Source organism: Salvia hispanica, chromosome 3 (genome assembly GCF_029641045.1).
Source record: "Salvia hispanica isolate PSC_SH4W2 chromosome 3, Shi_PSC_v1, whole genome shotgun sequence".
In the NCBI taxonomy this organism is placed as follows: Eukaryota; Viridiplantae; Streptophyta; class Magnoliopsida; order Lamiales; family Lamiaceae; genus Salvia; species Salvia hispanica.
The window spans coordinates 4,502,630-4,617,158 of record NC_142694.1 but is presented as its reverse complement, the minus strand read 5'-3'; the positions used below and the strand labels follow the sequence as shown (position 1 = coordinate 4,617,158).

Sequence of the window (114,529 nt, the reverse complement as noted above, 5' to 3'; positions counted from 1 at the left end):
AGTTAGTTTTAGTTTCATACTAGTATAAGGTGGGCTTTTGAGTGGGTGAGTTGGGGGCCCGTAATTATCTGGGGAAGATTTTGGAGTGGCCCTGATGGGCCTTCACGACGTGATCGTGGGCCTGGCTGGGCCCTTTTTTTTTTGGTGTACACCTGGCGAATTTGGTTCCGAGGGCGATGACCAGGGGCGGAGGGAGGGTGAGGCCAAGGGGGGGCGGCCATGGTCCCCTACTAATTTTTTTAAGAACCTAGGGGTATTTTAGTAATTTCACATTAATTATAATTATAATATATAAAATTAAAGATAGATTTTAGCAAAATTATACTTTATAAATCGTTTCCTTTTAATTAGTGTTCTCCTTCTGTTGCAGTTCTACTCCTTCTGCAGCGTAATCTGAAATCTAGTTATCTAAAAGTAGGTATATTTTAAAACTCAAATATAATTCAATTGATTTTTTTATATATGTTGTTTTTTTATTTGGCTGCAATATTTATATAAATTGAGACCTAAATAATCATATTCAAGCTCTAAATTGGTACACATAAAATTCAAATGGGGAGAAAGAAGATAGCTTATGTAATTCAATGGCTACGGCGGGTGTTGGAATTCTTTAACTCCTATTCTTAATTTGATGTGTATGTGTTAATAGTTTTACACTATTTGATTTGTGACAGCAACATTTTAGATTTGAGCATATTGTATATTTTGTTTACTCTTTATTCTTTTAGTTGTGAAGCATAAGATGAACTTTATCCTTTTTTGTGTATGATTTATATTTTGCAAACTTAATCAGTGTTGACTATTTTTGTAGGTATATGAATCGTTATTTTAAGAAACTTTCTTCTTTTGATTCTTCATCAGTGGAATGGTTGCTTACTTCCTTATATGAAAATGATGTGTTTGTTAAAGTTACCAATGAAACTATTATGCAGCGATTTCAAAAGAGGAAGAATAGAAGACAAATGTTTTGATGTGATTGCATTTAACTTTTATGTTTTGAATCTTATAATTTAATTTATGTAAAAAAATTTTAAGTTTAAATTTAGATCCACCATGATGAAATTTCTGGCTCCGCCAATGGCTATGACAAATCATAGATGGTACTCCATTTGAATAAATTTGGTTGGGATCATCCTACTAATAAGAAAGCTATCATCCCATTTATTTACTGACGTTTTTTAAATTTTGACTCGGTCTTGACGTATTATACTGGTGTGTTGTTTTTCTTTTTGTATTTGCATTTAATTTGTGATCTTTGACACTTTCTATTATATCGTACATATTCCGGACTTTAACATGGGAATCATGTTATGTTGAGCCGTGGTCTTTGGGCCATGACCGAGAATATTACGTTATAGTAGTACTCCGTATTACTTACTACATATAGTTATATGTTCACATAATTAATTAAAGTGTAGTATAATATACTTATGAATTTATGACATCATACTATTATATTTATTTTAAAATAAAGATGTTTTTAGAAGAATTTAATATAAAGATATTTTTAGAAGAAGGGACCTCTGATATATTATAGTAGTATATATTTATTAAATCTAATGATATACCAAACTATCAAATTTTTGTTCTCGTACCCAACTAGATATTTTTGTGCGAGTATATACAATATTGAGATCTCATGCAATAAAAAACACTCCCAATTCGCATACATTTATAGCCAGCGCAGTCTTTTTTTATTATGAGCTGCCAAACCTAACTAGTCTATATGACTAAGTTAAAACACTTCTGCTTACTATAAACACTTTTTCTTTGGAAAATTCATTGCATTCTCTTGTAAACTCCCACAATTGAAACACATACAATAAAAGATGTTACAAGCAACCGGTTTACATCTTCCAAAATTTCCAAAATCATTGCACTTACCATCTCCAATCAAACAAAATAATTTGCAACCAAAAATCACTTCATCAATATATTCATATGATCAAAAATCTAATACAAAGGTGGTTGTAAAAATCCAAGAAAAGAAGCAACAATCTCTTCTCACCACAATCCTTTACTCATTGGATGATTTCATCTCCAACTTCTTAGACTCACCTCTCCCTCCATCAATCGATCCCCACCACCTCCTCTCCGGTAACTTCGCCCCGGTGGAGGAGCTTCCCCCGACCGCCTGCGAGGTCGTGGAGGGCTCCCTCCCGGCCTCCCTCGACGGCGCCTACATCCGCAATGGCCCAAACCCTCACTTCTTCCCCCGCGGCCCTTACCACCCCTTCGACGGCGACGGCATGCTCCACTCCGTCACCATCTCCGGCGGCCGCGCCACTTTCTGCAGCCGCTACGTCAAAACCTACAAATTCAAAACCGAGGCCGAAATCGGCCGCGCCTTCTTCCCCAGCCCCTTCTCCTCCTGCCACGGCGGCCTCGCCACCGCCGCGCGCTTCCTCCTCACCGCAGCGCGCGGCGCTCTCGGCCAATTCGACCCCTCCGCTAACGGATTCGGAACCGCCAACACGAGCTTGGCGTGTTTTAATGGAAATTTATACGCGCTATGCGAATCAGATCTGCCCTACCAAATTCATCTCGCGGAGGACGGCGACGTCGTCACATTAGGCCGCAGCGATTTCGGCGGCGGCCGCGGTATGACGGAGAGGATGACCGCGCATCCGCATTCCGATCCGGAATCCGGCGAAGTGTTCGCGTTCAAATGCAACGTTTTCGCGCCGTTTCTGGCGTTTTTCAAAATTGATTCGGGCGGGAAAAGGGGATCGGATCTGGCGATCTCGTCGATGAAGAGGATGGCGTGCGTACATGATTTCGGGCTGACGGAGAGATTCATCGTGTTTCAGGATGTGCAGATCGAGATGGATCCGGCGGAGGTGGTGAGGGGGCGGCCGCCGCTGGTGTGCCGCCGCGATAAGGTGCCGCGCGTCGGGGTTTTGGCGCGGGAGGCGGCGGACGACGGCGGATTGGTGTGGATCGAGACGCCGGGGTTGAATCTGCTCCATGTTACTAATGCTTGGGAGGGAGAGTGCGGCGGAAGGATTGTGATCGTGGCGCCGAATTTCCTCGCGGCGGATCGGGGATTTCTCGACACGAATTTGATGCATTCGCGGTTTGAAATGATCGAATTGGATATTAATGAGAAGAAGGTGGTTTCGAGATATTTATTGAGCGGGAAGAACATGGAATTTGGAGTTATTAATCAAGCTTATGCTGGAAAGAAGAACAGGTAAATTATACTAGTATTGGTTTACATATTTTCTAATTTTGGATTAAGCGCCTTTGAATAGGATAAGGACGATTTCGTCTCAAGGGCGTTTAATTACCCGAAAATATCTCATCGAAATAAATTGTCCTTGCAAAAAATTCAGACGATAGGAATATTGACATGACAGGACGTCGATTGGGTAATTGATGTGTAAATTTTATGTTAATATTCTGATTGACAAGAAATTTTTTGGAGGACATTTTATTTTTGAAAAATGAAACGATGGATGCTAAATATAATTATCTAAATGAAGGGACAAAATCGATCATTTAACCTGATGAACTTTTTTGTTTTGGGTGAAGATATATTTACGCAGCGGTTATAGCTGAAATGCCGAAGTCGGGTGGGGTTGTGAAGATTGACTTGTCGAAAGTTGGGGCGGAGGGGAGCGATTGCACGGTGGCGATGCGGGAGTTTGGGGAGGGATGTTGCGGCGGGGAGCCGTATTTCGTGGCGAGGGAGGGGGCGGAGGAAGAGGATGATGGATATTTAGTAACATATGTGCATAAGGAGAGTAGCGAGGAGTCTTGGTTTTGGGTGATGGATGCCAAATCCCCAACACTTGAGATTGTTGCTAGGGTTAGGTTGCCGGGTAGGGTTCCTTATGGCTACCATGGCCTATATGTTCCAAAAAAACACCTAAAACTCTTGTAATTAATTCTATACTTTATTATAAATATTAATAATTTGTGTGTACAAGTATACTGCTATAATTAAGTGTGATTAATTCGGAGGCAAAGGGAGAAGGAAGGCCGAGAATGAGTAGTTTCGTTAATTATCTTTTACTTAGTTCAATAATAAAATAAGAAGATAAGTATTTAAAAAGAAGTAAAAGAATAACACGAGTAAACCCTAGATAGGGGTATCTTGCCATGTTGTGATTTTGGTAGATTTTATATTCTACCACTATTGCACTTTTTATGTACTACTTACGATCGCACTTTTAATCTCTCTACTAATCACATTGTACTATAAAAGAATGAAATTAATCCAAATTAATAAATAAATACAACTCCTCTAATTCTTGAATCTAAGGAAGCAGGAATCATTCTAATCCCAGATAATTAATAATAACCAATTCTATGTATATCCAACTGCTTAGATTTACATATCAAATTTGGTAGGCGAATCAGCAGCAGCATTTATAAGCTTTAATTTCCATGGGTGTATATATACCCTTGTCGAGATGGCCTGGTTTATTTCCTCTCTTTAATTTTCTCATTTTTCCTTCATTTTAAACAAAAAGAAAATTAATCCTTTCTTATTCCAGGCTTTTATTATTATCATGATCAATTAGTATGATAAAATATTTTTCCTTGAATTTGATGTTTTGTCACTGTCGTGATAAATTAAAATGGGTTAATTTGTTGAAAATATATGGATTGTCCACATATTTTGGTTTTAACCAATTATATTTCTTCTTTCGTCGGAAATCAAGAACTCTTTTTTTCGGAATTTTGTCATAAACCATATGACCGAAAATTATGAACTTTTTTACTTTTGGAATTTGACACAAACCAAATTTTGTTAGCTAGCCAATAACTGGAATTCGACGTTAAATTCAAATGTATCATTAGAACACTTTAGATGTCAATTTCTAATGGTAACCAAAATATTGAAAATTTGTCTAAATTTGAATTACATTAGAAATTTCGTTATGAGCCTTCCAAATGTATATTCAAATTTAGCATCAAACTCCAAAAATTCGAATTATTGGCTAATGAAACTCTCATGCCAAATTTCCAAAAATAAATAATGTTAGTTAAAAAGCAAAATTTAGGTATATTTCGTATATTTACAAACAATTACTAGTTTGTAAAAATAGGACATTAAAATTTCTTTAAATTGCTAGTTTAAATTCTTCAAACCTCGTTGAGGAAATTGGGAAAGAGATCCCTGTCCACACTCCAAAGCCTAACTAGAATTTTCAATATAGTACTCCTTCCATCCCTTCCCTCCATACCTCTGTAAAGACATTTTTTTTTGCCATTGGATTTAAAAAAAATTGTTTCAAATGAGTTGAATAAAAGGAGAATAAAGTAGAAAGGAAAAACGTAGAGAGATGAAGAGAGAGTAAAGTACTAAAAAAAAGAAATAACTCAACTACAATGGGACAACCCAAAATGGAATACGACTCAGCTACAGAGGGACGGAGGGAATAATTTTTATGGAATGTGGACCAGCAAGCATAGTAATGCGTTCGAATGCCACATGTTCCTAAATCAATTGATAGATATAGTACATACACATGTTGAGTATAATTTTCAAGTTGAAACAGGCTAGTAAAATAAATTCATATTCAGGTAAAACTGTAGACAGAAAAAGTGAGCACATTCAGTTCGAAAGAATGTTACATTGCACTTACACATAGTACAATATACATATCCCGAAAATTGTGGTTTCCATGCAATGGAACATCCATCAAAAGGAAAACCTATAATGGTATCATAATTTTAAGCTAATCCACAATCTTTGGTATAGAAGTCGACGATCCGGAGAACATGTTACCTAGCTGGTAGGAGATCTTGTTGATTGGTAAATCCCGGTCAACATGGGCCTCAGGTGACCAAGGTGCATGAGGAGAACTTACCAGGGATACCTGTCTTTCTCTGTAGGATGCCCAGGTTACCGAATAAAGCCCAGCTATAATCAGAAATCCTCCCAAAATGCTGTTTTGAAAGACAGAATAACAGCTTAGCCACATACTGACCGTATGGTTAAATTAGAAAAATGTCGTGCAATACTCAGAGACAAGAATTATGGAAAGGTACTGGGGTATAACCTTCCTAAGTAAATCGGGCTTCCAAGGAACATTCTTGACAGAAAAGCAGAGGCTGCAGGTTGAAGCGGATTGTACAGTGCAACCATGGCCGGACCAAGGGTTTTATTTGACCATGTCAAAAGTCCATAGTTCAATGCAGATGCTATGATTCCCTACAGAAACCAAGTTCTTACTTCTTAAGGAACAAAAGAAACATGAAAATAAATATGTTGTTTTAAACTAACTTTATACCAAAAGATCTAAGTGATGCAGTTACAAATATAAAACCAGAAGGATCTCTGTCATTTTTAATCTGTCCAAGTATTTAATATAATCTTAAGCGTAAGTTGAACTGAGGTTCACTCTTCTCACACATACGAACATTAGTAACATGTATCACCAGATTAGTTGTTATTTGCTGATATGACCAATTCTCGATCGTTTAGAACAATAGTCAGACCCTCCTGCGGCAACTAAACTGCTTCAGAAACTATAGTTAATGTTCTACTGGTGTATACCATGCTGTTGTGGCCCAATGGTTATGAACATAAATTTTATGCATTGTTAATGAGTATAGAAGAACCAAGTAATAAGGTCACCAAGTGCAATTTTCATAACAGCACAGGGAAAAATAAATGAAAAGCCAAACCATGAAAATACTTACAGCATATAATACAGCAAAAGCTTCAGATCGTGTTAGACTCCAGTCTGTTGATTCATTTGTCACAAAAAAGGCAGTCATTACCATAAACAGAGCACCAAAAAAGTAGGAATATGCTGTCACTGATATACTTGCAGGATACTTGGCTAAAAGTGGAGCCTGTGCAGAAAATACAAGTGAAACGCCATAAACATCTTGTTTGATTATTGAAGCCGTGCAGATAGACCAACAATTTCAGAAGAAACCGAAGAGTAATGTTATGCGTAGAAACAAACTGCTTGATAAACATAAGCTTACAAGAAAATTACATTTTAAGAAAATGAAAATGTTAATATTGGGGATATAGATGGATTATTGGTTGATACTTGATAGCATTTCTCTTGATCTCTTCATAACAATTTCTAATACCAATGCTATAGAACTGGCAAATGAATCATACATACACATGCGCTAAGGAAAACAGCTTGTAGCTTAAAGTTTTTGAATGATTCAACAAAAACACTCAACTTTAACGTCCGCACAGGTCAGATAAATAAATTAAACATCAGAACATAAACATAATGCCAATCATCAAGATACAACCAAGTAAGGGAACAGTGAGTTTAGTCAAATTTAATCCAATTAAATCCCGAGAAATGAGGAGAGTACAATTGTCAGAATACTTAGTTTTCGGTGGGGGAATGTTTGATAAAATGATTTTAGCGTATGGCTTATGGGTGAAGAAAAATCGGTGAATTGGAGTAGATTCAGATATAATATTAGATATAAATCATGGTGCCCACTACCTGAATTGCCAGATAAGTAGCCATACACATGCAGTTCCCAATTAAGCATAAAACTCCCAGGTGCCAATTATCGAACCCCAAATCAATAAAAGTAGACATTATCCAGCCAGCTGGTTCTGGCTGACCCTTGGCACTTATTTCACTATGTGCAGCAAAATCTAATTCCTTGTATCCAAACACAGCTGGGCCGCGGAACATAGCCATAAGAATTGCCCCAGATACACAAACAAGAGTTCCTCCCAACTTTGCTTGGCCTTCAGTCTTCTGTAAATTCAGAGTTTCTGTACTGCAAATATAGCTGCATGTAAGAATGGCATTCGACAAGTCTGGTTTCAAGTGAACAAAAGGACTAGATATAGATGTTTTTCTTCATCCTTCATTCATTTATGCATTTTCCTTGTGTGCTCAATGCTGTGTGGTGTTTTACGAAGAGAAAGAGAGAGAGAGACGGAGCAATGGTAATAGCTTGAAGATCTTAGTGACTGACCCCATCATTAGAGCCAATATGAATGTGAAGACTGGAATAGCAGGCTGTATAGCTGCAGCATAGCTTGGATTCGTGTAGCCAAGACCAACAAGAAACAGTAGTTGGTTCCCAAAAATACTAATCCAATAGCAAAATGACACTATTAGTAAGTAAACTAAGACAGTTCTAAAGGGCAAGCTCAGAAAAAAAATGAAGATATCCACTCACCCAGTCAAACCAAGAAAGAAGAAGGTCACTATAAGGCGTCTATTAAGTGGCAGTCTTATCCTTCTGCAAAAACAAGAAACATATCATTTGGAATTTGCAAGCGCATTCAACCATGGCCTACGAACAAAAGAAAAGGGAAACAATTAACTGACTTAAAAAAGCAATTGAGAATTAGAAAATCATGTATTCTGTTATCCCTAAACAATATATGAATATCACCTAAACTGTGATGAAGCATATGGATCACCGCCCCATCAATCATTAGATCCTTCATAGTATAATAAAAATACCTTTAGCATTACTTCCACATTTGGCAGAATGATACTGTAACACATAAATCTCCCAACAACATTCACTTAAAACTCAGTAAACACAAAACTATGCACAAATCAAACTTCTAAAAAACAGACGGAAAGTGCAGTAATAGTCCTAATAATCATGAAGACACCAAACAGCCCAATCACAAACTATCCAATTCAACCAATGAGCAATAAATAACTCACTCATACATCTCCCCTCCAATTCCCAATCCCATTCACACAAACAATGAGAAAGAGTTGGATCGAGAAGTAGCAGCAATCGAGCAGTAACGGCGAAGTCAATGATCCAATTCAAACAAAACACACAATCACAAACACAAGGAAAAAGGAAAAGCACTGACTTCTCACGGGCGTAAGCGATTGGGGCGAGGATGGAGAGCGCGAGGAGGTCTCGGTAGACGCAGAAAACGAGCTGATTGACGCCGACGTTGAGCGCAACCTTGGTGATGACGTGGTAGCCGCCGTTGAAGAGCTGGACCAAGGCCATGGCCATGTGCGCCCTCCGGATGTCGCCGCCATTAGCCATCGCCGACGCTATCGCCTTCATTGCAGCACAAATGTCATTCCAAAACCACCACCCCTACTCTCCTCGCACACAACGCAGAGATTTGGATTTGCGTGAAGCGAATGTGAGGGTGGCGAGAATTGGATCACTTCGCGAGGGGTTAATCAATGGTGGATTTGGGAAGATTCAAAGGATCAAGGAATTGAGTTGAGTTGAATTGAATTGAATTGAATTGAATTGAATTGAGAAGTGGGAGTGGAGTGAGAATTGGCTTTAGTATAAAGAAATATTCAAGAGCAGCCCATCGACGGCCCAGATTTTCTGTAATTCTTTTTGTCCAATTACGTGTCATCTCCTCGCCTTTTTTTATTTCTTTTTTAATATTTAATATTATCAGGATTCAGCTACACAAGTGAAATGTCTGTTTAGACCCCATACCTTGTTTGGCAACGTAGACCCCATAACCCTTGTTTGGCCGGCCTAATTTGGCATGTTAGGAATCGATCAAATCCACCCTCGCTCTATGTCGCTGAAACTTTTCATTATTCTGAGTGGCGGCAATGACTTGCTCGAGTTTTAAGAAATGCGGATCAAGGTTCGTGTAAAAATTAGTGATATGAGTTAATGAAATCTAAGATACACAGAACTCTAATATACCTTAAGTCGACGACAGTTTCACAAAATGTCCTAAAATATGGAGTACTAACTTTTATCCTAGTCAAAAATTCGATTGACACGATTGCATGCATGTCGATAAAATAAAAAGGAACAACTAATGCACTTTGGTAATACATAGTTTGGCGTCCATCCAAACATAACCACCGTCATTAGTAGTATTCAATAATTAATTTGTTAATTTATCGATCCAACAAAAAGGGTTTGAGACAATAGATCAATAGTCATCGCAAATCACAATTAGTAAAACTCAATTCATTGAGGTATAACTAAGCTTACAGAAATTTCAGTAATTGAGTATACAAAATCTTGGAAACATCGACAAAGAAAAGAGTGTAACTATATAATGAGAGGCATGATCAGCAGCTTCAAATCCCCAAAATGGTTCGTATTTGATCGGGAGGATGCCTCGCGAGCGACCTTGGATCTGGATACCCGTTTTTCGGGTCCATAATTCCCTTGTAGATGACTTCATATGCTTCAGCAAGTGATCTAGACAGCTGAGAGCAAGCTTCTGAACGCAGACTCGGAGCCTGTATCTGCTCAAACTCAGGCAATGAGCTTTCACTTCCCAAAACGAGCCCAAAGAAGGCCTTTAGACAGTCCGAAAGGGCAGCAGGCATCATGTCTTCCATCTCAGCCAGTGGCTGGCTGGGAATGGAGTCTGCACCTGCGTCGTTCAAAGAATTGTGGAAATGAGACATCTTGTTTGACAAACCACATTGTCGCAAGACTGTGTCGACTTCCTTTTCTACAAGGCTGTGAAGGTGGTTTTCTATCAGTGCTCCGAGCTTCTTCACGTATTCAGAAGCAACATCATGTCCTAGCAATGGTTGCCGGATGGCGCATAAGCAGTTGATCAGGAATATCCTTGAAGGTGCTTCGCGGGTCTGCATAACAAAATATCATGTCCGGAGAGAGCACCAGTCGTCATTTTTCAAACTAAAGATGCATCATCTTGAAGAAGTACATTCATATATAAACCAGACTATAAATTCTAGAAAAGTTTCACAAATATATTTCCATGCCAAAACGGATATGATACCAGTTTAGAAATGCATCCTTATGCAAGGAGGTGTACAGCTGAGATAAACACAGTGATAAATGAATAAATGATAACTTACTAATATATATAGCCATTTTTATGCTAGAAAAATGGAGAGGGAAAACATTTGAAATTTAAACAGTCAATAAATACCTGAGATGAAAGGACAGAATTGCTGTTATCCAGAAGAGCATCTATAGATGATCTGCGGGGTTGAGCTGGATGGTCTGTACCGACTCTACTACTTCTCCTTGATGGCTGAATCCCCTTCGACTTGTGTGCCTCAGCTGCTTGTTCACACATCTGAAATAACAGCCAAGATAAAAATATGGCACTCGGTCAAATCAAATCTTTGACCAAGGCTCCATCACTAACTATAATATCAAAATCACTCCAAGACAAGAAATTTCCTAACGGGTAAGGTGGTATCTAAAATACAAATTTTGAACATGACACTACAAGTGACAGATTCAATTCTAGCCTTACAAGATCTTAGTGGAGCAACTGGAGTTCAACCCTACTATAAAAACTTTCACATGCATATGGCCAAAAGACATATAAGACATGAATATGCTGCCACTCAAATCAAGTGCAGCATGACGTTGGATATTGAATTAGCATGAGTATAAACTGTGGAATCAACTTAGATAGATTTAGAAGTACTAACATGATTCTGTGTTTCCAGTTCATACTAAAAGACAGACATGCAGAGAAACAGATGCCATCAAATACCCATGGAACAGACCTGAATAATAGGATCTAACAAAGCAGATATGACAGGTTCAAATGCAGGATCTTTTCCTGACATGGGAACCATCATACTATCATATGTCTCAATTATTTCCAGAAGCAGTGAAACTCCTTCTCTCAGTGCCTGAGGTGGAGAAAGATCAACAGAAACTAAGGGAGGATAACGTAACAGCTTCTCTCCTCGAGCTTTTAGTATGTCGAAGACAGTTTTCTGAGCAGCGTCCTTAAGAGCCCAAAGAGTATTGCACAGAGCTGTTTCTCTCCCCAGCAGATCTGATATCTGCAGATAACAAGTTGAGTTAAAGAACAGAGAATGGAAATGAAGAAATTGAATATATACTTGTATAACATTGTTGAAGTGGAATATACTCACAGTATGGCTGTAAAACTCCAGTGTATTATTGAGCTTATATGAAACTATAAGGTTTGGTTGAGACTGCAAAACTTGTTCAACTCTCACTTTAAATGGACGACAGACTCCCTCAAAGATTCTGTCCAGAACAAATGTCAAGTCTGTATCTGTTTCTGTCTTTCCGACATCACTATCATTGGAAAATCTCTGAGCAATTGATCCAGTATCTACAGTTGAATCAGGATAAAGCAATGCAAGAACAAGTTCTCTTTCAGATGCCAAGGCCTGTCACACAGCCATTATGAAGAATAAGTTCCTAACTAGAAAAACAAAATCACCATTTTGACCCAAATGAATACAGACGTATACCTGATGCAACCATCCCAGCATATCTCCTACATATCTTAAAGGGTCATGAGCATGAACTTCAATTGGCCTAGGTAGTCCACCAGGTCCTCCACGAGTGAGGGCACTAATAAATCTTCTGAAGAGTGCATTATGCCTCATATTTGCTACCTATACACCAAATTATGTGTAACAAATAAATGTAGGAAATGCATTCCTAATGGGTTTCTGTAATGTGTGATTTAATGGATCAATAAACAATTACCTCTTCTGCACAGTACTTGAAAAGAACTGGCCTTGCTTTAAGGCATCTGACAGCAGTTTTTAGGAGCTCACCAACTTCAGGATTGTCAACATCCCCAAGTCTCCTACACTCAGCTTGGACCCACCTAGATAGAAGAACAGATGATATGTCCTTAATTTTTGCCCAGGAAACAGTCTAGTAAACATGCAATTATTGCATGATTTGCATTATCATATTCTGGTGATAAAAAGAGTGAAAGACAAACGTATTTTTTACTCATTCCATCATAGTTATACATCTCATTATAGTATAAAATGCTGATACAGATATATTTTGCTCAATTATCAGCCTACAGGACTGACTACAAGTCAGATGACTCAGATTATAGGAAGACTAGCCTTCTTTAGTCGTCAAGACTATAAAAGGCTGAAAGAACCTATCAGCTTTATAGATACATTATTATGTAGTAAAAGGGAGGTGATAGGAGTAAAGGCCGGGTTCCAACTCAACCAATAGAACACTATGACTAAGGAAATAAGAACTCAATTTATTGATAGAAGGACCGAAAGAAAGAAGCAAAATAGAAGAACAATCCTCACGTAGGAGGCCACGATAATCCTCCGCAGAGGCCTACGGCTACTGCCGTCCCTAATTCTGATCTCTCCAAAAGATGTCAGCTACTCCTACTGACCCACCTTATATAGGTAGCCAGATAAATCTACAATAATTCAAATAACAATAAAATCTGAACTAACTAGATAATCTTGGGATTTCCCCACTAACTGCTTCCCTATTATTGTGGCAACTACTCCCCTCCAACCAACCAACATCCGTATCAGGAGGGGTGCATAAAGTTCTAAAAAAGGAAAAGTTGGACAAATATTTTCTCTGCAGGATACCCTCTGGAGGTCAATATTGTACACCACGGGGTGTAATGCCTCTAAAAAGGAAAACAAAAAAATGTTGATGACGGACATCAGTACAAAGTGAAAATTTGTGTCAACATCTAAGTGAATTGCCAAAGCATTAAAAGAGCGGAGAGGAAATTATTTTGCTTAAACCCCAAGGAACAAATTTTACAAAAAGAATTAAATTTTTTTTACTTTTATGTTGTCTCCAAAACTAGTCCATCATGGAAGACTCCAACTATTATGCAATTTTCTGACAACAATATGATTGTGCAATCTATAATGCATGTCAATGTTCTAGCATATCTCAAACATCCCAGATTCCCAAGCATGAATTTTTTTTGTTCTTTTTAATTTTTCATTCATGGTCACCCTCAAACTGACATTAAATTTACCTGCATAATCGTTCATATGCTCCTTCTTGGTAGACAGCCATCATATCCATAAGCTCAAGACCTGCTCGCTGCAAATAGTTTTCAAATTAGTTCAGGATTATAAAAACATGCATTGAGATTTTTGAGAATGCAACAGAGAAAATGAAAATATGAAGATTTCAGGTGATGAGAATCACTAGAGAAGGAAACGGTCTTATGCCAGTTTCATTGTTCCTTCTTCCTGTTCTAAGAGGACTTGCTTCTGAGCTACAACTTTTGCGAGCCAAATGATTCAGAAAGCACTTTGTTTCATATATATTCATATCAAAAATAACCTGGCACACTATTAGTATAATACTATGTTCATTTTTGTTCACTGTTCAATTCTTGTCTAAACATCCAGACAAATCAAAATGAACCTATAATGCTAGGATGGAATGATGGAAAGAGCTGAATTAATTAACTCATGAAGGATTATGACTGCTGAGGTCAAATCTCTACTGCTGTTGGTAGTTAAAAATGGAAAAGAAGTCATTAAAAAAACCAAATATAAGAAATGAGTGATCCAGAACCAGTTATTCATCAGGTCTTATGGTTCATTTCCTCAAACAGGTTATAGTGCGAGGATAGCTCCCATCAAATTTCATATGCTTTAGCAAATGATGAGCATAAAATCAAGAAAGATTAATTAGTTTTGAAATGTCAACATCATTACCTAAGTAAGACTAGAAGGTAAACAAAGAGATGCAGGAAAACACAAGTGAACAAATAAAAATATGGTGTTACTTCTTCATACTTAAGATAAAAGTAAATGTGCGATGTGTTAGTGTATGTGTGTGTCTTGATATACAAGAGTGTCAGGCAGAAGGAGGAGAAGATAAGAAGCAGAGAGGTATTGATGATGAACCTGATGGTGAGTTCGTAGCAGCACTTTGCAGTTGGCATGGATTTCATGAACATGAGCAAGTGCTTTAAAAAAGTTTTCAGTCAGGTCCTCCTCACGTAGTGCATTTATCTAGAGAAAGGAAAAGCAACAAACAAAAAATCTTGATATGTCAGTGAAACATGACTAAAATGGACTTCAAAATTAAGGCTAGAACAAATACGATTCAGACAATACCTCATCATTAGAGAGCTGATAATCACGAAGAAAGCATGATGCTATCTCTTGCCTCTGTGTAGTATTTTCAAGCTCCTGTTTGAGCCTCTCCGTTGTACTGATTATATCACCAGTTGTAGCATTACAGTTGCCTAAAGCCTTTGCAATCCTACAATAAGAAGAAATAATAAAGTCACACAGATACCAATTTTGATCCTTCTTTCATATGTGAATTGCAAGAGAGTCATGCATCACATTCAAAGTCAAAAACTTTTCATAAAGCTCAAATACTATAGGCAATACTAAAGGAAATAATAAAATCAGCTCATAACAAACATAAGCAACTGAAACATATTGAATCAATTGCGAAACTCAGCACAGTGGGTCCAAGTGATGACCCCCATGATACATAACAAATTTCGATCACATCTATGTGTTATTACTAATTCTTTACCTTTCAAGATTAAAAAGCACACTCAAAGTAGCATACTTACTAAATTATGACAAAGCACATTGAAGGGATAGTATTTTACTTGATTATGTATAACTTACATGCTGTAGGGATAGGCAAAGAGATAGTTAATATTACTATACGTTTTAAGAGATTTTATATCAGAACATTTTTATGGGGAAAGTACTATGTCTGGCAAGCAACAAGTAGGATATTCAACTGAATACACTTTTCATATTTGTGAAGCTACACATTAAAAGATGATAAACACAAAGAAACCAGCATATAGGATAAACAAGAAAGAATGCATACTTATCGCAACATTCAGCCAGGGCATTCACCTCTTCCTCGACACGATCCAAGGCCTAAAAACTCAATGAAACACACTGTAATTATTTTTCAACTCAAAAGAGTGGACACCACAATAAAGGGGAGAGGGAGCGAAATATATACATAATAAATCAGTTTCACTTATTCTATGGAGAGTACCAAGGTATAACAACTGACATAGTGCACAACAATCGATATCATAATAAAGGTTTTTCTAAACAATTGTATTGTTATTATTATCAGTTCATTTTTGGTGAGAATTACAAAGCTACAGCCGAAATGAAATCTTTGTAAAGGGTAGCCATGCAATTTGAAGAATGAGCTCCAAATATCAGTAGGACATCAGATAAAAAACCTCACTGTGTTCCAAACAAAATTCAATCAAACTATACTCATGCTGATTTTAGTTAGTTATCCATAAAACAAAAGGCATTCTGTTTATAAACGAGTGATTAGCAAATGAACATCGATCAAGCTCTGAACAACAGCAATATGATTGAACAGGATGGTTTGCATATGCAGCCCTACAAAATAAGGTATAAACAACAATGCGCGTAGTACAATTGAGCAGATCGCACAGTAATGATAGAAGAAATTGATCAGATCGAACAAGAGAATTGAGGAGCAAATAGCAATAGGTTGTCCGTAGGGCTCAGGCAGAGTGTACCTCTTGGGCGGAGGAGGAGGCTTCCAGGAACTCCTCGTTAATAGAGAGGCCGCGCTTCTCGATGGTGGATCGGAGATTCCGGCGGGCGTGAGGAGTGTTCTCGGAATAAAATGTGGAGATTGTGTTGAGTGAGGCGAGCAGATCGGGACTATCAGTGCGAGTCTCTAGCACCTTCTTCAGCTTCCGTGACAGCCCCGGCGCTAACGCGGTGGCGGTCCCCATTCTCTCTCCTCTCTCTATGATTCCGGCGACTTACAAATACATGAAATGTGAGCCTATAACTGTGTTGCACATTTCGAATTGAATAATTCCTTGCAAAATCCTAAAACCTTTATCGCTCTGGTTTGCTTTGCGATTTAAGATCTGAAGCTGAAGCTGGCTTCAACGAAGACTGGAGTTTGATGGCTAAGCTGGAACAAATGTACAACATCTCAAAAACAATGTACAATACGTTTCGTGAACCCAAACTCGGAAACACGAAATCTTACATGCCGGCCCAGTAATTAATCATTAGAATTGGGCTTTCAACCCACACTCAAACCCAACTTATTAGCCCAAATTTGATCCGCCCACATTCAAAGCACAACTTGTTAGCCCAATTCTGATACAAAATTATAAATTGGAAACTCACCAAAACCAATCAAAGAATAATACTATAATCATAACGCTCGTCTCATATTGAGTCTCTATCAAAGTAAACTCGAACTCGAGACATTTGGCCTCGTACCAATACACCACACTATATTTGGTTATTATTTGTATTTAATTTGATGCATCTAAGGTTTGCCTTTGATTGCTTATGAAGAGATGTATACTCTTTCTCATCTTTCAATCTCCTAGTTTATTTTTTCCATTTTTATGGTCAAGTAAGTTTTCTTCCATTATAAATTCATATCCCTTATACAAGTCAATAAACATGATTAGGGAGTACTCCATACTAAGAAAATTGCCGTAAAGTCGGGAGTACTTCTTCCATCTCCAAACAATAGTCTTCCTTTTTTTTTATTTTAGTTTGTGACCACAAAGTTAGTTCATTTTTTCTTTTGGTAATTTTTTCTTTAATCATTTTTTCTTTCTATTTATGTCTTATTTTATTAACTTTTTATTAAAACTCAGTATTATTTTCAAATTTCTACATGAGACGAGAGAATATATAAATAGTGAGAGAGAGAGAATAGGTTTAGGAAGATTTATGCGCGTGCTCTTTAAGCATATTTAAACAGGAAAATGTTCCCTATGATTTTTCTAGACACACAATCATGCAAATTATAATATTTTCTTCCACTCCCAACAACCTAAGAGCTGGATTTTAGGTCCTAGCTAGTATGTTGCCCCCTCTCTCTCTCTTGGGTTTCCCATTTATAGCTCATTAATAATAGACTCCGTATATAATCATTAGTATGTTTACCAATCATTATTGCATATCATTGCAAATAATTCCTCAAGATTTCATTTTTGTATCATTGCATCAATAATACCACCCAACGGTTATGCCCCATATCCTTTGTGAATTATCACCAAATCCTCTAATTCTAACGTACCAATATAAAACAAGAAGCCACAAATTTATTTGTTAAAGATTATTTCACTAGAAAAGAAATCATGAGAATTATACTAGACCTAAATGTATTTGGAGAAGGAATCGAATATGTACATATAAGTATATAACATACTCTCTCCATTCTATAAAAATATGGGCGATTGATATGAATTCAGACAAAATTGGTAAAGTAAGTAAGAGATAGAAAAAAATAGTTAAAATAGTGTTAGTGGATAGTGGGACTCACTTTATTAGTACTAGTGTTTAATGGTGTAACGGATGAAAATGAAAAGTGCATATATTTTTTTGGGAGGAAGGGAATATAAGATTTGAAGAATCATTGGTGGGCATGCTCTACACACACAAAACACACTCTTGTTTCTCACATTGTGATTGTGTGGAGTGACGTGGCGTAATATATAGTTTAATTATTTATAAATAATTTTCTTGGTGCAAGTGGTGGTACAACTAGCTAGGGCAACACCAACAAAAACCAAAAATAAAAAAATAACGCACACGCGTGGGATTATGTTGGGTTTTGTTGTCTACTGCAAAATCTTGAAACAAGCCTATTGTATTTGCTTATTGCTTGAGTGCTCATCACCCCACTCACCACTAGCGACATTTTTATTGTATATAGTTTTATGTTTCAATATTTATATATATACATGCAAATATGCAATGGTACGGTAGTAGCATGCATATCTTTGATATGTAATGTCTTTTTGCATAAGGCTCGTCATGAGATTTACTATTTGAATAGTGGCATGTTTTATAGGCTGGAAAATGTACTTAATCGAAGTCTTACACCTTACACTGGTCGAGTCTGTCGTAATATATTGAGTTAATCGATCATGACTTACTTTTTGTATGTGATTTGTCGACTATTGCACGTGAGTTGGGTATACACCCATGCACACCTCAGATAGCGACGATAGACTATTTATACTACATCCCTTTATTAACTACAAATAAACTAATTTCGCAACTTCATGCCTTTTTATATTGTGACTATAGTCATTCGATTTGGGGGTTATCGGGGGGTCTTTGTTTGTTATGCTTGATTAGTGTGACTTGTTTATATGAACTAGTATAGTATATATCCTATAAAACTATACCTGTGAAATTATAAATTTGATTTAGAGGATCTTTTATGTTTTCAGAGATGTAGTGTTTTTGAAAATGTATATATATCAATCAAGTACTTATAAGCTAGGCACTATCTCCCAAGCTCAAGCCCACTAAGAGGAAAAGTAAATATATTCATGTACTATATTATTATTACCAAATATCTCTATATGGAAAATTGTAAACAAACATCAATGTTCTATATATAGATTGTATTGATATTAACTAGACATGGTTATTTTCCTTTTCTCTTAGTGGACTTTCCCCACTACATGGGTTTTTAACTTTTTATCTTTTCAAGATCTTAAATCAATGAGGTACTCGATCCAATTCGTTTAGGTGTCAATTGTCATTTTGTTACACTGTAAGGTTAATTTATTTATTTTTTGTAGATTTTTATTTAGGTTATACAACGAATTAACCGTGATAATTAGGTAGGTACTAACTATAGATCTAGCTAGATGCCATGGACACGATGTAGATGTATAAATGAAGTTTTCTTTTATTTTATGATTGGTGTCTAATCATCGAAATGAATTCCATTTCCAATAAAACAATTATTTATTGCTAAATGAGGAGGCATTCCACTTGTCTATACGTTTCGAAATTCTATTCGCCCATCTCTTCTAATCAACTGAAATTTAATGCTAATATATTCTTCCCACGTCTCCGAATAAATGCCTTAGGCCAAAAACGATTTTTACTAAAATGGGGGATGAATTTATTTTAGCCCTATTAATTGTGGAGATGAAGAGCTTGCAAAGTCATACTAATATTGGAAAATTGTATAAAGACAAGTTTGATTGTTTGACATCAGTTTTGCAAGGAATTGTCTGGAATCGAACACTTGTTTGGAGACAATACATTCTAAATGGAAGTATACTTAATCGAAATTTGGGAGAAAGAATATACTCTATCCGTGATCAGCATTGACGAGTTTTAATGCCGATTTAGAAAGTAAAAGAAATAAAATCAGAAAATATAAAAAATAGGTTAAAATATTATTAATGAAAAATTATCTACTAATGTTAATAGAAGAGAAATATAAAACTATTATTCTAAAATAGATGATGACTAATGAAAAAATATGACTATATATTAGTTGGTGACTTACAATATCAAATCGCTATCAAAATGAATAAATAGAGTTTAATAGGAGAACTAAAGATCTAATCTCCATTAATGACTGCTTTTAAAAAGTTGATAAGACCGATTGGGGATTAATTTCTCCTAATTCTTTTGTGAGTTTGGTTAATTAAGTAATTTAACTAAAAAAAACATATATAGTTTAATTATAGTAATCCCTATTTTGTAGGAGTAATATAGTAGTGTACCTGAATTTTATCAAGGAGTAGTACTTTTTTGGGGGAACAAACACTTTTACACAATATACCGAGTAATTGAATAAACTCACATTAATATATTAAGTTCAATTAATGTTAACGAATCATGTATAGTCGAAGGTGAATATATAGAATAAATGAATTTCTCTAAAACAGTGGAACTATATTTTTAAAGTTAACTATTTGATATAACAATTGAAATTTTAGTTTGTGCAAATTCACGTGATCATGCCTTATGATATATTGATATATACATTGCATATAACGCATTAATTGATATTTTAACACGTACACTTGAAAATTTGAGCTACAAATATGACTTTGAGGTTTTCAACAAAGAATTTGGAATTTTTAGAAAGTTAAGACCTGTGACCATTATTAAGTCACCAATCACCATTGTAAACTCGAACGATTTTTAAAAACATATTAAAATTAGTATAAGATATTATCCCTTGAATTTTGATGAATTTTACAAAAATATCATACTAGGACGAAGAAGAGAACCAACAAAACAAATTAAGCTAATCTTTGATTTTATTCTATTTTTTCCAAATTTGTCATTGGATATCAAGAGTCCGGTATTTAATTTTGACTTGGCACACATTTACAAGAGTAATTTTTTTAATAAATTGTTGGACGGTCCAAATTTAATTACATATCTTAGTGATCATGAATATTTATGATGAGTGTCATCATTTAAATCATAGATTATTAGCATTGTAGTGGGCACATTTCCTATATCCTAACTTGTTGGCTCGATCAGACAAGATTGCCTAAGTTTAAAGGGCGACTTATTGGATGTTTCTCTGATTGATTTGACGTTTCGTGCTCACCATCACATATTATATCAGCATATTTGAATCTTTGTTTTATTTGCTTTATATTGACTATTGACTTGAGTATTGTACGTCATTCCATTGACACTATCACTGGTTATTGATTAATTTCAAATGGTTAATGTTCAATATTGGAGGTGCCGGCGTGCCCGGTGTCTCTTTCGTAATATCGTATCTATCCCCGACATGTAAGAATCTAATCTAAGATATTGGGGGAAAGTCCATGATTGATTAGAAATTTAGAACCATAATCTTGCACTATGTAGGGGACGCAGCATTTCTTTTAAGTCTATATAACCTAGAAGCCTTGCATATAATTGAGTACAAAAGTTCTTTGACAAATTGAAGTATTTATTATTTTTATAAAGATATAAATTCAGTATTGTTTCTCAGATTGAGCTATTCATGTAAAAATGAGTGTAGTTACTTTAATTTTGTACTTATTTTAAATAATTTTTAGGATATAAAATAAGCAAATTAAATAAAATGGCCTCCTTGCTGCCTTTTTTTGTTTTTTCTCGAGGGGCAATTGACAAGTAGTAATGAACAACTAGTGTAGTGTGTAGCATTATGATAAAGTTCTAAAAAATGTGAAGATAAACTCAATCATCACGATTATTATAATTCATCAAATCATGTGCCTTTTTTTCATTATCTCGTGACGGTACGTGTTGCACTTGCAGTAATTAAAAAGATTATATTAACTACTTAATGTCACTTAACAAGATTATACTAACTACTTAAATGCCACTTAACAATATATTAGTATTAATTTGGAGTTATAATTTTTCAATAAATACTACTCCCATGATATTTCATTGGGCTAAATGACGCGAGTGCTGACCAAACAAAGTTATGACATCAACTATGACGACCTCAAATATAAAAACAAATTTTGAATGGTAAAATTATTTATTATGCAAATGTATTTATACAAGCCAAATATTGAATTCAACTCATATGTGCGTGCGATCAAGGCAATTTAACATTTTTATGCCAATATAAGAAGCTCAAATTAAAGCCAAAAATTGCAAACAAGAAATTCATCAAACGAGATAGATCTTTTAGAAAGTGTCACATACACAAAATCATGATAAAGCGGACAATATCTATGAACTTGAGTTCTCGTGTGTATTAATGAACTCTCACATTACTTATCTAAAAAAAATTTGATATCCTAATAAATGATCACAATAGTACTAATTCTCCTCATATGCGCATGGGAGGACTTTTCCATTAAGTTTGCAATTAAAAAAATTGATAAGAAAATAAAAGCTCAAATAGATGAAGCAAAAATCGAATCAACACATTGACACTTAAGGAGAGAAAAAATTAGGAATTGTAAGCTTGAAACAAACACCTAATTCAAAGCACAAAAATTTTGGTAACGTGGGAACAATCGACACGTATAAAACAAAATTTTATTGGCAGCTAGCTAATAGTATAATTAACCACATCAAATCATCGTTACTAACTAAACGAGTCAATGACCAACGTCATTATTTGATTTGCTCTTTACCCAAAAGAAAATTCTAACTATTTGAGGTCAAGTTGAATGGTTTGAGGAATTACTAGTATTTCTCAATTATCATCACCATTTAAATAAGAGTTGTCCCTAATCAGCTGGCGGTCCACACAAGCTTTTTTAGATTTTAAACTAATAAATTATAAACTAGTATTTGAATATTAGTTAAAATTACTCCATCCATCCCAAATAATTTGTTCATTTTTCCATTTCGGTCTATTCCACATAATTTGTTCCATTTCACTTTTTATATTTTTGGTAGTGGATCTCATATTCTACTAATTAATTCTTACTCACATTTTATTATAAAACTAATATATAAAAATAGGACGTATATTTCACTAACTTTTTCAACTCATTTTTCATTACATTTCTTAAAACTCATGCCCGGTCAAAGTAAGACGAATTATCTGGGACAGATGATGTACTACTAATTTTTGTGTATTCACTAAAAAATCTTTTTGTGGGTGAAAGAAAAATGAGAAGGTTTTTATTTGGGATTGAGATTTGAGAGTTTAGAGCGCCTTACGACACACTCGTGTTCAAAAAAAATTTGTAAACGACTCATCTCATATTAAATATGTTCATCTAATTTTATGTTTTGTAAATATCGAAAATTATACTAATATGTAAATCCTGATTAATAGCTAGTATTTATTTTTATAGATTGAAGTTTACAATTATTATGATAATTCTACAGTTGATTCTCGTTAGTAATTAATTACCAATTAATAAAAGTAAAGTTTATTTTTAAAAATAAATTGTTGAAAATGATTGTGTGTATAAAAAAATGGCTAAGACAATCTTTCAATTAAGGGCGCTAATGGTTTCTATAATTTGAACTCAAATAGTTGCGCGGCGATTGGTGAGTAATGGTTTTGAGTGAATTATGATTTTATCTAAATTCTTAAACTGGTTTTGGCCTTTGGGTGATAATATTATGATTTTATAATTTGTGTTATTTAGTGGAATTTTTAGTTTGTCACGTCAAATTACAACGTCATTTGATTCGTTCGACAAAAGTCAGCCCAATAAAACTTGCCCGTACAATTAATTTATTAGCAATTTTAATATTTTATCAATATCAAAAGCGCACTTTATTTTAAATATGTGAGCTAAGAACTTAAAAGCGTTGTCATTTAAAATTATAACCTATTATGTTTGTCACACGATTCTCATCTTTAATTACATATACAATAAATTTATGATATTCAAAAATAAATAAAATATTTTTATTTTTAATCCAATTGAACTGTTGGGCTAATCCAAAATCCAAACATTTAAGAAGGTCCAAATTTTCTAATCCGATTAGTTTACACCTTAGAACAAAGCTGAGCAAAAGTCCAATAAAGGTGGCTTGATTGACATTTCAAACTCATATACTTAAATTATACTATTAACAACTTGTAAAGGTGAACATATCGTGTGAATTTATACCAGAAATAAAAAAGCATATCTCAATGAGCTAAGCCTAAACTTGAACCTTTAATTTAAGGCCAGAAGCATATCACATAATCTTATCTGTGCTTAAAGAAGGTTAATCTTAAGTGACAACAATTAGGCCAAATTATATGCATTGAAAACTCACCAAAATATGGTATAAAATCGTGAAAAAAGGAGGTGGAAAATCAATAGCAAGTGATTAAATAATGCAGCAGATAATGAGTGAGCAAGACAGCCCACAATCCACCAATATTGATTTCCCACACTGGTAATAATATTGTGAAATATTAAACCCACCATATATATAAATACCTCCACTAGACACAAGGAGTGCTTGCCACGTGTCGACTTCCTAACTCCATTACATAACTCCAAAACGACAAATATTTTTATTTTTAATTTGCATATTGCCCCCGTCATCTTCTTCAAATCTCATATGACCCCTAGTTAAGATTAATTTACTATACTAACTACAATAAAGAAATATAAACTTTCGAGTTAATGCATTCCATGCACCTTTCAATTGATATATGAACTTTTGTTTTAAGGAGATCTATATAACCTCTTTTCTCCACATATATTTTATGTATATTTCAATTTGTGTCACAAACAAATAAAATAATAAAAAAATTGGAATTGAAACACCTAAAAATGCATTGAAAGGGTAATTATTAAGATGGAGGAATAAAAAGGAATAAAACAAAATTAAGTGGGGCAATAATGTGCAAGTCATGGATAGTGCTTTTTGATAGGAATAATAGAGAGCAAAAAAATAGAGAGCAAAAAATAAATAAAAAGAAATAGAAGTGGAGTGGCCATGGGATGAAAGTTATTTCCCTTTCTTTGAAAGGGATTGTATTTCATTGGGAAGTCTCCATAGTGGAGACGAGATCAGAGGCAATTTAGTCCATTTGGTGTAACATTATCATATTTCTCCTTAGTTACTCGAGTAAGTTGTCATTAGGTTCATACTTATTTCAATCTGGAATTAATGGTTACTAATAACACATTGACTATTAATTTATATGAAAAAATGGCACCAAGGTATGGAAGTTAAAATTTGACACCCAATACGAGCATTGTTTTGGTAACATAAGTGGGTTATGCCCGAGGAAGAAAGTACACTAGCAAAAGTAAGAAACATCTATTCTATCATGAAGCAGGCAACTACTCAAACTCCTCCGCGGAGCCTCTAGAACATGGACTCCTAAAGGAAAATTATAAGCAAAATGCAAAAAAAAAAGCAACAAAATTACCTTCTATGTGCACGTGTTGAATCACAATAGAATCAATATCTTTGAATATGTCGCACTACCTCCGTACTAAAGGCCGACAGTTGATTATTGAGATATCAAAATGACCCATAATCATCGACACACCAACAAAACTATCACACTCTACCTCCAGTTTGCAATCGATATTCTCTCCTTATCCAATTATAGCTAATATGAGAATTTTAGTATTAAGTCAATGACATATGGAGTACAAAAGTTTTTAACATAGTAGTATAACAAAGAAATAGAAAAATACTCATTTAAGAGCATCAATACGATGCGAGTCGTCATGATAAGAAGTAATTATATCGAAGATACCTGATATTATAATATCATATGTGTTTGCTTGATAGAAATGTTCTCGTAAGAGTCCACCTCCAACAAATATTATATGGAGTACAAGTATTTTGAATTTGGACTTTTAATTGTAAGCACAATAATTTAAATTGATTTATGACCAAAAAGGGGTAACTAGTTAGACAAATTTTCGACCCTAACCTAGCCAAAGATATTCACATTTGAATGGTGTTTAAATATTGTAAATTCATGGGGAAAGTTGATAAAATAATATTTAAAAAGAGAAGGGCATTTATATTTCTAGTGTGATTTTCATTGGGGTTTGAATATTTGCTCCCTCTGCCCACTCGAGATGTTAAATCATTATATGGTCTAATTCTTTGACTAGTTTGATTCTAGATCCACTATGATTTAATTCTAAACCTAATGAGTAGTTTCACTACACCTTGCCAATAATAGCAAGTTAAATCATTAATCAATCAAATAGGGTAAATAAAGTTGCTCACATATATTTTCCTTGAATTTTGTTGACCGATTATTATGCCATCCTATAATTTTTTTTTATGTCTTGTTTTATTATATACGGTTAAGAAATCGTAAATCATGAATATAATTAATACTTATCTCATAATTAATTAATATAATTAATATTTAATTTTAAAATAAATGCATGCCATGGGAAACGACCACCATGGGGACCTAATGCATTAATCCCCAAAATTATGGATGATAATTGAATTGTCAATGCTAGAGTATAATTAATACTTCTTCCATTCATTGTTAATTGATGTGTGTTTTTTAGGCACGAAAATTAAGAATAATGTGTTAAGTTGATGGTGAATAAAATAAGAGATATTAATAGACAATAAAGTAAGAGACGAAGAAACAATAAAGTAAGAATGGTTACTTTTTGCCAATATAGAAATGACTCAACTAATTTGGAATTTTTCAAAATAATAAAATGGCTCAATTAACATGGAGCGGGCCAATAATCTTTTTCTACATACAAATATTCTGATACTCACAGGCGATTCCTTCGTTCTCGGGTAGTCCATGCCCCGGCATGACAGAGTAGCGAAGGAGGTAAATCATGGTAAATCCCAGTAGGTTTCTCAAGGAACGGTCATGTATCCGATGCGCACAAAGAGTCACTACAATGGATGAAACTCCTACATTGACGATGTCGGGATTTGAACGTGACTCATTTAATCTCGACACTATTTGCACCTTCTTTTTTCTTTTTGTGACGAAAGAAAAACGCAACAAATCGTATACTCCATTGTAAAATAATTGGGTGATAATAAAATACACGTGACAATATTATGATACAAATTCCACTTATAATTGTCTGTGAAATTCAAACTTTAAATCTTTAGGTGATAAAATACACTACACTATAAGCGACAATATTGTGATACAAATTCCACTTATAATTGCCATGGAAATTCGAACTTTTAAATCTTTGATCACACAAAAACAAACCCCACAACTAGGCAAGTACCCAAAGGATACTATGCTATACCATTTGCAATTTTGCGTGATTTATTTACTAGATAAGTGGGCTACATATCAAAACATTCTTTATGTTTTTTGATATAAACTGAAAGATTTTGTTGATTTAGCAGATTTAATTTGCAGATTATACAAATAATATTATAGTCCGTTTTTAAATACCAAACGACTTTTAAAATTTCATAACCTAACAATTACAACAATTACAATAATAACTATCGAAGATATATTAAATGCGATAAGAAGTTATGCATCATTAATCACCGTATATGAGATTTTTAATTAGTCAACCATATCTCTATTGCTATATTAAAATCCACAAATCTTTATTTAAAGTCTACTTATTCTTATCTCTGTGGCAAAGGGAAAATTCTTCGAGATCAATTTTTTCATTTTTAGGGCTAGGAACTATGATCAAGAATCTTAGCAAGATTGACTAATAATTAAAATAAGAGAATAATTAAACAAATTGAGTAGATAAGAGTAAGACAGTTATTATTCAAGGCGATCGACAAGAGGTCTCAGATTCACTGATATTGTTCTAGGTGAATAATTCCCCAAGATAAATTATTTTTAAGGATAAAATTAATACGATTTTTAAGATTCTGTTTGGATGCTGTGATCAGATAAGGAAATATTAGTCGGGGGAGAATATATTAATCTGGAGCATCTCATCATCTCATGCAAATTTATTCTCAGTACTATTTTGTTTTCTATATTTTAATATTATTTTCTCTATACAAAAGCTAGTATTTAATTTGTCGAACTAGTGAACATATGAGGATTATTTATGGGAAATATAGAATAATATTTATTTCAAAATGAGAAGGAAGAATGTATGTGTGAGCATTCTGATTTTATTCTCATTCGATTCATATATACCAGCCATTACCTTAATTATACGATAATTAGTTTTATATTTTCACACGAACGGAGAATAAATTAGATAATTTTTGTTAGTAAAATACAATCTTAATATATACTCCCTTTTGATAAAGTGAAAGGAGGTAAAAGGAGAATCCATGAAATATGAGGCTACACAAAATCAAAGGAATATTGTGTGAATAAAGAAGGTGAAAGGTGAGGTTACAATTCTTATACAAGTGGTCAAATTGTTCCCATCCAAGAATTTATGTCCAAATAAACAATTAAGTTGGTAAAATGAGGATGTCAAAAGCAATCACTTTAAGTGCAAAAGCAATCAACCTCATCAATCCCGAAGATCAAGAACATGAAACTAGATCCAGTGAAGAAAATCGTCGCTAACATTAAAAGATAAAGACAGTGTGGCGGTCATCACTGATCATGAATGTCTGACCAAGAATAGAAATGCACCACATGACCTCGAAGGGTCGGAGTGGAGTTGTTGCATGTAAGACCAAATTTAACGAAGTTTTCCGACCATCATGGGCTGGCAATAGGGTCAATCGATTCCAACCCCACATGAACTTTTCTGCTTAGAGCGTCGTCGATTTTACTCTATTGGTATTTTTGAAACACATATTCTGTCATACTTCATTAATATACTATAAATATGACAAAAATTTCAATGCGAGCATGAGTGATCGGTACATACCTATTTTTCACGATTAGATTAAATTTTACGAGGAAAAAAATTGAAACAAAATCTTTAGATTTATAATATCGGTAAAAGAGTAAATATGTGAATATTTATATTGGAAAATAAAAAAGTCATATTCTTTTATTTTTAATAATAAGACAATATATAAATATATACAAATTTTCAAAAAATAAAGGGTGGAGGGGCTTATTTGCCTCCTGACAAAGTGAGGCTAACTAGATTGAGTTTGTCACCATCTAATGAAAACAGTAATAATATTGAAAGTTAAGTTGATAATTAGTCTCGAAGTATGAGCTCTTAGGGGTCCAGTCAATCGGAATAACAATAATCAATAACTTTAGTAATTAATTATGTCTCCTCTTTTATCAATCTATAATGATTCGTATCTTTCATGTTAGACTCACTACCATAGCTCCATAGCCATAGACCATAGTCATAGGTTAAGTTTTTACTTTTGAGGGATTAATTAGATTCGCTAATCTCGGTTATATTTAATTCACATTACCATTTTTTATACATTTATTAATTTATTGTGGTTTTAGTACATCAAAATTAATAAAATTTACAAACTACATTCACTTTTGCTACTAACATTGTGTAAAAAGAACAAATTGAACTTTAATTTTGTATTTGTAATATTTAATACTCCTATGTCTTGTCAACTAAAAGAGTAAGTTTTGATATGGAGTATATTAGAATAAAAATAGATGTATAAAACACATGAATAAATCGAACATTGCTTTCATGTAAATTGAAAGATCTCAACAATACTTTGTAAAATATTAGTACAATATAGAATTAAATTAATATAAAAATATTATAATAAAAACAATACTCCTATTAATGAAATTATTAGGGCAATTCTATACATCACCAAATGGATTATAGAAAAGTTAATGGTCTCCCACACGGGTCGTGGCTCAAACCTTCTTTTTGGCGAATCGGCCGTCGGGTGTTGTTTTGCTCTTTTCAGTCCGGCCAATCCGTTGTCTGCCCACTTTACGTAGTGACAAACCTTCTCTCGAGCTTTTATGAACTTCGAATGTTTCTTATCCTCATGTTCTCTTAAAGAATACTATTGTTACTGTTCGAGTCGTTCCTATTTTCTGACTCTATATTGCTGTGAATCTCTTAAATCTCTTTTCACTTGCAAGCCTTTTAAATCTATTCTTTTACACAAAATGCACAATCACATATATAGTGGCGAGCTAAAAGTACAAGTCAAAACTCAAAGAGAAAAAAATACTCCAAGAACACAAAAGTCTCACAAAAATTACATGCGAAAAACAAGAAACACCAAGTAACCAACCAAAGAACAAAAAAAAATTACTCAAACAATCAAAGACTCATCTCATCAAACTAATTAAGAGTAATTCAATTTCTAAAAAAATAGCTAATTGAGAGTGATTAACAAATCTTAATTAATGTTTGATTATTAATAAGGGTCGACACCTGCATGGCCCCATGACTGGTAAAACCTCAGTGGTCTCTGCAAAAAGTATTGCTTAAAAATTATGTGCTGGAATTGGAATCCCATTGATGGCTTCCATCTTTAATCATTCTTCTTCATGCAGTCCAAAGATGAAGAGCAAATTTTACTAATGGGGGGCAAATTAAAGGACTTTATGTTTAGCATCTAACTTCTATCTCTATTTCTTTATTTTCACCTTTTCCCTAATCAAATTTATCACATGCAATCATGCATTGTCAGATCTGATTTTCGGCGATACGAATGTTGAATATTATTTAACTCTAGATTTTTTAATTTATCAAAAAGAAAAGAAGATGGAATATAAGAATCATTTGGCTTTACAAAGAAAAGAACCATTAGTGTCGACTTTTCAATTAATTAATCTTGTCGTAGACTTTGTTTTTGGCTTTCTGTCATTAAGTTTAGATGCCCCTTTTTTTTCCTTTTCCTACTTTCTGTGGATTGTTGTTTATAGTACTGTGCAGGTCGGAAAGGGCATCGATGCTACTCTATTCGTCCCCAAAAATTAGTTTTTGTTTGTCATTTTGATTTGTCCACTTTTTTTTGGTAGCTTTTTCACCACACGTTATTTCACTATTAATGATGTGAGTCTTACCATCGGTTTTTTTCTTATTCAACTGACATATCAATTTCAAATTAAAAATATATCATCCCTGTTAAATTCTAATATCTTGTCCCACATCGGCTTGGTGTGATGATCCTATCTCTTCTATATAAGGATGGATAACCCTCCCCTTACGATGCCTTTTAAGGGGTGAGTGGCTCATTTCTAATAATCCCTAAAGTTTTTACATTAGGGAGTGTAATTGTAAGTTTGAACTACTTATCAACATTTAATTCCTTGTTTTCAGTTAATAAGCTTATTCTACAATTTTTTATCAGTCAAATACAATCTATTCTATATATGTCGACATATGTTCTTCTTTGCTTCTAGAGAGGAATAGAGTTACATCAACAGATACTTTGAAAGTTTCAAATTGATAACATCAGAATTTTGAGAAAATATTTCTGGATTCTCTCTTGACAAATGTAACTCTACACCGATATTCGTGAACGTTGTACTTCATTTTATAGCACGTGCCTTTGTGTGTGTTGATACTACTTTACATAATTACATCAATAGCAAAAGCTCATAATCAATGAAATATAAGAAGAGATTAATACAGAGTCTAAGAAACCTTCTTCAACTCTTCTTTTTCATTGATGTAATGAATCTGCATAACTGATTATTACAGCAATATTTAATGTACAGTTCCAGCAGAATCCAGAAACAGCTCGAGTCCGTTTCCGACAATGGAGATGTTAACTTTTTTCTGGCCATGAGATCCACTCCTCCATCTTCAGAGATTTGCCATCAGCAAAGTGGGAAAAGAAGCAATATATTACCGTATAAAAACAAAATAGAGAAGTGGTGCAGGACAAGAACTGACATGCATATAATGTAAGAATCCATTTGTAGGAAACCATAAACAAATCCAAACTAATCAAGATATGTAGTTAAAGTGAAAGGTGGGAAGCACTACAATTGTCTATCAAAAAAAAAGAAGACGTCGAGTCTTCTTGTTTACACGATCCACCAAAAATATAATAACCGAAATGGCTTAAAGTAGCACGTTGTCTTCAATCCTAGATATAGGCAATTTTTCCTCCTAATTGTCACAACCATTATATGGACAAATAATGTGTATTTTCATGAAGCAGAATAAGGCTACAGAAAATGATACTGTACATAAGAGGGGTATCTCTCGTTTCTCACGAAAAACATGCAAACTGCATGATGAAGCAAGGAGAATTAGTGGTAAGAGAGGGAGAATGGTATAAGAAGAACAAAGAATAAGATGATGAGAGAGAGTTATGGGATGCTATAGTGATGAGAAATGTACAGTAATCCAGAGGAGATTAACATAAATAACTGATTTAGACAAGTGTAAAAGATCAATAATAAAAAGAGGTGGGATCCCACCAAAGAGGTAAGGCCTACATCATGAACACTTTAATTCATGAGAGATCCTTGTTCCAAGTCTTTGCTTATATATCTGTATCAACCACTTCATTTGCAGCCATAAGTTCAAAAGCAGCATTTTAGAGTCTCTATTCTCCCCCAGCTTACCACACTACTATTTCAGTTTCAGCTTCAGCTTCACTTAGATTTCGCCATGCCCCTCTGTTCCGTTGCACCAAAACCGGAAAACGATGGCACTCAGCTTGCCACAGGTCTTCCAACCAGGCCGGAAGGTTGTGATACAGTTTATCCATCTTTCCCTTCGCAGCCCTTTCTTCAACGGGTATCACACCCCATCACTCTAAAGGTGATCTCTCTCTCTCTGTACGCACACACAAATCTTTCACATAGTGGGATAGAAGCTAGCACAAACATTCATGTTCGTAATACCCTCTGATAGGTAGGTAGCTTACATGTTTAAAGATGCATTGGATTATGGAACTTAAACTAGCAGTGCTAACTTAAAAAGATTACTAGTGGTCCGGACAAGATGAAGATTATAATTTAGAAAAGCACTTCTGCAATAGATAACAAATGAACAGTCCTAATTATGTTCTTATGTTTCAGTTTGAAGAGGTTGTTTACAAAGTAAACTTGGAAAGAAAAGGCACTTGTTATGGAGGAACATCAAGCGCCAAAGAGAAGACGATACTCAATGGAGTGACAGGCATGGTTTCTCCGGGAGAGATACTGGCCATGCTTGGTCCATCGGGCAGTGGAAAAACCACCCTCCTTACAGCTCTCGGAGGCCGCCTCTCCGGGAGCTTATCAGGAAAGATCACATATAACGGTCAGCCATTTTCAGGTTCTATCAAACGACGAACTGGATTTGTTGCGCAGGATGACGTTCTATATCCTCATCTTACTGTGTTTGAAACTCTTTTCTTCACTGCACTACTAAGACTTCCTAAAAGCTTGACCAAAGAAGAGATAATACAGCATGTGGAGCATGTTATCACAGAACTGGGTTTATCCAGGTGTCGGAACAGTATGATAGGAGGGCCACTGTTCAGAGGAATATCAGGAGGTGAGAAGAAACGGGTGAGCATAGGTCAAGAAATGCTAATCAACCCGAGTCTGATTTTATTAGATGAGCCCACATCAGGTCTTGACTCAACCACTGCTCAACGGATCTTGAACACAGTAAAAGGGCTAGCTAGTGGAGGTCGAACAGTAATAACCACCATTCATCAGCCTTCTAGCCGGCTCTACCATATGTTCGACAAGGTAGTATTGCTCTCCGAAGGCTGCCCAATCTACTACGGCCAAGCATCAACTGCCATGGAATATTTCTCTTCCATTGGCTTCTCAACATCCATCACTGTCAATCCTGCTGATCTTTTGCTCGATCTTGCCAATGGTAATCATAAGTCTTTACTTTCTTTAGGCCACCATAATTTTTTTCTACATGGCAGTCAATAAGCTTATTAAAACTTATCTTATGTCCTTTCTCGGACAAAAGATAAATATCACTTAGAGCACTTGTGTTAGTTATCATTGAAATTTTAATGGAGTTTAAATGGCCCCACCCGTATAATAATCCGCATTCATTAATAAGGATCACTTAGATCTTATATTAATCCATTACTGCTCCATGGAACTTGACACCTGCTAAGAAGGACATTTTTCTTACTGTAAGCCCAAAGTAATCATTTGAGACTATTAACAAGATGAACTATTTGTTCATGTCGAATGATAATTAATGACATTTTATATTAAATCCAGGGATTGGACCTGATTTCCAGCATGCTACTGAGCACAATAACTGCACCCAGCAAGACCCTACATCTGTGAGAGAACTTCTCATCTCTGCCTATGACAAGAACATTTCTACAAGGCTAAAAACTGAGCTTTTCAGTTCAGATGTGAGTAGCTACAGTAACACAAAGGAAACCTCCATAAGTAAGTCTACGAAGTCTCCTCCCTCTTACTAATACAGCTTTTACCTTTACCAATCTTGAGAGTCAGAAAACAATCTGCTCCAGATTGCTAAATGCATCTTTACTGTCTTGCTGATCAAGAACATATTGTGATTTTCCATATGGTCCAGGGAATGTGAAATCACAGAAATGGTGCACAACTTGGTGGCATCAGTTTAAGATATTGCTCTTACGGGGACTGCGGGAACGAAGGTTTGAAGCCTTCAACAAGTTAAGAATCTTTCAGGTCCTAAGTGTGGCAGTACTTGGCGGGCTCCTATGGTGGCGCACCCCATCATCTCATATAGATGACCGTGTAAGACTTTTTTCCTATGTCATTACATGAGTTGTACTATTAGTTAAGCTTGACTGACATCTCTAATGGGTTGAGATATTTTGAATTGTGCAGACTGCAATGCTGTTCTTTTTCTCAGTGTTCTGGGGCTTCTACCCACTTTACAATGCTGTTTTCACTTTCCCTCAAGAAAGAAGAATGCTAATCAAAGAAAGGTCGTCTGGCATGTACCGGCTATCTTCCTACTTTGCAGCCAGAACAGTGGGAGACCTTCCTCTGGAGCTCGCACTACCAACAGCATTCACGTTTATCTTTTATTGGATGGGTGGCCTAAGCCCGGACCCAGTTACCTTTATCCTCTCTCTGCTGGTTGTCCTTTTCAGTGTCCTTGTTTCTCAAGGCCTTGGCTTGGCATTTGGTGCCATACTAATGGACGTCAAACAAGCAGCAACTTTAGCATCAGTAACAACAATGGTGTTCCTAATCGCTGGAGGATACTATGTTAGACACATCCCACCCTTCATAGCATGGTTAAAATATCTCAGCTACAGCTACTATTGTTACAAACTTCTTCTCGGGATTCAGTACAATGAGAACGACTACTATGAGTGTGCAAAGGGAGTTTACTGCCGAGTTGGAGATTATCCTCCCATAAAAGCAGTAGGTTTCGACCATTTGTGGTTGGATGCCTTTATCATGATGCTGATGCTGGTGGGTTATCGGCTTCTTGCTTACCTAGCTCTACAACGGGTGCAGTGAAGGATTTCTAACCGGCGGAGGGTGAAACAACTTTTTTCACATCATTCAACCGAGCAATAATGTTAGTTTAGGTCAATACCATTGCCAGGTTTTTGATCATAGATATTTACATATTTAAAATAGTACTACTACTCTCTGGCAGTGGTTCGCATAAATCTGATCATGCAAAACTCTTAATATCTTGTTCTAAAAATTTCAAGCATCAACAACAAGAGATATCACAAGAAAATATGCCATATAAAAGAAGATAACAAGTGGAACTAACCTCATACCAACCAGCATTTGCCAACAGAATGTGGATCTATGTGGGGCATATGAATCCTCTAATTGCTTTAGATTTACAACTTCCTGCAAAATACATTATCCACAAAAAGAAAGCACCTCTTGGGAAACTGAATAATCCAAGATGCGTGTGATAGTGAACCCCAGCAAAGGTATAAATGTCTAATCAATTCTAGTCCACTCTTTTTCCTTTTCCTCTATATCAGTTATAATTTCAGTTAATCACAGTGAGTCTTCTGATTAAATCTCCTCAGCAGTATAAAGACACAACCCTCCCCATATGATAACTTTTGCAGCACAACGACGATGAGTATTCACTAAAAGACTGTCCCATACATCCTACACTATGTATTCAAAAAAATATAGCATGAATCTCGAAGAAAAAATCAAACAATAATGCCTCATCAAGCATCACTTATTCAGAGAAAACCAGAAAACTAACATGCACAACTTGCAACCTAATTTCACAACAGGACAAACACAAAGAACAAATCAGAATTCGACAACAACGAAGCTTGGTGTTATGGAAAAGGAGGGGTCAGAGATCAAGACAGATAACCAATTTTAACAGACTAATACATGCTTAGATCAAACTAACTCTCTGACAAATTGAGTAAAATAATTGGAGAAGGGCCACTCTATCTATGAGTGGATTCTTGAATATAACAAATCCTTGTCATTTTCTACTTGATGTAGTGCAGTGCCCACCATTCAGCACACACTTTTTGCAATTTGCAAACAGTAGAAAGAGACAACCACATGTACAATACCGTCATTTTCATCGTCTGATGATAGACCGCGGTGATCCATTGACACTGGCTGTATCTTTGCAGAGATTGACCCCTATTTTTTAATAGAAGAAAACAATCAATTCTTTGAGGTGGCTGATTCAAAAAAGCATATACATTATACATACATCGCACCGGTAGATTTGAATTGGACCGTTCATCATGGAGAATCAGCTCTCAACATCTCATTCAAATAGAAATGCCACACTGTGGAACACTGAAACAAGTTAATAATGCCTCTCAACATCTGATATTGGGAGAAATTAAATATAGAGAATTCTTAGCGTAGGAATCAAACCATGCCAGGAAAAGTTGTTGGGGGTTGAGAATCGAAATAGATCGAGTAAACGTCTACTGATTTAGCGGATTCATGCTTTGTTTTGAGAGTGAGGGCTCAGAATCGCAATGGGGAATTCCAGTAAACGGTAAATTGAGGGAAAATTTCTCCATTGATTCTGATTTTAACATTGAATTGGTGTTAAACATGAACCAATTGATATATGGAATAGTTTCCATTGCCTTTGTGCTTCGCGCGCAAAACATGAAAGCCTGTGCGTGGGTCCGGGTCGGTTGAAAACGACTGAGTTGAGCTCAATAATTGTAGGCAGAATAAATTGGGCCGGCTCGATAAATGGGCCTGACTGATCCACCTTATGAATAGACAAAAACTTATCCAATTAAAATTAGTAGTATTATTTCAAAAATAGAAAGTAGACCAAATAGCCACGTGTCAGTGCGAAGAAATATCTATAAGAACACGTCATGGACGCGTATAAGCAACGCGGAGAATCGAATTTAATTTACCATCAAATTCGAAAGGTTGTTATTTCCTTGCTATAAACATCCGCAAATCTGCGCACATCCGTTCTTCTTCTCACATTCAATTCTACCGCACGCTTTTTGTGATATTTTGAAGGTGATCTCTCAATCTCTATATATATAGCTTTACTATTTTTTTTTTGTACCGTGTTTCTGTGTAATACGTGAAAGGTTTGTATATGGATCCGATTTGCTGCGGTTGTGATCAGTTTGTGCAATTTATACGTTTGTTTTGTTTGGTTGATCTATTGATATTGATTGTTATTTTGGTAGAAATTCATGCATTTTTTTGTGAATTTTATGATTTCGTAAAATTGGTTAACTGACTAAAATCTTTTTAAATTAAGAGAAATCGAATGAAACTGTTTTTTGATTCAGAAATTCAGCAGTTTTGCAGTGCATGTTGTTCCTTTTTTTCATATTTAAATATTAGTATGTTTGATTTTGTTTGTGGAAACTGGAAATGTTGTTAGTTTATGAGGAATCATTGACTATGCTTTATTATATTCATAAAGCGCTTGAGGTTAGGAGATTGATTTTAGTTGAGATGTAGGTATCCTTGTTTTAGAAGCATTACCTTGTGCCTTTTAGTTGCATTCGTGAGTTATATATACTATTAAATGTAGTACTCCATCTTATAAATATAATAATCTATAACACATGCTCAGTTGCTCATCATCCTATTTTAATTTATTTCAGTTGATTGCAACAAGTAAGATTAGACAAAATGGGAGGTGGAAAGGACAAACATGATGAATCTGACTCATCTGACAAAGGGCTCTTCTCTGGTCACGGCCATTATCCGCCTGGATACCCACCGGGGCAGTACCCACCCGCACCTGGAGGCTACCCTCCACAGGGCGGCTATCCTCCAGCAGGATATCCTCCACACCAAGGTTATCCCCCGGCTGGATACCCCCCTCAACAAGGCTACCCGCCAGCTGGATACCCCCCTCAAGGCTACCCGCCAGCGGGTTATCCTGGTCAACATCACTCAGGTGCTGTACCTCGATTTTTGTATCCCAATGCCTGTGTTGTGCTGAATGACAGAGTGGTTGAGCATCTTATGTATTGTATTGTGTTCATTTAGAGGGTGGCATAGGTGCATCTTCACGTGATAACTGTGGTTACCTTGTTTCATAAATAGTCTCGTTTCGTCTTCTGGTTTAACGGATGTGACCAGGGTTGAGCTTGGAAGCTCTTAGTTTTGTGAAATCTAAATGTTTGATAACTGTCGGGTTGAAATTGAATATGATATGCACATTTGAGACGGACATTGCACCCAAAATTGGGTATGCTATCACCATATTTGTGGAATGATTATCTTTTTAGAATGCCAATCTCACTAGTCCTTTATTCCATCTGAACTGCATTCAACCATCCGACTTTGTGTTCTCCATATAAGTTCTATGTGCTATATCGATATAGATTCAGTATGTAGAGGAATCTCACAAAGGTTTCCCCTTTCAGGAGGAGTTGGAGGACTGATAGCCGGAGGTGCTGCTGCTGCCGCTGCTGCCTACGGTGCCTCTCATATGGCACATGGAGCACACGGACATGGAGGCTATGGAGCTTATGGTCATGGCATGATGGGTGGTGGTCATTATGGCCATGGGAAGATGAAGCATGGCAAGTTCAAGCATGGTAAGTTCGGGAAGCACGGGAAGCACAAGGGCAAAGGCATGTTCAAGAAGTGGAAGTAATCATCCCTCCTTGACATTGAAACTATGATATATATACATATGAATCAGCCGTAATGACTCTGTAATTTCCTTTTTCTTTTTTATCAACCTATAGCTAGCTCGGCCTGATGGCATTAGAGCTAGTGCTCCTATTTCTTAATATTTAGTGTGACTTTACCTCCAAACTTGTTGCTTGATCTAATACGGATACCACTCATGTTTCTAACCACGGTGGGTATTTGATTGTTTATGATATGAGTATGATGTGGTATCTTAAAGTCAGATGTTTTGGTGATATATTGTTGGTGGAATGTTGGAAGTTTTGTTTTTTAACTTCTTTTCGTTCAAAGATGTTGCTGTGTGTTCCTTTCTTCTCTTCTTGAAATCATGATTTCATTGTTTTTTTTTTTCAAATTGTTATGCAATAACATATAGTACGACTGTCTTTTATCTTTGGTTAAAGCAACTTAGAATTGCTGACAGTTAATTGTGGACGCTGTGTATAAGCTGGACATTTAATCAATTACTCACAAGTCACAACCATACTACTCACAAGCCAAACATTTTGGCATAATACGAAACACCCACGACCCATTTATCACAGATGAGGCCACACTTCAGTCACATCACTTATTTTTAATTCATTATTTAACTATATAAATATTAAAAAATTATGATATCTATGAAATTAAATTAAATTACTGCAAAGTAAACAATTACTGTGCATCATAAAAAATTTCAAACCTGCATAATTAAAATTTGAGAATTACTGAGAATTACTACATGATTTAAATTCAAAAATACATCATTAAAATTGGAATTGAAATAAAATGCTACTACTACTTACACAATTAAAGTACTAAAAGTGAAAAAGATCTTCATTGTTTGAAGGGATGTGTTCACATCTCTTCGATGAGATCGAATTGGAGTTTGTCATTTCTACTCGTCGACTTCGATATGTGGGAATTCATCTAGAGCATCAGATGTCGAGCTAGAGTCGGCCTCGTCATCTATGACGCTAGTTGCCTCTTCTCTTCATATTGGATTACATCGGATATGTTTGATTTATAATGTGTACAAGCAAAACCTTCATGATCTTTAAACGTGTGCATTCACCCTTTTGCTTAGCCTCCCACTTTGAGCAAAATAATTTTTTCATTTTCAATGCATGTAATGGATGTTTTTTTTATCATTTCTAAGAATTTGTGACCCCTCTTACATATATTCATCAAATGCTGTGTGTCTTTGTCCCGTCAACATTCTCAGGTATGAATCGCAGAATGTTTCGATGACCTTGTGACTAAACCATTTTAGCCACTCTCATCGCGTTTGTATTTGTGATTTGCATGTTTACCTTGAATTGTTTTGGATGTCACTGTGATCATTATATTGTCACTGTACTATATCGTTAAAACCCCTCTCGCTGATGAATTACTATCGGAGAAATGTGATTTGCGGATTCAAAATCACTTAGAAAATACATGTGCACCTCATCATGCTTGCCGGAGAAATATTGTTCAACTCGCCGTCTTGGGATAGTTTCAAGCTCTTTCGTGCACATATATGTTAGGTATACGGAGTTCGGCTGATATTGGATGTTGACTTTTTGGATAATGGTATTGGACTTTCAAAATTTTAGAATTTTGGAGTAATATTTTAATGCAATTTCAGATTTCCAGATTGGATCAGATTCATTTCTCATTAAATTAGACTGGTCAAAAAATTAAATCAAAAACACGAATGTTCTCCCCACATTTGTTCGAGGCCAAAGCCTCCACGTTGCTGAGTGTTCTTACAAAAGACCGTCAATTTTTGTAGTAAATTTTTAAAAGGTGAATAATTTTGCTATTCGGTTATCATGGGTTGTATTAACCCCTATTAATTACGTTACCCCCATTTGTTACGTTTACATTGTGTTAATTAATATACTCCTATACAAGGACAACTATAAATTACCAAAGGTCAATGATTTATTCAAGTGTGATTATTATTACTATCAGTATCACACCCCGTGCACCGGTTCAATTGATTTTCGATTTGCATTAATTTAAAACTGCGAATTCACATATACAGAATGAAAAAACAATATTATTATTTCAAGTTCTAAAATCACAAATTTATACAATAGCAATTTATTGTATAAATAAAAACTCATATAATCAAATAAGTTTATAAACTAAAAATTACACACAAATCACAAACACATATCAATAAAAATTCGACACTTCACAATAATAGTACATGAAGAAAAGGAGAAAAAAATCACACAATTAAGCTCGGCACTTCAAAACGTACATCATTGCCACCATAAGGACCTGCAAGGAAAACAACATAAACAACCATTGATGATCAACCATTAAGAGTAGCAGTATTAAAAGAAAAAGCTCTTTATAATTTACGACTATATAAATCCCAAAGTTAATAGGTTAGTGGAAAAATGTCAATGAATGTCATTAGTGGATAGTTAATCATTTAGGTTATATAACACGTATTAAAATTTAATAATATAATAAATATATTATAAAAATCTTTTTTATATTAATAACGACATTCATATAATTATTCCCAAAATATAGTAAGTTTATTATAAAAATTATTTTATATTAATAATGATTCATGTAATTATTCTCAAAACTTTCCAATTATATATAGATAGATTAAAAAGCATTTGGTTTATAGTTGAAATTAGTAGCAAATTAAAATAAAGTGAATAAGTCGAAAAATAAAAAAAGAGTACTAAAAGAGAAATCCTTTCTTTTGTTTATTCCCTCTTTGGAACCCTAGCACCGCTTATCTTTCTTCTGCGTGTGTCTTCCAACAGCCATCCTCTCTCTCTCCCGAATCTCGCAGCCAGGTGATGCCTTTACTTTTTCCTATGCCAACTCATTCACGCATACGCATCTGTATAATATCTTCCGATCAACTGAATTGAATCAAGCTTAAATTTCTCTTGATTTTGATTTGTTAGAGAGAGATGTCGGATCAGAAATTGACGCGTATCGCTATTGTGAGCTCCGACAAGTGCAAGCCTAAGAAATGTCGCCAGGAGTGCAAAAAAAGTTGCCCTGTTGTCAAAACAGGTAAAACCCCCTAATTCCTGGATACTATCTTCTTCGGCATGATTATATGGCACTGGTTCTAATTGTTTCAGCTTAATTTGTTAATTTTGTGATCTGAATTGGTATTTATGTCATATGGTTAATTTTCGAGCGGTGGATGCTAATTGCATTTGAGAATTTGCATCTGAAGTATTAATTGGTCATAAGATGATAACCCTAAACCCTAAGTGATGTACTTTTTGCGTTCTTATCTGAGAGGTAGGCGTGAATTGGGGCTTTTTATAATAAGAACTTGTTCACTGCTCAGTTCAATCAAACACGTTCTGAAAATTTGGATGAAGTATGGTTGTGAATCATAATACTTGATTACGGCATGGCTTAGTCTTACCATGGAACCAATTTGCACCATTTTTTGTTAATAATATCAGCAACGAATGAATTTCTTGTTCCCACTTGTAGAGTCAAATGCTAAAACATTATATTTAGCCTTTCATGGATCCTGTTTACCAAACTGAGCTACGTTCTATATTGATTTACTGATGATCCCATCATATTGATTTTTAATTTATTTTGTGTTTGGGATTTTGTAAATTTTTATATATGCTGCTGTGTCCATCCAGGTAAACTTTGCATAGAAGTGACTCCTGCATCCAAGATAGCTTTCATCTCAGAGGAGTTGTGTATTGGATGTGGTATTTGTGTGAAGGTTTGTCAAGCAGGATAGAAATGAAATACAAGTTTGTTTGTTGAATTGGATGTAGAGTTGTCACCTTACTTGTTCTGCATGCTCTTCCAGAAATGTCCATTTGAAGCAATCCAGATTATTAACCTACCAAAAGACTTGGACAAGGATACAACCCATCGTTATGGTCCTAACACCTTTAAGTTGCATAGGTTGGTTCAAGAGCAGTTTCATAAGCAACTTACTTGTTCTGTTACTTTCTAACTTTGCGAACATTATTGCAGATTACCTGTACCGAGACCCGGGCAAGTTCTGGGCCTGGTGGGAACTAATGGCATTGGAAAATCTACTGCGCTTAAAGTTTTGGCTGGGAAGTTGAAACCTAACTTGGGACGCTTTAAAGTAACTTTCTCTAGCAATTCAACTACCTTTGAATTTTCTTTTGGATATGAACATGACATTTTCTCTCCCACTCTATATTTTTTGCAGAATCCTCCTGATTGGCAGGAAATATTGACTTATTTTAGAGGATCTGAGCTGCAAAATTACTTCACCCGAATTCTTGAAGATAATTTAAAGGTGTTAGCTTTGATTAAAGATGTTTCTAGAATGCTTGAATAGTTTCGGCTTCTTAATTCGTATTCGTTCTTGCAATTCATATACTTAGTGTTCAATGTTAGGATATATATACATTGACTAGGGTTCTTCTGAGTGTTGGAGGTTTTTTATGTGTTATATAGGATTTGGTCTAGAGGGAAGCACTTTTGTTATCATATGCTTGTATATGAAATTATATTAATCTTCATTTTTTTTCAACAATTGCTATTTTCAATGTCTTTTAGTTTGTTCTAGTTAATTGATCTGTCTCATCTCATCTTGCTGTGATGCATTTAATCTCAGGCAATCATCAAGCCCCAGTACGTCGATCACATCCCTAAAGCTGTTCAAGGCAACGTTGGACAAGTTCTTTCTCAGAAAGATGAGAGAGATATGAAACAAGAACTTGCTGCTGACCTTGAGTTGATTCAGGTTATGGACCGCAATGTGGGAGATTTATCTGGTGGAGAGCTTCAGAGGTTTGCCATAGCTGTTGTTGCTGTGCAGAATGCAGAAATTTATATGTTTGATGAACCATCAAGTTATCTTGATGTTAAACAAAGACTCAAAGCTGCCCAAGTTGTCAGATCCCTGCTTCGACCTAATAGGTCAGTGGTATTCATTTTTTCTGTTAACTGTATGAAATTTATATGCATGGTTATGACTTATCTTCTTTGTTTTCAGCTATGTGATTGTGGTAGAGCATGATCTTAGTGTGCTCGATTATTTGTCGGACTTCATATGCTGTCTTTATGGGAGACCTGGTGTATATGGGGTGGTTACTCTTCCATTCTCTGTTAGAGAAGGAATTAATATTTTCCTAGCTGGATTTGTGCCAACTGAAAATCTTAGGTTTAGAGATGAATCTCTTACATTTAAGGTAATTCCTATTTTATTGCTTCTAACATGTTTTTGGGCAACTCAGACGCCAATTTCCATAAAACGTACTTCTCCTTGCAGGTTGCAGAGACTCCACAAGAAAGTGCTGAAGAAATTGAAACGTATGCAAGATACAAGTATCCAACCATGACTAAGACTCAGGGAAACTTCAGGCTCAAGGTTGTGGAGGGTGAATTCACTGATTCACAAATTATTGTGATGCTTGGAGAAAATGGAACAGGAAAGACAACCTTCATACGGATGCTGGTACATTTGTTGTATAGTTTTTTTACTTTAAAAAAACATGTTAATTTTGTTTGTATATGCTGAAACTGTTGTCCTCCCAAATGTTAGGCTGGCCTTCTGAAACCTGATTCTGTAGAAGGATCTGATGTGGAAATTCCTGAGTTCAATGTCTCTTACAAGCCACAGAAAATCAGTCCTAAATTTCAGAATACTGTGAGAATGCTGTTGCATTCAAAAATTCGTGATTCATACATGCATCCACAGTTTGTATCAGACGTGATGAAACCTCTATTGATTGAACAATTGATGGATCAAGAGGTTGTGAATCTTTCTGGTGGAGAATTACAGAGAGTCGCCCTCACTCTTTGTCTTGGAAAGGTGAGGTCCCTTCATATGATTGTCATCCATATTCTTGTTATGTATTGCTTGAGACCTAAATTTGTTCTTTATCATCATTTTATAAGTTCGGTTTTTTTGGTGGTGGCTTCAGTTTCAACTTTGGAATTTCACTTTTTTCCCATGATTATTTTCTCGAACCGGGGAGTTCATTGTGCATATGTTCCTATGTTGGATGAATGAATTTGGCTCTCCCCTTGTGGTTGGTGCTTTTTTATCTCATAGCAATGATTTCTTGAAAAGGATTTGGATTGTTGCTTAATGATTTTTACCACACAATTGTGTTCACACTTACGATAAGATAGAAATCAATAATGCTAAAATGGTAATATACATTAATAATTTGTTGGTTTTCCCTTTGAATATTCGATGTATCCTTTTTTGGTGTTTTGCTTCTCATTTATACTTCTTTGTTTTGGTGTGTGGCTGCAGCCAGCCGATATATATTTGATAGATGAACCAAGTGCATATCTCGACTCAGAGCAGCGTATTGTTGCTTCAAAAGTCATAAAGAGATTCATACTCCATGCGAAGAAGACTGCATTTGTAGTGGAGCATGATTTCATCATGGCAACATACCTTGCTGATAGGGTGATTGTGTATGAAGGAAAGCCATCCATTGATTGTGTTGCCAATTCACCTCAATCACTTTTGACTGGAATGAACCTGTTCTTATCTGTAAGCCATGTCTATTTTTTCAATTTTTCTTCAATAATGGTTAACCGCTCATCTGCATTAACCATTTTTTATGTGTAGCACCTGGATATAACGTTCAGAAGAGACCCCACGAATTTCCGGCCTAGAATCAACAAACTGGAGTCGACTAAGGATCGGGAGCAGAAGGCCGCTGGATCTTATTATTATTTGGATGACTAACTTGCAGCCATATGCTCCCCGGTTACCACATTTCCTTGCACCTGGATGTCAACAGAATGTTGTGGTTCTCAAAGCTGAAGATGAGTATGGTGCATCTTGTGGTTCTCAAAGTTGATGAGGTCGGAGGTTGTTTTTGCAGTGACGTGATCGAATGCTTATTGGACAACAGTGCTGGCTGGGTCCCCAGCTAGTTTTTTTTTTTGTTCAAAAGTTTCAGATTATGAGAGAGTTGTAACTGAGTATTTGCCTTCTGTTTTTTTTTTTGGTGTTAAGCACACATCGACCAATATATCTGTACCCTATTTACTCATTTTTGTTTTATGGACGAAAATTATTGGTTACAAGTTACTCTTCATTAAGAATGACACCGGTTAGTTTCTTGATCTGTATATCATGTATCACACCCCTCAGCTCCCTGCACGCCTGCAGTGTTGCCTTCCTAGCGTCTTGATGAAATGATGAGTCTCACAGAGCTTCCCGGACTTCCCGAGCATATCCACAACACACATGGTGCCCGACTGCTGGTGCCGATAACAAAGCAACGACAATGATGATGCCAACTCTCTCATTACTTTCTGAACAAAATACGCAATGTAATACTATACATATAGGGAGGGTTCGGTTCGCAAGATTGTATCCCGGATTAAATATGTAGTGTGTTTGGTTCAAGAGATTTAATCTCACAATTCAATCATAGATGGATAATCATGGGATAATTAGTCATAGCTAACCCCCTATGACTAAAAATCTAAAATAATCTCGCAACTCAATCCTAGATTGTATCTTGGTAGTATTATTTTATCTAGGAAACCGAACACAACCATAGTACTTTCTAGTTGATAATGCATTAATGCAAAACTTCCATAAACCCCCTCATTACTTTCCTAAGAAAATACATGTAATTACACTTAGTGGCTGATTAGTGATAATGCATTAACTTAAAACTTCATAAAACTGGCTGACAATGCATAAACTTAAAAAAACTTCATAAAACTTCTCTTTCTCTGCAACAACTCTCTCTTCATCAAAAGTCAAAACTAACAAAAAATACAATGACATGTCCGCTTGAGCTCCCAATTATTTGCATAGCTACATTTTAGCCCAACAATTTTCTGAATAAAATAATATAGTTGTTCTAAGATACAGGTTACAGAAAGAGCTTAACACTAACCCGGGAAGAGGAGAAAACAAGAAAGAGAAGAACAAAAGGAAAAGGAAACCCGTGTCATCTCTATGTATAGATTTTCATAGCTGTGTATATGCATACCCCATCAAACCTTGAATGATTGGGGATTGCAACATTCAGATGCTTTCTTCTTTTCCCCAAATTTGCAATATAATATTACAAAAATGACAAGCCTCAAAGTGGGGGGTGATCCTCTTCTGGAGTCTGGGGAGGTTTTGCCTTCCAACCAGGCTTTTCATCCCAATACGCGTCGTAGTATATGTGGCCCGGACTGTGATCTCCCACACAACACCAAATGCCTGTGTACCGCTTCATACGCCTCCTGAATCTTTCTTCCGTCTCCTGTTCGAACGAAATATGAGTTTCGGTGTCCATGCAAGAATGACAAGTAATAGAAAATAGGTTGAGAGGAATGGCATGCCTTGTCACTGAATCCTACGAAGGCTTCATGCATTGATGAGAACTGAATGACTTTGATATCCTTCAATGGTGAAAATATGGTCTTGAACTGTAGGTAGGAACAAAGTAAAATTTTAAACTTTGGTACAAGTAACAAGATGGAGTGGGAGTTCAATGGCAGAAAAAAGTTAAATATTAAATTGTACTAATAATATGAATATTTTCAAGTAGGTTCCCAAAACTAATCCCAATGCTTCAAAATGTAGAAATGGTACAAAGCTGATATTCCAATCATGCCATTTGAGCACCTACATGATGGGAATATTAAGGAAACAAGATCGATATAAATGAGACTAGTCAAAATCCGAGTTACCGTTTCCTCTGTACTTCGCTTAGGGAACTTGAGGATTCCAGCTGGATTTGTGCTGTTTGAAACACTACAACCAGGCGATCCTTCTTGACAGAGATGCACATCAAGCCATGAATCTTTCACCTGTATAAAAGATGGGGATGTCAGTAAAGCACAGAGTGTACATTGTTCTGTTCTAAGTTGGAAGCATTAACCTCTTGCGGCATATATGGATTTTCTAAGAAAGAATACTCTCTAATATTAATATCCGGTCCAAATTCCTCCACTGGGAGGTCTTTTAACATTATATTAACCTGCATTAAAAATTCAAGGAAATTGTTTCATCAGGCACATGATATAATTCATTAACAGACTACTCTAAATCACTAAGGTATATTGCATTAATAGACATTGTTTTTCTAACAAAATATATACTATATGCTTCCCTATTAGAAAGAAGAACATGCATTATTTTACTAATATCTTGGTTGCATATCATTGTTAACAGCATAAAATTGGAGAGAGGTGACCAGTAATACCTCAAACACATGGTCCAAAGGACAAATGAATGGTTGCCTAGTCAAGGTGCCTGGCAAAATCCCTGGATGTCCAAACCACAGCCTATCCAACCTGCACCATAGTGGAGGCATTACCTAAAATCAAAATAAGAACAAAGATCACAAGATGAACTCCGAAACATGTGCGAGTAAACTGATGTAACATATGCTATCCAGATAGATATATCGGTTACTACTGAAGGTCATTACTACTGCAGTCACAGTAAAAATGAGGAATCCTATGTCAGTTCTGTTACTAATATGGAAGTCCTTAAGTTTTGAATGACCAGTCAAAATAATACGATATGAGTATAAAACAAAAGATAATGGTGGGCAGTGGTTAAAAAATTCAGTAGACCACGTTCTTACCAATGTGCGACCCAACAATGAAGCAATGGCAAGAGCAGTTCGTATCTGCTTTATCTGAAAGTCAGGGACAACTGTAGTAAATACAGGCGCAAAATCCTACTATAATTGACAGTTAAAAATAATACTACTAATGAACTGAAAATTCTATGAGCACTTACTTGGTAATTGACAAGAGCAAAGTGAGAGTCAATGTTATGCTCTCCATCTAACATCAAGTTCTTTGGAATTTGAGGTTTAAATGTCAAAAATCCTCCTGCAATGATGTCCAAAGAATCAGAAATAGATTATGCTGGGTAAGCTAAAAGCTGCTCAATGTTGCCAGTACTCCTGCATCCTAATATTTTAATATTCCCCTTCCCTTATTTATCGTTCCCCTCTCCAGGACACCAAAAGTTACAACTAATGTTTAAGTTATACCTTTTGGGGGCCAAAACAGGTAGGTCAAAGTATAATGACAAAAATGGGAAGGGAATGAAAAGAATAATAACCTGGGGTATCATAATACTCCGGTGGATCATAGAAAACCTTAGCTTCACGTAACCGATGGCGTTTTCCTTCAGTACCACCATACTGGAATGTGGTGTGCACAGCATATGGCTCTAGTCTAAGTTGTTCATATAGGGCCTGACAAGTATAGGAAAATCCATTAGAATGCCATACATGTAGAATTTTCACCGCCAGACTTGCAAAATCATTTCTCTGCAGGACTTTCTTATCTCTTTTTACTGTTAAGTCAGACTAATTAAAGTTTGATTTGTAACTAAGCATACAAACTAAGCCACCTGGACGAAGTAAGTATGTCCACTACAAAATATACTTGCTGGAAGAAGGCCTAGCTTAAGCTCTCCATCGTAAGCATATACAAGTCCACTATCTTCATCAACAGATGGGCCCAGCTGCTTGCGAACAATCTCATTGAAACCGTTTTGATCCCATATCTTATCATCTGCTATAAGCATTTCCTTCCATTCTTTTGCTAACTTTTTCGAGGAAGGAGTTGGCCTCCAGTGAAAAATTCCTATGTTGTAGGCTGCCCCAGCTGTTCGCAGGAAAAGTAAAAAATAACAAAAAACAAATATCGTGTGAGGGTTCACGGAAGAGTAAATTTGAAATGTATTTAAACACATCTAAGATGAAGGAATTTTGTAGATTAAGCCCATTGACTGGCGAAGAATTCTATCTGTTTTCAGAAGCTATCTTATGATTCTTGAACAACCAAATCGTACAAAGTAATCAATCCTCTATTCAGTAAAGGTCCTATTTTTCCCCCAAGATTCCAATAAGTTTTTCGATGACTGTCACAACATTCTTTATAAAACAGGGGAAACATAATATTAAAACAAAGTTGGCCCAGTATAATTTTAAAAAAGACTAACCAAACACCTCAATCGATAAAAAGTAGAATATACATAATTGTATTGGCACAATGTTCTGACTGATGTCGAGGAAGAAGTTCTATTCACTTTAAAAAAGAGAAAGCAGTAAGCGACACAAAATTCATACTTGGACGTGTTACCTAGTCTCCAGTCATCCAATCGATCATCTACTACTGTTGGTGCAACTTGATCAGTAGAAGTCAGCACGTCTGCTTCAGGAAAACGCGCAAGATAAGGAAGCGGGTTCTGTTCAAAACAATTTATAGTTGTTAAAAGATATGAAGACAGCAACTTTATTCCTCTACTTTGTTTGCAATGAGTAGCTTAAATAAAAAGGGGGACTTGTAAGGGGAATTAGAACGAAAAAAATTTGAGTAAGCTCCATATTTGAATTCAATGTTTATCTAGAAAAATAATTTGACTTATCAACTTGATATATATTTTGAGGACACCTAAAGATTCAATTTTTAAAACCTCAACCGCTAGTGGCATGAGCACCGAGTCATGCATACAAAACATAGCTATGCCTAGCACCCATGCAAACATATATATGACAGATGTAAGCATATTCACCCTGTGCCTCTGCCCATTTGGATACAAACAGAACGACAGTTCTCTTCAAAACCCAAAGAAGTATCCACAGCAGAAGAATGTGACAAAAAGGATTATAGGAACAAACAGAAAGACATTTACCGATAGGTGTTTAAGAATTACCTTTAACCAGACCATGTCAGTATCGCACATCAGTAACTCAAAGCCGAAAGGTAAGAAAGAATCTATCAGAATAACCTTCTCTCTACCCATCTTATGAAATGTTGGAGAGCCCCATCCAACATCAACTGTGCTCATATGACTACCCATATCAAAAACTGGAACACCCTTCCAGTAAAGAGCCTCCAACAATTTTATGTCCATTGCCCCTGACAAAAGGTTATCACTTGATTATTTTATTATATCAATTGAGTGGCACAATGTAATGTTTCTCCATCCATAGCATACGTACCAACAAGAAGGTTGTCGACCCCCATATCTGATAAGGATTTAACCCAACTCAGAATGAAATCCATGAATGCGAAATTACCAAATGTCACAATTATAACATTATCCTTCACCCTTTTCCCGACCAGTTCCTTGGTCAATTTAAAAGTCTCCAAAGGTGGCATTTTTGAACCAGGAGCAGGAACCTTCCAAATAGGCTGCAGAGATTCTTTTCTATGTTCAGAGGTGTTATTCAGAGTCACACCAGCCACTACGTGAATGGAAGAATCAGATACCGGGTGTAAGGATATTGAATGTGATTCTGCCATGCAGGGAGGGAAATTAACATTTGTTAATACACCAGTTACATATGATACCACCAAGATAAAATATTGAAGCTTGTCATAAAATAGCAATTAAGAGGGTACTAATTAGTTATGCACTTAGCCTTGTTATCATGACAGGAAAAAAAGTCGTTATTCCTCTATTATTTCCAGGGTTATCATGACAGGAAAAAAAGTCGTTATTCCTCTATTATTTCCAGGGAGAAAAGGAACATGATTATCAAATAAGAGTATGACTGAAGGTAGTCCAATAAGCAGGATCATTCTAAAAATTCTCATTTAGGCCAGGTGAAAAGATGAAGAGGTCACAGTTACACACAATTTGGAAACTTGTGGATATAGGAACAATGAAATTGGTAAAAGGAGAACACAATTCTATGTTTAGAACATCCAATGAATCGAGCAGTCGTTAACTTAAGCCTAATTTTCCATGAACTTGATGTCACTTATCATTTTAGTGCACTCTGCACATTAAAATCAATCACATCCAACGACACTGATTATAAAATTAATCTAGAAGAGTCATGCCTAGATTGAGATCGTAGTCGAGCTTAATGAGTAGTACAATGGAAGGAGCGCTGATTTTAAGATCAATCTTAAACATATCATCCAAAATACATTCAGCCATAGAGAAGTGCTTTTTACCTAACTTATAGTCAACTGAATTGTTAGTTGTTAACTAAATAAACTAAGAAACCATTACCAAAGTGTATGTGCTTCCCCAGGCAGATGCAGCAAGAGGTCAAACATTCAATTATCGAGTAAAACATACTAAACGTAAAAACAAAGACTCATTAAATCAAAATCTCCGAAAATCAACAACATCCAAACTAAACTCCAAGCTACATTAAATTATACAGAGAAACCACACAAGCCTCCAACTGAGCTACGTACGTTTAACTACGAAAACACAGATTTTTTGGTTACACATTTAAAAAAAAAAAAAAAACTGAGAAAGTAGACTGACCAGTGGCGTTGTCGCCGGACACAATCCAGGAGGAGGAAGATATGGAGTTGGAGCCGGAGAAAACTGCGGAGAAGACATAAAATGAAGAAACTAATAATCCGATAATGACGGTGGCGTAGATCGTGAGGAACAATGGCCTGGAAGTCGCCACCTCCTTAAATGGATTGCTCCAACCCATTCAATCCCTCCGGTATAAAACAAATTACGAAGAAATTGGAAGTCTAGGCATCAATGGAATCGCATTTCAAGTTACTTTTCCGTTTCGATCATGCTTCTCAACTGAATCTGATCACCCAATTCCAAACGTCAGTTGAATTTTCAACCTTCAGCAGGAAAGAGAGAGAGAGAGAGGTTTTAGCTGTGATTTGCAGATTGCAATATCATTTTATACATTTTTTTTAATTAAAAGTGCAAAATCGAGATTAGTATTTTTTTAGTACTAGTTTTTTTATTTTAAAATAATTAGTATATGGTCTGATTAAACAACAAACTCGTAATTATTAGTGTAAATTCAACTCAAACCTAACATATTGAAAATTAAATAAATATATATGGAGTATATAGTAAAATAGACTATTGAATCTAAAATCATTAGTAGGGAACAGAATCTGAATTAATGCGTAAAGTCAATAAGACAGGGCTAAAATCGTCCCAACTGCAAAACATTGCCTGGCCCACTAAAAGTCAACAGCCACCGTAATGTCCAAGTCTGTCAATTAAAATTGCCTAATTAAATTAATTGATTTGTTACAAGTAATTTAAAAAATAAGTAATACTAGTAGTCGGACGTGGAAATGGACCAAGTCATTAGGTGATTTAGATTTTTATTAGCATTGTGCAGGACGGATAAATAATTGTGGATAGGTATATGTGTTAAATAATATTTAAAATCGGATCTGACCATTGGGATCTCGAATTATGAATAATTTTTTATATAAATATCTTACAAATATGGATTTTGAGTAATATGACTCGTAGATGCGTAGCACTATTTGTTTTCACTTCAAATTTGAATTATATGCTTCCTATAGTTGAGAAAAGTACATTGAAATTAGAGAGTGGATTAGATGAACCATGTGATGTAGGTCATTGAAAAGAATCACTAAATTTTAATCTTCTCCATTAGTTCTTGTCTTCTTCATTAGTCGACCTATAGATGGAAGCACGTTCTTAAATATTTTAATAATACACTTTATTTTCTTCTAATTTACATTGTTTTTTTCTTTTGGTTGAGCTCAATTTAATGAAAATGATATTCCTTAGTTTATGTCAATAACTGAATTCTTGTGACTCTTGATCACAAGATAGTTAGTAAATACTAGTACTAACGTGCTTGTTGGCTTGTCGAGATAACCCAAGATTATATTCTAATACGTAGCTCGGTTCGTAACTAAAATGCAACCCAACATTTTATTTAATCTTTATCTAGGCATTCACTTTTTTTAACACTGTTTCCTTATAGTTTAGGCGTATAATACTCACTATTTACAAAAAAACACCACCTTAAGTTCTTAACTTTCTACTTGTATCATTTTATTAAATTTTATTGAACACTTTTTTGGGAGTGTTGTTTGATTCTCTTTTGCTACTTGGTACTGTCACAAAACTTAAATATATGTTGGCCTAAGAGTAAGCTGGGCTGAAATAGTTTGAGACATTGTTCATCATTATGACAATACTGAAATTTTACTACTAATAGAAATTATGATTATATGTCTCAGCATCACATCATATCAAGCGGGCTAGCCCGCTTGATATCTAGCCAGTTTTATTGAGCTTTTTCGGGCTTGGTCTATAAATATTCGATCACAACTCTCTTTATCGATCTATTAAGGTCAACTCATTTACTTCTAGTTGGATTAACATTTGAGTGATTCCATCTGAATTAGATCAAGAATGCAAAATTATATCTTTCTATATTTAGTAATAAGGTAATTTCACAGCACCTTCCTCACATTAATTAAACTTTAATGGGCCTTACTCAAATTTCAGTTCCGCAGCCTGGCGTCAGAAGCCCACAAATATATAATGCTAGCATAAATATTTTGCGTTGGGCTTGAGCAATAAAGCTTGATCGATTAAATAGATTTCAATTTACATTACATTTGACACCTTCAATGTAGAACGTTTTTTATTATTTAATCATCCTTCAATTTTTTTTGAACATTTAGTTATAACTCAATATATTTTAAACAGTAATCAATCAATCCAAATACAACACCAAATAATTTAAATAATCCGATCCTACTTTATCCACACATATTATTTTTTATTTATGCCATCCACCAAAATCAAACGCGGCCTAGTATTAAGCTCAATAAGAAATATTGTGGGCACAAGTTCGTGTAGACTAATTAATATGTTGACATTATTCATATAGAACAACTTTTCGACATAAATTGACAAGAAATATTGCTATATAAAATGTCCAACCATGCAATGGTATCATGGACTATTGGCGGAATTCAAAATTGTTTATAGTACATCGATCGACTCAATAAATTAAGTCAGAGTTATAAAAAATGTTGAAGTTATAATATAAATAAACTATGGGTGTCCACCATCCTATATACTCGAAAACTACATATTATGTTCCTATTTAAGCAATAACAGTACTTAATTCATATAGTAATGGTTTTAGGCTTTTAGGATAAGACTGCTAGAATAATTGCTAAACCAAATGAGATCAACTTGATCTTACAGTAATTAATTAATATTGAACTTTATATAGGGGATTAACTAGGCTGTTGGCAATGGCATAAGATATCGAATAGTATATTTGTAAATTTTTATAGATCTACTTGTGCCACTTGCAGAAATTCACATTTGATGGGTCTAGCTAGTCTACTAACTATAACTAATCAATACATTGACTTCATCCCCAGTCAATTTTAATAGTAGCCCATTTGACTCAGAAATTAAATTATAGTCTTATTCCATTTCCTGGGTCGGGATTGGACTTGAGTTTGAAATTTGTCATAATTGAATTGCGTTTCCAACCAATGAATTTAGCTTAACTTAACTAAATTTCCTCAACTTTACTTTAGCAGTGCTCTATAGCATAACTTAACTAAATTTCCTCAACTTTACTTTCATCATTATTTAGTGAATTGCGGTAAAAAAAAAAAAAATAATAATCAGTGGAAGTAGTTAAGTTAATTAGGAATTAAATGACTTTAACTTTCTTTAAATAAGAAATGACTCAAGATAGTTGGGACATGAGAAATGGTAATTTCTCAAATTTAAATCTTTCGTGCATGTGCACATAACTTGTCGCCGCCATCAGTAAGTTTTGTCGTCGAACAATATAATTCAAACTATTGAGGAGCTTCAGGTCTTCAAGCGTAAATGCTGACCAAGTTATTTAGGTATAAGATACTGAAAAACAAAATTGATAATATGGGAGTATAAGACGGTTGATATGTGTAAAAGTATTTGAACATTGGAATTTAGTGTATTACTCTTTCTATCCCCTTAACATCATCAGACATCCTATAAAAAACTTTTTATTGCCATATTTCAAAATGTTATCTTATTAATTATGGAATAATGATACATTTACTCCTCAAATCCTTGTTAAACAAATTATCTGCCAACAGATTACTCTACTTTAACCCCAAAAAGTTTCAGAAATTTGTCTTATATACTGTCTAGCCCTTAATTAGGAGTATAATTTTAAAACACACAACAACTTTGCATGTTGATCCAAATTTAAACACGAGATTATAAATAATAGTACTCCTACATTTTATATTCATTTACACCCCTTTGATCTGGGAATGGGACATTCATAGTTGGATCCTAATAATTTATTCGTACGATGTGCTATATATATACTCCAAAATTTAAATAAAATTTTACTCCAAAATTGATATAAACAACAACAGCAGCAGCAGTGTCATGTCACAGATTAATTAATCGCTAATCACGCCAACTGGCTTTGATTAATTTAATTAATCACATCTTAACTCCTGCTGCCTCGGTTCAATGCTCCTCCATGCCATTATTTTAATTAATTATTTATTCTTTCTTTACAAAAGGCACCAAAAAATAATAAAATAATCACTTTCCACGTCAGCAGCATTTCTGGTATGTACGTATAACGTACATGCACGCGTACGTTAGTTCATGCACGTGTCTAAAGTTCCATAGATTCTGCCTATTTTGTTTTATTATATACACTAATTAATTACTGTTAATCACAGAGGTTAATTAAAGTGGTAATTTTTAATTAATTGAGATTGCAATCTGTAAAGTCGAAAAATGACTTGGAATGAAAGCGACCCTTACTACTTAAGAGAAAGAAGATGGGATTATACTATACATTTGGTTTTCCGATAATTAGGAAAGGGAATAAGCCAAAAATGGAAATGGGGTTTCCCTAATTATGATATTTGAAGAGTCAAGATCTTTTTGGTAATTTGGTGATTAGTGATTAATTAATTAAGGGAACAAGTTGTCGCTACGTAGCAAATTAAATAGTGGTCTTATCCCAAAAACTAAAAACAACTCTTGCGGCTAATCTATGGACAGGTTTCTAATTAAACTCAATTATGAAACATATAATATTCAACACTTGTCATTGGATTTGATCACATCATCACAAAGTGGTTTTGGAGTGGCTTCCACCCCACAACTTGCAACAAACTTATAATATAATTAATTTAATTAGGAAATTGATTGTGAGGTGGGAAGGATTTTCACTTGTATATTCATTCAAAATTAACCACTCATTTTTGCCTCTTCTGATGCCACCAAATATATATTCTTTTTGTCTTTGCCTCATTAAAATTAGATGTATGTTGGAAGCTTGTTCAAACGATAGTAGATAAACATTGTATACTTAACTTTTTTAAAATCGGGATGAGCTAAAAATAGTGGTTTAAAGTGTATATATGGAGTCGGAGTTACTATTAGGAATAGGTTAATAAATGTGTATATCATATTTATTACTATTAATTAATGAACATTCATCGATCAAGTTCATTCGGGATTTTATCACTAAATGTAAAAGTTATGCGCAAAAATGATGAGCTACAATAGCCAATACTCATGACCACTAGTCCGCATCTGTTGATGCAATGTGCTGAGACCGGGTCTAAGTTTGTATCTATTTTATTGTCAAAACTCTGTCTTCGCTTCTTTAAGTTCATCGGACCTCGTTTTAATTATCTGTCGTGCTACTATATATAAGACGAAATCATTTTAACTTCTAAGATGACAACCGATATCGTATCTCATCTTGAGGAAAGTGGTCTTCCGTGATTCAACAGTTTATTACGTTTTGTTTTCATGCATTCCTTTTTTTTTTGGTCTTGAGTTGTGTTACGTCTGACAAGTTCTTGCATCCGAAGCTAAAAATGTCTAGACTTTTCCAACTAAGCTTTAGCAAAAATGATCCTCTTTTACTTAATTTTTTGGTATAAATCATGATAATGTGCATAACTATTGGTCAAATTCATGATAGTGTTAATTTTCTTCTATTTGTCCATCCTTTCATGTCCCCCTCCAATGACCGGATTATCATTATTATTATGAAATTCAGGTACAATATACTTACCCATACTGTTCACCAAATATCTCTCTTTAAATATTGATATAATTTTATCATTAAAAAATAAAGGGAGAAGGCAAACTATATCAAAAAAGGGGGTTTAATTCTTGCCTGGTTTTGTAGGGGACCTGGTTTTGGGTCGCACATAGTATTAGTATTATACATGATGTGTTGTATATATAATAAGCATGTCAATTAATGCTTTAAATGTAGATCGACAATTAATCTATATAATGCGACTTTTTCGTTTGTAGGTCTCATCTAAATATATATATAAGCAACCATAGTTTGACTTCGACATGATCACCTTATTTTTTCATTTTTTCTTCTTCTTTTAATTGCTTGAATTTGGTCATTAATTTTCATTTCGTACACATGCATGTTTTGACTTTATATGAAATATGGTATATAAAAGATAGTACTCCTTTAAAAGGAAATACACACATCAAATGATTTTTCATGTGAATGTAATTGAAGGTCCAAATTGGGAGTATATTAAGATAAAATAAAGAATAATGTAGTGGTATTATATAAACTACTTCTTGCTCGTTCGTTTGGTTTGAATAAAAAAATACCAAAAACAAAGAGAAAATTGCTATTTTTTACATTTTTGTTAGTTTGTAGCCCATCTTCTCCACCAAAAAGATTTGCCAAAACAAATACCAGCCTGAAATCCAGAACCTAATTAATTAAAGAAGCAAGTAGTTTTAGTGGAACATTACTTATATTTCTATACATCTAATTTTGAATTTAAAATTCGATAAACATAAATGGGTTCGTGCGTAACGTTTTTGGACTTTTCTTGATATCCAATTCATAATCGCCATATACTTGAAAAAGTGTTTATTAGTCTGTATTTGCGATCCAAAAATATGGCAAAAAAAGTGTAATCTTTAATAGATCGCTCAATAAATTTATTATTTATTTGGTGATCAAATTAAATAGACGTGTCAATAGTATAGTGGTCATAACCAATTCTATAATAACGACCAACAAAAAAAAATTAAAGTGAGATTTATAAATTAATAGTAGTACTTTTTTCAATAATATGCAAGTCTATTTCATGGTGATAGCTCCCTCTATCAGGTAATAGCTGTAATCAAGTATGGGATAAAAGCTTGTGCTTAATAATTTTTTTAATTATAAAAGATTTGCAGTGGTATGCCTCAATATATTGTGCTAATAGATGGAGAGGTTTCATTTGTTGGTTGGATTTAGTTGTTTTGTTAGTTAATATTTTCTTGATTGCATATATCATAGTCGTTTTAAATACTAATGTTTATTGGTGTATAATACATATAGTAGGTCAAGTGCAAATATTTTTTACCGCCCTTTGTATATTATATATGTATATAATCAAATACTTTTTTGGTAAATATACTTTTTTAGGAAAACGTAATACTCAACTAAATGCTCTTTAATTAGATAATATTTTTCAAAGAATTTATGTACTTTATTTTCACCAAATTTGGACGGTGAAACTCTTTATTGGGAACCATTTTTTTTTATAATGCTGTGGTATACTTATAGTAGTAGTACTTATATGGGGAATTCTTCGAGAGAAATTTGTAGAAAATATTAAAATGTTTCATTTTGTTTTTAAAAAAAATTATAGTTTATCTAATTAAACGTATTTTAAGAGCTTGTAAACTGTGAAAATGGTTGACTGGAAAAAAAATGGAAGATAGATAAAACTAAAAGTCAATTTATTAAATAATAAATTATAAATAGTTATTTTGATAAAATGATTGTCACTTATAAGATTTTGAAATATTTACTGAGATTGATGATGAGTTTATGTTTTGGGAATTTTATAAGATATCTACAAACCCTATGATAGCTGTGGAACATAAATTAATACCCCATACCACAAAATAAATCTATGGCATCTCAATCTCGATTCTCCTATAAATGTCATCCGCCATTTAACTAACAACAGATAACCAAATCAACTTTATTCTCTAATAAAAAGCTATACTTAACTAGTCAAATACTACAACCAAATCTGATTTTAATGCTTAAGTGGATAGTCTGAAATTATCCTTATATTTAACTAGGAGTAGTTTTTACTTTAATGTAATCTGCATGTGAATTTTATGTTCTAATCTCAAACAGACTATACTACATACAGGGACGGATCTAGAAAATGTTCATTGAAGGGGCAAAAATACATGTGGGGATATTTGAAGTATTTGAAGAGGGGCATTTAAAGAAGAAACTAATATTATATTTTTTCTACAATAGATTCTATACATAGATATGAAATTTTGAGGGAGGGCATTTGCCTCTCTTGCTTACCAATCAGATCCGTCCCTGACTACATATATTTCTTTACTATCCTTAAGGATATTATATTTATAATAATAATAATGGAAAAACTAATTTTATAAAAAAAATACTTGTATAACGGGTATAATGTCACTTAATTACCTATAGGTTGAATTAATTGAAAATATACTTGAAAAAACTTAAACTCTAATGAGGCTCTATATGCATATAGGCTCATGGATTTGCAATCATGTAATTATAGATAGTTGACATGTAGGAGTATAAAATTATAAAGCATATATAGACAGACCCCCACTTTTGGTATTTAAGTCTGACAACTATAATCTTAAACTCATTCGATCAAACGACGACAAAATCAAATAATGTTCCAGCCACTTGGAGAAAAATTCAATTCCTTTGGCACTTTCAACTGAATTCACTTATACTATCTTATTGGAGAGTATAACTAAAAAGTAATCATCAAGACTTTTTATTTATTTATCATATATATTGACAATGGATAAACATAGATGAACATAATCATTGATAGGTTGTAAATCAACAATAACAATGAGATCGTGATTTTAAGAAGTGATGTAATTTCAGCAGTAAATGCCAACGACACCAAAATGTTCTCCGTGTCGGAATGATTTAAAATTCGTATAGTGCGGATTTCAAATCATTCTAACACGTAAAATGTTTTCAGCATCGTCAACGTCTCCTGCTGAAACTACATCAAGAAGTCAAAATTAAATAATGTATATATAAAAACAAGTAGTTATTTTTATTATGTTAAAAAAAAGTTAATATCTCTCTTATAATTAAATGTAAGTCGCCCCCTCCCTAGCTAGAAATTTGTAAATCAAAATAGCTATTAATTTAATCAATACCTTAATTAAATTTATATAATGGTAGTAATATAGATGTCACTAGAAGGAGAAAGACTAAAAATATAGTGTAGAAAGCGTGTGTGATACAATAATGGATGATATTCAACTTTGGGTATTTAATTTGGGCATGGTTTCTTGTTGTAGGAAGGTGACACACAAAATCGTCCCATCTTATTAAAAATTATGGACCTACCATTCTTTAATATGTAAATCTATTTTGATGTTTCATCCAAAAACAAGACTCCATTTATTTTCTTACACTTTTTTTTAGTGGCTAGGAATTATTTTCTTCAATTATTGAAATTGGTACTTGATGTACCTCTTTCTTGTTGTCTCGATCGTCCGAATCAAGTCGTTTTCATTGCAGACTGAATTCCATTTAGCAACACTGAATTAAGAAAACAATTATAGGGAAAATGGGACATTTCACAATGGTAATGTGACATTTTTTTTCATTTGAATAGGAGAAATGGCATTGTTATTTGAGATATAAGAGGCATTCATTAGGACCACAACCCTTCTACACTAGTTCTTGATTACAACATTATTTCCATAACTATTGAATATTAAATTTTTTGGCATTACACTATTTTAATATTTCTCATTTTTAGTATAACTATTTATAAAATTAATTTATGAATAAATGAAAATTACCAATTAAAAATACTACATAATTAAAATAAAAAATTAAAAGATACATAATTTAAATAAAAATATAATTTGAGAGAGAAATCAAAATAAAGAGGCATATTGAACAGAAATTGGATAGCGAATAAAAGGTCCAAATTATAAACTTAATTTCATTTTTTAATAATTTTCACCTTTTATTCGTCATTCAATTCATGTTCAACTTCTCTCTATATTATATGTTCATGTTCTGATTTTGTATTTTGTGTTTTTTTATCATGTTTGTTGTCGAACAATAGCCCGCCGCAGCTGCAGGCTCGAGCATTTCTCTTATTGAAAAAAAATTAAATAAGAAGAGTCAAAATTGGATGACGTCCACGTGGCGTGTTATGATCGACTGCTTAATTTGTTGATTACGTCAACCTGCTCGTGTGCATGGCCAATCATTTAAGTACCCGATTGCTCATGAATCCGTCACGGCGTGCATGTGTGCTTAAGGAAATTGAGCACTCTTACATGAAATTAGTACCAAAATCAAATAAATGGTAAAACAAGTGATACACTCGAATCCTAAAGTTTTTGTTAAAGGAGAGGAGAAACCTTAGCTTATACTTTGAGGTGGTTGTATTTCATACACTCTAGAACTAAAAATATACATTCTGCATAAAGCAATTCATAAGGAGTTAGTTAGTCACGACAGATTGAAATCGAAGTTACCTAAATGTTTGGGAAAAACCCAATTCTAAATGGATAATGTCTCTGTACGTATACAAGGATGTGAAATCTCTAATTCCTTCCTACATTTAGGCACTTGAGTAGGTGAGCAGGTTGGTTAACATCAATGACGGATTTAAGTGGAGACAATCGGCCTCACATCCGAAAAACTCTATTAAATTTGATATATGGAGTTGTCGTCGTTCCAATGGTGCATTAGTTCCACCCTAACTCTCTGAGGTTGGGAGTCACTTCCGTTCTTTGTTCACAAAGATTCATGCAATAATTGATGATTTGGCGATTAAATCAATTGTATTATTCTATCATAATAAGCACAAGAATAAAGATTCATGCAATAATTGATGATTTGGCGATTAAATCAATTGTATTATTCTATCATAATAAGCCCAAGAATTTAGAGTCTCTACGTATGTGTAGTGATATAGTCAGATAGTATTTAATAAATTTTTTAAAACATTATTTTTTTATAATTTTTTTTATATTAATTTCAAAATAAATAAGAATGTCAAAGAAAGATAAATGAATTAGTTATAGGGTTGATAACTTAATATTCATCACGCACAAATTTCAAATTCTTAAATTTAGACAATTATATACGATAATAATATAGTAGTTTACAAGTTTTTATTTTATTACAATTTAAATAAAGTTATTAAAATATCTCTAGTAAATTTCAAAATTATGGGTGGGCTTGTGGGCCTATATCTTCATATTAGAATATGAACCATTTTTATTTCGTCTATATGTACCATTTTTAAATAATTAAGTATACATTTATTATATTACCGAACATTAGTTCGAATATGTTACTACTTCTTTCTCATGATTCGGGCAAATTCGAGTCTTAATTAAGTTCTAAATAAAATAATAAAAGATTAATAAATTTTATTTTAGATAACAAATGAATTTACGAATCTCCTTTAAAATTCCAATAGATATGCTTCATGGAAAGATGGCCGTACCGACTTTATATGTATAATAATTACTACTAATACTTTGCTGCTCTGAATACCTCTGTTTTTTTTGTTAGCAGTATCACATTTTTTTGCAGCATTTTTTATGTCTTCCTTACTCGACCAGAAAAAACAGAAAATAAAATTTTGTTTAATAGTAGCATTTTTCAATTATGCAAAAGAATATAAATTTTGTGAGCATGTCTCCCACTCATACAACATGTTTCACAGTTTAAAACAATTTGACCAAGAAACAAAGAAATCGCTTCTGATATCTATTTCCCAAGTCAAAATGAGTTATAACAATAATGTCGGGCTATCAGATACAATGAAGAAGGTCATTGCCAATACTGGAAGTGAATTCAATCCTTCACGAAGTTGATTGCAGCCTCGGAGAATCAAATTTAATGTAGTTTTTCGACCCTCTATTTATTTTACATAAATAGTATGGTTGAAAAAAATCTTAAGCAATCTTAGTCAAACACTCCACCAAAATAAACAATGAATAATGAACAAATTGAATATCAACAAAGTTGTTAGTTCATGTGATTCAAATTGGATTCACAACGAGCTCATATAGAAAAACTTATTTGGTTGAGAAGTTTTAGTTTTCAACGCAATGATAAATTGATGAAATGGAAGTCGTTTTGAATTAAATTTTTGGTACAGCAAAATGTAGGGTACAAATGAAATACTTAAAACTGAAAATTGAGGAAAAAGATATCTCCAAATCATTTTTGTGTTTTGTATAAAATTTTATAAAGATAGTGTTATAGCATATGGGTCAAACTAGCAAAAAACTCTTCCTTAGATGATAGTTCAATTATTAATTTGGATCATTAGATATGAAAATGGATTACCCAAATGATATTGTCTTGTTGTCACCCATCTAGTGTATAACTCATATACTAGGGTTTAACCTTTTACCCTATATTGTATGAATTTCAGGTCACCATGCACATTTTAAATCATTGTACGAATTTCAAGTTATTCTTTCACAGACGCATTGCAAATTAAATACAAATAAATTATTCACTTATTAGGGTTTAGTTTTATATGGTATATCAGAATGACTTCTTAGCTCGATATGCAAACACCGGACATATTTCAAGTCATTTTAATACATAATGTTTTCGGCCCGTTTCGGCATCTACTGCTAGAACTGCATCACATAATATGTATCATATAAATTAATAGACTAACTACTTACTACAATTAAAATTAACATTTTAATAATTTTGTTATTATTTTCTTTTTTTAAGCATCAACTTTAGTTTCTATTTCGTCCGTGACTTTAATCAACAATTAATTCTTAAATAAATACTAGGAGTATTTTTTAGTGACTAAACGATTTCTAGTATCTCATTTATGCATCCTCTTCTTGACCTTCATGTTTTAGCAGATTTTCCTGACTTTGAAAATAAATTTTCATTACAAAATATTTAAATGTTGAGTTTTCCATTCATGCCATTGTCATTCTATTCAAATTTCAATGCTTTCACTATTTTCTACATTAATATAATCATATTAAAAATTACACGCATAATGCTTTCTTGTTTTTCACTCGAACTCATTTCATGATGCTTTTGAAGTTGTTAATTCATATGTAATGTGTGCCTACCAACATATATTTGGGCAAAATTTCCATTTTTCACTCTAAATTATTTGCTTTTGCTTTTAATAATTGTATGTTTATAAGGTTGTATTAAGTATATATATAAACTCGTTTGAGACATTTACTTTCGAAAATTTTACGTAAATAAAAAAAAAAAATAGTTAAGTTGACCCCTTATTTACTTCAATGATTCAAATATTTTTGATATCTCAGTGACCTTTATAACTCCTATCAATAAAGATTGAATAAAGATAATGAATTATGAAAAGTTAACTACGTACTACTAGCAAACTTCATTACCTTGATATTTACCACCTTAATTTTATGGTCAAAATTCATCTAGTAACTTTGATTAATTGCTTTTGCCAGAATATTATCTTTTGGGGAAAAAACATTTGATTACACTCTCATTTATAAATCTTGATATTCACCACCATAATTTAATTTATGGTCAAAATTCATCTACTAACTTTGATTAATTGCTTATGCCCGCATATCTTTTGGGAAAAAAACATTTGATTACCACTCTCATTTATAAATCTTGATATTCAACACCATAATTTAATTTATGGTCAAAATTCATCTACTAACTTTGATTAATTGCTTTTGCCAGCATATCTTTTGGGGAAAAAACATTTGATTTACCACTGTCGTTTATAAATCTTGTTATGAGAGCGTGGTTATCTTCTCTCTGATGTCATTTCACTATAATAAACTTAGGTCATGCTTGGTATGATGGAATGGAATGGGGGAATGAAATGACATTCCTACCTCCATTCCATTCTTTTGCTTGGTAAATTTTTTCCTTAGGAATCACTATTCCATTCCACATGGGAATACCCATTCCATCCATTTAACTAAGGAATGGTCATTCCATTCCATTTCATTTTCCTTTCTTCTTATTTAAAAATTTAACAAAATTATATAAATATTATTTAATATTATATTTAAATTTAATATCATCTCAATTTTAGCATGAATTAAAATTTTAAAATTTTTAATAATTGAAAAAAACACACACAAACACACACACACACAGAGCAAAACACACACACACACAGCAACTCACACACAACAACTCACACAGCACACACAACACACACAGAGCAAAACACACACACACACACACACCAACTCACACACAACACGCACATGGCAAAACACACACACAAACAACTCACACACCACCACATATACACACACACATCAACACATGCATACACCACATATGCACACACTCATTTACGACTTTACGTGTATCGTACAAATTTATATGATCCAAAATATTGACAAAAATATTTTTGAATAAATATTTTTTTTATAGAATCAACATATTAATTATTCATATTTCATTCCAATCCATTCATATATTATTTTGTAGTTACCAAGCATAGGAATGAAATCAATCAAGGAATAACAATTCCATTCCATTTGTAAACCTTACATTCACCAAGCACAAGAATGGAATGAAATTGTCATTCCATTCCCACCTTCATTCCATTCTCATCTCCATTCCATTCCCTCCTCATTCTATTCCATCATACTAAGCATGGCCTTATCTTTTAAAGATATAAAAATTTGGATAGAATTACCAGTGTTTAGAAATTTTTAAAAATAACTATAATTTAGGACATAAAAGAAAGTATCCCAAAGTTGAGAGCAATTTTCATCTTTTGCTTTTTAGGATGCTTATATTTGTATCCCCCTAATTTTAGTTGAGGCACCAACAATAAGAACATTAATTTTATGAAACGTTGTGATATAATTAGACACACAAATTAGTATTTTTAATAATATTAAAAAATATCCTTATCCATCTTTTTGTCATATTGTTTTCTGCTTCTTTTTCTCAACTGTTTCTCTAATTGATAATGGTTTTGTTTGATTTGGTCTTTTGGCAATGATTCCCTTTTGCTTTATAGGAGTAATAATAAATAAATTTTCCCACTCTACTCAATTATCTCTACTTTTTTTTTTCTCGTACTTTTTTATCTACCTACTTAACGTATTAAATATTCATTTCTTAAATTCTGTGCTAAAAAATTCCGCCTTAATTATGAGAAAACGAAGAAAATAGCATTTTAAATTTTTATTGAAAAGGGCAAAACTCATTAATTACTCTTTGCTATAATTTTTTAGAGGGAAATTCCCTTCACTAATATTTATATTCTCTTATTTTTAAGTAATCATAAGTACATGTTTAGAAGTGTATTAGAACTCGCAAGGGATGTTTTGATACAAATGAAATGCAGGTAGACTGTATATTTTGTGAAGGAAAATTAAGAGGATAAAAATTTATTTTTTGTTTTTATATTTATTGGAGTCTTTTATTTTTCTATTCAGATGTTACAACTCTATCCAATAAAAAAAAGTGTTACAATAAACCTCAGTACTATTGGTTATTATGGAAAATGAAATTGAATGCACATACTATAATAAAGAAAGTTGACTTATAAGTGGGCATTGAGATGGAGTACTTTAAAATAGAGAAAAAGTATATACCAAAATCTAAAATGCTCTATTCAAAAATCATTACAAAAAACAACGAATGATTAATAAAAAAATACGAAGAGATAAAATCACACTACTAAAATCTAAAATGCTTTATTCAAAAATTATTAAAAAGGATTATAAAAAGATACGAAGAGATAAATATCACACACGCTAATCTTATCTATCAATCTTAGTATTTATTTGACATGAGTGATTTCATAGCAACTTTTTAAAAAAAGATAAATTTTAAATACCCACAAATCACATAGCACATGACAAAACATTCATAAAGTCGAACTAAAAAGATTCACCCACAAAATACACAAAAATAAGAAATGGAGTACTAACAATTAGAATAAGATGTGTTAGAATTATTTATAGGGCAAGTTGATTTAATATAGAATAAAAATAGAAAATAAACAAATAGTACTAGCTAGTATCACTTCTTGCATCCGCTCCAAAAACACAATTTAATCTTCATTTTGTGCATATTAAGTAAATCATTGGAGGGTTTAAAAAGATAAAATTATCAAAACCAAAATCTTTATAGATTAATCTGAACAGTTCATTAAAAAACAAAATACATATAATCTCTATCAACATTAAATAGGGGTAGGGGTGTATTAAGAAAAATGAAATTGAAAACAAATCTAAAAAGTACTATTACTATTAAAATCCAAAAAAGTTGTAATCATTACAAAACTAATGGACGAGTCACGAGCATAACAAAATATAAGCATATGAAATATAATAAATAATATCCTTCCGTTCCAAAAATATAATTTTTCCCACATAACTTATTAAGTAAATACTATTATAGATGGATTTAAAAGATAAAATCACCCAAACTCTTTACTCTTTATCAAAAACAAAATACTGGCAACTAAGCAACACTAAACAAAGGTGTATAAAGGGAAATGAAACTGAATGCACATCTAGATGAACAATGAAATATTTATAAAATTTCAAAAAAAATGTATAAAATAAAAATCAAAACCCCCAAAATATTACATCCAAATATCACTACAGAAGAAGGTACTAATTAGAATAAGATGTATAGAATAACATGTGAGAAGTAGATTAAAAATAGGAAATAATAAAAAACAAATGGTACGGATTTGGGAAAATGCATCCCTCAATATTTTTTGGTATTGAAGCGTTGTTTCCTCGCAACTCTAATCATAAATCGTACCTCAACTACACCAATTTTAGCTATTATGGTCAACACCATATCCCTTTTTTTATTTTATTTCTTCAATTTTTGTTTTTTTTTTTTAATTTTTTCTATTTTTGTTCATATCTCCTAATCCTTTCTGCGTGTCCCTCTCACATGGCCCTCAACCTCTCATCGCACACATGTACTATTTCATACATAAAATAGAAAATACCAAAACACAACACAAAAAACCTCTTTTTCTCTCTCTAGCTACAAAGTGCATGAGCTGGACTCAGATTCCGTGTGTAATAAAAAGGTGCTCTACCATCCCCTATATATATACCCACTCTCCCCCCCAACTTCTTCCCATCAACAACACTCACACAAACATGGATCCCATCTCCCTATTCTTCTCCCTCCTCGCCACCGCCGTCGCCGCCTTCTTCCTCCTCAAGCTCCTCCTCCCCTCCGCCCACCCCACCCTCCCCCTCCCCCCCGGCACCCTCGGCTGGCCCTACATCGGTGAAACCTTCCAACTCTACTCCCAAAACCCCAACACCTTCTTCTCCTCCAAAATCAAGAAGTGAGCCTCTCTCAACACCTTTCATCATTTCTATGCTAAAAAACACATGAATTACTAATAAAGATTCAATTTTTATTTCATTCAAGTCTCTCTTCTTCATCATCACACACGAATTACTTATAAAGATCCAATTTTTATTCCATTCCAGTCTCTCTTCTTCATCATCACGTACAAATTACTAATAAAGATTCAATTTTATGACAGGTATGGCGCCATATTCAAGAGCCACATACTGGGCTACCCCTGCGTGATGATCGCGAGCCCGGAGGCGACGAGGCAGGTGCTGGTGACGAATGCTCATCTCTTCAAGCCCACATTCCCGGCTAGCAAAGAGAGGATGCTGGGAAAGCAAGCCATCTTCTTCAACACAGGCGACTACCACGCCAAGCTCAGGAAGCTCGTGCTCCGAACCTTCACCCCCGAGGCCATCAAGAACATCGTCTCCGACATCGAGTCCATCGCCGTCGACACCCTCCGCTCATTGGATGGAAACCTCATCACCACTTTCCAAGAAATGAAAACAGTGAGTGATTAATTGTAGTACAAAAACAGAGTCCTCTGTTTTTTCACTCTGTTTTTGCTCTGTTTCTTGAAAACATATTTCTGACTCCTCTGTTTTGCAGTATGCGTTCAATGTGGCATTGCTGTCGATTCTTGGAACGGAGGAAGCCAAGTACAGGGAGGATCTCAAGAGGTTTTATTACATCATCGAAAAAGGGTACAATTCGATGCCGATCAACCTCCCGGGAACGCTCTTCCACAAGGCCATGAAGGCAAGGAAGGAGCTGTCAAGAATCTTGGCAAAGATTCTGTCAGTTAGGAGGGCCACAAAGGAGCAATACACTGATCTCTTGGGATCATTCATGGAGGAGTCCGAGGGGCTCACCGATGAGCAGATCGCAGACAACATAATCGGGGTCATCTTCGCCGCTCGTGACACCACAGCCAGCATCCTGACATGGATTTTCAAGTATCTTGCAGAAAATCCAAGTGTGCTGCAAGCAGTCACTGTAAGAATCTTTCAAAAAAAATGGTCCTAACTCACTTTTACATTCCAACTTGTCTGAAAACTGACAAAGGTGGTATCTTTTTGTCACAGGAAGAGCAAGAGGCCATAATCAAGGCTAAGGAGGAAAGTGGTGAGGAGAAGGTTTTGAATTGGAATGACACAAGGAATATGCCTTTGACTTCAAGGGTCATTCAAGAAACACTCAGAGTTGCCTCAATTTTGAACTTCACTTTCAGAGAAGCTGTGGAAGATGTTGAATTTAATGGTTAGTTAGTTATTTAGTTAGTTAGAAATTAGAATGAGACTCAACTATTGAAATTATTTTTACTGAGATCAAATTTTATTTTTGACAGGATATCTGATTCCAAAAGGGTGGAAGGTGCTGCCACTTTTCAGAAACATCCACCACAATCCAGAAAATTTCCCTGAGCCAGAGAAGTTTGATCCTTCAAGATTTGAGGTAAACATTGAGGCCCACAAGCTGTTCATTCATGTAAAAAGATATACTCCTATTTGTTTCAAGATTGCATTTTTTTTTAATATTTTCACTGAAAAAGAGTATTTTGTGTTGATATGCAGGCTCCTGTGAAGCCCAATACATTCATCCCATTTGGCAGTGGGGTCCACTCATGCCCAGGGAATGAGCTTGCCAAGCTGGAGATCTTGGTTTTATTACATCATCTCACCACAAAATACAGGTAGGTTGAGGTTAAAACAACATCAACTCTTACAATTTCTCCTAAAATAGAAGTAGTATGGGAGTGAAGATGATAAGATATTGTTGAAATTTTTGCAGGTTTTCTATGATGGCCCCACAGAATGGAGTTCAGTATGGACCCTTCCCTCTTCCCCAGAATGGTCTGCCAATCAAAATATCTCTCAAGAAATGAGTCCAAATGCAAAGCATGTTTCCTGCCAAGTGGGAGACTAGTAATAAAGAGACATCATCTTTTTCTGTTGCCTTTGATCAACAAATGGAGGCAGCCCACAGTTATAGAGAATTGTAGATAAAGAATTTCAAGAAACTGAGAAAAATATTTATTCACATTTCTTCTACAGGGATAATAATTATAATAAGTAGCTATATAGCTAGACAAATTCTTTGTATTTTAGCTTTTTTGCTATGCGAAGAAGTCCGCAAGGCAATCAATGAAAATCTATAGTCTCAGTTTTGGCAAACCTTAAATTCTTGATTTCATGTGTTTATATTATTTGTTGGGATTTATATACTTCAACATGTTAGAATTGTTTGCATGACTAAGTTGAAAATCAAAGTAAACCGTTGCTAAAGTGTTATCTTTTGATTAGATGTTCAAAGATTGAAATGTTGTAGACATTGGAGTCGCAATTGACAGCATAACTATGTGGCCACTGCAAATTCAACACATGACCAAATACTAAAACACTAAATTGAATATAGGACATAATGTCTTGTCATATCCAGCTTGGATCCATCACTATTGTGAAATATGGGAATGGATATACCACATCCACAGGAATTAAGAAAAATGAAGAAATATTCCATACTATACAATTATATAATTTACTTATCATTTGTGGCAGTATCTTAGAAAATAATCATATACGACTTAATATAGAATTCAGTTTTTATTAGATAAAACTAGTAACATATGGATATTGTGTGGATAATCTGGAATAACATTAACTTCAATTTGGAGTCTAGCAAAATTCATACTGTTCTTATGTAAGATAATATAAGCAATAAACACCACTCTAAATTACAAGGATGGTCCATCTACGGGAAGGATCCCTTGCTGTGCACAGCAGGGACTGTGCTTCAATACACAACACTTTTTATTTATGGCTACCATACGATCTAAAAAATTTTTTTGGAAGAAGACATATATCTAATTTGTGAAATTACAATTTTAACTCTTATTAATGTTAAAAGGAAAACCTCATTCTCCATTCGTTCTCCCTTGTTTGTTTACTTCGATTTCATTGACTCCAAAATTATTTCCTAGTTCCACCACTGCTCATCATAGATTTTGACTGCTCTTTTCTTAGGGTTGAGGCTGAGTGTTCAATATGTATGTTTAACGTTCTCAAATTTGTAATGGTCGACTCATTCATACATGAGCAATCACAGACCCTCCACATAGATACTCAAACTTTCTGACCGAGTCACGGAGAGGAAAAGATTGCAGTCTATTTGAAAATGATCGAGTTATATTCTTGTTCGTCCCGAACAAATACATGTTCATGTTCACCACACATTGTTTGATTTAATCACCAGAAGATCTTTACTATGCTCTCAATCTGATTGATTGTTTGACTATGATCATATGTAAGAACGTCAAACTCCCAAATCTCCATTGATTAAAGAAAATGAAAAGTAAACTTAATCAAAGATATATCGAACGCCGTTTGTCACAATCTCCACGAAGTCGTATGTAGGCAGCAACAAGAGCTCTTCCAAGTGTCTACTTCTGTCATCAATGTCAAAAACATTTATTTAGTATGATTTGCAAGAATTCAATTTTAATTTAGAGTTGACCACACTATCTAATAAAAAAACAAGAGTTTGTTTCAGAAACCATCACCTGCCAAACCACAACTTTTTTTATTATCTCATCAGAAACTTGCATACACCAAAGATGGTAGCACTGATTCTGACCCTAATAAAAAACAACCTAAATAAAAGCTGGCATCAAGATGATACAATGACTTTGCATAACAAAACCCAGAATAATAATAAAAATCCAATCATCCTAAGTTTTTATCTTCATATTAAACAAGTGATGAGATCAGACAAAAAAGGACAGGTCAAATGCTGGCATTTAATGATGCTGTAAAGAAGGCTAAGAACTTAAGCGACTATACAATAGTTATTCGAAAAGTCAACCGCCATGAATACTGCTAAAAGTATGTGAGTAAAATATTAATGTGATAAACATTTGTATAAACAAACATATGCACTGCCAGGCTTTCATATTCCCCTGTACTAGTCAGCTAGATTCATGGGTATACGGACAAGGAATGGACAATAAACTTACGTTTCGTGATAAAATAGTGTATCTGGAAACTCACACATTTAACCAACTCATAAGCTACTTGGTAAGAAGATAAAGGTAACTACAATGGTGGGATCCTTAGATGATCCATGTGTCGTATATTTGGATCATCGTTTCTCAATCATGCAATGTGTGTGTGTTACGGTATGATATGATTAAGGTGTTCAAGAGGATGACTACTTCCGGCCATGACATAAGAGGATGAGTTTCTAATAACAAAATGTTTCATGGGGTAGGTGTGGATTTGGTGTTGTGGCTGCATCTAACAAGATTAGGTTTTTTTTCTTAAGCTGATTGTACTCTGGTTCAAGTCAAATATTTTTTTAGGCTATCTATATCATGCATGGTAATGCACTGGTGATATAGAAGGAAGATTAAAATTGTGTATTTCGTGTTTTTTTATTTGGTCAACTGCTAACAGATTGCATAATTTCATTATGGAGTTCAGCTCTCAGGAAAAAAGTCAGCCAAATATTTAAAAAGCAGAGTTCGAGAGCTTTAGAGAAACTTTTGAGCTGATCTAAGAGGCAAGATAGGAAAATAGACTAGATAATCTGTAATACTGGAAAGTTTTGCGAGAAAGTAAAAGTCGTAAAGAAGAAGATCATATAAAGTACTAATGAGAGTAATACAAACTCATGGATTTTCCAAACCAAATCAGGTATTAACCTCCCGGGCACCACTGATAGTGAAGCATAATCCTGAAACAAAGATCTAGTGATCTAATTGTTGGCCTAAAGAAAAGGTCTAAGTAGAATACTATACGAACCTTCAGAAATATGTTCATTGCATTCACATGTTGATAGGCTAAGTCTGGTAACCAGTCAAATAGTTCAGGTTGTTGTTCTTTAACTGTGGAATTGAAAAACTCATTAGTTGGTGCCACTAAAATCATGCATGTAGATTGCAAAATAAAAGATCAACTGAAATCAAACCTCATTTACAAGATTTTCAGCTCTTGAGAAATCTTGCTTTTCTTTCTTGAGTTGTTCAACACGTGCTTTCATTTCACATTTCCTTTTTTCTGCCTGATTAAAATAATTAGGAAGGGTAAAATAAGCAAAAAAGTTCTCCATAAAACTGATCGGAAAAAATAGAAAACAAAAGGAATGCATCTCTTATCTAAAGGAGGGTTATAAGACAGAAAAGAAAAAAAAAAGTTTTCTTGGTGCCAGGAATAAGTAAAATTTTTAATCACAATTGCTCATGAACTAACTGATCAAACAGAATAATAGGAAGGCGACATACAAAAGTGTAACAGTTGAATAATTAGAAGACATTCAAGAGAGTAATCAAGGAAATAACGCAAGATACAGTTATTTCATATCTTCCCCAATCTTACAGCGAAGAAGACAAAGTTGATAAAGTCTGGTCTACTCTAGTGAAAGCAGTTAACTTTTATATGCTTCACACCATCAGTGTTATCTTTGTTACTCTGTATACTACCAAATGAAGACAAATGAATTCATCGATCAGCTATAGACAAACTAGATTAATCTATTCTATTTGGACCAACTGTTAGATACTTCTATGTTTCAAATCATTAGCTCCATAATCCACATTCATTAAGCACACTTGTCACTTATTGCAATTTACAACTTAAGAAATCCCAAACTAACATATTTTAGCATCTGTAGAATATACATTCTGGACAATTGTAACTTAAGCTACTAATTCTAATCACACTTGGCTATTCAGTTAATGTAAGTATTGAAATCTTGTCCTCTGAGCTCACCTTTTCCAATAGTTCCTTCAAATGATTGACCTCATTTTTCTTTGCTTCCAAAAGTTTTTTAGCCGTTTCTTCTACATTACTCCTGCAAGTATTCAGTCATTATTGTCTATTCACAAAACATGTTTAACAAAAAATTAGAAAGTCTAACAAGACATGAGTTTCTACCATAGATTTTTGCATGGAGAAAAGTTAGATAGAAATATAGACAGCAAAATTTATGAGCTTTATGACTGCTAAAAGAATTACCGGATCATATACACATGTAGCCATTTATGTTAGCAACTAATTTTGTAGGAGAAGGTCGTTTACAAAGTTAATAACTGATATATTATAGAGGCATACTTCTTAGAATGTAGAGGATCCAGAATCTGTTCTTCCACTAGCTCTTCTACAGTATCAAGAATTTCTCCTGCCTACAGTAAAACATAAGAAGTTTCAGAGAACCTATTATAGCTAAATATGAACTTATTTCTAGAACATTGGGCCAATACCTGTGTCCCGACAAATATTGACTCAAATTGTTCCTGCAAGATAAGAGATATATAAGCTAATCTCGATATTGATGATTATTTCAAATAAGTCAGAATACATTTCTCTCTTATGAAAATGTAAAATTGTTGATAAAGTCGATTAAGTACAACATTAAGAATACAAGCAGCAGTTTATCCACTGGACAAGGAAACTGGGAAAATAATCTTTGCAAGATTTGAGTCCCATACCATAAATTTCACCATAAAGGAATGCAAACAGGACAATCATGCAGCACTCACCAAAGAAGTAGTATTACGTATCACATTTAAGATTAGAGAACCGCATAAGAGAGAGAGAGAGAGAGAGAGAGTAAGCAAGAAAAAGACATACAGACATAAACTGAAACATGGGTGGCAGGTAAAAACTCAAACGAATTAAACAGCCAAAGCTTGGACCCCACGTCAGTTTCTAAATGAATGAGGAGACAAACAAATAGTACTATTTATGTTTCATACCTCAATATCTTGATGCAACGAAGAGACAACCTGAAGTATATTAAAGCAAAAAAGTAGTGGCGGTTAGTATTTTCATGAAGTAAGAGATTGACATAAACCTTTAAAAACTAAAATGTACACATATGAATGGCAAAATAAATATAGTGCATGAGATTCACGGCAATGGCCAAATACACATTTTTGTGTTGGATACCTAATAAGCTTGCAACATAATGTAGATGCACTACCCTAGCCGAGAGATCATTTTCTGAATAACTACCAAGTAGTGACAAGTATGCAACAGAGTGTAGATAAAGCATTGTTTATCTCTATGTAACCTATTGCCCCCCCCCACTTACAAATATCCTGCTTAGTTTATGCTTTTATTGATGAACTTTTTGAACTAATGTAATTCTATTTTGAAACGCCAGCTTCCATATGGATCGTATAGATTGAACATGAGCCAATCATAACTCAAAGAAATATAGGTATTCCAACTCTTACGAATTTAAAAAGAGAGCACATTATTTCGTTTTTTTCTTTTTCTTAGTTAAAGCATAAAAAATCAAACAAAAAACAAGCAAATAAATGCTTCCCCCGTGCTATGCATTTTCAATCAATTCTACTTGGGTGCATACCAAAGAATATGAGAAAATATCAAAAGCAAGAGACATATTTCACCACCATATGAGCTTAAGATGCATTGTTCTAACACTCTTTTTGAGACGATAACATTAAGATTTTAAGGCCGCAGCATGAATTTTCTAAATTCGACCTCACATACCACATAATTATTAAAATAACATTAAAATGAGAGAGAGTGGAACACTTAATAATTACCTGAGCAAAGAGCTGATGGAGGCGATCCTGCTCAGATGCAGTAAAACTCGGAAAAGCTTTACGGAATTCCTTAATGGTGTGAAATACAAAATTAATTACAATAAAAAAAATTGGAGAATGCCGCGATGCGAATAAACTACAGCACCGTCAACGCTGCGAAGTTTAAAATCAATTACGACGAGAACCAAAAACCCTCACCTCATATGAGCAGGCAGTAAACAAGGAGCGCAAGCTGCGATCGAATGATTTCTTCAAATTCGTTTGCCTCGATCCAGGGACAGATCCGCTATTTTCCATTCTAATCCTTATCCGCTTTGCCCCTTTCTAGAATTTGAAATTGAGCTGCTACTGTCGGAGACAGAGTCGTAGTGTTGGTTTCAGCGTGATAGAAGCGAGAGAGGCAAAGAGGCGGGAAACGAGTCTACAATAAAAAGGCCAAAATTTTTAAACCTTTTATTTTCAGTTAAATTAAACAATAAAATTACTAAAAATAGTAAAAAAAAATTAATTACTATAGTAAAAATAACTGCATAATTTAAATACCAAATTAATGATTATGTCACACGGCGAGCAACGAAGTTAGCACGACGCACGTGAAGGCATGTAACTTTGGCGTGCTCATCATCGTGCTTTAACAGTTGAACAAGCAAGGTTGTGCTATGAACCGCGGATATACATGCTCTAATAATAAATGCCAGTCTTTAGGATTAATGTAGATTTTGAAATTGGACCATGATAGATTTTAACTAATATTTAATTTGTCATTTGTTAGCCATATATTATACTCCTACTATTGGAAGAGAAACAATTATCCAAGTACTCTACAATTTAAAATTTTGAGACAGTAATTAGTAAGTCATGATCATGAACTTAAGTGCAAAATCATAATTTAATGCAATCAACGAAATCACTTGATGCCACCAACCCAACAATTTTAATGGAGTAATATTACAACATGAGATGAGATAACTCCCTTTTGTAAAATAAATCAATGTTCTATAAATAACAGTTGAAGACGATATAACAGCGTTACTTTTTATTACATCGTGAAAATAAAGACACAACAATGCGTCTCCAGCACTCCCTTTAATGTTTCAAAATTTGTTCACATGGATGATAAACACGTATCGACAGACGAAAAACCTGTACTGTCTACCTCTTGCTGAATTTTCTACATACCGGAATGCTCTCCCACCAACCAATACCGAGTAGAGCTGAAAACTACTACGAATACCAGAGGGCTTCAGTTCCTGACCTGCTGTCGCTAGATTGCATCCTCGTTGGTCATGGCTTAGAACCCAAGGCGGAGAATTATCCTCAACAAATCCAATTGTATCCAGGTTTCCACACAAACATCTAGCCAAGCAAATCTTTAAATAAGATGGGGTTCTGACCAGATGGTGTCACTCCCACGTGTCTTACGAGTGCATCCTTTTCCAAAGCTTCCTTCAAATTCGGCCCCTTGTTCAATTGATGTCCTGAAGGTTCAACTTTGTTTCCCCGAAGACCATTTGGTTCTGGATTTGGATCAATATGACTCTGAGCAGATAGAGACATGTCCGCAAAAAGAGATGTAAAATCGGAATCTTTAGTAGCACCATCAACTCCACCAGTACTTACTGGGGTTGTTTCTTGTGTGAAATCAAACAGACCTTCGAATTGCTTAAAAGGATCTACTGATGGTGTACTGCTGGCAATAGATGGTTCACCCATGTCCAGCAAGTCTGGAGGTGGCTGGGATGTTTTTACAGCAGTGTCAGGAGCTGGAGCCTTCGATGAACGAGAAGTGTCTGAAGTGTGATTCTGAGTTTTCGAATTCTTCTGGCTAGGAAGATGTCTGCCCTCAGATTTTGCTGAGCCCCCAAAAAGTGAAGCTGCGAGTTTTTGCTTTTCCGGAGAGATTTCAATTTGCTGCTTTCTTGAAATATATGCCGTATCATGTATTATTGGTTTTGAACTGCTTGCAGAATCTGGTCTGGGTATCTCATTCTGAACCTTCACTTGATCGGTGCTTGAACTAGATGGTGCAGGAGAGGAGTAAGTAGGTCGTCCCCACTTCTTCTGAACCCCATCAAGCCGTAGTTTCAGTTCGGATGACCCAGCATCAGAAGCTGATGGAGCAGAAGTAGGATGCAAGATATCAGCGACATATGATGGCTCAACAGGAACAAGCTCAGTTGATGATGCTAATACTGGAGGAATGTTATGAGGCAATGATGGTTTAGGTAGCTCATAGGCCTCAAACCTAAGAGCATGTGTGGATGGTTCGTGTTCGTCATGACTCTTGAAATTGCTAATACTTGATATTCCTAAGCGCTCACTCTCCGGGATATATGGCTGAGCACCATTTTCTATTGCTTGTTGCACATAACCATCTAGAAATGAAAGATTTTTATCAATCTGCAAAAAATTGAAAAAGCATTATTAGCTTTGGTGGACACTTGATATAACCAAAAACAGCAAGAGAGGCAGCAAACAAGCAAGCATTATACGTAAACTGATCTAAGATGGATCATATGATATGAATAGTCTCAGAACACAAATATTGCAGTCAGGTCATCATCAACTTTATATTGAATTACTTGCTATTGAATCATAAGCCATTCAACTATCAAGTTCGGCTTTCAGATTTAGATGAGAAGTTATCTGAAACTTGAAAAGATTTTGGGGGGAGGGGGGCTCTTCAAAAGTTTGCATTCATTATATGTCAAGCCAATAATGAGTTATTAAATACTACTCCCTCCGTCCACGAATAGGAGTCCCGTTTTTCCATTTTAGTCCGTCCGCAAATAAGAGTCCCGGTTCACTTTTACCATAAATGGTAATAGGGTCCCACCTTCCACTAATTCATTCTACTCACATTTCATTTAAAACTAATATATACAAGTGGGACCCATATTCCACTAACTTTTTTCTACCCACTTTTCTTAACCTTTCTTAAAACCCGCGCCGCCCATAAATGGGACTCCTAATGCCGGACAGAGGAGTAGTAAGGATGAACAAACTAATCCTTGAATCTGAAAGAAAATGTTACCTCAATGTCATCACAAGTTGAATCCATAGGCATTATTTTCTTGACAGCTTGAGCATCTAAAGTGAAGATGGATTGAAGCTCATAAGCACGCTGCTGAAGGTCCGTTGAGTGAGATGCCAACATTTCTTCAATCAGTGACTGGCACTGTCGAAAGTAAGATGCCACTAATATGAGATTCTCTTATATCATAGTGATCAAGTGCGGGATTATAGAGAAGAAAATTTCCAGAAACTGGTAGGAATCCTCGTGCCACTCACAAAAAGTTATGTAAAGCAAAGATGTGATTATAACATAAGTGCGTATAACAGACATCTAAAATTCATATCATCAAGTCATCAACAATAGCACTAGAGATGTGTATGCTATCTAGATATAACGGATAATACTCAAGACATATATTTACAGACAACACCATCAGCAAAAACCAGATTGTTTACCTCGGGCAGTAAGTCCACAGGTTTCCCAGACGCTATTTCAAATGAGTATATTTTCATAATTCCTGTCACTGCATATGCCTTCAAACAAGCAGGAGAACAAATATTACAAACAGGAAAATATAATCAAGTTAATATAATAAAATAATTGAGTAGTGGTATGGAGCCAATTAAATTTGCAGGATAACTGGGATGAGGCCCTGTTTGAGTTTGTTTCCATAAAAACCCTTTTCATTAAATAAAGCATTCTTTATTATCAGTTGGTTCAAATGCATGAGATATTACCATCTGGGAAGTCATTCAAAAGCTAATTTTTTTTCTTATTGTTGAATAATCTATTAGCTCTTCCCTTGTATGCTAGATATAATTCAAATCACAAGAGGTTATAACTGAAATTATTAACAAATAACCAAGTATACCCAATGCTTAATTCAACTAATACAGCAAAAACAATTCAATAATCACAATGTTATGACATTTTATTTAGGCACACAATTGCTGCTAAGAGAAACTATAAAGCACGGGGTGAGCGCGAGTGTACAAAATTATTATCAATGCACAACGTTTTCAGTTTTCAGAACTTAGAGAGACGTGGACAGACAATTAGCCCGAGTAATACACCAAAAATATGTACCATATACAACACAGGAACAATGTTACTGCCCAGGATATATCACACAATTTGAAATACCTACCTTCACTGTATCATCATCTGGGTGTGCCTCTGCAACATCACACAACTTCCCAATGATGTATGAGGAAGAATATTTATCATCTGCAATCCCATATTCTCCTAAGACCCAACAAATTACCTGCAGCATTAGAAAATACAAAAGGCATGGTGAGAGGTGAGCAAGTTTGCCTTTGAGAGAGGGTGACAAAATTGAAAGACTAAGTATAACTATAGTTGGTTAAAAGAAAATTAGGATGGCAAGCTGCCATTTCAAAGCTTGGGGCATAAAATATGATAAAAGATGGAATCTTGGGTGTTCAGTAACATACTTGAAGAAAAGCAGATGGTAGTTTTGGCTCTCCCATAATTCGAAGATAAGACTCCACCTGCACTCGATAGAGAATAGCATATTATGATGAGAAATACTAAATGAGCACAACCATTACTTCATCATCAAATTTTACACCAATAAACAAATTACTGCTAAGTGGGCTTTACTAAATCTTGTCTGTCTCAGAGGAGGTCTCCATTCTCTTTGGCAATAAAACAAGGTTTGGAGGAACATGATGCACAGTAAAATAAAAGCTAGTTAATCACACATGGAAGATTTTATTGACAAACTAATGATTTCAGGAGATAGTTAACTGATAATTAGTTGAAAGGAGACCAAGTATGTGGGTAATATCCAATTTCAGGTGCCAAAAGAAAACATACAGCAGATGATCTAAGCTGGCTATCTGCAGTATCATCATCCTCTCCAAATCCCTCTGCAATCAACTTCATCAAGTTATGTGCAACTTTAGCATTCACCAGGTCGCCTGCATGCTCAAATACTTTATTCATGGTCTGGAAAAGGGAAAAAAAACAGAAAATCAAAATTCCACATATATGAAGGTAAAATTGAAAACAACTGATTCAAGATAACAAAACAATGAGAACCTGTATGAACCATTGGTTGCTTGGAGCAAACTGTTCACCAAGTTCAACACATCTTGAAGCTATTTCGGTTTTGTAATGACTATCATTGATGCTTATCATATACTCAATCATACGGTCCACAATTACTTCTACATTTGATGACTTGGTCATTTTGTAGAGCAGGTCAAATGTCTTTCGCTTTAGGGTATCATCAGGGTCCTGCAAAATATAGAATAAATTTTTCAGAAGCATAAAAGGAAACAATAACTTAATCATAATTCAGAAGAAGTCCTTACCAGATTTAGCCAAACTTGATAAGAAGTAAGAACAATCAATGCTAACTTTTCTAATTAAAAATATATATGTATAACACAGATAAAGGATAACAACTACAAACAAGACAAGCCAAAAAACAGCACTGTAGGTAACAAATCTTGTCTGACATATTCGAAGGTAACATATTTCAGTGCCTTATACATTGTCCAGTACCTTTGATTTCAATTCAATGGTCAATGCAAACCTCATATGCTTACTGGATTCAGATTTCAAGTTATCATGCCTAATATTCTAGAATGCAACTTAAGTCGTGTATAACAGGTGAATTCTAACTTAATTTATATGTGATATCCTGGCATGGCAGCCAATTTGAGTCATAACAGACTGTTACGAAGCATGAGAATCATATTTACCATGAAATGGAAATTACAATTTTTTTGTATTTGAAATTAAATCAGAAACAATCTAAATCCATTTTTCATCAATAGAAACGCCATATCTTACCTCTAAGCAATCAATTACAGCCAGTTGGTGCTGCTCAGCTATTTCTGGGTTTATCTTTATTAGTCGAGTAAGAGCATCAATACCAAGATACTTCAGGTTGTGGCTGTCGCTCTGACCAAAAGACATGAATCAAGCTATTATCTAACAAAAAAACCATAAAAATTTGATTCCAGAATATCTCCAAGTTTTAGAAGACTTACTTTTAGAAATTTTGCAATGGCATCAGCAGCAGCTTCAAGCAACTTTGGGTTTGGATGTAATGATGAAATGCAACAAATGCTCTCATAAAGGATGGCATTCCCAATATTGCTTGTTGAATCACATTTTCTCATTATGTCACCTAAAATTGTGTACATTTGTTCACTGGCCTTCTTGTCACCAATACCCAGTAGGGACAGAATTTTCAACAATTTAATCTGTGAAAAAAAAAAGGCTATTTAGGAGTATTAAAAATATGAATAATGAGAACATTTGCAAACCTACATTTATGCAAAAAAACTACATACTCTGCAGTTGTGTTTTGCTTTGGCCTTCACTAAGGACTAAGGAGCATATTCACAATACAGCACGTACATATTGGTAGCATAGTAGGGAGTTTAGGGTTGTAGTCAAGAAAAGATGCTTGTGTTTTATATGGAAGAAGTAAAAAAACAAAAGAAGTAACCTCATGAACCCACATGAGACGAAATTACTCTGAACAGTACAGGTATTCAAATCCCACCACAAGCATAACCATAAGGGAAAATTTATAACTCATCTTCTAAGCCTGATCTTCCACTAAACCATGACCAAACTAAAAAAACTTGCTAGATGCGAATGCATAAGACGATAAGGAAAACATGGTCTCACCTGAATGAATGGAGCAGGCATCTGATGATAGTCGTAACTCTTTGGTAGCCTGCGCTCAGCTACTTGCTTAAGAATGTTTACAAAACTAACTACCAGGTCCTTATATTTGTCAACATCAGCAGCAATAAGATCAAACAGAGGGCAAAGAGCAGCGCCCATGACCCCAGGATCATTATCGCAAAGTTTCTGCAATAAAATTATTTGGTAGGAAAAAATAATTAATTGTTTCCTGCAATACTTTCTTATTCACTAAGTTTAAGGGTGATCTAAGGTAAATCGTTGATAGACAGCATAATATAAACAATTCAAATATTTCTACTATGCCCACTTTTAAGAACTGATTAGCTTCAATAAAGCCAGACTTATTTTTAAAGGATGGAAGTTATATCAGTGTCCTAAATGCTGCAAACCAAGCATGTTTTTTAGATTTATCACCATTCTGTGGTTGATAAATGCTAGTACAAGCTAGCAAGAGTTTGGACTTAGCTCAATCTTCAAATTAAAGGAGTAGCATTAATCTTCATATACCACCATTTTTAAAACTTTAAGCGAGTAATTTATTATAATACTAGCATTAACTAAGATCTTTAACATATAAGTAATACACTTGTAGATACATTGACAATATAGAAAGAGCACCTTCCGGAAATTGGAAATGAGATGGGAAACCGACCCAGGAGCCTTTTGAGAAAACCGATGAAGCGCCATGACAGCCTTCTTCCTCACCGCCTCCTTCTGGTGGCCTAACAGCTCCACAACCTGCGGCAGAACAGCTGGAATCGTCTCTTCATTGATCAACCTACACACCGCATTCAAAGCCGCGCAAACCACCAAATAGTTATCGCTCTTCAAGTCCTTCTGTATCGTGTTCACGATCAAAATAATCAAGTCATGATCCTCGTTCAGAAACAACGTCACCGCCAGGTATCCAGATCTTTTGAGCAGCAAGTTCTCGTCGTGCGTCATCTTAACGGCGTGGATGTACCCGAAGGAGGCGTCGTGGCCGAGCATCTCGACATAGAGGAGGCGGATTATGTACTCCTTGAGCTTGTGTTTGGGGGTGTTCGGGTCGTTCAACCTGAGTTTGAGGGTCTCCACTTCACGCAATACAATGCGGTCTTCCTCGGCTTTGGATCGAGACTCGCCGATTGATTTGATGAGGTCGAGAAACTCTTTAGACTGCCCGAATCCACCTTGGGAGCCCATTGCGAGCTCCCGGCCGATTGTCTTTAGCTGCTCCAGCTTTGGAAACGTTTAGAATTGGAGTGAATTGGATCGATCTCGGCCGAGATTGGATGAAATTCAGGCCAGGGCAGATAAATTGGCAGCAGATTTGGGTTTAGGGTTTGAGAAATTGGGGAAATCTACATAGATAACATGAAGATCCAGAGAGAGAGTGTGAGATTGAGATTTGTGTGTATATTCTGTGCAATACGTGTAAGTGCTGAGAGAGAAGACGAAGAAGAATTAAGGATGGCTCGTTGATGTACAAGCTTTGTTGCGAAGAGTGCAATGCTTATTTTCCAAACGTGTTTCACACTTCAAATACAGGTGTCTGCAACATCCTAACTATTCATTTTTCAAAACTATAGGGTATATTAAATTATTAATACTACTACTACTCTTGTAGTATTACATTATTAATGTTATTGTTATAAAGTACCTTAAATTTTGTTATTTGCATAATTTTAAAAATTACTACATAAAATTCAAGCTATATTTCTTCCTTTTATTTATTTATTTGTAGTTAGAAAACAATACATACCAATCGAGAGTAGTAGTGCACTGTTGGAAATGGTCAGAAATGGTTTTTTGACATTTTAAGTTTCAGCCATTCGGTGTTTCTGTTTTAAATATGTAGTGCACTGTTGGAAGCCTAAATGTCAATTTTCAATTCTAAATGAACACCGACTTATTAAAATTTGGAAATAAAAAAACACAAAAATATTATCACTGCAATTCCAAAATTAACCCGTGTAATTATTCTTTCCCCCCTTTCTCACCACACATTTTGCACTTCCACAAATTTGAAATCACTGGAGGCCCTAGCCAGCGGTGCAACGGTGGTGTCTTAGCTCTCAGTCTGCTTCCAAGCATTCCGCTACTGGTAAAAAATTTCCGAGCCGAAGCGACGGGTTTCATCAACTTGAAGCAATAAGTCGGCGATCGGTATGTAAAAGGGGTTTTTTTTTTGTTTATTTCGAGTTTGGGTTGAATCGGGTACTAATTGCTGGCTCTCATCGTCTGCAACGTCGAGAGTTATCTATTTTATCCGTCACTAGGGATGTTGGTATGTTTTCAGGTGGCTGGAAAATCTCAACTCGGCAGCATCTAGAGGAGAGCATAATTCGGATCACTTACAAAGGTACATACCGCCCTTTCTTGGTGACAAAGTTTGGTGGGCATTTTAGCTTCAATTGGTATTTATAACCCGCCTCCTTGGTGTGCTAAATTGATTATGTGTGGTGTTGTGATATTATGTCTTCCGGAATAGGAGTCTGATTTACACCCACTTTTGTATTTTTTTTTCTACAATTCTCCAAATTTTTTAATGAATATTGTGTACCAATGGTGCTTTTTTGTGAGGGGGTTTGCATATGTATCACATTGACTGATTAGTGGAAGCCTTTTAATTGATGATCTGCTCACCACGTTTTAGCCGACCATTAAGCCATAGCCACAATGAGAACTCCTATTAATTCCACTCAAATACTGATGATGCTCGAAGACATCATGCTATTATACCGGGTAGAGAGCACAATTATCATACATCGCTACATCAGAGCCCGCATAAAACGTGCTAGGCGTAGAATCGTTGAACAGGCGAGGCAGTACAGCTTGATAAGTAAGGTCCCTCAGCAGTTGATACACTTGGAAAGACTCGTACATGTCACTGATGTGGATTGCATAGATAACTTAAGAATGGATCGCAACACGTTTGGGAAGTTGTGTCGCGTTCTCAGTGAACGGGGAGGTTTGAAAATAGGGAAATGTTTGGGCATCGAAGAACAGGTGGCAATTTTCTTAGGCGTCTTAGCGCATCACAACAAAAACTGTGTTGTTCGATTCAGTTTTTTCCGATCTAGTTCGACGGTGTCCCATTATGTGAATTCGGTTTTAGGTGCTGTTTTGAGTCTACACAGTGTGTTATTGTCGAAGCCTACGCTCGTGCCCGATGATTGCATTGACCACAGGTGGAAATGGTTCAAGGTATGTCATGTTTCCCCATTGCAACGAGCTAGTTATTTTCAGTTCGGTTACTTTATCAAATTGCTAAACTGATTTTGTTTTCGTAGAGATGTCTCGGTGCACTCGACGGTACACACATTAATGTACTAGTCAGCAGTAGTGACAAACCTCGTTATTGCACGCGAAAGGGATCTATCGCAACGAACACCTTGGCTGTTTGCGATCGCAACATGCAGTTCGTTTATCTATTACCGGGTTGGGAGGGCTCCGCCGGCGATTCGCGGGTACTCAGGGATGCCGTGGCGCGAAACAACGGGTTAAGAGTTCCACAAGGTATAATTCTTGCCGCCTCTCCTTTTTGTGAGGACCTTTGGTGTTAGTTTGAATGTATCTCTGTTGTAATCATGTACCAATTTCTTTGATTTTTTTTCCTTTACAGACTGTTACTATTTATGTGACAATGGCTACGCCAATAGCAACGGTTTCTTGACGCCGTACAAAGGAGTTCGATACCACCTCAAGGAATGGGGCGTAGGGAATGCACAACCCCAAAATCCAAAGGAACTGTTTAACATGAGGCACAACAAGGCTAGGAATGTAATTGAAAGAGCCTTTGCAGTTTTGAAGATGCGTTGGGGGATATTACGTAGTGCGTCCTTTTACCCAATTCAAACCCAAATCAGGTTAATCATGGCATGTTTCCTTCTCCACAACTTTATTAGCCGCGAGATGAACCTTGACCCCCTAGAAGCAACGGTTGATGGAGAGAGTTCAGCAAGCACCCTGATCAAGACCCGATCCAACACGAATACATTGACTATGTTGAGCCAACTCCTGAATGGACTCAATTCAGAGACTCAATTGCAATGAACATGTGGAACAATAGATAAGCTTTGAAATAATGATGTTCCATGATGTTATTTGATGCTATTTGATCTGCACAATGTTTGGAAGTTTGCACTTGAACAATTTGGATAGCACTACATTTTGTTCTACTAAAGTGTTATTTTTGATTATATTCAATGCCCATTTGCAATGCGCAGTTGACATTATCCAAACTAATGTGTTAACAGATTGTCATGGCCGATGGCATACCCGAGTGCGGATGTGGTAGAGGAAAGATGGAGTTGCGTTGTGCAGGAAAAACGGCAGTCCACGCAGGAAGGTACTACTTGAAATGTCCTGACAATCTCAATCATGTGGGATGGTTTCAGTGGTACGACGACTATGTTCGGGGGATGGGCTCGAAAAGTGGCTTAGAAGACCGGCCGCAGCCACGCCTGGCTAAAGAAAGTCATTCTAATTCCAACTGTGGCGCATTCGGATATGAGGGATGTGGCCCTTATTGTCACGCTTCAGGCCCGCACGATATGAAGACCCTATTTCAGCTTGGTTTCATGGCCATCGTCATGGTGGTAGTATGAATAATTATTGGCAAGTTAATGTAGTTTGTTTCTTTGACTTAAACTTTGTCAGGAGCTGGGTTGCACATTTTGTTAATTATACCCGTATGAACTCCTATATTAACGGGAAACTAATGTATTTTGACGGATGTGTTTTTGCTGTTGTATGTAATATAAGGAGATTCCGATTGTTATCAAAGTGTTTACTTTTTTTTTCAGTACAAAATCAATCAAGAGTGTTCAGATTTGTTTCAGTAGAAAAAATTTACTAGGCTTGCCTAACCAAAAGTCAAGGTGAGTCGGTGTGTAAGTGGCCAGATTAAAGGGATGTGTACCATAGTAGTTTGAAAAATAAGATTCTGAAGATATCATATTGTAAATGAGTGGGTGTGTTAATGGGATTCCATAACTGTGAATTTGGGAAAATTCTCAATTCATATTTTCAAGGCCAAATATACATATGTCCATGTAGTGCCGTTCACTACTGTACAGAAATTCAGTACTATTTCATAATCCTCATGACTACAAATTTTCAAAATGTTAAAATATACATGAATATGGAGTATCTATTTTACTCATCATGATCACATCAGGAAAGATAATTATATTCTACATATACCAAAAAAAATATCCCACGACAATACCCATTAACTTGTCCAAGTAAATATTGATAAGAGTTACTTATAAAGAATCTACCTTATATTCATAAATAATCAAATTGGTCCATAATTAACAATATTTTAACACGCTACTGGAAAATCAATAAATATTTCAAAAGATTAACAAAATTCGCATTTTATATATGTAAAGATAGATAGTTAGATTTATTTTATTTTAGCTTATGAACATTGTAAGTATGAATGTAAATTATATACACAAAATAGTAAGGTGGGCTAAAATAATAAATTATTGAGAATTTATATGTATTAGAAACTCTTTACTTCCTTCGTCTCATAAGAGATGTTAGTCGGAGAAATTTTTCCTCCGACTTTGTTCTCCACATTACTCAAGTGTGCCATCTTTTATGAGACAGAGAGTATAACTAAAAGATGATTTTTTTAATAATCCACTTGTCAAAAAATTATTAATTGGACATATCAACTCATCATGGCATTTGTTATAGGAAACAATATTGAATTTTTTTCTCCACATTACTAAAGTGTGCCATCTTTTATGGGACGAAGAGAGTATAACTAAAAGATGATTTTTAGTAATTCACCTGCTAAAAAATTATTACTTGGACATACCAACTCATAATGCCATTTGGTATTAGAAATAATTTCGAATTTTTTGTCCACAATAACTTATTGATCAATTTAGAAAATTGTTTATCATTGACTCAAAAATATTATTGGAAGCAATACCCCATACGCGTTTAGTCATAAATGGGTTTGGAGACTCTTTGTCATAATAGCCGAATTGGGCAGTGTGGTGTGTTTAATACACGTTCCATCCGTAGGCGATCAGGGAGGGATTAACTCAATTTATTGGCAGTGAAATGATTTAGGAGGGTAGATAACTGTCATTCAATTTATTCAATGGACAAAACTCTATTTATTATGTGCTATGTTCGGCATTTTTTCTCACCACTTGCTTTCTTTCATTCCATAACAAAGAACATGATTATTCCTCCACAGGCAGTCTATCTTTACTTCGGCAACTGGACTCCCGAGATTGATGAGCTTGTTCTAGACATGATCATCAAGCTCAAGGGGGAGACTCAGTGGATGCTCGATGAGTTTCCCAGTTGGTTTCTGATGACGGCGCAGCGTGAAGTGCTCTCGAAAACCAACATTCTGTTCACCGAGCCGGAGCTGAAACAACGTCTCGACTTCATGAAACTGAGGTACACCACATTCAAGGCATTGTCTCGTACCCACGGCGCGTATTATGACGTGCAAGCAGAGTTTGTGAGGGCCAATGACGAGGTGTGGGAGAGGATTTTTAAGGTACGATGGTGTTTTGTATTACTATGTATATGTTGTTCGGGGGATGATTTATTGTAACCATGCAGAAAACTCCCTTCGCCGCTGCTTATTACCACCGAGACGATCCACACTTCTCCAAGCTTGCATGCTTGTACGGTTTGGAAGACGTCAAGAAGGAGGACGATGTGGATGTTGTAGTCATATCTGACCGCACGGTTAAGATATCCGAAAACGAACCAAGTTGTTACGAAGTGGGTGGTATTGATGGGGAGGTGAACTCTGCGTTCATGCCCCCTCGTCCGAGGGTTCGTCGTAAGTTGTTTCCGGACTACGTGGAGCCGCCATCCGACCGTGAGTCAACAACTGACGCTGGCATCTATTTCATTGACTTGGCTGAAGATGGGCAGTTTTGTACGAGGTTTGAGAAGGGCAGGGCATTGCTCAAACCACCCACCCAGAAGAAAGATGAAGCTGGCCCCTCTACTCGCTCACCTAATGCCATTTCGTGTGCGTCCAACTCCCCACGCCGTTGGTACCCGCACATAGCCAAGCGACCGAATTTTTAACAAAGTTATTGAGGGATTAAGCAGGTCCTCATTATTACTATGCTAGCATGTTAACTGATGCCATAGAATTTTTACTCATTGACCGGGATCTACCTTTTGGGCTTCATTAAACACACCCTCAATGCGTAATAGGTGTAGCTGGGTTCTTTGTAATGCATGGGGTTTAGCTAGGTTCTTTTGTTGTAATATATGGGATAGCAACCTCTCTGGTATGTGTTTTGCTTGTAATATATATATATATATATATATATATATATATATATATATATATATATGAATATTAGGTAATGTAATTATGTGATTTGTAGTTTTTTGCATTTTCTCATCCTTTTGGTCTCATCAGAAGTGGATGGCCACTGCTGTTTTGAATCAGTATGCAATAATACCAAGATTTTAGAAGCCCAAATTTATATAATATGCATCAAGTTATATAGCAGGAGCAGCAGGGCTGCATGAGAGCCGCTACTCAAAAACTGCTGGTATTAGATTACATAGGCTAGACATGATTCAAATCCTAATGCACGCTATCTACATACAAAATATGCGTGAGTTACTAATTACCATTTTGCTTCAGTGGGGCAAAACCAAAAGCTGTTGCAAAAAAGCCACCTAATTCACCATCAACCTCCAATTCAACCCAGTTTCTGATTCTCCTCGATAAGCTTCAACAAGTACCCAAGACGAGCGCCAGCGGGCATCCCCATGAAGACCTCAAGGCGCTGCGTTTTATCACTTAGGATGTTGCATAGTTCGTACCTTTGATTGAGAGTTAGGCCTTCCACCGTACAAAGCTTATCGAAAACATCTTGCTTAGCCCTTTCCAAGATCGAATTCATAGCCAATCCTCGAGGAAATCACCTCTAAACGAGAATTGGTCTCAGCATGGAGATTTGCAAGAAACTCCATGAGGGCTACATCAGATCCATCGTGTTTGCGCTTCTGACTCCATCCGGACTTGTTGACGGAAGTTTGCCTGAGGGATGTACCAGAGATGTTATATTCATTGCCGGACGCCTGTGACAAACGAACCACGTTGTCGGCCTCTTGGTCCTCTGAGCTCGGGTGGTAATCATTTTCATTGACCTCACTACCTCCTGCACCAGTAGCACGCATACGATTGGCTGCATCATCAACCTGTTCAGCCCCTGTCCCACTAGCATGGTCCTTTCCGAAAATGGCCTTCCATGTTTCCCACAACGGCCATGACTTGGTTCACATGAACTTCGCTTCCTTATCAGCCTACAGTGGTACACAATAACAGCCATAGCCACCATCAACAAATTCTTGAATGCACTGATCATTTTGTACTGATCTTTTGCTCGAAGCCTAAGATCTAAACACAGGGAAAAATGATTTAATACCTGGACAATAGCCTCTCATTGCTCGTCATCGCATTCAATCATGTGCTGCCCATCCGAATTGAACCCCACTCCACTCCTTGCTAGTATTTTTGTCAGGCTCTGGTAGCTCTTCTTCCACGCGGTAATTTTGGAAGTGACGTGGGGCTGCCCTTTGAGGTCGGTACTTGGAAACTCCTTGCGTAGATTGTCCTCAATCTTGCCCAAATACCCGGTACGAAATCCATTGTCAGATTTCCATCCTGTTGCAACGAGCTCAAGCATTGATGCAGCCAATATTTCCTCTTCTCGTACAGTCCACATCCTCCGGGATCGATCACCTTTTCGATATTTCCGTGGAGGAGCGCCCAGGTTTGCTGTCCAAAAACGCAAATTGGAGAAAAAAGGTCAAAGTGATGTATACAATACCATACAAACTGAGGGAACAGCAGCCTAATTGAGTCACATACCATCGGATTGTTTTCCCTTCGCACGAACTCCAGCACCGCTAGTAGGGTCAGCCATGATATCTACTGCAAATGTAACAAATTTAACCAAAGTTCAGAATTGAACACATCAAATTGTAGTAGTCATCGTGGTAATCAGTATAGATTGTGAGATATCCAATTGAATATTACATACTAGAAGTTGAGCTAAATCAAGCAAATGTATCACATCAAATCGAAGAGCACAACAACATTAATCTCTAATTTGAAGCACAGGGTATACGTTCACAGCACGAAATATACGACTGAGAAAATCAAAGATTTCGCAACCAAGATAAAAATAGAGTTTACATAAACTAGGCGAAAAGTGGAACATGATCAATTTAGCACAACAGACACAAAGATAACAGAACCCAGATGAAGGACGATGTTCGAAACCATTATTTGTCAAAGTCGATCCGAAAATAATTGAAATTACCTCGGAGTTTAGCCTCCTGGTAAAATGGCTGTGATGAATTTCGAATAGGAGAACCTCTATATGAAGTGGTGGAAAACTATGATGTCTGCATTTTATGGCGCCTTTTTTTCGTTTGGGCGGCCAGATGAAAATTTTGAATTGATTTCGGGGCAAATTTGCCAATTTGGTAATGAAGGAGAGCCGCCAAATTATTAGTAAAATAATTAATTTCCAAAGGTGGGCACTTATCGGGCAAAGTGAACAACATATTATAAACTAAAGCAAGTGGGCCATGCCTTTTTATATCTGACCATGTATTAAATCTGTCCGCACCAAAACAGACGCACCGAACGAATCCTTAATACACATGCGATACTCGTGAATGATATTTGCATAAAATATGTAATATAACATCTTTTGTTTATTATCTTATTTTGTAACTCGAGAAAACAAGCCTTATTTTAAAAATCATAATGATTATTTGATAACTAATGTGGTCCAAAGACAAGTTCAATATTTGGGGATGGGGTTTAAGCCTAGTGCACCTGTTTTATGAACACCTTTTTGAAAGTAAAAGCATTTGTTGCTGGGTGGAGGTTGTTGACCTCAAATTGTCGTGAGAATGATCCTTTTGGCGTTTATCATTGATTTGAAAATTTCCAAATAGAACAACGTATAAGGTTCTTATGCATGGGCTGTCAGACAGTGAGTCAATATTTTGCAATGAGAATAGCTCGGAGTTGGCATGCGCCCATAACTAATTACAATACATTTGTACGATTCTTGCTATATAGTGGTTATTTGGTTAATGAAGAGAGGGCTAGATGGCGCATTTTATTGACAACAATTTGTAGCATACGTGTTCGTTGTTTTAAGATTGAGCTTCATAATACATTGGCGCGAGAAAAACATAAGAGTGCATTATAAAGTATGGTGGCGTGGATTTGTTCTTTATTTGTCGGGCGATTCCTATGTTGGATCATTTGAAATAAAAGGCGCGGGCTCGTCTCAAAGGGAAACATGTCAACTTAAGGTGTCATGGCATAAATCATTTTCAATGACAAAGAATGTAGAGGAGGTAGCTATAGTAGGTGAGGGGTGAAGGACTCTCCGCTAGATACTTTAAAGCTAAACACGATGCTTCGTTTGAGTGAAGCCAAATTATACTTTTGATGGAGGTTTGATACAAAATGTTGGAATTGAAGACATAGTTTTGTTTATAACATGTAGCTTTGGTGTATATTTATCGGATTACAGTTTACAAGAATATTAGGTATACAAGTATTGGAAGTGCAAAGCAATAATTTTATAGCGTCTATGATTATGAATTTTAAACTTGCATTGAAAACCGTGAAAATGAAGAGGGAAAATTCTAATATTCACAAATCACGTCTTAAAAGGCGGGTAAAGTGTAATTTTGCAAAACTATAGGGAGTGAAATGAAATTATGGAACGATCGAATTTATATATAGTGATGAAAATCCGATTCCCGTTTTCACACACATTCACACATTAGAAAGAGCGCCATTCGTGCTCGTTGATGGCGAACCAATCTTCCATAAACAGCAACAATGCGACGTCGCCGCCCTCTCCATCGCCGGGGGGAGATTCGTTCATCGGGAGTTTCATAAGCGTTCTGTCGAAATCGGAGATTCGTTACGAGGGCATTCTTTACTTCCTCAATACTCAGGACTCCACCTTCGGCCTCAAAGATGGTGAATTCCGCCTTCGTTTGCTATATATGATGTTTTGCATTTCCGGTTTCCTTTATTCACGAATTATTGCTGCCTTTGCTTACGCGATTCAATTAATTGAGATTATATTTCTAAATGCGCTCGTGTGTATAATGTTCTTCATGTTTAGAAACATTAAGCATTCCTAGAGTGGATCAAGCTATAGGAGTAGAAGCCTAGCGTTTAATTATTTTTAATACTAGTAAGTTTGATGTTTTTTTTTTAACCTACATAAACAAAGCCATCTGTTTCTGGTGAACTTTGTGACTTCTGAGTTGTTGATTGTTGTGAATTGCGTTGGATGTTTATAATGTCACTTCTTATACACAAGCTTGGTCACGTTTGATTAGAATATCCGAGTGTGAACCCCCTCTTAATGGGGAGTATATAAGGATGAAAGATGTCTACAGTGTAATGTACATTTTATTGATTGGGAAAATTGGTGTTACCAACAAATAGGGAATTGATAGTATATTCCAGTTGTTGAGCACGAATAAGAAGTTTAAGTTTGTCTGTTTTGACTCCAACAACTGTGGATTGCTGAACTCGAAATTTATCCTGTGTTGCCTTGCTGCTACTGAATTTGGAAGGACTGTGTATTTTTTTTGCTGTTCAAATAATAAGTTGTTGATTGATTGCAGTGAGATCATTTGGCACAGAGGGAAGAAGGAATGATGGACAAGAAGTTCCACCAAGCGACAAAGTCTTTGAATACATTCTGTTTCGTGGGAGTGATATTAAAGTGAGTATGGATGCTGTCTTAGATTGCTTTGGAAATGCCTAATTGTGAATTTTCATTTGTTAAACGATTTCTATTAGGTTCAATCATGATTGTCTATGGGTTGTGGGTTCATGAGCTGATAATATGTTGATTACAAGGTCATGATTTTGTTCAATAAAGCCATCATGGTTTACATACATTTTTTTGTCAAGACTACTGGGTTGACCCTGTATCATTGGAATTATAACTTGAGTTGTTTTCCTTTCCTTTTAGTGATTTGTTATTTCACATTGCATAAATGATACTTGATAGAAATCCATGGGTTCCATCCTAAAACCAATTGATGATAGGAGGAAGGACCCATGAGACTTATATAGTGGATTAAGCTCTTTGTGTACACCGATGTGGGATATTGTTACATTCATTTTATGTTTCAATTGCCAACAATACTCCCTCAGTCCCGGCTAAGATGACACATTTCTTAGCCGGCATGGGATTTTAGGAGTTATTGGTTAATGTATTTAATTGGAGAGAGAAAAGGTAGGTGTAAGTATTAAAATAGAGAGAGAAAGAAAGATGAATATTTAAATAGGAGTGAGAAAAAGTGGTTGAGTGTATTAATTGGAGAGAGAAAGTTACCAAAATAGAAATGTGTTATCTTAGTTGGGACAAACTAAAAAGGAAAACGTGTATCTTAAGTGGGACGGAGGGAGTAGCTATTATTGTTATCATGTGAGAGTGAGAATCTATTTGATAATTTCTTCTATGTGCTGGCATGGTAATTTGAGAACAATCGAGCACCATAAATACTTTATAAGATGTTCTTATAGATTGAGGATATAGAGAACTATAAATAATTTGAGGCTGATGAATGTGGTATATCGTTCTACTTCTCTATCATGATTCTATTGGTTCCTTGTATAGTCTTCAGTCTTTTTAAAGATCAGATTTTACTGTACTAGCATCATGGTTGATCTCTATTTAAGGGGCTTGGTTTAAGTCACTATACACATCTGTATTTATATTATGGTAACCACTTAATCTAAGGGGCTGAAGTATCAAATTATAATATGGTTCTCTCAGAACTGTCCATTGATTCTTTTGAACTCATACATATTGTATGTTTTTTGTTGCAGGATTTAAAAGTAATAACTAACCCACCAGTTCAAAAGCAGGAGAAACTACACGATGATCCTGCAATTATAGAGGTAATGCTTGTTCAATGTTGTCATACTATGAGGCTTTGCTTGGACATTCTGTTGATCTAATCTTCTATATTGCAGTCAAACCATCATATTCCGCCATCCAGTTCATCCCATTTGGTCTCAGGATATTCGACCGAATCCAAGTTGTACAGTGAACCATCTGGAATTAATGCGAGATCCTACTTAAACATGTTGCCTTCTAATCCTTCTGGAAGTCAGATGGGGTGGGATTCTTCTCAGTGTACTTACAGTGGTTCATCTTCATATGACATGCCATTATCAACACAAGGCCAGGGATATTGTGCAGCACCAGGGAGCATTACTATTACTCAACATCTGCCACCAACTCCCATGAAATATCCAATGCAGAATCAAGTTCTTACAATCATGGCAATGGCAAATATATCAGATGTTTTTCCTTCTGAGTATCAACTTGCAACATCCAGTTCTAGTGGTTTAAATTCGTCACCCAATCCTACTTCTGAGCAACTGCCTCCATCCATGCCGTTCATTAATTCACTTTCTTTTAAGCAGTCCCAGCCCTTATATAATTCCACATTAATAAACTCAAGGGGGTTGACCCAACCTTTTCCATTAGCCTACCAGAATGCAGGTAGCACTGAAGCTCAAGCTGTTAACAAAGTTATTCCCGATCCTGCATCATCCCTTCCTGCTCAGTTCTTACCATATTCAGCATCTTCTGTTATGGGTCAAGTATCAAACTTCTCTCTTGGAGCTTCAAACTTGTCACAACCCAGATTATCTGAATATTCTCCGTCAAACAATTTGTATTCGGAACAGAAGGATACAACTGATATTAGTTCAAGTTCTCTAAATTTCTTGTCATCAGCTGCTGGCCCAGCAGTTCAACCGCCTCTTTTGCCATTGCCACCAGCTTCGCAAAAGGTCAGCTATCTGGTTTGTTTTATTTCTTTTTATACATTGGACTTCTCTAATATACTGGCATATGTACTTTGTATAAAACGTTTAACTTGGCTTATTCAATGTTTCCACATCGGCTCTATATGTGACTTCTGGATATCAATTCAATCTTTGGGGGAAAAATTTAATAACTTTCGAATTCTTAAAGTTAAACCATATATTCAACTTTCACGAAGTCACCTTTTCAAACTGTGAAGCTAAGATACCTAAAAAAGGTAGCTTTACAATTTGAAATTCGAATGTGTTAATATACATTAACAACATATCTGACTTCAGTTTGATTTTTAGATACATTATGGTATGCTCAAATCCAAATCCCACAAGATTTTGCAATCTCACAGAAGGATCATTAAAAAGCATGAGCCGTTGTTAAAACATTATAAAGTTGATGATTCCTCCTAAATACAAATAGCATTTTTTTTTCTAATTCATCTAGGTATTCAGTATGTTTAAGCTGATCAAATTATTGTATGTTTGTCCTATACTATTTTCTACCTATTGCCTAGGTGAAGATCAAAACTTCTGGCTTTTTTACAAAATTCTCTTGAATATTTGCAGTTGCCATCCCCACTCCAATATACTGAAGAATTTGATTTTGAAGCAATGAATGAGAAGTTTAAGAAAGATGAAGTATGGGGTTATCTTGGGAAAGCAAACCAAAGAGAGAATATGGATGGGATGCAAAGTGAAAATAGTGGCCAAGAGTTTGGGGATAATAAAATTGACTTGATATCCAACAGTGATCCCAAGGTATATTTCAAGAATTTTGCTGTTGGCAGTAATTGATAGTTTTATTTATTTTTTAATCTTAATGTTATTCATCTGCATGCAGCCTGCATACAGCAAGGATGACTTCTTCGATACAATTTCTTGTAATTCTCGCGGGCGGGGAACTAGGGATGGGCAGAATCGATTATCCGAGAGAGTTAAATTAGACTCGGAGGTTAGTATATAATTTCTCCATCCCAGTATCCCACATTCCCACTAATAAAGTCCCAAAATCACTTTTGGGTTGTCGCATTTATAATGTCTCAAATCCAAAAAAGTGCCTTAAGACCATCTCCAACCATACTCTAAAAATGAGTTTTGGTGTAGAAATCTTCTCCAACCATACACTAAACTCAAACTCATTTTTGGTGTGTTTTGTGAAACAACACCAAATATGGTGTTACTGCAAAATTTTTGTGAGACAAAAACTCAAAAATGGTGTAAATTTTGAATTTGGTGTAAACGATTAAAGTTAAAACTACTTTTTGGTGTGACGTATACCCAAAAATGGGTTTGAGTTTGGTGTAAATGGTTGGAGATGGTCTAACAAGTGGGGGCCCTTTAACTTGCCACAAAAACTGCATTCCTTAATATGTTGGCCCAAAATTTTTGAGTCATTATTAGTGGGACAGAGGGAGTACTACTTTAGAAGCCTTTCTACATGTGGATATGAAAATTTTCTGGTAAATACTTACATTTCTGTGTTTATTATTCCAGACATTTGGCTATTTTCAAAGAAGAACTCAGTTTGGTTACCGTGGGCAGAGAGGTGGGCATGGTCAGCATCGTGGCCCATACAATTGGGGAAGAGGATATAATTATGGTTATAGAGGTCATGGTCGTTACATGTAAAGATGACAGAGGACAATTCATGATTCGGAGCATGAAAGCTGGTGAAACTTGAAATTGATCTTCTTTCGGTCCTTCAACAAGTTGATTCTCAAGACAAGCCGTGATGGATAATGAGATTAGTTAGCATGAGACTTTATTATATTTTCTTTGACACCTATAGCTTAGACACTGGGGGTCATGATTTTTTTGCTCTTGAACCTGCCGGCTCTTCAAATTACTAGTTTCTAAGTAAGTACTGGTTTTTAATGATGTATACTTATAACTAGCCTTTAGGCAAAAATGAGAAAAGGGACAGCATAGTCAACATGCTTGTGTTAATGTCTTTTTTTATATGCAGTTCTTAGATAATAGTGACAACCTACTATGCTAGCTTCTTTGGTTCTTTACATTAACAAAATTTGCCTTTTTTTGTATCCAAGGAGCAGTGCTTTAGTAATTATATATGGAAATCTAATCTTGTTTGTGATCGATTGACACTTTCGTTGTTTGATTGTCTTTATTCTGTAGTTTGCAATTTTGACTTTATAGCTGGCTGTTTACTTAGAGTGCTGTTGCAAAGTTGCATGTGCTTCCTTCTATTACAGGTATAAATATATAAATACAGCAATTTGGTTTTTCTCTGTGTATGACAATCTTTTCCTAGCTTGAGAATGATTGTTGTGAGTAAACATATATCAACCATTAGTTATGTTAGGTATTGCTCTTGTATAATCTTGTCAGTTATCAACTTTTGCAAGAACTAAGGACCGTTGTGTTTCTTCAGCTTTGTTTCGCCTAACAGCTGCTATACCGGTGCCAAGGGTTGAGCCGAGAGCCAGCAAGGTGAGTATGGCTGAACCAATGTAGACTCCATCTTTAACTAGGTAGCACTCTCCATCTAACCATCCTTCTCCAAAGGCTTGACTCTGGTTCATGCTGCTTGCTGCACTTAATAAAACCACTGCAACTCCAAAGCCAATCCTGCAGCATCATTCATTAAATTTTATACTTAGTATTGCTTTAACAAAACTGTCTAGAAGTTATTATCTGTTTTCCTAGATTTTACACCCTAGAGCTATGTCATACTCAACAGTAGAATTCATGCATATGATATGATATTAGTTTCTTGATTTGATTAAATATTTAGGGGAAACTGGTGAGGGAGGAAGTCTAACCAGGAAAAAACGAGTAAACTGCGCGTTACTGTAAAATAGCCCCCCTTTTCTCTCGGACTGAATTTTCTGTAAATGAATAAACTACCGGCGACTTGATTGATGCTAAGACAGATTAAGGCTGCGATTCCTAGTTCGAATGACACAGTTCCAGGCAGGTAACACAGCTTTCCATCGAATACGAGATCATCTTTCTGAAAAAAAGAGGGGGAGAATCTCAATGTTACAGGATAAAATTGGGATGTGGTTGGCCACAGTTAGACTACCTTAGTTTTCTTGAGTTCTGCAGCGAGGCATAAGGCGAAGGAGACGATGGCGATGGAGGAGAAGATATATCGATTTAGTGGTTGCATATACATGGGGGTGTGGAGTTCGTATAGAGGAGGGGAGGAGGTGGAAGATGATGATATGGAGAGGTGGCTTGGAGTTTACTCAAAGGGAAACAGAGTTTGAAATGTGTTGCTTTCTTTTGTTGGTTGGCTGTGCCTGTGTTTTTCTTAAGACGGGATGTTTCATAAGTAAAAACAATTTGTGATAAGTAGTAATAGTAACAATTTGTTATTAACGATATGTAATTAATTAAATAATTATGCTTATTTATGTAATTAAAATATTACCTAACACGTACTAGTTTCCAAAATATAGATTAGTCAACAGGGTGGAGAGGCGAATTACAATAAGAACAAAACGACACAATTAATTAATTTTCTATTTCTGGACAGACGAAGAAGGATGGAGAGGGTGTGCAATAAGAATACATGCGTAGATCATTCAATTTAGCAAGTTTTAATTTTTTATTTTAATTTTTCACACAACAAAATAAACCACGCTTAAATTCCTATGTTTTCAATTGATATCGGTTTATTCCAAAACTCATCAAGTGATTCTTCAAATTTAATGAATTTATAGTTCATATTAATTGTTATTGTTAATTGTTTTATGATAAAATGAATTTATAATTCATATCAATTGTTATTGTTAATTGTTTTATGATAAAATGAATTTATAATTCATATCAATTGTTATTGTTTATTGGTGACCTTTACTCTGAATGGTAACTCTCAATTTTGGGGAGAATCAATCAACTACCAACCGAAATTTCACTCTTAACCACAACTCATCAAGTATTCTTCAAATTTAATTGGATTAACACTCTAATTAGATTTATCTAAGCTTCATCGTGGATTTCTTTTTCTGGTCCAATATCAAAATAAGCTTCCTAAATGGGGAAATTTGTTTTTTTAAATTCCTTATATGTGATGTGTCTCCAATTAATGACACACATAAGGATTACCGACACCCCCAATTCTCATTTGTGCGAAAATACATCTCCATCTTAAAAAAAACCTAAGCAGCTCAACGCGATTTCCAATCGCTACCCATCCTTCCATTTTTGTAGAGCCCACAACGACCCATCCTCCGACAACAAAGTAGGCATCGGAGGCGGAACTATTGTGCTCCCAAAGATCCCTTCGATTCAATCCCAAGGCATTGGCTTCGCGCGGCTTGAAAATCGACTATTGTAACGAGCATGAAAACCGACTACGGTGGAGACCACGGACCACCTATGGGAAGAGGGAAGCATGAGCCAACCTGAACAAGGATTGATCATCCAGGTAAGGTCTATGGCTAGTGATAATTAGTCTATTAAGTTTTATCCAAAATATAGTAAATATCAATTTTCAAATCTGTTCCCTAATCAAACTTGTATTAGTAGTACTATAAAGTATAATTAGAATTAAAATATGTCTATAACTACAAAATTAAAGGGGAAAAATATAACTGCATTGGCCGTGGATTCTCTAATTGATTCTGTTAGCGGAGGCGGCTAACACTATCGACGCCGCCGCCCTCACCGCCGGCCGTCACTCTCCAACTGAAACCGCCGAATCAATTTCGACACATCCACAGCTCCACACGAAAATTGTGCGCAAAGAAAGTGAATTTAACAATTAAAAAAAAAGGAGAAAATATGGCAGCAGAAACATCAAGCTCGCACAATTCAATTCCTCCATCGCGCTTCCCCACCCACCACGGCGCCGCCGAAATCCACCCCCAAGCTCGAATTCTCTGCGAAATCGTCGCCACCGCGCCAACGCACGAGGTCGAGGGCCGTCTCGCCTCCACTCAAATCCAGCCCGAGCACGAATTCGTCCAACAAGTCCTCAAGCACTCGTACAACTCCCCTGCCGCCGCCGCCAAATTTTTCCGGTGGGCCGGGCTGGTGCAGAGGCACACTCCGTACTCGTGGAATCTCATGGTGGATCTTCTGGGGAAGAACAAGCTCTTCGATCCCATGTGGGATGCCATCCGGTCTATGAAGCAAGAGGGATTGCTGTCGCTGACGACGTTCGTTTCAGTTTTTGAGAATTATTGCATTGCTGGGAGGTTTAATGATGCTGTCTTGACTTTCGATGTCTTGGAGGGGTAAGCCAATTCTGTCTGTTGTATTGCCGTGAATTTGAATTTGAATTTGTGTGTTTAGGGTTTATGATGTTTGTGAATTTCTATGGATTGGCTCTGGTCATTGTTTGTTTTGCTTCATTTGAAAGCAAATGCATGACTATGAGATGCCAAACTCTTTCGAGACACCAAAAGAAGCAGTGCATAATTTTGAAACAAGATTCCCCATTTCGTAATTAAGATAGTTAAATTAGAGATTCTGAAGATTTTCTGTTATCTAAAGCATCAAGCTTGCTCATGCCTTATTAGGAGAAGTTTGATTTAGTGTTATATACCAATGAATGAATAATGTAGAGGAGAGAACTTGGTAGTGATGCAAAAGATTGAGCATTTATCAGGTATGGCTTTTCTTACGTATGTTCTCGTTGGAGGAACATTGGTAGGTTTTGTCCATTGACTGAAGATCAAGTAATGTAGAAATGTAACAAGGAAAAGTCTTTATCTGGAGAAGGAAATTCCTTTTTAATCGTCTCCCAGGAATAACAGAGTTAGTTGAATAATAGTATATGAACTTATGTGTTTTTCTAATTTTCCACTTGTAAAGTCATGGAACTTTTCATTTGTTATTTTTTTCGTGTAAATTGTTTATAATGTTTTTTTTTTACTTTCTGTGAATGCCCTTGTATTCAAACTTATCAAGCCAGTTAACACTTAATATTTCTTCTAGTGTTGCTGTCTTATCATCCTCTTTGTTCCAGCAACTAGAGGAAAACTGATATTGCTTTTGAAAATTTCCACATTTAAATGTAATCACCAGTGTGGGTTTTGGGCATTTAAGTGATTAAGTTTACAGGTATGGGATCCCACCAGATATTGTTGCAGTAAATTCTTTACTGAGTGCCATGTGCAGAGAAGATAATCGAACTGCGAAAGCACTTGAGTTCTTTGAGAGAATAAAAGGTAAGATACATCCAGATGCTGACACATACTCGATATTGTTGGAAGGATGTGAGAAGGAAGGCAACGTAGCCAAGGCAAAAATTACTTTTGGGGAGATGGTTATTCGTGTTGGCTGGAGCCCAGAATATATGTTTGCTTATGATGCACTTCTAAATACTCTAGTTCGTGGATCACAGGGTGATGAGGCAATTAAGTTCTTGCAGGTGATGAAGGGGAAGAATTGCTTGCCAGGTTTGAGATTCTTCTCTAATGCACTTGATATATTTGCAAAGCAGAAAGATTCTTCTCATGCTATAATGCTGTGGGATATCATGGTTGGTAGTGGGCTGATGCCAGATTTGATGATGCACAATGTCATAATTAGTTTGCTCACCAGCAGCAATGACATTGACAACGCCTTTCGTTTGCTTGACGAAATGGTGTTCCATGGTGCTTTTCCTAATTCTTTGACGTATAATATGATTTTTGGGTGTTTGATCAAGAACGGAAAGGTGCGTGAAGTGGGAAAGTTCTTTCTCGAGATGATCAAGAATGAGTGGGATCCAACCCCTGCAAATTTTGCTGCTGCCATCAAGGTGTTGTTTGATGGTGATGATCCTGAGATGGCGATTGAGCTTTGGAAATATATGTCTAAAAACAACATCTCACCCCGTGATGATAGTGGTAATGCCGTGCTTCTTGGTTTATGTAACCTGGGAAGGTTATCAGATTTAAGAAGGTTTGCAGAGAAGATGATTGATGAAAAAATTATACTCCATGAGTCTACGATGACAAAAGTGAAGAATGCTTTCTACAAGCAGGGAAAAGGTTCACATGAAATCTATGACACTATCTCAAGGAAGTGGAAATCTTCCTGTCTCCAAGCTTGAAGATAAAAGCCAATAGGCATTTTTCTGTGTGGTTGATAGTAGTTATAGTATTGATTAATTGGAAAACGTGGAGCATCTTGTGGTTCGCCCCTTAGATGTTCAGCAGATGCTTTCCTTTACCTAGTGGAAGTCTGTGTCATGTTCTGCCCCTTAGATGTTAAATAGATGCATTTTCCTTGCACACATTTAGTCCTCTTCTATCCTAGTAAACAATCTAGTTTATTCCTACTGTTCATCTTTTATTGTTGATCTTCTATGATTATATTTCCAGCACCCACTTTTGAGAGTTAAGGTAGCTTTGACGAGGAATGAGATAGGTGTAGATTGAGGGAAGCGGCAATGTGGGTTCCATTTTTCCCAACATTATTACATATGTATACATATTCAGATGACAGTATTTTTTTTTCCATTATTAGTAATTGATTCACTGCGTTTTGCATGAAAGCAATGTTATCCCCTGCCTCCTTGTTGGGTTCAGTTAATGAGATGGGATCTAATATAGTCTATGACGTTTTCTCACAAATCTAGGATCTGATTTAGTCTTCACTTTTACAGTGAAAACTTACTGAAAGAACAAATTTACAACCGTTGTTCTTCTGCCATCTAGCTACTGCTTGAACCTACCATCAGAGATTCGTAGCACCTTCATCTGTCAATTTATTTCATGTTTTTTTGCCAATACTACCCACCACTCTCGGTGGGTGGAATTATGCATCTTCCTTTCACTGCGAAGATGAAATTGCAGCCACTGAATATTAAATTGCTAGAGGAAGCTCAGGCATAAGGTGTTCAGATGGTTCATTGAAACAAAACTCTTGTGCATAAGAGCAGATATTGTTGTCCCAAAATGTTAGGTTACTTGATATTTATCTATCAGTTGCTTGATTTACTCGTATCACATGAAACCAATATACTGCTTTCTTGTTTCTTACACACCGGAAATTGTATTTTCCTTGTGTAATACCGTAAATCCTCTTTATTCCTGGGCAGCTAGAATCATCTTTGCTGATGGTTTGAGACTCTTGCTGTGATTCTCACCACAGCCTGGCCTCTCTTTTTTCTTGATTTTGTTTTATCAATTCCATCCACTACCATGTCTGAAATTGAAATCTCACCGAGTCAGTCCTTCCACGTTGGGCTGAGCTTTAACTGCTGGAGGTCGAGCCATGGCGGTGCCCCACATGTAAGTGCTACTGTCTCTTTTTTGTATTGTATCCTTCTGTGTTTCCAGTATGCAAGCAATATCAAAAAACTTCCTCTTTCCTTTTGTGTATGTTTCTGCTCTTTCTTGCATTAGATTGACACCCATTTTCTTCTAAAGTTTAAGGACTCATTATGTCAAATTACTCTTGATTTTGCCTACACGCATTATGACAGGGGTCTGTTCCCTTTCCCTACTGTTCCCAATCTCAGATCTTCCTGCTATGGTTCTGCAAAGAGTCATGAAAGTGAAGGTACAAAAGTTGTACATTACGCAATCTAGGTTAAAGCTGTACTTACAACATAAGTTAGAATATTACAAGAAGATGGCTTTATGCTTAGGAAAGGTAGATACCAAAACCTTCCCACTCTCTGTCCCTCTTACTCTCTCCCTATCCATATCCTCCTTACAATTAACACCTAAATATTAGGACTTCTCTTCCTAATGCCCTCTCTCTCATCACCATCACCATCACCACCACCACCACCACCTCCATCGCCCCAATGCCAAAGCGGCTGGGTCCCCGCCACACCACCCATCCCCTCATCTGGTGTGTCTCCATCATCTGTGCTATACTAATCATGTTGGTGATTATAGGTGGCGTCGTAATCTTCATTGGGTACGCGACACTCCGGCCGAAGGTGCCCCAAGTGAGCGTCACAAGAGCCCAAATGGACACCATATACTTCGACCAGTCTACCTTGATGATGCTGCACGCAACCATTGTGATCAAAGCAGAGAACGACAACACAAGGGCTCGTGCGAGGTTCTACGACATGTCCTACACCCTCAGCTTCCGCAGCCAGAAGATAGCCATCTTGATGGCCGACCCCTTCGACGTCAGTCCCAACAGGTCTCTGGAGCTCAACTTTGTCGTCCCGTCCCAGTCTATACCTCTGAATCCAGAAGAAGTCGAGGCCATCAACTGGTCGTTGAACCGGAATGTGGTTGATCTCGATCTCAGAGGGATGTCGAGGACGCGATGGAAGGTTTGGCTCATCGGGTCCATTAAATACGTGCTGCGTTTGGATTGCCGGCTCCATTTGCCCGTTGATCAAACCACCATATATCCACATTGTGTTTCCAGGAAATAAAAAAAAAAGGGGCCATCTTTCCTTTTTTTCATTTTAGGATCTCCTACTCTCAGGATTTTTGTTGATAATAATCCATTATCTTTTCCTAGAATTATAATTTTGATGTGCCAGAATATGTAAAAGTTGGAAATCACTTTCTTTGAGCTTTGTTTGATGAATTCAAATGAATTGTCCGAATTATTATATTATTATGAAACTTGTTTATAAAGTCATATTTTTTAGTGCTATGAATTTAAAAAGCTTGCTCAAATGATTATAAAGATTGGATAAACTATGTTATAAAATGTTGGAATATACATGATCATCAGCTCATTGTTACAAAACAGATAGTATCAAGCTGTGCTCAATGAATAAAGATATAAAGTAAAAACCATCTTCAACCAAAAACTAGGCATTAAACTATTTCTCAACATCCCGTGTCTCGGTCAACTTCGCCTACGAAGGTTATATCTCTTTGTGCGCGGAGTAGTGAAGGTGGAATCCACCTCGATGTCCTCAGGTAATACGTAGTCGGGATCCTCCAACAGCTGCACATCTTCTGTCAACTCTGTATCCACCCATGAACACCAATTCACCTCGCTCTCAACATCCTCGTCCCACGCCAACATCTCTTTGCTCCGCTGAATGCTGTTTACCTTCTCCATCAACGTCACCAGGATCTCGTGGTTCAGCACCTCGTAGTCTCTGCATAACACACAATTGACCTTAATTTCTGTAATAGATACTAGCTTGTTTATTAAAAACTGAAATCAGAAACAACTAAAGGTATAATTTACAAGAAAAATAATTTCACGGTATGATGAAAAAACTTTCAAACTTTACCTGTAGGTAAATATGGCATACACATATTGGATGGATGCTGTGAGCGCGAAGAGCGACCTGACAGCGCGTATCAACCATCCTTGCTGCTCACCATCCATTGCCACAGTCCAAAATACACTTATCTCAATCAAGAACGTCACACACAGACCTGTAGATGGAGAGGAAATTCACAACGTGTAACGAAACAAAGACTACCGGCAGATTCTAAATGACTAAATGCATACCTAGATACAGCCTGTGCCTCACGTTGTAGGCGTGCTTTATGCTAGTCAGCATGTAGACAATGAAAATTGCACCCGAGTAAACCAAGAATGCGATGATAACCCGTGACTCAAACAGCATGGCGTTGTGTAGGTCAAAGAGTTTATCTATGGCAACAAACATGCTTGCTTGCTTTGATTCAAAAGCTTCCTGCAACAATATAGTAAAGTAAAACACAGCCTTTGCATTGAGTACTAAAACATTCGAGTTTGGAGAAAACCTTCGAAGAAACCACAAACCTGAGCTGCTAATATCAGTTTCGAGTTCTCCACTAGATGATCATGAGACTGGTGTAATTCCTTCTGCTTTGCGAGTAGTTCCTCCTGCTGCTTATGCCCGAATTCAGCCAACGTCTGCAACGTTAACCTGTAAATTCACGTTCTGTTTTAGAATTCCACACGATTGATCAGAAAACTACGAGAAGTTCATACCTGCTCTCCTCAAGGGCCTGTGACTGAAACTTGGTGAGAAAATTGAGGCCCTCGAGGGCTACAGACTGCCCATCTAGAAGCTCCTTTTGTTTATCCAACGACGTTCCAGCCATATTCCCTATATTGTCTGCTTTACTCTGCAGGAGACTCATCTTTGACGACATTGCATCCCCAACCTTCTCAATCTCCATCTCTATCTCAGCTGCTTCTGCTCTCAACTTGACAATGTCTTCTCCTAGATTCTCATACGAGTTCTGAAGCAACGCCATTCCCTGTGCCAAATTCTCCTTCATTTTAGCCTGTCCCTCGCTCAGCTCCATTTGAGACGAGGCTATCCCCTTAGACTGCTCGTAGACTACTTCAGAGTACCTCAACACCGAGTCCACGTGACCCTCCAACACTTTCGATGTCTCTGCAACTTTCTGAGTCCGGACATCTATTGAGGCCAAAGAATCATGAACTTGCTCTGCATTCTGCAGCAGTTGCTCGCCATGTTCCTCGATCTTTTCAAGCTTCACCTCCGCGTATTCAGCAGTCCTCTTGAGCTCATTCACCAATCTCTCAGTTTGATGCTTGAACGCCTCCGTCCTACAACAAATTTCCACAACTCTTAGACATAAACAAGTTAGATTAAAAACCACAAACATAGATAGATATGATGATGCTCACTGCAATTGGTGACAGATGGAGTTCGTCTCAAGAAAGTACTCAAGATAGATCTTGTGACCATCTCTATCCAAATTCTGCAAACACTTCTTCATTTTGGATTTGGGATCACAACGAGGGAAAGAGGGCCGGCCCGTGTGCCTCTGGAAGCAATCACTGAGGCTCCACGCCAGCCTAGACCGTGACTCCTCGTCTGCAAGAGTCCTCGCGCACCCTTCAAACACGCTCTGGTAGGCCGTCTGCCAGCAAGAATTTGGCGCGAGCATCTTGCTCTTGGCGCTCTCGATCAACTGGATGCCCTTCTTGTCATTGAAAGCTTCCAGTGAGAAATCAGAAACCACATGCTTGTAAACAGCCTCCTCCTTGCCTAAATCAGCCTCCTCTTCGTTGGACGAAAAGAACCAGCTTCGTGATACCCGAGATTGTGACAGCAGCACGAAAATCAACAGCAAGACAATGCGACAATGGCAAGACCGGAGTTCCATTCTACGCCTTCCTACAACATAAGTATGATTCATAAATTCACCCAACACATATGAATAGACTAGAATCATACATGATCAATATTGATTGAGATGCCAAATTTTCACTAACATAAAATTGGAAACCATTGATTATAATTTTCATCACTAAATACAATCAATCTGGTTTATCAGCTAAAAACAACTAACTAAGCTAGGAAAACATATTTTCAACTCGATAAAAATTGAATCTTGGGGTTTAATTTAACTTGATAATTGAGAAACTTTATTAGGTTTCTTTAAAAATCGATTCTTTTCCTTTTCTTCTCTTCCTTACCGTTTCAGCTATAAGCTTCTAAGTTAATATTTTATTCATCAAAAAAGTCGATGTATGTAAACGTAATTCCCCAGCAGTGAAGAAGCATGCAAGAGAAGATTCTGCAACCAACAAGAAAAAAATTGGAGAAGAGAGGAAGTTTAAGAGAACATAATTTCTTACGAAAAATTGAGGGAGAGAAAGGTGGTCTGAATGTGGCGTAAAACAGCAAGATTTATAAAAGGGATTGAAAAACTATATGGAAATTTTGATGAGAAATCAATTGAAAGACTTTCCAATTACTCAACTTCGACGGTTTCTTGTTTTTTGTTTTGTTTTTTTCTTTTTCTGTTGACTGCCGCCAATTCTGAAGTGTGGGCTTCTGAGGCCCACTTCTGTAGTTTGGGCTTCTGAGGCCCGTTTTGTTCTTGAAATCCAGTCAATTTTTTGTTTTTGATGTTTAATTTGTTGTAAGTTGTTTGTATTTTATCATGATTTGGTTTAATAGTTTGATTATGAGATGAAAAGGGAGTAATCGAAGTACCTTGATATGTATTCTTGTGAGCCAACTATGCTTTTCAACTATAGCGGATTGGTTCATGATAAGATCTTCACAAGACTGTGACTTCAGACTACGTTTTCGAACAATTGGATAGTTGATGGATATCTGTAGCCCACGAAGCTTCACTACAAAACAAGAGGGATTTAAGTTCACAAATTATTATAGCATAAAAAAATGTTGTCTACAATTCATCCAACACATCTTATTTATAGGCAAAATAAATCGTATATATGAGGAAAGATAGCTAAGAAGGAAAACAAATTAATGCTAATTGATGTAAATGGAAAGCCTAATCTGTGTTAAAGGAAAGCAAATCCGTGATACTCAAACTTTCCACTTTTATCATATATATTCAACTAGGAAAGACAAAAAGAAATCTAACAAAGTTAATTAGAATAGTAATTACCAAAAGGAAATATCTTCAGAAAATATTAAATTTCTGCATGAAAACGTCTGTCACAAACAATGCCTAGGGCACAAAAATTTGGCCCATTTAGGGTAGTACTCATGTTATACTCTAACTTCTGGGGCAAATAATTTAGTCGAATCTATTAGTATTTCGCAATACTACTAATTTCATTTAAAGAAAATAAAATAAAATCCCTTTGTCCTCAAATATGTGTCCCACTTTGACCGGATTGTAGAAAATGTAATCAAAAGTGAGTTGAAAATTTTAGCGAATTGTGGGTTCTACTTTTATATAGTATATTAATTTTATAATAAAATATTCGTGAAAATGAGTTAATGGAATGTGATGGTCTACTTCCAAAAGAGGTGAAAATGAAGTGGCCAAGTGGTTTAATATGGGATGGGCCAAAATGAAAATCTTGGATACATAACGGGACTGAGGGAGTATTAAAATCTGATTTATCCTTTAATACATAACCCTAATTTTCACAATTCAAACATAACTTTATACGTGGATAAGTAAGATTCACAACTTTATTAAATTTTCAAATAACGATAGTAACATAATTATATGGAAAGCTATACGAGAAAATAATCATGGTTTTTTTTCACTTTTCATATTATTGCTATTCATAAAATTGTGGATAAGGAAAACCTAAAAAAGTGACGTGAGGATCATGAGATCTATATAGATTGCAACAATACACATGTTTGCTTTTAAAAATGTTAAGAAAATATAATTATGGAGTCAGAACTCTTTATAATAATTTCACGTGGTATGATCTGTAATTACTATACTTTTTTCAAAATTTTGAAGTTGATAGATACGAAGTCGCCAAAAAATTAATTTTTAACTCCAGATTTTAAAAAAAAAATACTAGTAGTCCTATGATTTTTTTCTAAAAAATACTCCTTTACGTGTATAAATATATTTAGAGGGAACTTATTTTTTGGTCCACGAACTTTGCCAAAGTATCATTTTAGGTCCGTGAACTTTGAAAATATCATTTGAGGTCCATCAACTATGGGATAATATCATTTGAAGTACTCTTTTACTATTTCCAAGTTTTTCAGGACGAAAATACCCTCAATACCTTAAAGGGTATATATTTTTAATAAACTTATCATATACTCATATTTTTTATAAATATCTTTACAATATATTTTTGACGATTTTTCTAAATATAATTTGACCTTCAATATTATCACTTAATTTTGTGACATGCAAGTTAAATTGCTTCTTCAATTATTTATATTAAAGAATTTTAAAATTGAATATAAAACTTCTTTAAGAATAAAAAAATTGAATAAGAATTATTTCTTGCATGTCACAAAATTAAGTGATAATATTGAAGGTCAAATTATATTTAGAAAATTCATCAAAAATATATAGTAAAGATATTTATGAAAAATATGAGTATATCATAAGTTTATTAAAAATATATACCCTTAAAAAATATTGAGGGTATTTTCGTCCAAAAAAACTTGGAAATAGTAAAAAAATACTTCAAATGATATTACTCCATAGTTGATGGACCTCAAATGATATTTTCAAAGTTCACGGACCTAAAATGTTACTTTGGCAAAGTTCGTGGACCAAAAATGATGTTCCCCTCGTATATTTAATAATGGAAGTACTATAGGATTTTAATGGATTGTGATTAATTAGTCACTCAAGTGGTTTAACTTTGAACACGTATGTTAATCACATTAATATAAAAATAAATTAATACGTGTTGTTTGTGTAGAGTGGATTAACATTGATTGTGGTGATGTTGATTGAAGTGATTTCACAATCACTTTCACTGAAAAACAAAATAAATTCAGCACACCCACTTAGATTGTTCTAGTTCATTATACTTTTAACTTGTAATTTTTAGTTCTCATTTTATTTGAAACATTTCCTAAAATGAATTACATTAATTATTATCTTTATTTTTTATGCTTAAATTTCAAAATAATAGAAGTACTATCACACAGATTCTATGCCGAACAAGAGTCAACAAATGTATAATAATTATTATCTATACATATATATAAAAGGCGAGTTTTGGCCGCCTTTTAAAATATTTGTAACTTATATCTATCTATACATATATAAAAGGCGAGTTTTGACCGCCTTTTAAAATATTTGTAAGTTTTATCTTTATTTTAAAATATTTATAAATTACGGACCAATTTAAATATATATGGAATAATTAATTACAATAAAATTGAATTTGTATGGTTTTATAATTAATTTCATATCAATTAAATGCTATGAACTTAGAGTCGTAGTTTGACTAACTTTGCCGTTAGTAATGGAAGGTTGTATGATTTTAGGCACTAATTTAAATTAAGTGAATTTATTATAATTATTGTATAAATTATAGTACGTATCAATGTATAAAGCGTTATACAATAATTCCATTCATGAAAATTTATTTAATCTAACTTAATTCCTATCAAGACTTTGTAACGTAACTAATTATTAGTGAATCCAAATAAGTTCATTAGCCTAAACCCTCTATAAATATGTCTAATTTGCTATTTTCTTACTCACTTTTTCATTGGCTTTTCCCTTTCCATTGTTGGATTTTCTCCAACAAAACATTGTTTTCCATATGAATATCACATTCCTTAATGAATTTTATAGCCTAACAATACTCCCTCGGTCATCAAAGTGAGATATGTACGCGTTTATGAGATGGCCAAGCCCGATGAAAAATTAATTGTCATTGGTGTGTGTTCCATGACAAAATGGTAGGGTTATAAAAGGCGAGTTTTATTATTTTCTGTTTGAAGTTGTAATATAGTGGAGGCAATCCGACATGATGGAGAAGATGACATTGACATAGGGTGATGAAAGTGCTGGAGATGATGAACGGAAAAGGAGGCAAGCAGATAAAAAAGGTTGGGAGAGATTATAAGTAAGATGAATGCATATTGGAATAGAAGAGAAGATCGATGCAGATTAATTCTTAATTAGTAGTATAAACTTTTTTATTGATTCCAATCAGTTGGTCATTTTATTTTATTGAGAAATTTTTGCCAAATTTACTAAGCAATATATTTTTAGAAATTTGTTGATTTCAAAATTTGATTTTATATATTTATGTAATGATTTTTTAGTATATATTTTATGCTTTCAGATTTGTATGACGGTATGTTTATCATTTCACGGTGTAAAATAAGTACGAGGAAAATCGAATGGATCGTGCAATGCACGGGTGTGATACCTAGTATTATATTAAGTGGAACAAAGAAAGATATTGTATTTGCCTATCGAAATTCTGCTATTACTAATTACTTTTAGTATTTCTGTGCCCAAAATGATCATAATTCCAAATTTATAGGATATAAATGTGTTTGAAAATTAGCTTTAATCAAGAAATTTAATAAGCATCAATTCCAAATTGATATACTAGTAGTAATTAATATTGTTAGTTCATGATTATGTTAGTGGAACCAAACAGCTAAACATTTCCAAAATTCCACTAAATAAAGATATATTCGTGCCTCTAGTTGTTATCAGATTTCGACTTTAATAAATACTATTGGTCTCTGCGCTAAAATTAATAAATAAATGACTATATCATGAAAAAAGTAGATAAATTCTTACAACGACATTTGTGGAATTTGCTCTCACCCATCACTTACTTAATGAGGAAGTGTTGAATTTTCATCGACATTCTCTCTTTTAAATGTTACTACTACACCTTTTTAACTGCTTTATTATACAACAATGGTGATTTCGAATCGAAAAAAGCAATTTTCCATCATGGTGGCTGATTGTTAAATAAATATATACTCATTCGTGTACCTCTATTTGTTATCAGATATCGAATTTAATATATATTGAAAAATTATTTGGTAGTATTATTAAAATACGAGCGGATATAAATCTTATTAAAACACTAATATCATTAATAAAGTGACACTCGAAATTTTCATTAAGATGTTCATTTTTTGTGATATGTTTTTACTGAATTTGAAATGGAATCTCAATCAATCTTAGCACTAGGAGTATTTCTTACACCGATTGCAACTTTTGAATTTGCAGTTTGTACATTTGTTGACTAAATTTGAGGGAATGGAGCCCATTCACTGCCATTATTCGGAAACTTTGAATTTTTGTAAAAAAGGACGAATGCTTGAAGACATTATACATGCATTCCACATAATTGAGATAGTCCTTTTAAAGACAAATCTATATGCTTTCACACGCAAATCCGCATATATTCAAACATATATCACATGTCTCTCATTGTCCCAC

General features: G+C 35.3%; 17 protein-coding genes, 1 long non-coding RNA gene and 1 pseudogene across 24 annotated transcripts; 9 read left to right on the top strand and 10 right to left on the bottom strand.

Moving 5' to 3' along the window:
- The first annotated feature begins 1,802 nt into the window (after positions 1–1,802).
- On the top strand, positions 1,803–3,931 carry LOC125216779 (putative carotenoid cleavage dioxygenase 4, chloroplastic). Its single transcript, XM_048118543.2, has 2 exons — positions 1,803–3,193; positions 3,535–3,931. Exons 1-2 carry the CDS (start codon positions 1,830–1,832, stop codon positions 3,884–3,886), a joined length of 1,716 nt encoding a protein of 571 aa, XP_047974500.2. The 5' UTR covers positions 1,803–1,829; the 3' UTR covers positions 3,887–3,931.
- Positions 3,932–5,512: 1,581 nt separating this feature from the next.
- LOC125210878 (WAT1-related protein At4g19185-like) lies at positions 5,513–9,208 on the bottom strand. The gene is made up of 7 exons (XM_048110497.2): positions 8,795–9,208; positions 8,134–8,196; positions 7,927–8,043; positions 7,440–7,725; positions 6,658–6,813; positions 6,015–6,166; positions 5,513–5,901 (listed from the first exon to the last, which is right to left on the bottom strand). Exons 1-7 carry the CDS (start codon positions 8,998–9,000, stop codon positions 5,691–5,693), a joined length of 1,191 nt encoding a protein of 396 aa, XP_047966454.1. The 5' UTR covers positions 9,001–9,208; the 3' UTR covers positions 5,513–5,690.
- A 665-nt stretch (positions 9,209–9,873) lies between these two features.
- LOC125215293 (oligomeric golgi complex subunit) lies at positions 9,874–16,599 on the bottom strand. The gene is made up of 11 exons (XM_048116669.2): positions 16,199–16,599; positions 15,514–15,566; positions 14,772–14,919; positions 14,559–14,666; positions 13,673–13,740; positions 12,391–12,514; positions 12,150–12,296; positions 11,802–12,065; positions 11,424–11,708; positions 10,832–10,981; positions 9,874–10,523 (listed from the first exon to the last, which is right to left on the bottom strand). The coding sequence occupies exons 1-11, from the start codon at positions 16,418–16,420 to the stop codon at positions 10,002–10,004; spliced, it is 2,091 nt and encodes a 696-aa protein (XP_047972626.2). The 5' UTR covers positions 16,421–16,599; the 3' UTR covers positions 9,874–10,001.
- A 14,585-nt stretch (positions 16,600–31,184) lies between these two features.
- Positions 31,185–36,778, bottom strand: LOC148929998 (uncharacterized). Its single transcript, XR_016136578.1, has 5 exons — positions 36,514–36,778; positions 36,344–36,422; positions 36,198–36,270; positions 35,411–35,493; positions 31,185–31,508 (listed from the first exon to the last, which is right to left on the bottom strand). It is a non-coding gene; the product is annotated as an uncharacterized LOC148929998 (long non-coding RNA).
- ABCG14 (ATP-binding cassette 14) lies at positions 32,120–35,324 on the top strand. Its single transcript, XM_048118683.2, has 5 exons — positions 32,120–32,479; positions 32,740–33,532; positions 33,898–34,074; positions 34,223–34,407; positions 34,501–35,324. The coding sequence occupies exons 1-5, from the start codon at positions 32,327–32,329 to the stop codon at positions 35,143–35,145; spliced, it is 1,953 nt and encodes a 650-aa protein (XP_047974640.2). The 5' UTR covers positions 32,120–32,326; the 3' UTR covers positions 35,146–35,324.
- Positions 36,779–36,980: 202 nt separating the features above from the next.
- LOC125214824 (uncharacterized) lies at positions 36,981–38,901 on the top strand. Its single transcript, XM_048115989.2, has 3 exons — positions 36,981–37,131; positions 37,734–38,032; positions 38,505–38,901. Exons 2-3 carry the CDS (start codon positions 37,762–37,764, stop codon positions 38,735–38,737), a joined length of 504 nt encoding a protein of 167 aa, XP_047971946.2. The 5' UTR covers positions 36,981–37,131; positions 37,734–37,761; the 3' UTR covers positions 38,738–38,901.
- A 2,624-nt stretch (positions 38,902–41,525) lies between these two features.
- On the top strand, positions 41,526–45,795 carry ABCE2 (RNAse l inhibitor protein 2). Its single transcript, XM_048114648.2, has 12 exons — positions 41,526–41,570; positions 41,685–41,796; positions 42,396–42,481; positions 42,572–42,669; positions 42,742–42,859; positions 42,947–43,036; positions 43,358–43,662; positions 43,739–43,934; positions 44,015–44,200; positions 44,288–44,557; positions 45,008–45,253; positions 45,332–45,795. Exons 2-12 carry the CDS (start codon positions 41,691–41,693, stop codon positions 45,449–45,451), a joined length of 1,821 nt encoding a protein of 606 aa, XP_047970605.1. The 5' UTR covers positions 41,526–41,570; positions 41,685–41,690; the 3' UTR covers positions 45,452–45,795.
- A 625-nt stretch (positions 45,796–46,420) lies between these two features.
- LOC125210627 (arabinosyltransferase XEG113-like) lies at positions 46,421–52,355 on the bottom strand. Its single transcript, XM_048110166.2, has 13 exons — positions 51,977–52,355; positions 50,691–50,987; positions 50,402–50,607; positions 49,828–49,933; positions 49,094–49,350; positions 48,800–48,935; positions 48,470–48,564; positions 48,312–48,365; positions 47,925–48,038; positions 47,601–47,699; positions 47,410–47,529; positions 47,059–47,145; positions 46,421–46,979 (listed from the first exon to the last, which is right to left on the bottom strand). Exons 1-13 carry the CDS (start codon positions 52,152–52,154, stop codon positions 46,812–46,814), a joined length of 1,917 nt encoding a protein of 638 aa, XP_047966123.2. The 5' UTR covers positions 52,155–52,355; the 3' UTR covers positions 46,421–46,811.
- Positions 52,356–68,621: 16,266 nt separating this feature from the next.
- On the top strand, positions 68,622–71,038 carry LOC125215547 (abscisic acid 8'-hydroxylase CYP707A2-like). Its single transcript, XM_048116990.2, has 7 exons — positions 68,622–68,850; positions 69,055–69,373; positions 69,474–69,860; positions 69,950–70,124; positions 70,213–70,319; positions 70,439–70,557; positions 70,656–71,038. Exons 1-7 carry the CDS (start codon positions 68,657–68,659, stop codon positions 70,747–70,749), a joined length of 1,395 nt encoding a protein of 464 aa, XP_047972947.2. The 5' UTR covers positions 68,622–68,656; the 3' UTR covers positions 70,750–71,038.
- A 971-nt stretch (positions 71,039–72,009) lies between these two features.
- Positions 72,010–76,863, bottom strand: EMB3006 (embryo defective 3006). Of its 2 annotated transcripts, XR_016137144.1 has the most exons (10): positions 76,633–76,863; positions 76,435–76,503; positions 75,616–75,645; positions 75,121–75,153; positions 74,972–75,042; positions 74,630–74,711; positions 73,830–73,922; positions 73,664–73,746; positions 72,424–73,595; positions 72,010–72,309 (listed from the first exon to the last, which is right to left on the bottom strand). XR_016137144.1 is itself a non-coding variant. In XM_048116991.2 (9 exons), the coding sequence occupies exons 1-8, from the start codon at positions 76,729–76,731 to the stop codon at positions 73,702–73,704; spliced, it is 522 nt and encodes a 173-aa protein (XP_047972948.2). In that variant the 5' UTR covers positions 76,732–76,861; the 3' UTR covers positions 72,010–72,309; positions 73,664–73,701. The 2 variants fall into 2 exon arrangements, 1 of the variants encoding a protein (XP_047972948.2); XM_048116991.2 differs by lacking the exon at positions 72,424–73,595 and having other exon boundaries at positions 76,633–76,861.
- Positions 76,864–77,408: 545 nt separating this feature from the next.
- LOC125214679 (AP-4 complex subunit epsilon) lies at positions 77,409–84,653 on the bottom strand. Its single transcript, XM_089068548.1, has 11 exons — positions 83,762–84,653; positions 83,123–83,308; positions 82,474–82,689; positions 82,274–82,384; positions 81,515–81,712; positions 81,290–81,421; positions 80,905–80,961; positions 80,598–80,714; positions 79,906–79,983; positions 79,469–79,612; positions 77,409–78,834 (listed from the first exon to the last, which is right to left on the bottom strand). The coding sequence occupies exons 1-11, from the start codon at positions 84,326–84,328 to the stop codon at positions 77,791–77,793; spliced, it is 2,850 nt and encodes a 949-aa protein (XP_088924674.1). The 5' UTR covers positions 84,329–84,653; the 3' UTR covers positions 77,409–77,790.
- A 4,680-nt stretch (positions 84,654–89,333) lies between these two features.
- On the top strand, positions 89,334–90,208 carry LOC148929997 (uncharacterized). Its single transcript, XM_089069200.1, has 2 exons — positions 89,334–89,663; positions 89,729–90,208. Exons 1-2 carry the CDS (start codon positions 89,334–89,336, stop codon positions 90,206–90,208), a joined length of 810 nt encoding a protein of 269 aa, XP_088925326.1.
- Positions 90,209–90,673: 465 nt separating this feature from the next.
- LOC148929996 (uncharacterized) lies at positions 90,674–91,426 on the bottom strand (annotated as a pseudogene).
- LOC148929995 (uncharacterized) lies at positions 91,315–92,074 on the bottom strand. Its single transcript, XM_089069201.1, has 3 exons — positions 92,016–92,074; positions 91,570–91,922; positions 91,315–91,447 (listed from the first exon to the last, which is right to left on the bottom strand). Exons 1-2 carry the CDS (start codon positions 92,068–92,070, stop codon positions 91,585–91,587), a joined length of 393 nt encoding a protein of 130 aa, XP_088925327.1. The 5' UTR covers positions 92,071–92,074; the 3' UTR covers positions 91,315–91,447; positions 91,570–91,584.
- Positions 92,075–93,962: 1,888 nt separating this feature from the next.
- On the top strand, positions 93,963–99,913 carry LOC125216452 (decapping 5-like protein). 6 transcript variants are annotated; one of them, XR_016136331.1, is made up of 10 exons: positions 93,963–94,163; positions 94,823–94,923; positions 96,039–96,110; positions 96,186–97,013; positions 97,608–97,799; positions 97,882–97,992; positions 98,535–98,897; positions 99,177–99,253; positions 99,433–99,491; positions 99,796–99,913. XR_016136331.1 is itself a non-coding variant. In XM_048118163.2 (7 exons), the coding sequence occupies exons 1-7, from the start codon at positions 93,989–93,991 to the stop codon at positions 98,667–98,669; spliced, it is 1,614 nt and encodes a 537-aa protein (XP_047974120.2). In that variant the 5' UTR covers positions 93,963–93,988; the 3' UTR covers positions 98,670–98,987. The 6 variants fall into 6 exon arrangements, 1 of the variants encoding a protein (XP_047974120.2); XR_007175418.2 differs by lacking the exon at positions 99,177–99,253; XR_016136330.1 differs by lacking the exon at positions 99,796–99,913 and having other exon boundaries at positions 99,433–99,623.
- Positions 99,219–100,220, bottom strand: LOC125216453 (protein MODIFYING WALL LIGNIN-2-like). Its single transcript, XM_048118165.2, has 3 exons — positions 100,087–100,220; positions 99,824–100,014; positions 99,219–99,629 (listed from the first exon to the last, which is right to left on the bottom strand). Exons 1-3 carry the CDS (start codon positions 100,177–100,179, stop codon positions 99,386–99,388), a joined length of 528 nt encoding a protein of 175 aa, XP_047974122.2. The 5' UTR covers positions 100,180–100,220; the 3' UTR covers positions 99,219–99,385.
- Positions 100,221–101,453: 1,233 nt separating this feature from the next.
- Positions 101,454–104,500, top strand: LOC125213934 (uncharacterized). Its single transcript, XM_048114733.2, has 2 exons — positions 101,454–102,247; positions 103,077–104,500. Exons 1-2 carry the CDS (start codon positions 101,793–101,795, stop codon positions 104,050–104,052), a joined length of 1,431 nt encoding a protein of 476 aa, XP_047970690.2. The 5' UTR covers positions 101,454–101,792; the 3' UTR covers positions 104,053–104,500.
- Positions 104,501–104,646: 146 nt separating this feature from the next.
- Positions 104,647–106,535, top strand: LOC125213935 (NDR1/HIN1-like protein 12). Its single transcript, XM_048114734.2, has 3 exons — positions 104,647–105,235; positions 105,430–105,506; positions 105,851–106,535. Exons 1-3 carry the CDS (start codon positions 105,219–105,221, stop codon positions 106,345–106,347), a joined length of 591 nt encoding a protein of 196 aa, XP_047970691.1. The 5' UTR covers positions 104,647–105,218; the 3' UTR covers positions 106,348–106,535.
- Positions 106,536–106,597: 62 nt separating this feature from the next.
- On the bottom strand, positions 106,598–109,607 carry LOC125216482 (protein GAMETE EXPRESSED 1-like). The gene is made up of 7 exons (XM_048118196.2): positions 109,488–109,607; positions 108,531–109,023; positions 107,862–108,449; positions 107,670–107,796; positions 107,394–107,580; positions 107,170–107,317; positions 106,598–107,031 (listed from the first exon to the last, which is right to left on the bottom strand). Exons 2-7 carry the CDS (start codon positions 109,010–109,012, stop codon positions 106,773–106,775), a joined length of 1,791 nt encoding a protein of 596 aa, XP_047974153.2. The 5' UTR covers positions 109,013–109,023; positions 109,488–109,607; the 3' UTR covers positions 106,598–106,772.
- Positions 109,608–114,529: the final 4,922 nt, after the last annotated feature.

Bases quoted from the DNA above. Each gene is read 5' to 3' on its own strand.
- LOC125216779 (XM_048118543.2), top strand. From the start codon at position 1,830: ATGTTACAAGCAACCGGTTTACATCTTCCAAAATTTCCAAAATCATTG. The intron at 3,194-3,534 runs GTAAATTATACT...TTTTGGGTGAAG, and splicing joins TATGCTGGAAAGAAGAACAG to ATATATTTACGCAGCGGTTA.
- LOC125210878 (XM_048110497.2), bottom strand. From the start codon at position 9,000: ATGAAGGCGATAGCGTCGGCGATGGCTAATGGCGGCGACATCCGGAGG. The intron at 7,726-7,926 runs GTCAGTCACTAA...CTATATTTGCAG, and splicing joins ATATTGGCTCTAATGATGGG to TACAGAAACTCTGAATTTAC. The intron at 6,814-7,439 runs GTAGTGGGCACC...TTTTCTGCACAG, and splicing joins CTACTTATCTGGCAATTCAG to GCTCCACTTTTAGCCAAGTA.
- LOC125215293 (XM_048116669.2), bottom strand. From the start codon at position 16,420: ATGGGGACCGCCACCGCGTTAGCGCCGGGGCTGTCACGGAAGCTGAAG. The intron at 13,741-14,558 runs GTTCATCATCAA...AACTATTTGCAG, and splicing joins TGCTACGAACTCACCATCAG to CGAGCAGGTCTTGAGCTTAT. The intron at 12,297-12,390 runs GTAATTGTTTAT...TTTGGTGTATAG, and splicing joins TCAAGTACTGTGCAGAAGAG to GTAGCAAATATGAGGCATAA.
- ABCG14 (XM_048118683.2), top strand. From the start codon at position 32,327: ATGCCCCTCTGTTCCGTTGCACCAAAACCGGAAAACGATGGCACTCAG. The intron at 33,533-33,897 runs GTAATCATAAGT...TATTAAATCCAG, and splicing joins TTTGCTCGATCTTGCCAATG to GGATTGGACCTGATTTCCAG. The intron at 34,408-34,500 runs GTAAGACTTTTT...TGAATTGTGCAG, and splicing joins CATCTCATATAGATGACCGT to ACTGCAATGCTGTTCTTTTT.
- LOC125214824 (XM_048115989.2), top strand. From the start codon at position 37,762: ATGGGAGGTGGAAAGGACAAACATGATGAATCTGACTCATCTGACAAA. The intron at 38,033-38,504 runs GTGCTGTACCTC...TTCCCCTTTCAG, and splicing joins TCCTGGTCAACATCACTCAG to GAGGAGTTGGAGGACTGATA.
- ABCE2 (XM_048114648.2), top strand. From the start codon at position 41,691: ATGTCGGATCAGAAATTGACGCGTATCGCTATTGTGAGCTCCGACAAG. The intron at 41,797-42,395 runs GTAAAACCCCCT...GTGTCCATCCAG, and splicing joins TTGCCCTGTTGTCAAAACAG to GTAAACTTTGCATAGAAGTG. The intron at 43,935-44,014 runs GTAATTCCTATT...TTCTCCTTGCAG, and splicing joins ATGAATCTCTTACATTTAAG to GTTGCAGAGACTCCACAAGA.
- LOC125210627 (XM_048110166.2), bottom strand. From the start codon at position 52,154: ATGGGTTGGAGCAATCCATTTAAGGAGGTGGCGACTTCCAGGCCATTG. The intron at 49,934-50,401 runs GTAATTCTTAAA...TGTTTTGAACAG, and splicing joins CTGACATGGTCTGGTTAAAG to AACCCGCTTCCTTATCTTGC. The intron at 49,351-49,827 runs GTAACACGTCCA...TCCTGCGAACAG, and splicing joins ATTGGATGACTGGAGACTAG to CTGGGGCAGCCTACAACATA.
- LOC125215547 (XM_048116990.2), top strand. From the start codon at position 68,657: ATGGATCCCATCTCCCTATTCTTCTCCCTCCTCGCCACCGCCGTCGCC. The intron at 70,125-70,212 runs GTTAGTTAGTTA...TATTTTTGACAG, and splicing joins GGAAGATGTTGAATTTAATG to GATATCTGATTCCAAAAGGG. The intron at 70,558-70,655 runs GTAGGTTGAGGT...AAATTTTTGCAG, and splicing joins CATCTCACCACAAAATACAG to GTTTTCTATGATGGCCCCAC.
- EMB3006 (XM_048116991.2), bottom strand. From the start codon at position 76,731: ATGGAAAATAGCGGATCTGTCCCTGGATCGAGGCAAACGAATTTGAAG. The intron at 73,923-74,629 runs GTGAGCTCAGAG...TATTTTAATCAG, and splicing joins TGAAGGAACTATTGGAAAAG to GCAGAAAAAAGGAAATGTGA. The intron at 73,747-73,829 runs GTTTGATTTCAG...TCAATTCCACAG, and splicing joins CTGAAAATCTTGTAAATGAG to TTAAAGAACAACAACCTGAA.
- LOC125214679 (XM_089068548.1), bottom strand. From the start codon at position 84,328: ATGGGCTCCCAAGGTGGATTCGGGCAGTCTAAAGAGTTTCTCGACCTC. The intron at 81,713-82,273 runs GTAAGATATGGC...TATATTTTGCAG, and splicing joins CTGTAATTGATTGCTTAGAG to GACCCTGATGATACCCTAAA. The intron at 81,422-81,514 runs GTTCTCATTGTT...TCCCTTTTCCAG, and splicing joins GCAACCAATGGTTCATACAG to ACCATGAATAAAGTATTTGA.
- LOC148929997 (XM_089069200.1), top strand. From the start codon at position 89,334: ATGATTATTCCTCCACAGGCAGTCTATCTTTACTTCGGCAACTGGACT. The intron at 89,664-89,728 runs GTACGATGGTGT...GTAACCATGCAG, and splicing joins TGTGGGAGAGGATTTTTAAG to AAAACTCCCTTCGCCGCTGC.
- LOC148929995 (XM_089069201.1), bottom strand. From the start codon at position 92,070: ATGGCTGACCCTACTAGCGGTGCTGGAGTTCGTGCGAAGGGAAAACAA. The intron at 91,923-92,015 runs GTATGTGACTCA...GTTTTTGGACAG, and splicing joins GAAGGGAAAACAATCCGATG to CAAACCTGGGCGCTCCTCCA.
- LOC125216452 (XM_048118163.2), top strand. From the start codon at position 93,989: ATGGCGAACCAATCTTCCATAAACAGCAACAATGCGACGTCGCCGCCC. The intron at 96,111-96,185 runs GTAATGCTTGTT...TCTATATTGCAG, and splicing joins ATGATCCTGCAATTATAGAG to TCAAACCATCATATTCCGCC. The intron at 97,014-97,607 runs GTCAGCTATCTG...GAATATTTGCAG, and splicing joins TGCCACCAGCTTCGCAAAAG to TTGCCATCCCCACTCCAATA.
- LOC125216453 (XM_048118165.2), bottom strand. From the start codon at position 100,179: ATGTATATGCAACCACTAAATCGATATATCTTCTCCTCCATCGCCATC. The intron at 100,015-100,086 runs GTAGTCTAACTG...TCTTTTTTTCAG, and splicing joins CAGAACTCAAGAAAACTAAG to AAAGATGATCTCGTATTCGA. The intron at 99,630-99,823 runs GTTAGACTTCCT...ATGATGCTGCAG, and splicing joins AGTTTACTCGTTTTTTCCTG to GATTGGCTTTGGAGTTGCAG.
- LOC125213934 (XM_048114733.2), top strand. From the start codon at position 101,793: ATGGCAGCAGAAACATCAAGCTCGCACAATTCAATTCCTCCATCGCGC. The intron at 102,248-103,076 runs GTAAGCCAATTC...TTAAGTTTACAG, and splicing joins ACTTTCGATGTCTTGGAGGG to GTATGGGATCCCACCAGATA.
- LOC125213935 (XM_048114734.2), top strand. The intron at 105,507-105,850 runs GTACAAAAGTTG...TGGTGATTATAG, and splicing joins AAAGAGTCATGAAAGTGAAG to GTGGCGTCGTAATCTTCATT.
- LOC125216482 (XM_048118196.2), bottom strand. From the start codon at position 109,012: ATGGAACTCCGGTCTTGCCATTGTCGCATTGTCTTGCTGTTGATTTTC. The intron at 107,581-107,669 runs GTTTGTGGTTTC...ATATTGTTGCAG, and splicing joins AACTGATATTAGCAGCTCAG to GAAGCTTTTGAATCAAAGCA. The intron at 107,032-107,169 runs GTAAAGTTTGAA...TGTGTTATGCAG, and splicing joins TATGCCATATTTACCTACAG to AGACTACGAGGTGCTGAACC.